At 46.1% G+C, this 144,179-nt stretch overlaps 1 protein-coding gene across 2 annotated transcripts; it reads left to right on the top strand.

The window, feature by feature from the left end:
* Positions 1–71,366: 71,366 nt before the first annotated feature.
* LOC138260006 (phospholipase A and acyltransferase 3-like) lies at positions 71,367–143,617 on the top strand. Of its 2 annotated transcripts, XM_069208055.1 has the most exons (6): positions 71,373–71,527; positions 72,789–72,889; positions 95,727–95,831; positions 107,811–107,913; positions 130,387–130,649; positions 141,166–143,617. In XM_069208055.1, the coding sequence occupies exons 3-6, from the start codon at positions 95,817–95,819 to the stop codon at positions 141,265–141,267; spliced, it is 483 nt and encodes a 160-aa protein (XP_069064156.1). In that variant the 5' UTR covers positions 71,373–71,527; positions 72,789–72,889; positions 95,727–95,816; the 3' UTR covers positions 141,268–143,617. The 2 variants fall into 2 exon arrangements, with proteins under 2 accessions (XP_069064157.1, XP_069064156.1); XM_069208056.1 differs by lacking the exon at positions 72,789–72,889 and having other exon boundaries at positions 71,367–71,527.
* The last annotated feature ends 562 nt before the right edge of the window (positions 143,618–144,179 follow it).

The following is a 144,179-nucleotide window of genomic DNA, read 5'->3' as shown; positions in this document are numbered from 1 at the left end:
TATGCATTCACCATAATATGACACACACACACCAATCCGATAGAATACAGCCACATACACAAATCCGCCAGGCCAAAGGTCAGTGCTAAACTGGCGATCCCAAAACCCATACCGTTACGCCAACAAAACAACGCCCACCACATTATGACCCACGAATCACCGCGGCAGACATTCTACGGTGGCAAACCATTCGCGGGACATACCGCAGCGCTCAGAATGGACACCCACGTTCAAAACAACACTACATTGGCCAATACCAAAAACACACACCTGACACTCATACACAAACCACAGCCACAAACCCACAGCACTATAATACACACACCCACATTACCTAGAACCCTTTACGAATTCAAATCATTGCCACAAGACTGACACCAAGACCACTGTGACAACTAAACACACACCACTTACACCCATACATCCCTCACGCACCCCACATCACACACCCCACCACATTACTCAACCACACTCTCACCAACACACACCACACAACACCCATGTCCCCACAAAGGCACCCCCGTTTCACAGATGAGGAGTTAGGGGTCATGGTGAGGAAATTGTCAGGGTAGATTCACAGCTGTTTGGAGCACAGGCGCAGCTGATTCCCATTGCCCGGAAGATGGAGCCATGGTGGAGAATCGTGGACAGGGTGAACGCCGTGGGACAGCACCTAAGAACAAGGAACAACATCAGGAAGAGTTGGAACGATCTACGGGGGACGGTATGTTCCATAGCAGCAAAGCACCAGCTCGCCATCAATGTTCCCTCTAATTTTTTTCACTGTGTGCGGCAGTGTGAAGTCTCTGTGCGCTGCAGCCAAGGATATGTGCGCCAAGAAATTGACCATTCACGCGAACGCAGCGCATAACTACCAAGATCTTTGGCATTAGCCTCTCCATACCACTGAAGCAAAAAAGGGATATTTATATAAACATTGCTCCATGCAATAGGGCATTAAGGCAGTTTTGTGACCTGGTTGCACACCCCAAGGACATGACCTTGTTAAGTGCCACCTACACCCCAGTTAAAGAAAACAGAAATCAGGAGGTTGAACCATTATGAAACTTTAATGAATACTCTCAGAGTGCTGGAGAGGGCCCTGCACATCAAATACAGCCAGTTGTATAATTAGTTAACATTTACAATTTGATGAACACACTGCTGATAAATGCCATGATGCCCCTGCCAAGATACAGGATGAGAAATGTTCCTACCCCACCCACACATGGACTGTAGGAGGAGCCGCATCATAGTTTAGACAAGTCAGGTGCCAACATAAGATGTGTGACATGTTTGTTTTTCTCGCCGGTCCTTGCCATTCTTCCAGTGCTGATAAACTCGGTCTAAGTCAACTTTCCCATTTGAGAGGTAAGCCTTTGTCCTCATCAGCATATCTAGGTGGCTCTCCTCTAGTTTGTTTCTTTATTTGGACTTGATTGAGTTCATGAGGCTGAATCCTCGTTCGCAGTTTGCACTTTGATCCTGGAAAGTTGCACAGACATCAACAAGCTGAGATACAACACTATATTGTGCAGCATTCCGCAGAGTGAAATTCACCAAGTCTTGAAAGGTCCTAAACAATTTGTTTTTTATGTGCGCTGCCACCATATATTTATAATCTCTGTACTGCCGAACAACATCATCAGGGGTGTCACAATCACCCAGGACCAAGACCTTCTTATACTTTTCAACAAGTCTTTGTACATTCTCAATCCCAAAATCAAACTGTGATTGTGTTGTTACTGTATGGAAATCAAAGCTTGTCCATTCCTTCAATTCATCTTCTGGGAACCTTCTTTCCATGTGCTCACAAAGAAGTTTAATAAAAGATAACATCGGCTCACTATCATACTCCCGGTCCTCTTTGCACAAAGCCATCAGATCTCTTACTGTGTTGCTCCAAAAGACCGTGTCGCCCAAGTACTGTTCCTTTATTTGGGTAATTTTTGCTCTTGCATACTGTACAGCTTCAACGGTGGTCAAAGAGCTTTTCTGAAACAACTAGCACAAAGATGCAAGTTCACCCAGAATGTCATTTAGTGCTGCAAAGGAAATGTGGTAGTTTGAGTCAGATAGTTTTTTGTAGCAATATTTAGCAATTGGGTCATTCTCAACTCTTTCATGATCAAAGTATTTGAGAGCAACTTTGTAATTACGCAAGAGTGCACCAACAGCAAAATGCCTTGAAAGCCACTGCACCTCACTGAGTGGCCGAAAGGAGACCGCTTCACATTCAGTGACCAAAGCAATTTCATCCAGCTTGGACTTCCTTAACGGAGAGCGGGAGAACACAGTGTAGGCAGTCCTCAGTAATGTTTCCATTTCCCTGATCATCAGCACTTTTTTCCAGGCATCATCACCTCCCAAATCTTCTCTGTGCGCAACACAGTGCTGCTCAACTAGATGGGGAATGGATTGTTTGAGGCGTGTAGCAACACCATTGTTCTTTCCCAGCATTACTGATGCACCATCTGATGTGAACATGACCATTTTCAGAAGATCCAGTTTATTGGCAGTGTAGAAGTCTTTTACAGCTTTAGTGATAGCCTCCGCATTGCATGCACTCAGAGTTACAATTCCCCCAAACACTGTTTTGTGCTCTGTTGATGTTACAGATCGGAACATGAAGTAGAGGATGAGCATTTTTGTAACTGATATATCTGTGCACTCATCAATTATCAATGTGTGATACAGAGCACTGCAAAGTTCTGCCATGAAGTCAGAGCGTATCACGCTGTTGATGGCCTCCAAAAACTCAAAGGCATAGTTCTTGCTCCTCCAGCTGTCTGGTATCTTCACATACAATGCGATGTGTTCATGGATGTCTTGAACAGATAACATTGACGTGTTCATTTTGACTGCTAGCAACACATTGTTGATGAGAATCTTTATCTCCTCAGGTGGGGATCTTTGCCGTTCAACCACTTCTAGTCTGTTTGCTCTGTCACTGGCAGTTTCCGTTAGCATGGTGCACACTCCAAAACCCAGCCTGGCAGCAGCACTTTTATTTCTCAGTGTCACCAAAGCAGATTCATGAACTTTGCTACATAGATGGCGTTTAAAGTAATCCAGCTTCCAGCCATCACTTCCCAGTAGAAAAGTCCCCTGCATTCTTTGCTTCTGCACATACTTTGCAAATCAGGCCTACTTCTAGATTGTATAGAAATAGCTCTCCCAGTTGTATAAGAACCTTGCTCCCGGACTTCTGTGCCTCAGTCTCCACAATTTCTTTCAGTCATTCTTCTTTGAACACAAGACAGCATTTCTTCCTTTGTGGTGAAGCACTGCTCTCTGCAGAAGTCACAGCTTTGTGCTTGAACATTTTGGTGGCACTGTCTAAGAAGCCTGCAAAAGAAAAAAAAGGGTTGAAGAATGTTGTAATTTTATAATGTAATAGGTGCATCACAAGTGAAATCTACCAAATAATTACCTTGTTTCCATACTTCTACTCACATGCGCCTTTTTGTAATATATGAGTAGCGCTGTCGGAGATGCCTGCAACAGAAGAAAAGGTGGGTAAGGTGGTTAAAGTAGGTTGTCATATTCCACCTTACTAGGTGCACACAATGAAAATCTGCTACATTATTACCTTGTCTTTCTGCTCCTACTCATGTGTGCCTGTTCAAATTTGTGTAGCAGGGTCTAAGATGCCTGTACAAGAGGAAAAAATTATTAAAGCACCTGAACGTATCAATGTCTCAGTTGCACCATAAGGAAAAACTAGCAAATAATAACCTGCTCTTTCTGCTGCTACTCCGGTCTGCCCATCCTCATCTATGACCAGTACTTTCTGAGATGCCTGCAGCAAAAAAAAAGGTGGTTAACAGTTGGTTACAGCATGTTGTCATATTATAATGTGCCAGGTGACCCAGATGGGGTACCTACCAAATAATTACCTGGTCCTTATGCTTCTACACATGTCGGTCCATTCAAATCTATAACTTGCTCGGTCCGACAAACCTGTAATAGAAGCAAAGGTGTGGATCATGAACGTGATTTATGTAGAGACCCTTAATCCCACCTGGAACGTCTACAGAATTACCTGGTCCTCCTTTGCACTCACGCCTGGCCATTCAAATCCAAATGTTGACTAGCTGTAATTGGAAAGAAGATATTTAGCATAGGTTATAGGAGTTACAAAAACATTATGCATGACAGTTCCAGAGCAATCGAGTAGTTACCTGGGCTTTCAGTTTAGATTCGATGACGCAGCCTTTACAGGCCTCAAGTTATCTGCTTGGCCACTCGCTAAAACTAATCGGATTTATAAGGGTGAGCCATTTTTAGGCCTACTGGCTCATTCTGGCAAGCTGACAAAAAAACTGTGTTCTGTTCATTCAGACAGTGAATGAGCAATGAAGGTGCCTTCAAGTCTTGTTGTTGTCTTGTCACATTTGCTGTGGGTGCAACTACAGAACTCCAGTGCCAGCTTATGTCTTCTTACAATTTGCTGCTTATTTTATCCTGGAGATTAATGGTTACTTTTCTGCTCTGACTGCAAAGTTAGAGGATTTAATAAAGTGTGCTGTGGAGTTCAGTTTGTGAAGAATTAGCATAAAAAGAATCATACTAATTCGGCGCAAACAGAGTCCTGCCTTTTACTTTTTTAATTTACAGGCCCTGGGCACATGTAGTGCACTTCACTAGGGACTTATAGGTAAATAAAATATGCCAATTGGGAATGAACCAAAGATACCCTGATTAAGGGAGAGAGCATATGAACGTTAGCACTGGTACTGTGCACAGAGTACTAAAACCAGCAAAAACTGTGTCAAAAAAGTGGAGGGAGGCAGGCAAAAAGTTGTGGGATGACCACCCTAAGGCTGTCAGGTCTAACATGTGTCTTCCCACCTCCCCCAGCTGAAAGTGGGGAATGCTACCCAGCCCCCTGGGAGCTCTCATCACTAAGGCGGAAGAATCTGGTCGATTAGGTTGGTTAATTTGATCATTACTTTTCCATTGATTAAGTGTTATGGTAAGAGTGAGGCATTTAGTGGGGGAGAAGCAATTGTACTCCCACCAGGAATTATAAACATGGGGGTGAGGGTTATGTATGTTGTACAGTTGTTAGCCATGCGTCTATGTTAGGTGCAAAGAAAATTAGATCTATAACCACGATTAGGGTTGCTGGATTCACTAAGAGGATGTTAGATCTGGACTTCTTGTCGCCTGATTTTGACATTATGGAGCCAGGATAAATTGTTGCTTTGGTGAATGAGCCATGTTTGGAGAGCCAGTTTTAAAATGTGTCACGTGAAATCATAGTAAATGAGCACTGATGGACCTGTTTGCCTGACAGGTTGTCATAGATGAAAGTCAGTGATGATCTGCTTATAGATGAATTTACAGAGAACTTTTCATAACTGAAAAAAAAGCAAGCGCTATATAAATACTATTACAATACAATATGAAAACTATCCATATTAGATTGTGAATTAAACTAGTTGAATATTTGAGCACTTGTTTGGTGTATATTGGTTTTTGTATTTTTGTGTATTATTTTGAGGTTCAAATTTGCTCAGGCTGGAAGCACTAAGCATCAAGTAATGATTCGGTGTGGGTCCCCAGATTCCAGTAATAAACCAGTGTGGGGCCACGTAAGTCAAAAGTTTAATAACAGATGATCTACAATATCAGAGTCCACCAAACTAGATCTAAACTCTGCTACTGAATTTTTTTTTTTTTTTTAAAACGACGATCTTTCTGTGCGACAGCATTTATTTTTTCTTGCAGAGCACATTTAAACCTTATGAAGGCGTCTCATTCCTCCAGTGCATGGAGCAGTTCTAGTCATTATTCCAGACATGTCCTCTAGGGATTTGATGTACCCCGTTTTCTATTTACGTTTATCAACGGTGTACCCATTAAGGTGTACTATTGGGTAGTCTGTCTGTAGCATGCCAATAAGAACTGTTATTTGGTTCGCAGCTGCCGCACCACTGCTGAGTAGATTGAGGAAAGCAAAACGGTTTGAAGCCAGAACAGGGACGAAGACATTTCTATTTGTCGCAAAGCAAATGATTAATGTATTTCCCTCAGTTCTATTTGCATCGGATATAGTGCAATCCTGTGAATGGATTTAGCCCCACGCACCATGGCACAACAGCAGAAAATGACTTATTGTCTCAGAATAAGTTAAGTGTGTGCTACAAACATCTGCGTAACCAGCACACCCATTTTGTATTAGAGTTTTATTCACCCACAACACTGCGAGTGACTTAAATCAGAGTAATACATTACTTTAAAGCCAAAAGAAACTTACGTGTGAGATGGACCTTAACTAAACTGGAATAACAAAATGCACACTGAAGACAGCAACACCTGCAAACTCTTAGGCAAAGCCAGTCTCGCTTAGCTAACAGTAGCAGAACTACGCGCTGCATGCAAGGTTTGGATCCAAATATAGATCTCTCTCCATGACAAATGAGGGGTGTGTAGCAAGAGAGTATCTGTGTGTCACACAGTGCCGATTTTAAACCCTGCTTATGGCAATGCTTTTCCAAATAAAAAAAGTCACTCTACGTGCTCGTCGAGTGAATGCGATGCAGATTCTGCTAAGGTACCATGTTGTGGAGATTGTGTATGATTCTTTTATAGATTTAAACTGCAAGGATGTCTGAATACAGCTAAGTGACGTTTCAGCAAAGTGTTTATTTTGAAATATATATGAGTTACAGGGCTACAATCATCATTAGCAAAATCCATGCGTTTATAAAATCATGTTCTAAGCCAACCTCAGTCTTCTTTCTTTGCATCAGAGACTGCAGCAGTCATACAAGATGCTACTGAAAATTGAACCAAGACAATACTGCAGAGTACTGAGCCAGTCACTAGCATCCACTTGATGCAAACATGTAACACTCCTCAGAACACGCACCCAAGGATTAGCAGAAACATGCTCTCAAAATACAACCAGAGCTTTTAAACATTTAATTAGCATTTGTATAGCGCACATGTTACATAAATAGGGCACTAAGGGCCCTCTAGGAAGGAGAGGAAACATTTGTGCTCTTTTTTTTTTTTAACACTCAATCGAACCAGGGCAACTCTTTTTCAGGTACTGGCCTCACCCAATCATTTACGTTCTGCACTCAAACTGCAAAACCCACAAGGAGAAACACTCTATGATGCATCACTTGTACCACATTTTAGTGACCTAGTTATGATCTCATGTGTTGTGAGGAACACGCAGTGTCTGGGGAATTATTACAGGAAAGCGGTTCAAACGCGGCTTAAATCGGCGGCAGGGGAGGAGGGCTTGTGTGAAAGAGCGAGGGTGGGAAAGTGTGCTATAGCAAGTTTCTGCTGGGCACCTTTACTGGCATTGACCACGCACGCAAAATACACGTACCTGCTATAGTCAAGAGCTCCGTTTGTGAAGTGATCTGTCCTCGGATGGCTGCACTGTTGTTTTTCGTCCTGCTCGGCCGTGAAGAGTGACCCCGTTTTCGGGCGGCTTCTGTTTTTTAAACGCAGCGCTGACGTCCTCTCTCCCGCATGATGCAGGCAGCGACGTGATGTTGCAAAAACGTGCGCGCTTGACAAAGGGGCCTGCGCGGTGGAGGAAGGAAGGGTGCGCCCCCGCCCGCGCGCACACCTTACAGGGAACATTGCTCGCCATACAGAGTACTGGCGGTGGACCCCTACCTCCTCCCCCACAGCTCACAGTATGGGAAGAGCAGGTACTGGCAATACTGCATCCTCAGGGACCTGCTGGAGTAGCCGGAGAACTGGACACTGGTAAGTCAACATTTACCACTTATCACCCCCAATACCTGCATGCCATCACACCCCCTCACACCTCACTCCCATCACTCCACTACATCCCACTCACTGCACCTACACATATGACTAACCACAATGCCATGCCCTGCATGGTATACTAATGCATAGGCACTCCTCCCAGCCCTGCATGGACACCCATCACTAAAGCATGCACAGCATAGGGAAACTAATAATCACACAATACATCACCATATACAAGCAAAAGGTGGCAGGACAACACCAACGATAGAGGGGAAGCCAGGGATGTACAAATGTCTCACACATGAAGCATAAAACATCACTTACATCCCCACAGGTGCCCCAGGCAATGTCAGTGGAGAGGAGGTGCCATGACTATCCAGTCCCCCAACAGAAGATGCCCCCAGTGATGACAGTAACTCTGGACTTCAGGATTTGGAGAACCTACCTGGCCCATCAGGGACCACTGGACAGCCGGTTACCCAAGCCTACTCACAGGCCACCACAGAGCCTCCCCTATCAGGATCCAAAACCCCAGCACCCACCCAGAGTACCCACACCCCTGTCCCAAGGACACATCAATCAGCAGTGTGCCCTCCTATACAGGGATCCCAGGGCACACCTCACCCCCAAGACAGTCAGGGACCTGGGTCAGTGGCATTGGGCACACCATTCAGGGGACAGGGGCACAGGCCAACAGGGACACTGGGAGGACTGCTGTGCACCAGGGGGAGAACAGGACTAGGGAAGCGACTCTCCAGGAGGCACTCTCTGAGACCCCAGGAGCCTACCAACATTCCCAAGACACGATGGGCCAGATCCTTGACAAGGTGCAGGAGAACAGGCGGCTGCAGGAGGGACAGTATCAGGGGATCGGGGAGGACTTGCAGGCCATCAACACCACCCTGATCTCCATAGCAGGGGTGCTGGCAGACATGGCCAACATCATGAGGGAGGCAATAGCACACCAGTGGGCCCAAACCACTAGCCAGTCAATTGAACAGCCCTCCACTTCCGCTGCCGCTAGTGGCCAGGACAACCCACCACAGGACCCACAGGCCACCAGCACCCCACCCCCTGCAGAAGGTGAACCACCCCACAAATGTTCCCTGTGACTGAGACAGAAGCCAGAGACACTTGCCAGGAAATGAGACTCTCCTGATTGTCCCTCTTGTGTCCCACCCTGTTACCTTGTCCACCTTGAACTACTGCCTTTGCTCCCCTTCCTATGACCACATGGACTCTGCACCTGTGCTACAAACAGACTGGAACAATACCCTGGACTTTCTTCCATCATCACCCCATTCCATTGCACTTTCACCTCAATTTCTTAGCACTACATTAAATACCCTTGAACACAACTCAAATACTTGTGTGTCTTATGTTGAACAGTGTATTAATGGAAACAGTTACATCCGATGCAAATGAACTGTACAGTGTGAGAGCATAGAAATAATGACCAGTATCTGGCTGTTGTCGGCACATCAGTACACAGTTGTCATTGCACCAACATCTATAAATTGATAATCCATAGTTGACAGAACGTAGAGGTAAAAAGTGGTTAATGCAATCATGCCACAGCCACACAGAATACAACAATAGTCAAAGAAATGTGAAGCTGCACTGTCTCACCTGTGTGTCATTGGAAGTACTGACGGATAACTGTGGTTCTGTTGTCCTCATGCTCATCTTCAGCCTCTTCATCCTCACTGTCATCAGGGTCTACTGCAGCCACAGGGTCATCTCCAGTCTCCTCCTCCTGCAGAAAAGGTACATGGCGTCTGAGGGCCAGGTTGTACAACATGCAGCATGCCACTACTGTCTGGCAGACCTTCTCGGGTGAGTAGCACAGGGATCCACCAGATGGAGGCACCTAAACCTGGCCTTCAGGAGACCGAAGCTTCTCTTGATGATCTGTCTGTTTTGCCCATGTGCCTCATTATAACGTTCTTCAGCACTTGTCCTGGCATTCCTAACAGGGGTCAGCAGCCACGATAGGTTTGGGTAGCCAGAGTCACCTGCAGGTATTCAGGGCCAACATTTAGCCACACACTATCCTATGAAGTTAACACCAGAGCAGGGACGGAGCAATCCCACTGGTTTATTATGGGATGTATTTGCTTGGGCACAGATAGGACAAGAAGTCACATAGTTTTCAGTATCAGTTTTGAGAGTAGGCCACCAAAAGGAGCGCATAAGGAGGTCTTGATTCCTCGATGACCTGCAAAAGGGGAATTGTGGCACATCTGTAGAGCTTCTGTTTGGACTATTTTAGTTGGTAGGAACAAGGCTTTCTTATGAAAATAGTATCCCTTATCCTTACGTAATAATGGATGTAAGTTATTCATTTCAGGCTCTCCTAGATTGGAATATTCAGAGTGAACCTTGTCCAGAAAGGATTGTACAACTCCAATGATCTTATCAGGTTCAATACGTGCTGTGTGGTAGAATCACTACACTCCGGATATCATCGTGAAAGAGCATCAGTCAGCATATTTTGGGATCCAGGGATATATGTGATGTAAAAATCGTATTTGCTGAAGAAAAAGGGCCATCGAGTCTGACGGCTATTATGACATTGAAAGTTTCTTAGACACTGCAGATTCCGATGATCAGTTCTAGCCTCAAAAAGTTCTTTAGATCCCATGAGAAATTGTCTCCACTCAGTACAAGCCGTCTTTAAGGTGAGTAATACCCGTTCTAACACGGAGTAATTACGTTCAGAGTCAGAGAGTACGTGGGAGAGATAAAATACAGGATGTTCTAGCCCATCATCATCTTGTTTTTGGAGCAGAGCGGCTCCTATTGCTCTTTCTGAGGCATCAGTGACTACAATTAATTGTTTGGTGGTATCCGGATGCCGTAAGATAAGAGTCTGGGTGAAGGCGTGTTTTAGTGTTTGGAAGGCTGTTTCTGCATCTTTGGTCCAATGAAAACCTTTCCGTAGACTTTCCTTTTTAAGGGTTTGAGTTATATGACTGGTCTGCTGGGTGAAATCGGCTATGAATTGTCCATAGAAATTGGCCAGACCTAGAAAACACTGAGGCCCTCATTACAACCTTGGTGGTAAATGCCACCTACCGCCGTGTTGAATGCCGCCAAGATACCGTGAACGATGCGGTATGCCGCTACGGGTATTATGACCCACACAGAGAAATCGGCCACTATACAGACACCCACACAAGTCCGCCAGCCCAAAGGTCAGTGATAAATTGGCGGTACCAAAACCCACACTGTTACGCCAACAGGAATACGCCCACAGTATCAGGACCCACGAATCACCACGGTGGTCTTTCAACCACGGTAAACCATTGGCGGTACACACAGCCACACTCAAAATACCCACACATTTACAACACACCACCACATTGGACAATTCAAACTACACATACCTGACACACATACACACACCACACCCTCACACCACTATAAAACACACACCCACATTACCCACAACCCTTTGGGGTTGCGAACAGAAAGAGACACAAGCCAGGAGCACCCACTCAATCTCAACCACAGAACACCATCACCCATACACCATCCACGCACCTCACATCACACACCACAACACATCACCCACACATCACCCCACACTTCCTCACACATATCACTCACACCACATCCATGGCACCCCAAAGACACCCCAGGTTTTCAGAGGAGGAGCTAAGGGTCATGGTAAAGGAAAACATCCGGGTAGAGCCACAGCTATTAGGATCACAGGTGCAGCAGACATCCATTGCTAGGAAGATGGAGCTATGGCGGAGAATTGTGGACAGGATGACATCAGGAAGAGGTGGAACGACCTACAGGGGAAGGTACGTTCCATGGTTGCAAGACACCAGGCAGCTGTACAAAGGACTGGCGGTGGACCCCTACCTCCTCCCCTACAACTAAAAACATGGGAGGAGCAATTCTAGCAAAAACGCATCCTGAGGTCCTCGCAGGAGTAGCAGGAGGACTGGACTCTGGTAGGTCATATCTTTACTGCTATATTTCCCACCCTTCCTGCATGCCATCATAAACTCCTACCCTCACGCCCATCACTCCGCCACCTCACATATACCCCACTATCACAACCCACCCATCCCAAAGCCAAGCCCTACATGTAACACCAATCCATGGACCCCCATCACAGACCTGCATGGACATCAATCACCACAGCATGCCCATTAGAGAGAATCACCTAGCCCACACAATCACCACGCACACAAGGGAAAGCTGACAGGGCAATCACAAGCATACAGGGAAACACACCCATGTACAAGATGGCACATGCAGATACAATAACACTGCATTTCCATCCCCACAAGACCCCTACTCAATGTTACCAGAGAGGAGTTGCCAGCAACATCCAGTCCCCCCCCAAAAGAGGCCCACAGTGATGACAGCAGCTCTGCACGCCTGGATCACAATGACCAACCTGGCCCATCAGGGACCTCTGGACATTCGGTTACCATGCCACAGTCCAAACCCACCACAGACCCTCCCCCCTCAGGAAACACCAGCACCCACCCAGCTGGCCCATGCCACTGTCCCCAGGACACGTCAATCAGCAGGGTGTCCACCACTACAGGGACCCCAGGCAACCCCACAAACACAGGAGGATCAGGGACCTGTGGCCAGTGGCAGTGGGCACACGGTTCAGAGGGCAACAGGGAAGCTGGGTGGACTGCTGTGCAACAGGGGGAGGTCAGGCCCAGGGAACCAACTCTCCAGGAGGCACTCACCAACATCCTGGGAGCATACCACCATTCCCAGGAGACCATGGGCCAGATACTGTACAAGTTGCAGGAGACCTAGCGGCTGCAGGAGGGACAGTACCTGGGGATCAGGGAGGACCTAAAAAACATCTACACCATCCTGGTCACCATTGCAGGGGTGCTGGCTGACATGGGCAACACCATGAGGGAGGCAGTGGCACAACAACGGGCCCCTAACACTAGCCACACCGAAGAACAGCCCTCCACCTCCGCCGGCGCTAGTGGACAGGAGGCCTCATCACAGGACCAACAGGCCACCAGCACCCCACCCCCTGCAGAAGGAGAACCACCCCTCAAATGGTCCCTGCGATCCAGGCAGAAGCCAGAGAATATTGCCAAGACCCTCGCTAGCAAATAGGACTCTCCTGATTGTCACCCTTCTGTCCCACTCTGTTACCCTGTCCACCTTGAACTGCCATTACTCCCCTTCCTTTGCCCCATTGGACAATGCACCTGTGATACCAAGAGACTGGACTCTAACTGGACATTCCTCCACCATCACCCAAGCCCATTGCACATCCCTCTCTACGTATGAGCACTTAAATAAACACCCTTGGGACAAATACAAATCTGGAGTCTGTCAAATGATTGAAATATGTATTAGTAGAACATTCTGAAAACATTGCATGTCATAGGTACAGTTATATATACATTGGTATGACCTTTAGTGGCCAGCAGTAAACATACCAGGAGCCAGAGTGGGCCACAGAGATCTGAAATTAGAGATGCCAAAGGGTACAGTAAGTGGTCATAGACATAGAGAAATCAGACTGCCATGTACAATGTCCAACACAAAACTGAAAAGTAAAGTGAAGTTACAGTGTCTTACCTGTGTGTCACTGGAAGTACTGCAGTATGATATTACTTCTGTTGTCCACATCTTCTTCCTCTGCCTCCTCACTGTCCACAGGCTCAACCGCTGCCACAAGACCATCTCCAGACTCATCCTTCTGCAGAAAAGGCACCTGGTGTCTCAAGGCCAGGTTGTGCAACATGCAACATGCAACAATGATCTGGCACACCTTATTGGGTGAGTAGTACAGGGATCCACCTGTCAGATGGAGGCACTGGAACCTGGCCTTCAGGAGGCCGAAGGTCCTCTCAGTTATCCTCCTTGTTCACCCATGTGCCTTATTGTAACGTTCCTCTGCCCTTGTCCTGGCATTCCTCACTGGGGTCAGTAGCCATGAGAGGTTGGGGTAACCAGAGTCACCTGCAAATATCGAGGGACAACTGTCAGACACACACTAACCCTTAGGGACAACCCCATACCCACACAACAACATATACTGGGTGGGGACCTTGGGCTCACCTATTAGCCACACCCGGTGCCTCTGGAGTTGGCCCATCACATATGGGATGCTGCTGTTCCTCAGAATGTAAGGGTCATGCTATTCCTCAAGATAAAGGCGTCATGGACAAAGCCAGGATACTTAGCATTCACATGGGAGATGTATTGGTCTGCCAAACACACCATCTGCACATTCAGAGAGTGATAGCTTTTTCTATTCCTGAACACTTGTTCATTTATCTGGAGGGGGGGGCGGCAAATGCTACATGAGTACCATCAATGGCACCAATGATGTTGTGGATATGTCCCAGAGCATAAAAGTCAGCCTTCACTGTGGCCAGATCCTTCACCTGGGGGAATACAATGTAGCTGCGCATGTGTTTAAGCAGGGCTGACAACACTCTGGTCAACACGTTGGAGAACATTGGCTGAGACATCCCTGATGCCATGACCACTGTTGTTTGGAAGGAACCACTTGCCAGGAAATGGAGCACTGACAGGACCTGCACTAGAGGGGGGATACCTGTGGGCTGGCGGATAGCTGACATCAGGTCTGGCTCCGATTGGGCACACAGTTCTTGGATTGTGGCCCGATCAAGTCTGTATGTTAGTATAATGTGTCTGTCCTCAATTGTCGCAAGGTCCACCAGAGGTCTGTACACAGGAGGATGTCTCCATCTCATATTCATCCTCAGCGGTTGAAGCCTAGGGAGGAAAAGGGTGAGCAGAGGGTCATAATCACACATCTAGTGCAATAATGATACTTTTCTACATTTATAGAACCAGTATGTGAATCCGAGAGTTAGTTGCTGCGCCAATGTCTGCTGTGACGCAGTTAGGTACCATGGCCTGTGCCCTCCTGAAACGGAGGCTGCCCGACCTGTGAGGAGGGACAAGTGGAAATTAGGTAATTCCGCTGGCTTTGTGCGCTGTTGCGGTAGGCGGTCGATGACCGGCGTGCAACTTCGCATTTGTTATCATTGGGCCCTATGGGTTCTAGGAGCCAATGGCGATGTACGCCGGTGGTGACGGTACGCACTGCCGCGGACGTGACCACCATTTTCTATCCCTTCACTCACTTGCAACCTGACCTCATCCTCATCCACTACCTCCATCGCCAGCACGCCCATCACTACACACCCCTCACTGACAGTCACCACCCCCACTTCCACGCACACGTCCCCTGTGTCCTCTCCTAGTGTGTCTGTGACCCCTCCTCCCAAAGTACACAAACACAAGCACCCACCCACCCAACAGCAATCCACCTCCCAACAGCAGCCAGCCCATGCACCTGCACCCAAACTCAGCAGACAGACACCTCCTACAACCACTCCCTCTTCCTCCACTCCCAGACCTTCTCCTTCTTCCCGCCCCAGTGCCACTAAGAAGATTTTCCTGGCAAACATCGACCTGTTCCCTACCCCTTGTCCTTTCCCTCAGGCCAGGGTGGCCAAAACCCAGCCCTGCACCTCAGCCACCAAGTCTACGTCCACTGTGGTTCCTGCAGCTGTCAGAGGATGAAAGGGGGCACTCGTCAGTCCAGCCAGTGTGCCACCAACCCCTGCCAAGGCAAAATCCATTCTGCCACCTGGCAAGGTGAAGAAGGGGACAGCATCCAGCAAGGGGAAGGAGCCACAACCACCCAGCAAGGCCACCCCAAAGGCTCCAGCTGCCAGACCCAAGGTGACACCACCATCTGCCAAGGTGAGGAAGGGGCACAAAACACCAGACAAGGCACTTCAGCCGTCCGAGGCTGCAGGTGAAGTCCTGGTGGCTACCAGCACAACCGCCAGCACCGCCAACTGCACCGTGGCCAGCACCGCCAGCAGCCCGCCATTGGCACCGCCGCAAGCACTGCCACCTGCACCGTCACCTGCCCCACCGTAAGCACCACCACTGTCAGCAGCAGCAGCCCCAGTAGTCAGCCATCCGAGGCTGCAGGAGAAGGGCTGGAACCTCCACCCACCACTGCCAGCACCGGCACCTGCACCGTGGCCGCCACCTGCACCACCGCAAGCACCACCGCAAGCCCCGCCGCAAGCACCGCCACCTGCACCGCCACCTGCACCGCTGACAGTAGCACCACTGCAAGCAGCATCCCCAGTGGGCAGTCGTCTGAGGCTGCAGGAGACGGGCTGGAGCCTCCCTCCACCAATGGCAGCACCCACACCGGCACCGGCACTATCACCAGTGTGCAGCCGTAGCCACCGCCAGATGGACTCTAGCCCTGCATCCATGGACTATCATGCATTCCAGTCACTACAAATCTCGTGGCTCAGACACCCAGTTGAGGGACTGTGAACTGCACACCCCAAGTGTTGCATCACTGGGCACCAAGCCCCCTCCAGAACCAGTGGAGAAAGGCACCCTCTCACCCTGTCCTTGGCAGGATGAAGCAGACTGAGTACAAAGCCCCCTCGAGAACCAGTGGAGGAAGGCATCCACTCACCCTATCCTTGGCAGGATGAAGCAGACTGGGCACAAAGCCCCCTCCAGAACCAGTGGAGAAAGGCATCCACTCACCCTCTCCTTGGCAGGATGAAGCAGACTTGGCAACAAGCCCCCTCCAGAACCAATAGAGAAAGGCATCCAGTCATCCTATCCTTGGCAGGATGAAGCAGACTGGGCACCAAGCCCCCTCCAGAACCAGTGGAGAAAGGCATCCACTTACCCTATCCCTGGCAGGATGAAGCAGACTGAGCACCAAGCCCGCTCCAGAACCATTGGAGAAAGGCATCCACTCACCCTATCCTTGTCAGGAAGAAGCAGACTTGGCACAAAGCCCCCTCCAGACCCAGTGGAGAAAGGCATCCACTTGAGAGACTGTGGCCTTGCACTCCCCAGGACCAGGCAGTGGGCAAACCACCCACTTGAGAGACTTGAGAGACTGTGGCTTTGCACTCCCCGGGAGCAGGCAGTGGGCAAACCACCCACTTGAGAGACTGTGGCTTTGAACTCCCCAGGACCAGGCAGTGGGCAAACCACCCACTTGAGAGACATGAGAGACTGTGGCCTTGCACTCCCCAGGACATCGCTGTGGGCATGGAGCACCCTCCAGGAGCAGTGGCGTAGTCCCATCTTCCGGCGGAGGTGACCCCGCTTCCCTGTCCCCCTGAGGTGCCTGTGTGTTTTCGACCTGATGCCCCTGCAGTGTTCTTTACGTATTGAGGCAGGAGTCAAGTGTGGGCTTGGCCTATGTGATATGGCCCTGTGGCCCACGGACATTTTGAGTGGACAATGTACTGCCTTATGTACATATTGTATATATTGTAAATACTGTTTTTGAATTTGTAACGTATATCTGACTATTTCTAATATGACACTCATTTGACTCAATTCCTTTTGTCCTTCCGATCTATCAGAGGGTTAAGGGGTGTATATGTAATGTTGTTGCATGTTTTTGTGTGTATGGTGTTGAGGGTGAGGGTGGGGGTGGGGGTGTTGAGTGTTGCATGTGTGTGTCACTCTCTTCTTCCTCTCCCCTCCCCTCTCTGCTAGGTGCAATACTCACCGTGGTCGTTGCCGCCGCCGTTCGTACTCCTGGTAGATGAGAAGATACACCAACATCGGTAACACTTGTAGTTCGGGCTCCATGGTGTCCTAGTTCTTCGTTGAGTGTCGAGAAGTGAGTGGTTTCCCTTCAGAGTACTGTTTCCGCAGTGCTTTTGATGGCGTTGGTACCGCCCCGGAAAAGCAGGTGGATGGGCGGGTTGTGATGTGGTGAGCGGTACATTGACTTCCACCTGTCTGTTGGTGGTTACCGCCATGGTGGTCCGTGGTGGTCGTAGTGTTAAAGTGGCTGTGTGTGTTGGCGGTTTCCGCCGTGGTCGTGATTCCATTTTTTTTACCGCCGGCCTGTTGGCGGTGTTACCACCGCTTTAACACCGACCGCCAGGGTTGTAGTGAGGACCTGAGTTTCTTTGATGGAAGATGGAGATGGCCAATTCAAAATGGCTTGAACCTTGTCTGGATCCATAGTGATTCCAACTTGGTTGATATGGTAGCTCAAATATCTTACTTCAGTCTGATTGAATTCACACTTTTCTGGCTTACAGAAAAGATGGTGTTGTCTGAGCCGTTTTAAAACTTGAAGCACAGGTTTCATGTATTGTTCAGGATGAGTAGAGATGATAAGTATGTCATCTAAATAGACAACCACTGTTTGGTGTAAGAGATCAGACAAAATGGTATCCATAAACCTCTGGAATATAGGAGCGTTTGTAAGACCGAAAGGCATCACCTCATATACAAAATGACCAAAAGGGGTTCTGAAGACTGTCTTCCATTCATCACCTTCTTTTATTCTCTAAAGATGGTAGGCTCCCCTAAGATCTAGTTTGGTAAATCTCTTAGCTCCTCGAACACCTTCTAGAGTTTCCTTGATGAGGGGCAACGGGTAGCGATCCTTTACGGTAATTTTATTTAATCTTCGAAAGTCTATGCAGGACCGCAAATCTTTCATCTTCTTGGGCATGAAAAAGAGGGTAGCCCCTGCAGGAGAAGAAGAAGAAACAATCAGACCACTCTGTATATTCTCCTCTAGGTATTTTTTGGGGATCTTCTTCTCAGGCTTAGTAAGGGAATACATCCTCCCAAAGGGGACTACTGCGTTAGATGCTATAAGAATGGCACAATCATATTCTCTGTGAGGTGGAAGTACCGGCTTATCAGGTTTTTGAAACACATCAGCATACTCCATATAGTGATTGGGTACTCCTTGAAGAAGGTTGATGGAACAACCTTTGACATCCTTTTCTTTGGAGACCAATAGGTTCCCGCTGAATAACAATGCTGTTGACAGAAGTGGGAGGATAGAGAGATGGTCCTGGTTTCCCAGTTGATGTAAGGGTTGTGCAGAGTGAGCTATGGAATACCTAGAATCATGACATGATCGGGTGAGGAGATTAAGTCAAAAGAAACGTATTCCTGATGCTTACCAGATTGTAAACACAGGGTAGAGGTGGTATCAGTAACAGGACAAGAGGCAAACAGGGAACCGTCAACTGTTTGGACTTGTTCCGGTATCTCTTTGGATATCCGAGGGATCTTCCTTTCCTGAGCCCATCTTTAATCTAAATAGATTCCACTAGCCCCACAGTCCAACAAGGCCAGAGCCTTTTCTCCATGGCCATCTTCTAACAAGGGAGATAGGTAGGAGGAACAGTGCTGTTATTTCTTCCAGGGAAGAACATATGGAAGGTATCTCGAATAATCCCGTCCTCCCCCTTCTCACAGAGGACAGGAACTGGTGTTTCCCAATGATCTTGCCGGGTGAATGGGACAAGCATGAATTAGATGACCGGAAGCACCACAATAAAGACATAGGGGGTCATTACAACCTCAGCGGTCTTTTAACAAGACCGCCGAGGGACCGCAGTGTGGAAGACGTCCTGTGATTCGGCGCAATGATGTTCTGTTGGCGGTGTGGTGTCGGCGGAGCTGCCCCCCTGGCTCCTGTCCCCTCCCGGAGGATCGACGGAACAGATAAGTCGATTGTCCATTACGGGAAGGGGGTGGGGGGGTGTTGTGTGGGTGCATGGTGGTGTGCGTCTGTGTATGTAGAGGGGGTGTGTGATTGTGTGTATGCTTGAGGGGGTGTTGCGTGTTTTGGGAATTAGTGCGTGTATGTCTGTATGTATGTCTGTATGGATGTGTGCTTGTATGTCTGTACATGGGTGTGCGTGTCTGACTGTGTGTGTGGATGTAGGCATGTATGTCGGTGTGTGTGCGTGTGTGTGTTGGTGGTGCCTGCGTGCGTGTCATGTGTGTGTGACTTATGTGATGTTGGGGGTCGGTGGGGAGGGGGGCCCTGCCACCTTTGGGGGGTGGCAGGTGTGGTGGGGGGTGCAGGGGAGGGAGTCAGGGTGAGGGTAGGGGGTGGATTTCATGGCGGTTCCTACCGCTGGAAATCCACGGCGGTAAGCCGGGTCAAAATACCGGCAGCGGTATTGTGACGGCCACCGGGCTGGAGACCCAGGTCTCCAGCCCAGCGGGCGGAACGGAGAAGCGGCGGATGACCATGGCGGTAACTGCCATGGTCATAATACTAAAAAAAAGACCGCCAGCCTGTTGGCGGTCTGACCGCCGCTTTAACACCGTCCGCCAGGGTTGTAATGACCCCCATAGACCCTTCCTCATCTGGTTTCTCGTTCACTAGGTGATAAGGGTCCACGAACCATGTCAATTTGCATAGGTTCTTCCTCCGAGGGTCCTTTAGTTTCTGAATGTGTTTGTTTCTACATAACGATTTGAGAATGTAGTAGTATTTGCAGAGGATGGTATACGAATTTTCTTCTTTTCCATCTTGCGTTTGTGAAGTGGATTCTCTATGGCAAGAGTTACGTCCATCAAACTTTGAAGATTCTCCACTTCACCAAATGTACTAGTTTGTCTTTGATCTCCTCTTTAAGCCCTCTTCGATAAAGAGTTACAAGGGTACGTTCTACCCAAGAGGTTTCCACTGCCAGTTGTCTAAATTGTGTAATGTATTGTAATACGTCCTGACTTCCTTGTTGGATGTTACATGAGGCTTCTTCTGCAGAAGTTTTTAGTCCAGGACGTTCAAACATTTGTTTGAATGCAGCAATGAATGTGGGGTAATTTGACAGTCTGGAATCGTTGGATGTTACTAAAAGAGTAGCTCAGGCTAAGGCTGGACCGGACAGAGCGCTGATTAAGTATCCAACCTTGGTTTTGTCCTGCGTGAATTGTGACAGTCTAAATGCAAAATATACCGTGAGGGCATCTAGGAATTAACACAACTTATTAGGGTCCCCCGAAAAACGGGGTGTAGAGGCAGAAACTGTGGGAACGTCAATGGTCCTAGAGGTCGAGGCTTGGCGTAGGGGCTGCATTTTCATTCTGTAGCTTTTGTATTTCTTGCGCTTGCTGCTGGATAGTCAGGAGCATGGACTTGTTTGTCTGTTCGGTACTCGTCGCGGGGTCCTCCATTGTGCTAGACCACGACCAGAGTTTTTGTCGTTGCAATCTGTCAAGCTTTGGTTTAGGCTTACAGTCCAGACAAGAGGGAGATGGAGTGTGACCTCGGTTCTTACAAGTCCAGCTCTGGCGGAGGTAGGGGCAACCCTTTCCGGTAGCCACGTTGCTGTTGACAGTGGATGCCAATACAGTTCGTGCCTTCTAGAAGGAGTCCCTGAGGAAAAACCCCAAAGGGAAAAAACCTCCAGATGGGAACGCCGTGGAAGAAGGAAGACACAAGAAAAAATCAAAGTCTTGAACCAGGACTAAAACAAGAAAAAACACGAAGAAACAAAAGAATCAAAACTGGAAATCTGATAGAAAACTAGCAGGACTGTAATCACCACAGAGCAGTGTTGCAACGCAAGGAGAAAGGAAATGAAGGCCCTTATATACCTCTAAACAGGAAGTAAGAAACAGGAAAAGGAAGGACTGCCATCTTGAATTAGGAAAAGAGTAATGGAACAGATAGGAAAAAACATCACAGGAAGAAATGAACAGATGCATGCAGGGAACCAGAGGAGAGAGAAGTATGATGGGATAGCCACAGATGGCTTCCCCCAGGAAGAGAAAGAAGAAAGAAGAAAGGAGAAAGAAAAGAAGAACCAAGAAGGCGCCAGGTAAGAAAGATGCTGGGGTGGGGGGGGGGCTCAAGGACCTAACTAAGGGCCAGGTGTAGCAATGTCAGAATTTGCGATTTTAAAGAATCGCAAATCCTGATGCAGAACGGTGTCTCAGACACCGTCTGCGACTCGCTATGGGGTCGCAAAGACCCACCTCATTAATATTACTGAGGTGGGTGGCATTTTGCGACCCCATAGCAAGTCCCTGCACTCACAGGGATGGTGGCCTGCTGAAGTCAGCAGACCTCCATGTCTGTGACTGCTTTTTAAATAAAGCAGTTTTTTAAATTTATTTTGCAGCCCGTTTTCCTTAAAGGAAAACGTGTTGCAAAATAAAAAAACATAACGAAACCTTTTGGTTACGGTTTTTCAGAGTAGGCAGTGGTCCATTGAACCACTGCCTGCTCTGAAAAACCCTTTTTGGCAACATTCACAAAGGGGAAGGGGTCCCATGGGGACCCCTTCCCTTTTGCGAATGGGTTACCACCAGTGTGACACTGGTGGTAACTGCGAATTGCTTTGCAACCGCATTTGCGGTCACAAAGCAATTCTGCATTGCGATGCGAGTCGCAAATAGGAAGGGAACCCCCCTTCTTATTTGCGAGTTGCATTCACAATTTGTGAGTCGGTACCGACTCGCAAATTGTGAATGTGCATCGCAAAAGGCTTTCTGCATGGCGCAAACTGCAATTTTCGCAGTTTGCACCTTGCAAACAACTTTCTACATCTGGCCCTAAATTCTGTATGCCGCGCAAAATGCGCGGCAAGAACAGAAGCCCAGTTTCGGGCTCCTGTCCTCGCCGCAGGGGCAGGGACAATCTGCGGCTGGAAAAAAGGTGGGCGGCAGGCCCCCCGGCAAGGAAATCCAACCACGGCACCTGCCGCAACCCGATCAGACCGCGCCGCCGGGAGGCGCGGTGAGACAGCCCCCTCCAAAACCAGTCGGAAAGTCATCCACCTGAGAGACTTTGGCCTTGCACTCCCCAGGACAGAGCAATGGGCATGTTGCCCCCTCCAGAACCATTGGGAAAGTCACCCACTTGTGAGACTGTGGCCTTGCACTCCCCAGGACAGAGCAGTGGGCATGTTGCCCCCTCCAGTGGGCTTGTTCCCGCATCCGGCTGAGGTGCCCCTCCTGAGGTGCCTGCCTATTTGCAAACTGATGCCCCCGCAGTGTACTATCTGGATGTGGTCAGGATTCGATTTGAGCCTTAGACTGTGCCCTGTGGCCATGTGGGCCCTTTGAACATTGGACTGGCAGTGTACATGTGAACATATCTGTTTCATTGACAAATCGAATTATTGATTTTGAATTTGATATGATTACAATTACTTTCATCCATTCCTGTTGTCCTTGCATTATTCTGTCATTTTTCGGGGCCAACTTGTTTTTCGTGTGCAGCTGGTTGTGTGTGTGGTGTGTGTGTGTCGGGTGTGTGTCATGCGTGTGTGTGTCACTCTAGTTTTCCTCCCTCATTCCCTTGTGTGCTAGGCGGCTGTGCTCACCATCGTCGTCTTCGTGGGCATTGGTGTCCCAGGTGGAGCATAACGTAGAAGATCATCGGGAAAACTTGCAATTCGGGTTCCATGGCAGTGTTGTTCTTCCCTGTGTCTCCGAAGGTGAGACCTTTCTTTTACTGTGATGTGTTTCTGCCAGGCTTTTGATGGTGTTAGTACTGCCCCGGAAAAGGTGGCGGATTGCAGGGTCAAAATATGGTGGGCGGTACTTTGTCTCCCGCCTGGCTGTTGATGGCTACCGCAGTGGTGAGTGTTGTTTCCGCCCTGGTGGTTGGTGTGGCACATTGGCCGTCTATAGGAGTTATCACCTCCATGGTCATAATTTGGCGGTACTTACCGCCAGCCTGTTGGCGGTGTTACTGACACTTTGGGGGTCATTCCGACCCCGGCGGTCAAGGACTGCCGGGGCCGGGGTTGGCGGGAGCACCGCCAACAGGCTGGCGGTGCCCCACAGGGCATTCTGACCGCGGCGGTTTGGCCGCGGTCAGAACAGGAAAACCGGCGGTCTCCCGCCGGTTTTCCGATGCCCTGAGGAATCCCCCATGGCGGCGCAGCTTGCTGCGCCGCCATGGGGGATTCCGACCCCCTCACCGCCATCCTGTTCCTGGCAGTTCCGACCGCCAGGAACAGGATGGCGGTGAGGGGTGTCGTGGGGCCCCTGGGGGCCCCTGCAGTGCCCATGCCAATGGCATGGGCACTGCAGGGGCCCCCGTAAGCGGGCCCCACATAGAATTTCAGTGTCTGCATTGCAGACACTGAAATTCGCGACGGGTGCAACTGCACCCGTCGCACCCTTCCCACTACGCCGGCTCCATTTGGAGCCGGCGTCCTCGTGGGAAGGGGTTTCCCGCTGGGCTGGCGGGCGGCCTTCTGGCGGTCGCCCGCCAGCCCAGCGGGAAACACAGAATGGCCGCCGCGGTCTTTTGACCGCGGTGCGGTCATTCGGCGGTTCCTGCCAGGCGGGCGGCTCCCGCCGCCCGCCGGGGTCTGAATGACCCCCATTATCACTCACCGCCAGGGTCATAATGAGGGCCTATATTCCCACACTATCTCTGAGGGATATGGACATCCTAATAGTCATAATTGTCACCCACTGTCTCAGTAGGGATTTTGGCACCAAGATAGTGACACAGTTTCTTGGTTGGAAGTTAAACATAACTATCTTCACACACTGTCTCTACAGGGACTTGAAAATGTATATCCTAAAAAATTATACAAATAAGGACTTTTACTTGACAGTCATCAAGCACTATCTTCACAAGTCTCTAATTACTGTTTCTGTCGGGACCCAGGCTTCCCTACTGTTAGACACTACCTCTGTGGGGACCTGGGTATGGGTATAACAGCACAATATCTCGGCGGATAATTGAGCATGACTGTAGTCACACACTATCTGTGCAGGCACCTGGGGATCACTATAATCACATACCATCTCTGCAGGGAGATAAGCGTGACAATCATAATACACTATTGCTCCAGGAACTGGAACAAGGCTGTTATAACACTCTTTATGTCGAGACTTGAACATGACTATAATCACACATTGACACTCTCTATAGGGACTTGAACAGGACTATAACTAAACACTGTGGCCCTCATTACAACATTAGCTGTAAATTCTGCTTACCGCCATGCAGAAGACCGCCAACACACCGCCGCGGCCGCGGGATTTCGCCACAGCTATTACGACCCACAGCTCGGAATCTGCCAAAATATAGACACCCACACAAGTCCGCCACCCCAAAGGTCAGTGATAAAGTGGCAAAAACTAAACCTCCACCATCACGCCAACAGGAATACGCCCACACTATCACAACCCACGAATCCACGCGGCGATCTTTCAACCGCGGTAAACCATTGGCGGTACACACCACTGCGCTCAAAATACACACACTCTTACAAAACACAACCATATTGGACAATTCCAAATACACACACCTGATACACATACACACACCACTCCCACACACCCACACCACTATAAAACACCCGCCCACATCACCCACAAACCCTTACTACCTAAAATATTGACAAAGGCCAGAGGGACAGCACAGCACAGATAACACCACCATACAGAGGCACACAACACCATCACACATCCACGCACAAAACACCACACACCCCTAAACATCACCCCACACATCACAACACACACCACCTCACAAATCACCCACACCACCCCATGGCACCGCAAAGACACCCCAGGTTTTCTGAGGAGGAGCTCAGGGTCATGGTGGAGGAAATCATCCGGGTAGAGTCACAGCTATTCGGATCACAGGTGCAGCACACCACCATAGCTAGGAAGATGGAGCTATGGTGCAGAATCGTGGACAGGGTCAACGCAGTGGGACAGCACCCAAGAACACGGGATGACATCAGGAAGAGGTGGAACGACCTACGGGGAAAGGAGCTTTCCATGGTCTCAAGATACCACATAACGGTTCAGAGGGCTGGCAGCGGACCCCCAACTCCTCCCTCACACCTAACAACATGGGAGGAGCAGGTCTTGGCTATACTGCATCCTGAGGGCCTCGTAGGAGTAGCTGGAGGAAGGGACTCTGGTAATGCAAATCTTAACTATTACATCCCCCACCCTACCTGCATGCTAACACATACCCCCACCCTCACCCCCATCACTCCAACTCCTCACATATATCCCACTAGCACAAACCACACATCCAACACCAAGCCCTGCATGCAACAACAAAGCATGGACACCCATCACCAATGCATGTCCACTGCACATACCCACACAGACCCCTAAACAATCAGCACACAAGGTCCTACGCAGGAATGCAAACACTGGGGTACAGGGTCATCCACCTATTGCACACCATGGCACACAGAGATACTAAAACTATGCCTTTACACCCCTGCAGGACCCCTACCCAACGTCACCGGACAGGAGGTTCCAGACATGTCCACTTCCCCGACAGAAGAGGCCCACAGTGATGACAGCAGCTCTGTCCAACTGGATCTAGATGACCAGCCCGGCCCATCTGGGATTTTGGGACAGTCGGTTCCCCTCACACAGGCACAGGCCACCACAGAGCCTCCCCCCTCAGGAAAAACCACCACAGCACCCACCCAGCGGGCCCTTATCTCTGTCCCCAGGACACAGCAGTGTGTCCACCATTACAGGGAACCCAGGCTAACCCACCACCCCAAGAACAGCAGGGACCTGGGGGCCGTGGCAGTGGGCACACAGTTCAGGGGACAGAGCCCCAGGACCACAGGGGAACTGGGAGGGCTGCTGTGCGACAGGTGGAGGACAGGCCCAAGGAACCCACTCCCCACGAGGCCCTCTCCAATATCATGGGAGCCTACCGCCATTCCCAGGAGACGATGGCAACGGTACTGGCCAAGTTTCAGGAGACCCAGTGGCTGCAGGAGGAACAGTATTTGGGGTTCAGGGAGGAACTCAAATCCATCAATACCACCCTGGGCACCATTGTAGGGGTGCTGAAGGAACTCGTGAACACCTGGAGGGACACTGTGGCACAACAAGGGGCCCCTGACACTAGCCTGGATGATGAACTGCCAACCACCTCCGCCGGCGCTAGTGCACAGGAGGCACCGCCACAGGATCACGACACCAGCACCCCACCCCCTGCAGATGGAGAACCACCCCGCAAGGGGTCCCTGAGATCCAGGACAAAGACAGAGAACAATGCCAAGACCCCTGCCAAGAAATGAGACCACCCTGATTGTCATCCTTCTGTCCCACTTTGTCACCCTGTCCATCCATCAACTGCCCCAGTCCCACTTCCTATGCCCCTTTGGACAATGCACCTATGAAACAAATAGACTGGAATCTGCCATGGACATTCCTCCACCATCACCCCTGCCCATTTTACAACCCACTCCACTATTTAGCACTTAAATAAACACCCTTAAATCACAAAACTATCTGGAGTCAGTCTGTGCTTTCCCAAATGTGTATTTGCAATAACTCAGGAAAATAGCAATATCCATTGTATTGTCAACATACCTATGTCACACAGCTCTAGTCCATGAGGAAAAATAGCAGAGGTCACACAGTGGGACCCACATCTGTGAAATCGAAAGGGAAAGTGACAAATCAGGGTCCATACACTGGGTGAAAGTGACAGACAGGTGAGAGGTAGAACAACTGTATCAGATGTTGCAGGCAGTGATGTCTTCTTACCTGTGTCTTACTGGAAGTATTGATGGATCATGGTGTTTCTGTTGTCTATGTCCTCTTCTTCTACCTCCTCTTCTTCACTGTCCACAGGCTCCACAGCTGCCACAACACCTCCTTCAGGACCATCCTCCTGCAGAAAAGGCACCTGTCATCGCAAAGCCAAGTTGTGCAGCATACAGCAGGCCACGATGATCTGGCACACCTTCTTTGGTGAGTAGTATAGGGAACCACCTGTCATATGGAGGCACCTGAACCTGGCCTCCAGGAGGCTGAAGGTCCTCTCTATAACCCTCCTAGTTCGCCCATGTGCCTCATTGTAGCGTTCCTCTGCCCTTGTCCTGAGATTCCTCACTGGGGTCAGTAGCCATGACAGGTTGGGGTAGCCAGAGTCACCTGCAAATGTCAAGGGACAACTGTTAGACACACACTAACCCTTAGGGACAACCCCAGACCCAGACAACAATTCACACTGTATAGGGTCCATGCCCTCACCTAATAGCCACACACAGTGCCTCTGGAGTTGGACCACCACATAAGGGATGCTGCTATTCCTCAGAATGTAAGGGTCATGCACTGAGCCAGGAAACTTGGCATTCACATGGGAGATATATTGGTCGGCCAAACACACCATCTGCACATTCATTGAATGGTAACTCTTCCGGTTTCTGTACACCTGTTCACTCCTGCGGGGGGACCAAGGCCACATGTGTGCCATCAATGGCACCTATGATGTTGGGGATATGTCCCAGGGCATAGAAGTCACCTTTCACTGTAGGCAAATCCTCCACCTGAGGGAAAACGATGTAACTGTGCATGTGTTTCAGCAGGGCAGACAACACTCTTGACAACACGTTAGAGAACATTGGTTGGGACATGCCTGATGCAATGGGCACTGTTGTTTGAAAGGACCCACTTGCCAGGAAATGGAGTATTGACAGGACCTGCACTAGAGGGGGGATTCCTGTGGGATGGCGGATAGCTGGCATCAGGTCTGGCTCCAACTTGGCATACAGTTCATGGACTGTGGCACGATCAAGTCTGTAGGTGACTATTACATGTCGCTCTTCCATTGTCGACAGGTCCACCAGCAGTCTGTACACCGGAGGATGCTGCCATCTCCTCACCTCCCCCAGCGAACGTGCTCTATGGATGAGAATAGCGATCAGAGGGTCAGCCAACACTGAGGTACGAAATAAACAACTTTATTGCACACATTTGTCAATCCGCTATGTGCCTGTCTTAGTGTGTATGCAAGGCCTAGATATGTGTGACACATTTAAAATTAATGCCATGTGGCCCCTGAAATGGCGGCTGCCTGTCCTGTAATGTGGGACAAGGGGATATGAGGTAACTGCGCTGGTGTTGTACACCGTCGCGGTATGCGGACGAAGACCGTGGCGCAATCCTGCATTGGTTAACATTGGACCCTATGGGTCCCAGGAGCCAATGACGATGTACGCCGGCGGTGACGATACGAACCGCCGCGGACGTGACCGCCATTTTCTCTCTGTTCACTCACTTGATACCTGATCTTGGACAGGAGAGGACCTACACTGCAAGTGCTGCTGTGACCTCAGTCTTGAAGCGAAAATGGCTCAAGTGTCTGGGGAAAGGGCCCCTGCCTTCACATCGGAGGAGTTGGAGAAACTAGTGGATGGGGTCCTTCCCTCAGTACACGCTACTCTACTCTACGGTCCTCCAAACAGGTGAGTACACTGTGAGCATGCTGTATTGGCAATGCCTGTTTGGAGTGGTGTGGATGGGAGATGAGGGGGGGGAATGAAGCGTGCACGGGTGGACGGTGTGTATGTGCGTCAGGGCAAGTGTGGGAACATGGGCCAATGACTGTGACGGTCCGGATGCTTATAGGTTTTCCTTATCCCCTGTACTATTCCTGTAGGTCAGCGCCCACCAGAAGAAGGATATTTGGCGTGCCATCGCCAAGGACGTCCGGGCCCACTGAGCACCCACTGACGGAAAATATGGGAGGACACTGAAGCAAGAAGACGGCGGAGGCCCAGCTGGGGATGGCCTCCCAACGTGGGAGCGGTGCCTGTCGCACCATGACCCCCCTGATGTTCCGGATCCTGGCGGTGGTATATCTGGAGTTGGATGGGCGCTTGAGGGCATCACAGCAGCCACAAGGGGGTGAGTACACTCACATCCATCTGATTCAGCGCGCATTGGAGGTGTCTGGGTGGGGGAGGTGGGCTGTAGGATCCCCTAGGCTAGGGCAAGCCTTGTAAGCAAGGACCCTTTGTGAGGCAGGCTCAGTGGCACCCCATCCCCACCAGTAGTAAGAGCCATCTACACCTAGTCAGGCTCCTGTGACTTGCATGTGTGCAGCAATCGGGCATAGGCCTTGTACCCCATGTCCCTGTGATCAACTGGGGAACTCAAAGTGCATGGCGTAGTGCAGAGGACAAGACCGCCACCGCCACATGCACCGCCACATGCACCGCCGCCACGGGCACCGCCGCCAGCACCCAGGATACTGTGCCCTTCACCTGCACCGCAGACACTGTGCCCTTCAGCAGCAGCAAGCTCAGTGAGGCCGCCACCAGCACCGCCGCTCAGGACACCGCCACCAGCAGCAAGCTCAGTGAGCCCCCCACCAGCACCGCTGCTCAGGTCATTGCCACCAGCAGCACGCTCAGTGAGCCACCCATCAGCACCACCGCTCAGGACACCGCCACCAGCAGCAAGCCCAGTGAGGCCGCCACCAGCACCGCCGCTGAGGACACCGCCGCCAGCAGCACGCTCAGTGAGCCCCACACCAGCACCGCTGCCCAATGAACGCCGCAAGCACCACCGCTACTGAGCCCGCCGCCAGCGGCCACGCCACATCCTGTGCCAGTGGCACCACCGCAGACATGGCTGCCATCCCCAGAGGTCATTCGTACGAGGCTGGTGGTCAGTTCCAGGGGCCTGGACAGCTTCCATGTTGCCCCACCATCAGTGGAGTATCAGATTCACTACCTGAGACCTTGGCAGGATGAAGCACTCTGGGCACAAAGCCCCCTCCAGAACCAGTGGAGTATCACATCCACTACCTCTGTCCTTGGCAGGATGAAGCACTCTGGGCACAAAGCCCCCTCCAGAACCAGTGGAGAAAGGCATCCTCTACCTCAGTCCTTGGCAGGATGAAGCAGTCTGGGCACAAAGCCCCCTCCAGAACCAGTGGAGTATCACATCCACTACCTCTGTCCTTGGCAGGATGAAGCACTCTGGGCACAAAGCCCCCTCCAGACCCAGTGGAGAAAGGCATCCACTACCTCAGTCCTTGGCAGGATGAAGCACTCTGGGCACAAAGCCCCCTCCAGAACCAGTGGAGTATCACATCCACTACCTCAGTCCTTGGCAGGATTAAGCACTCTGGGCACAAAGCCCCCTCCAGACCCAGCTGAGTATCACATCCACTACCTCAGTCCTTGGCAGGATGAAGCACTCTGGGCACAAGGCCCCCTCCAGAACAAGTGGAGACTGTTATCCACTTGAGTGACTGTGGCTTTGCACTCCCCAGGATGAAGCAGTGGGCAAACCACCCACTGGAGAGACTTGAGAGACTGTGGCTTTGCACTCCCCAGGATAAAGCAGTGGGCAAACTACCCACTGGAGAGACTTGAGAGACTGTGGCTTTGCACTCCCCAGGATAAAGCAGTGGGCAAACCACCCACTGGAGCGACTTGTGAGACTGTGGCTTTGCACTCCCCATGATAAAGCAGTGGGCAAACCACCCACTGGAGAGACTTGTGAGACTGTGGCTTTGCACTCCCCAGGATAAGGCAGTGGGCAACTCACCCACTGGAGAGACTTGAGAGACTGTGGCTTTGCACTCCCCAGGATACATCAATGGGCATGGAGCCCCCCTCATGGAGCTGGTGTCGTGCACTCATCCGGCTGAGGTGCCCCCCCTTCCCTTCCCCCTGAGGTGCCTGTTTTATTTCGATCTGATGCCCCAGCAGTGTTCTCTCCACTTGTTATGGGTATCTTGTGTGGGCCTCGCCCATGCATTTTGGGCCCAGTGGTCCACGGACTATGTAGGTGCAGTACATGGACTTGAATTCTTGGTGTACATATTTGTTAATAGTGTATATATATTTTTGAGTAATAGATTTTTCATGATTACAATCGTTCAACTCATTTCCTTTTGTCCTTGCGTTCTTCCAGGGTGGGGGGTCAAGGGGGAGGGAATGTAATGTTTCAGCAAGTATTGGTGTGTGTGTTGTTGTGTGTGAGGGTAGGGTTGGGGGTATTGCGTGTTGCGTGTGTGTGTCACTTTCTTTTCCCTCCCCCCTCCCCTGTGTCGTAGGTGCAGTAGTCACCGTGGTTGTCGCCGCCGTCGGTCGTGCTCCTGGTAGAGGAGCAGGAAGACTATCGCAGGGAGAATTTGGAGTTCCGGCTCCATGGCATCCCGGTTCCTCGTGGGGTATGTAGAGGTGAGAGTTTTCCCTTCCAAGTCCTGTTTCCGCCGTGTTTTTGTTCGCGTAGAATCCGCCCCGGAAAAGGTGGCAGATTGGCCTTTCATAATGGTGTGGGCGGTACATTGTCTTCTGCCTGTCTGTTGGTGGTGACCGCCATGCTGTTTGTTTGTGCCGCCGTGGCAGTCGGAGTGTTAACGTGGCTGTCTATGTTGGCGGTTTCCGCAGCGGTCATAATTCCATTTTTTTTACCGCCGGCCTGTTGGTGGTCTTACCACGTTTTAACAACGACCGCCAGGGTTGTAATGAGGGCCATAGATTTTTTAATAGCTGTTTTATCATTATATTTTGTATGGGATTATTTATTAAATGTTAATTTTAGATATTCCTTTATTAAGACTAATCATTGGAGTGAATGAGTGTATGAGAAGAGAATTGAGTGGTGGGTAGTATTTGTTCCCCACTGGGGGTTATTTCTCTTAATCATCATAATTTTTTATGCCATAGTGGGGGTGGTGGCAGAAATGGTTCTAAGTTCATGTTTAAAAAACATTACTTATCGATAAATACTTTTCAGTGTAGTGCTATAAAGTGATATTTTAAAGTCAACGCTTCCATGTGTTAAAGAAACCAGTTTTTTTCATTTTAAAGAGACTTTATCATATTTTAAGTGGTTTTTGTTGTATGATTTACATAACAAACATTTTCAGGGCTCGGCTTGGTTATGAGCTCTAACACCCAAGTCACACCCTTTGATTGGTTCCCCTGTTAATTTGTTTGGCTCGTCCTCCACTAGTTTCACATGACAAGCTCACCTGTTACATGGGCATCACCTGTCCTGTCAACAGAAATCCTAAAACTAACATCCAAATGACTCCAACCCAGATTTCTCTCTTGTGCACATGGGCTACTTGTGGGTCCAGCCTATTGGAGCCCCGGAGAAGGAGCATGTGTGGAGTTAGAATAGTATATACACACTTCTTACGGTTAGTGGCCGGTCTTCATAATTATAGGTATGTTATGTTGTGTGTGTTGAAAAATGTGTGTGTGGGGGGGAGAGGAAGTGGTCTTCTAAAAGGGGCGTGGCTCATGAATTTAAGATAGTATCTTAAAATTTTAAACACACAAATTACATTTCTGTGACAATGGGCCACCCAGAAGGTATTTTGATCCTCTCTAAGCTTTTTTTTTGCATCCAGATATATAATGCAACTACTGGCATGCCCCTAAAACCAGCAAGAGCAAATGGCTTTGTCATTAGTTGCTAGCCATTTAAGATAATTGAGTAACAACAATGATTTTGTTGTAAATATTTAATAATTAAAATGTTTCAATTCTGAAATTGTCAGAGTGTGAATTAAACATTATGCGGCCTGTGGAACAGGTAATGGTCTTCAGAGTGCCTAAGTCGCTCCCATTATGTACATTCTATGTTAGATGTGAATGCCCTTTTTCTCTCCACATCACAACAATTTCCATATTTTGACCTCTACCATGGATCATCTTTATCAACTATGAAAAGCCACAAACCAACATCTTCCCTCCCTTAAGGGCCCTACATTGGTTACCATTTGCCAGAAGATCACCCTTCAAGGTGCTTTGTATCACCCACAAAGCAATACATGGAAAAGGACCGTTTTTCATCTGGAATAAAATCACCAAATACATTCAACAACCTCAAAACCCCACCAAACACGAAAAAAACATGGGTGATACACCTTTCTGTTCAAGCAGCCAAACTATGGAATTCATCACCCCCAAACATAAGATCCACAGATAACTATCTTGTCTTTAGAAGACTACTCAAGAGTTGGCTCTTCCTTGTATAACCACCACACTCAGACATTAATGTACAGCAAATCCCTGTGTATGTAAACATTTATATTCTGATTGTATGTATGTGTATTTCTTTGTACAAAAATGTATACTAATTATGGTTTATATAAATATATATAGATATTCTACACACATATATATGTATATTTATTTATATACATATATATATTACTTTATGCTTGACATTTATATAAGTCACTGCATAGTTTTCATGTACGTTATTAGATTAGATGCTTATGGGTCTCTGTTTTATTTATCTATCACAATATGTAAATGTGATAGTAACATCTATATCTACAAGTGTTTCACTATTGAACTATTGAGGAAAATATACAATTAAAATATAAAAAAGAAAATATATATTTATAAAAACACACACAAAATTAGCTTCAAGTACAGCAATACTTGAAAGTCTGAGTTTATACAATACAACTTTATATCTCAAACTTTATCTTCCTTGTACATGTATAACCTTCCTATGTAGTTATCAATATATTTATTACTTTGCACCTACTGTAAAATAGGGTGGGAAACATTTGACTGTCTCCAATGCACTACTCTATGCCTCACCCTATAATTCTCTGAACATATCCACTACTTCCACTCTCTGACTCATCCCAAACCTCTTTTACAGCTATGATCTCCAAAATAACCATTTCTAGACTCTTCCCTCCTATATCAATCTGTCACTCACCCCAAACCTTATTTTACTATTATGATGTCCCTAATAACCCTTTCTATATTCTTCCCTCTTGTATCCCTACTTTGACTCATCCAACCTCATTTTACTACAATGATCTCCCTAATATTTTTCTAGATTCTTCCCTCTTCCACTTCTCCTTTGACTCATCTTACTACTATGATCTACCAAATAACACTTCGTAGACCCTCCCCTCCTCTATCCCTCCATTTTCCCATTCAGTCCAACCAACAGAATTGCATGTTATAATGCTATCTGTATTTAACCACCGCCTCCATCTTGACCACTCTGACTCCATCTTGTGCGTAGCTTAGCTTCAGATGCCGTCAAATCGGTAGCACAGGTTTTTTTCCACAAAACTTCTTTTCTACACTGAACGTGAATTCACTTCTTCTCACCAGCACCGAGTTGCAAAGTGCAGGAACATAACTTGGGGTATGTGGACGTAGACATAAGAGAGCCTCAGCCTGGGAATGGTTTCAATGTTTCCACTACGGAAAACTACTGCTCCTCTGCCTCTGGAATGCGCATCGTGGCAGGGCCCGTTCCTTTGTGTGTTTTCGACGTAGACCGAGTACAGCCAGCGCTTGGATTTCATAACTTACGTGAAGGGAGGGGGAGTTTGCTAAAACCTTCCTCTTGGGTTTGTTTAAGGTATATATGGCGGGGAACCTCGGCACTGAGGTAGAAGGAACTAATTTTGGGGTGGATGAACTGCTCTGAACAAAGTCCAGTTGGGGAAGATTTCTTCTGTCTCAGCTGTCCAGGGTTCCATAGCTTGACACTGGCACCAGGCTGATGTTGTTGGATTTGATCCCCAGGGTGATGCATTTTTATTCTTAATTATCTAAATTGGCTGTGCACACACACATATATATATATATATATATATATATATATATATATATTCACTGTATATATTCATTATTGATGTATTGCACCTTTTTATGCCTGTCATTGTTTAATTGCTGTGCGAATTTTAGCATTTACACATGTTTTACAGCATTCAAGTTTTCGTGTGCTTTATTTTGATATCTGGAAGTGCCTTAATAAATTCATTACTCAAACTAGGAGTGCCCTCATTCCTTCGCATTGTTTTCTTCTTAGTTTGAAGCAAAGCAGAACACATGTCCACCGCTCAAATTTACAACTCATATTTCCCTATACCCATCCACTACTCATCCTTTTTTGGTTCCGGAGCAGCATGCATACTGGGCGAAAAGAGCTCCAACGCCTCGTCAGGGGTATTTAGCGTTATATATATACACAATTACAATTGCAATCTTAAAGCTCATCTCTTTCCTCTGCAGCATCCTTTTTTCACTCTCTCCTTAATGCACTCCCTTGCATCTCCTTCACTTCACCACCCCAAACACACAACACACTCATCCATCAGAAAACACTGTATTATCTTTTACTTTTGCCTTATAAATATTTTGACAGCTGTGTGCCCCTTTCCCACACATGTGCACACCATCACAATTGCAACTTGAATTTGTGATAATTTCTCTGTGCTATCTGCTATCAGAATTTATGACCATAAATACTGAACACTTTTTTGAACAACTGACAGGCACTGTTAAAAACTTGCACCACCTTCAGCCTCAAATCCAGAGCTCTCAATCGTGGCCCATTAAAAAGAACTTGGAGCAGACTTATTTCAAAGTATGCACTGTTCAATAGCAATATGCTACACACAAAAAATACAGAAATACAACATCATGGAAATAGTTAACACTTTTAATGAATGTATAATCAAGTAAAGCTTTAGAAGTATCAACGGAAGCTAAATTGCTGACATAAAATACCTTAATGCTTTTTATATTCATTTTTTAGAAACTGATCAGAGTTTTTGCAGTTACAGTTAAGGACATGGTTATAGACTTGTTAGGGATCAGTTTCAGATCAGTTTCAGGTCCTGTTTTTAATTGCTACAATGTCTAAGACACATAGGGCCCCGCTCGCATGCCTTTCTATGTTTCTCTGCCATGGACCCCTGGGAGGTGAGACTGATTTTTTGTGACATAGAATGGAATCTTTTACCTGTCCTTCCATACACTTAGAATGCACTGAATAAACATTTATTAAATTACATGTCACATTTAACAGTGTGGTCTTAATGTTATTCAACAGCTCTTTCGGGCGTCACTCTTCCCCAACCCAGTTGGAATACCTACAATCAGCATGCTGCAGAAGGTCAACAAGTTGAGCTTTTGTTCCTGTGGAAAGTACTGATCGACAGGTCACGAGTCTCACAAAGTTCCCTTAGCCTGCCTTAAGATCCTAAATTGAATACTATAAGTTGGTAAACAATAACTTCTGTAATTAACACCATGCAGAGATCTAGGTATAAAAGAGAAGAGGTTGGTTCCAGTTCACTCAATATCAAGGTGAGTGAGGAAGTGGAAGCTTTTGTGTGTTTCTATACTTCCCCTGAAAGTCGCAGGAGAGGATGTACAATTCTAATAACTCTAGTCCTGGAATATTCAAAGTTGGACTAGTCTGGAGCCGGCTCTTAGCAGCAATTATCCAACTGGGGGAGCTGGGGCTGGCCAGAGTTGTTGTTGTGCTGGCTGTAACAGCAGAGCACAGAACATGGATGGACGGACTGGATGTGCCTCATGCATGCCTCATACACTTCACTACCACCACCGTCTACCCACCACACCCTTCTCCGTCCAACCTGGTGGCCTGCAAGCTTCCTTGCCACTTCTTGGACACTTTTGCCATTGCCTGCAGGATTGTGGGGGCTTTGGGAGGGTCGGTCGGGAGGCCAAGATGTGGCCAAGAAGACCGTATGCAGTGCAGAGTAGAGGCAGAGGTGCGCGGGACACCCCATTGAGTTAACCGCTTCAGAAGGCTGCGAGGCTGCCAGTAATCCATGGAAGTGGTTGGCCAGGCCCCCATGTGACAGTCTGCACTGCTCATGCATCTATGAGGGGGAATGTCAGTGGACTACCTTGAGGCAGAGGCAATCAAAGTCAATTCAGGCAGGCAGAAAGAAAACTACACTGCACACCCCACCAGTAGATTGCACCCCACTTTGGGAGCACTTGGGAGCATTGTATCATGGTTCCTGTCTAGGCTGCTCTCCTTGCCCGTCCTTCCAAGTTGTCCTGCCCACCCACTGTTGTGGCCATTCTGGTGCACCCCATTAACCTTCATTACTGACACCAAGTCCAGTCTCTCGAGTCCCTGGAGGAGTATTGGATCGTGAGTGCTCTAAGGGCACAAGTGGGGCTCTATTGAGGCCAGTGATGAACATGTTCATTGGAAGCTAGCTCATGATTACTACACTCCTGCGCCTCCCTACGTCCTCCAATGAGATAGGAAGGGGTAAGGGGCATGAAAGAAGCACCAGGAGTGGCAGAGAGACAGGAAGGGGAGACACTTGAACCTCCTGTTTATACCTTCTGCCTATATCCTGTAAAGGTCTACACAGGGCAGAGCGAGTTAAGAAATCAAAAAGCTAAACAAGCATTTGCAGTGTAATGGGTCTTGTGTTTGCTCAAGTTAGAACTATTAGTATTGTAAAATCCTGACAGGACTTTTCTTGCCATTTAATTTGAAAATGAAAAGTAAAACAGTTGGCATAAGTGAGACGATTCAAAGCATCAGGGCCACCATTAGCATAAGCGCGAAGGAGAGACACAAAAAGAAAAAGAAGTTCACTCATGTCAAACATATCGGGCAGTTATCCATGTAACAGGGGCAGTCCCCCCAACGAGAGACAAAAATAAAGCATTTACCAATGATAACAAAGGATTTTTGAAAGGCAAGCTTGCAAACAAGTGAAAGTGATGGGCGTGCAGTGGGTGTGGTTAAAAGCTCACAATTCTTACAACATGTCAAAGCGCTTGCGCGCTTGACCTAAAAAGGTAATTGAAAAAGAAGAGACACATCCAGGAGCTGCAGACACGATGCTAAGCTACGTGGTCCGGCAGAGTTCACTCAACCTCTACTGACAGACACAAGTGGAAGAGACTAAAGGGCTCACTGTCAGGTGTGGAATACAGTAATTCCCTGCAAAAGCACATTCAAATGCATACCCAAGGTGATCTTACCTGAAAATAAGTGTATTGGAGACAACGCTAAGTTCGCCTAGGACTTTCACATTTGTTTAAATCCCTAACCTCCAGACCACTATATTTGGGGGCAAGGCAAGTGACAGTGAGCATTTAAATGTATCATAGGTCCTCAGGAAACCCTAAAATGACCCAGAATTATGTAGCCCAGAACAACAGAATCGACCAAGGAACTGACGCAAGCAATTTGAAAACAACAAGTTGCAAATTAACAGAGCCAACAGAAACAGACATTGAAAAGGTACCAGTAGGCCTCTTATTCAAAGAGACTGTTTTCCCCCATTTAAACTGGTCCAACTTGCAAGAAGTACAAGGACAAAAGATACCTTTAACACAGCCACACAGTCCCTCCAACATGTATACTTAACAAGCGTATAGCATACCAGAGAACAGCTTAAGTATGACAGCTGAAAATTCAGCAATCAGCGGAAAGGTTTGTCCTCCCGTTCAAGATAGTCCCAACCACGGCTTGCGAAATTTAAGAGATTCTGCAAGTTCCATACATCTACCTCTGAATTCCAACTTGCAATCCCTCCTGAATATAATGCAGGCCACAGTTGTGGCAATTAATGATCATTCTAACAAAATGGACATTCAAGTCAATCTGCTCAACATGTTGGCCCTCTATGTGGCAGGGATAGACGAGAAGTTAAAACAGCTCAACTCACTCATTGTCAGAGGCCAGGACCTGCATGGCAGTATGCACAAAGCTTCCTGTAGATGCTTACCGATGTTAAATAAGCTAGCAACCCTTCACACCATCATGAGTTGCCTCCTTGAACAAGCAAAACGGAGCAGGCTTAAACTCACAGGGGGCAAGTTTGATTTTAAAAAAACCACAGACCCTCCCCAAGTGACTTTCACAAGCATGGTCCAAACAAGGCCAGGAAGATGCCCATGATATAATAATGGACACAGCAGAAATATACAGGTGGGGTGGAGTATACTAACATCAGTAAACCAAGTCTAACTTCAAGTGTTTATGATGGTGAAGATCTGCTAATTGAGAGTGTGCCTAGGATTGCTGCCCCAAATCATAGTCGGCAGGGTATGATTGACCAGAGAGAGGAAGCATTAGCTGAAGGAGCTGCCCATATCCTGGTTGAATAGAAAATATCTGATATGGAATCCAAGAATAGATGACGCATCCAGGATGCTAGGCTCCAAAATGCACAAAGCCCATGTACCGGCAAAGAGCTACCCCGGCTGAGCAAGCAGGAGAGGAAGAGACAGTGTAAAGGCAGCAAAACATATTCAGTGCCAATCAGGAAAAAAAAAAATGAAAGTCATACCCAATATTAAAAAAAGAAAATCATAAGGATTTACATCAAAGTCAAAGAAGAGCCAAACCACCAGACCAACCCAAGAAATGGCCCACGTGCATGATATCCATAAGTTGCCTGATAGCCAGAAGGCGGAGGTCAAATCTAGTAATCAACCAATGTGGAGGCAACCCATAGAAAAGGTGATAGCTACAGTGGCAACAACTTAATTGCAAACAGACTGGGTCAAACCTGGGGTAGCAACTACATCCGTCACTAGCAGACTGAAAGCAGAAGCTAATCTAAGCAGCTACTAAGGTGAAAGGAATCTACCACATCTACTGCTGCTACTCAGAAAGCAGAGGTTTATTCAAGTAGCCAGCCTAGATGGAAGGAATCCGTAATAGAGTGAAAACCCATTCATGTAACAACTGAATCCCAGACAGAGTGGCCTAACCCTGGAGAGTTCACAACGTCTGCTCGCACTGATTCAAAAGAGAATAAGCAGAGATCCATAATCTGCACAAGAGCTAAGGACATCAACTTTACCAGGCAGATCATAAATGCCCAACCATAAATCGTTGAGTTTTTCCAACCCCAAAGTAGAGAAACACCAAATTGCGTGAACCAGTAAAGTAATGATCTGGCTCTGTCATTTCAACAAAATAAGCCATTAAGTACGCAGAATACAAAATAAGGAGCAATCACAATCTCAATCGCACTAACATCTTCAGGTTGCTGGCAGAAATAGCGTTGGCAGGCATAAGATCATGTCATACAGCTTCAATAAGTTTATCACACCACTTAGGCTGCAGCAAATCAAATCCACTGTCATCACCTTCTCAGTACCCCAACAGGCCACACAGGTATACATGCACAAGAGCACCCTCAGGAACTAGGGTATTAAGATTAGCTGGTTTATAGAAAAGGAATACCCCTGACCACTCAACCAGGAACCATCCTGTCACGGCAGGAATAAAAAGTATATCTGATTTGTGAGGAGCAGTGGGACCATCCCCAGGATTTTTTCAGCACACCAAGGGGATGTTACCACAGGCCTGAGGATGACCAGTGATGAGGAAACTGGTTGTCCCACTAGACAGCCCATCAACCAAGGGATGGAATGGGGCTGGCTCGCAGCTGCGCTGTCTACTATCTACTACTGCAGGTGACCAGTCGGACACCCTCCACCCAGCCATAGACAAGTAAGGACTAACTGATAGGCTTGTGTAATATAGGTGGCTTAAATAATAAAATTGATGATTATGCAGCAATTTGATGTCATAATCAGTGGTCGAAGTGCATTAAAGTACAGGAACTGTGATATTATGCGTCATGTCATGGTGAAGGGGCGAGTGAGCGTGGGGGCGTGGTCAAAGGCATGGCTAAAAAAACAAGGTATTCTGTAATTTCTTTGGTCTTTCATCTTTAGGTAACTACATATAAAATAACCCACAGCTTAAATCAAAATTAAATGCAAGTTATGTTAATCAGTGGGAAATGCATTAAGAAACCTCTATTAGTTATTGCACTGCACCAGGGAGCCACATAATTGAATCGTGGTTGGTGTAGTGGAAAATTATGACTTGTGTATGTTTAGTGCTACGAGGTCCCAATCTGTGACATAAAGCACTGTGCCCATACAAGTCATTATTTGAAACTTGCATTACTTACAGTATATGATAGGCTGCAACAAATTACACTAAAAGGTTTAAGATAAAAAAGTGCTTCCAAAATATGGATTTTAGTAATACCCGACTGTACATAGTGCAATTGTTTTATAACTGTCTTTTAAAAGCACACACTTAACAGCTTAGCTTGTGGTTCCCTTACAATACTTCTAAAAAAAGTATAAATATGTGTCATCAGGAAGCAATTTTTATAACTGTATTTTAAAAGTACACACTTCACAGCTTAGCTTTTAGCTCCCTTACAATACCTCACAAAAAGAAGAAATGTGTGTCATCAGGAAGCTGAAAATGATTCCATCAATTAAAGCCAATACCGATTTCAAGCACCATTTACATTTGCAGATTGAGCAGTTGCTCGCATTTACATTTCTTTGAGGGAAGCAGGCACCCTGGCAAGAAGGTTTGTTTAGCTGTCAGCAGCTCCCTCACTTTGACAGCACAGGAGACCTCCTGCCTTACACTTCTGCTAAACCATTTCAACTTTCTGAATCAATGGTCCCAGATGGTTGCATTTTCACAAAAAGTATGGGAACTGTTTTTTCTCAAATACAAAAATGTATGGGCATGGTGTGCCCCTCAGATCCCCCTCACTCCAACCACTGGTTATAATATTACAGGAAACTTGGTCCGAAAAACCTGTGTTATTGTTAGGATACACTGAACATGTTAGCTTAGCTGTCAAATCAAGGTGCAGTGGCATCCCAAAAGAGGTCTCTCCATATATATCAGTTCGGATCTGAAGGTAAAGAAATCGGGCACCATATTATCAGAATAGGGTCTCCTTGCAGTCTTCTTGGAGGGATGGCAAGCAGAAGGAAACTCACTCCTAATTATCTTAAACACTTAAATCTCAGCACAAAAGAAAAAGGACCTGAGATTGAAACACTATGTGAAGCTTCGACAGATATGAAGACAGCCTATGCTGACACCGACATGATGCCAATGGGCGATTTTTAATTTGGACCTGTTCTATAATCAAGAAGAAGAAGCAGCTATACATGAATTGGGCTTTAGAGAAGCAATACCAGATCAAGTTCTGCCATTAATGAAACAGCACCGACAAACTTGGGAAAGCTTGGTTTGACTTTCACTCTTCAACAGGTTTAAAGGTACCTAATGGCAGGTCCCTTGTTGATAAACTGCCAGCATGGACAAGGATTATGGAAAACTATGGCCTTCATTTTGACCCTGGCGGTTAGTGATAAAGAGGTGGCCATACCGCCAACAGTCTTGCGGTAATTTCTGCCAAATTATGGTTGTGGCGGTGATAACTCCCATAGACATCCAATGTACCACACCAGCAACCAGGGCGTAAACAACACTCACCATGACGGTAGCCGGCAACAGCCAGGCGGGAGACAAAGTACCGCCCACCATTTTATGACAGGAAACCGTCACATTTTCTGGGGCAGTACCAACACCATCAAAAGCCTGGCAGAAACACATCACTGAAGAGAAAAGATTCACCATTGGAGTCACAGGGAAGAACAATGCCACCATGGAACCTGAACTGCAAGTTTTCCCGATTATCTTCTACGTTATGCTCCACCTGGAACACCAACATCGACGAAGTCAACGACTGTGAGTACAGCCCCCTTGCACACAAGGGAGGGAGGAAAACGACAGTGACACACGCACAACACACACCCGACACACACACACCATACACACATCTAGCTGCACATGAAAAAACATTTGCACCCGACACACGGCAAAAGAATGCAAGGACAACAGTAATGCACCAAGATGAATGTATTAATACCAACAGTTGATAAATTATCAAATTGTCCATGAAACAGATGTGTACACATGTACACAAACGGACACTGCCCAATCCAATGTTCAAAGGCCCCACAGGGCACGGTCCAAGGCCCAACTCAAATCCTGACTTCATCCGGATCGAACACTGCAGGGGCATCAGTTTGCAAGTGGGCAGGCACCTCAGTGGGTTGGGGGGCACCTCAGCCAACGGTAGGAACAAGCCCACTGGTTCTGGAGGGGGCTCCATGCCCATTTCCCTGTCCTGGGGAATGCAAGGCCACAGTCTCTGGAGTGGGTGACTTGGCCACTGGTTCTGGAGGGGGCTCCATGCCCATTACTCTGTCCTGGGGAGTGCAAGGCCACAGTCTCTGGGGTGGGTGACTTTCCCACTGGTTCTGGAGGGGGATCCATGCCCATTTCCCTGTCCTGGGGAGTGCAAGGCCACAGTCTCTGGAGTGAGTGACTTTCCCACTGTTTCTGGAGGGGGCTCCATGCCCATTACTCTGTCCTGGGGAGTGCAGTTTCTCAGGTGGGTGACTTGACCACTGGTTCTGGAAGGGAATCCATGCCTATTTCCTTGTCCTTGGGAGTGCAAGGCCACAGTCTCTCAGGTGGGTGACTTGCCCACTGGTTCTGGAGGGGGGCCCTCATACAGCAGCTCCTGGTGGCTGGCCTACATGGCTTCCGCTGGTGTTGATGTTTGCAGTGTGGTGGCAGATGAAGGTGCCTCCAGGGCAGCCTCTGCAGGTGGTGATGACTGCAGTGGTGTGGCAGATGGAGATGCCTCCTGGGTAGCCTCTGCAGGTGGTGATGGCTGCAGTGTGGTGGCAGACGGAGGTGCCTCCTGGGCAGCCTCTGCATGTGGTGATGGCTGCAGTGTTATGGCAGATGGAGGTGCCTCCTGGGCAGCCTCTGCAGGTGGTGATGGCTGAACTTCCTCAGCTGGTGGTGGGGTCCCAATGACCGCTGTTGGTGGTGGTGGAGGTGTCACCCTCACAGCTTCCAGTGGAGTGGAGGGTTTTGTCCTCTCCATGACATGTGCTGTGGATTCCTTACCCTTCCTGGCAGGGGTTGATGGCTTCTTCCCCTTCATGGCAGGTTGTACGTGGTCCTTAGCCTTCCGGGCAGGAGTCGAGGGCTTCTTCCCCGTCAAAGCAGGAGGTGCAGGCTTCTTCCCCTTCTTACCTGGAGGTGCAGGCTCCTTCCCCTTCTTGCCTGGAGGTGTGGTATCCTTCCGACCACGACTAGGTGGTGCCACCACTGTCCCCGTGGACTGTTTGGCTGAGTTGCTAGGCTGTGTCGTTGGGACTCTGCTCTTACGGGCAGGATGGGGGGAAGGCGGAGGGAAGAGGTCAAGTTGGGCAAGGAAAATCTTCTTATGGACGGTGGGGTGGGAGGAGGGATGGGAGTGGAGGTTGAGGGAGTGGTTGTAGGACGTGTATGTCTGCTGGATTTGGGTGCAGGTGCATGGGCTCTATGCCGATGTGAGGTGAATGGCTGTTGGGTGTGTCAGTGCTTGCGTTTGTGTCTTTTGGGGGGGACAGCCAGGGTGGGAGTCGACACAGGGGGTGCGTGCATGGGTGTTGTGGAGGTGTCTGCCAGTGAGGTGTGTGTTCTGCTTGGTGTGGTGATGCTTATGGTGGATGTTGATATAGTGCATGCAGGTCTAAGTGTGGACGTGACTGGGAGGGAGGTGGAGGCGGAGGCGGAGGAGGAGGGGGAGACAGTGGAGGCAGTGGATGTTGTTGTGTCTGCAACTGTATGGTGTTTGTGTGAGTGCTTGTGGGATGAAGTGTGGTGCTTGTGTTTGCCTGTGACACTCTTGGGTGTTGTCTTGTGTGCATGCTCGTCTGTATGTGTGCTTGGGATGGGCTGGGGTTGAGGAGAATGGGACTGGGAAGTGGATGTTGGAGGGGGGATGGTAGAAACAGGGACAATGGCTGCCATCAGGGAGGACGCCAGAGCATGAATCGATCTCTGTTGGGCCACCAATCCACTGTAGATGCCCTCCAGGAATGCACTGCATTGCTGCATCTGGGATGCCAGCCCCTGGATGGCATTCACAATGGTTGATTGCCCTACAGAGATGTATCTCAGGAGGTCAATAGCCTCCTCACTCAGGGCAGCAGGGCTCACTGGGGCAGTGCCTGTGGTGCCTGGGGCGAAGGAGACGCCCACCCTCCTGAGTGAGCGGGCACTGGAAACTCACTGAGGGGCTGCTGGGAGGGCGGTTCTGGTACTGGGGTGGCAGATGTACCTGCAGCTGGGGTGGTCACAGAGGTGTCCGTCCCCACCCCGGAGCTTCCATCGGAAGAGGTATCTGAGTCTGTGTTGTCTCCTCCAGTCTCCACCGTGGTGCTCCCCTTGCCCTCCGTCCCACTGGTTCCCTCGGTGTACGTGGATTTTGCCTCCTAGGTCATGTGGGATGCAGCTCCCTCTGTTGCCAGTGCCCATGCACCTCTGCCAGATGATGCTAATGCACACAAGGACAGGATTACAAAACAATAAAGGGGAGAGAGAGAGACAAAGGATACACTGGGTCAATGACTGCACCAACACCACAGTTGGTATATGCATCACCATCACACACAGAGAACGGGCGTAAGCACTATGGAATGCACTAGCAGGGATATGGCTAGTCACTAAGGCAAGATGAGGAAAACACACTGCCAACTGCAGCACTCCTGGGACCCACGATACCCTGCCTGAAACTGGCTGGACTGCTAACAAGCTAGGTTACCTGTATTTGACATACACCCATTACCCTTCAGATGACCTACGCTGCAATGTCTGGCCTGGCCTTAGGGGCATCCCCTGACACACATCCACCACCCGGATACCATCCTACCAACCAAAATATGTATTGATACCCACTGTACTCACCCCCTTGTGGCTGCTGTGATTCCCTCAAGCGCCCATCCAGCTCAGGGTAGGCCACTGCCAGTATGTGGGCCATTGGGGGGGGTCAGGGTCCGACGATCACCCCTTCCTCGTTGGGAGGCCATCCCCAGCTAGGCCTCCGTGGTCTTTCATGCCCAGCATCTCAGGTCCTCCCATTGTTTCCGACACTGGATGCTCTGCCTGCCATAGACCCCCAGGATCTGCACGTCCTTGGCGATGGCACACCATAATCCCTTCTTTTGATGGGCAATGACCTGCAGAGGCAATACAGGCAGGAGAACACCATTAAACAAACAGTCCAGCCCGTCACACAAATGGCCCACCATACCCGTTTCCATCACCATTGGCACACACATCAGCCAGCGCACACCATGTACACCTCGCAAGACATTACCCCCGCCCCGATGACACGATGCTTGCACACACATCCCCATGCATCCTTCCAACCTGCATTGTGCCCAATGTGTACTCACCTGTTGGTCTGGAGGCCCATACAGCAGTCTGTACTGGGGTAGGAACCCATCCACCAGTCACTCCAACTCCTCTGAGGTGAAGGCAGGGGCCCTTTCCCCCGTCACACGGGCCATGGTGGGTTCCAGACATAGGTCACAGCAGCACACGCAGTGCATGTGTTCTGTTGAAGGTCAGGAAAGAAGTGAGGAATCAGATAGAAAATGCCAGTCAGGACGCAGCAGTGTACACCCGTCACTGCCGGCGCAGATCCCCATTGGCCACTGGACTCCATAGAGCCCCATATTATCCAATGAGCAATTGCACGACGGTGCAAGACCGCCTTCCGCCACGACACCCACCTTCAGCGGCATTACCTCACTTCCACCTGTCCCTACATATAAGACAGGCGGTCGCCATTTCAGGGGGGGGCAACAGTCATATTTACATTAACTGCGTCGCAGATTAGATTGGCACATACCTCACCATTAACACTGTCCCATTACATAAGTGCACCAAGTAGACTGAAGTTGTGGTTCCATTTTTCCAATTGTGACAGCCTACTCACTCTTGTGTCCCTTAGATACCTACTACTGCAGATGAATAGGAAGTGGAGGCATACCCCCGTGTACAGACCCCTTGTGGACTTAGCTACCCTGGAGGACAGGCACATTATCCTCACCTATAGACTGGACAGGGCCACAATCACAGAGCTGTGTGCCCAATTGGAGCCAGACCTGATCTCATCTATCCGTCATCCGACTGGAATCCCCCCTCTTGTGCAAGTGCTATCAGTGCTCCATTTCATGGGCTGGTTCTTTCCAAGTTACAGTGGGCTTGGCAGCAGGAATTTCACAGCCAATGTTCTCAATTGTGCTGGAAAGAGTGTTGTCTGCCCTGGTAAAACACATGTGCAGCTACATTTCTTTCCCCCAGGTGGAAGAATAGTCCACTGTGAAGGCCGGATTCTATGCAATGGGACATATCCCCAATATTATTGGGGCAATTGACAGTACACATATTGCGTTTGTCCCCCTCCCACCAGAATGAACAGGTGTTCAAGAATCGTAAGAGTTTCCACTCACTGAATGTGCAGGTGGTGTGCCTGGCGGACCAGCACATCTCCCACGTAACTGCTAAGTATCCAGGGTCGGTGCCTGATGCCTTTGTTCCGAGGAATAGCAGCATCCCAAATGTGATGGCCCAAATGGGAGGCACAGGGTGTGGCTAATAGGTGAGCCTTGGCCCCCACCAACTATGTGTTATTGTATGCCTTCTGGTGTTAACCCCATAGGATTGTGTGAGGCTAAATGTGCTCCCTCAATACTTGCACGTGACTACCCAAACCTCTCGTGGCTGCTAACCCCTGTGAGGAATGCCAGGACAAGGGCTGAGGAGCGTTATAATGAGGCACATGGGTGAATCAGACGGGCCATCGAGAGGACCTTCGGCCTCCTGAAGGCCAGGTTCAGGTGCCTCCATCTGACAGGTGGATCCTTGTGCTACTCACCCAAGAATGTCTGCCAGATATTAGTGGCATGCTGCATGTTGCACAACCTGGCCCTCGGACGCCATGTACCCTTTCTGTAGGAGGAGGAGACAGGAGATGCCCCTGTGGCAGAGTAGACCCTGATGACAGTGAGGATTAAGAGGCTGAGGATGAGGACAACAGAACATCTGTTATCCGTCAGTACTTCCAAAGGCAACATAGGTGAGACCATGCAACTGCACATTCCTCTAACTATTGGTGTATTCTGTGTGGCTGTAGCATGATGGCATGATGGAATTAACTTCCTTTGCATCTCAAATTACTGTCACCTATGGTTTGTCATTTTACAGATGTTTGTGATATAACAACTATGTACTGATGTGCTGACTACAGTCAGCTAAAGGTCATTATTTCTATGCTCTCACAGTGTACAGTTCATTTGCACTAGATGTGACTGTTTCCATAAATACACATTTTCAGTCCATACAATACTAGTAATTAAGTTGTGTTCAAGAGGTGTTTAGTGCTAAGAAATTGAGGGGAAAGTGCAATGGAATGGGGTGAGATGATGGAGGAAAGTCCAGGATATTGTTCCAGCCTGTTTGTAGCACAGGTGCAGTGTCCAAGGGGCCATAGGAATGGGAGTAACAGCAGTTCAAAGTGGACAAGGTGACTGAGTGGGACACAAGGGGCACAATCAGGAGCGTCTCATTTCCTGGCAGGGGTCTTGGCAAGTGCATCTGGCATCTGTCTGGGTCGCAGGGAACGTTTGTGAGGTGGTTCACCTTCTGCAGGGGAACGGATGCTGGTGGCCTGTGGGTCCTGTGGCGGGGCCTCCTGCCAACTAGCTGCAGCAGAGGTGGAGAGCTGGTCAATGGACTGGCTAGTGGTAGGGCTCTGCTGGTGTGCTGTTCTCTCCCTCATTATGTTGGCCATGTCTGCCAGCACCCCTGCTGTGGAGATCAGGGTGGTGTTAATGGCCTGCAAGTCCTCCCTGATCCCCTGATACTGTCCCTTATGCAGCTGCCTGTTCTCCTGCACGTTGTTAAGGAGCTGGCCCATTGTGTCCTGGGAATGTTGGTAGGCTCCCAGGATCTTGGAGAGTGCCTCCTGGAGAGTCGGTTCCCTGATGCTGTCCTCCTCCTGGCACCCAGCAGGCCTCCCAGTATCCCTGGTGGCCTGTACCTCTGTCCCCTGAACGGTGTGCCCACTGACCCCAGGTCCCTGATTGTCTTGGGTATGAAGTGTGGACTGAGGTCCCTGTACAGGCTGGCACACTGCTGATTGATGTGTCCTGCGGGACAGAGGTGTGGGTACGCTGGGTGGGTGTTGTGGTGTTGGATACTGAAGGGGAAGGCTCTGTGGTGGACTGTGATGGGCCAGGTAGGTCATCCAGATCCAGAAGTCCAGAGTTACTGTTCACACCGGGCATTGGCTGGGGTACCTGTGGGGATGTAAGTGAGGTATTATGCTTCATGAGTGTGACATATTGTACATCCCTGGCTTCAACTCTATTGTTGGTGTTGTCCTGCCACCTTTTGCTTGTGAATGGTGATGTATTGTGGGATTGTTAGTTTCCCTATTCTGTGCATACTTTTGTTATAGGTGTCCATGCAGGGCTGGGAGGACTGTCCATGCATTGGTATAGCATGCAGGGCTTGGCATTGAGGTTAGTCATATGTGTAGGTGCAGTATGTGGGATAGAGTGGAGTGATGGGAGTGTCGGTGAGGTGTGAGATGACATGCAGGTATGGGAGGTGATAAGTGGTAATTGTTGACTTAACAGTGTCCAGTCCTCCGTCTACTACAGTGAGTCCCCAGGATGCAGTATTGTCAAGACTTGCTCCTCCCATGCTGTGAGCTGTGGGGGAGGAGGTGGGGGTCCACTGCCAGTATTCTGTATGGCGAGCTGGTGCCTTGCTGTGTACCTTCCCCCGTAGGTCGTTCCACCTCTTCCTGACGTCGTCCCTTGTTCTTGGGTGCTGTCCCATGGCGTTCGCCCTGTCCACGATTCTCTGCCATGGCTCCATCTTCCTTGCAATGGATATCTGCTGTCCCTGTGCTCCAAACAGCTGTGGCTCTACCCTGAAAATTCCCTCCACCATGACCCTTAACTCCTCATCTGTGAAATGGGGGTACCTTTGTGGGGACATGGGTGTTGTGTGGTGTGTGTTGGTCAGAGTGTGGTTGATTAATGTGGTGGGGTGTGTGATGTGGGGTATGTGAGGGATTTATGGGTGTAAGTGGTGTGTGTCTAGTTGTCACAGTGGTCTTGGTGTCAATCTTGTGCCAATTATTTGAATTTGTAAAGAGTTGGGAGTCATGTGGCTGTGTGTTTTATAGTGGTGTGGGTGTGTGGGTGTGGTGTGTGTATGAATGTCAGGTGAGTGTTTTTCGTATTTGCCAATGTAGTGTTGTTTTGTAAGTGGGCGTCCATTCTGAGCGCAGCAGTATGTCCAGCCAACGGTTTACTGCCGTTAAATGTCCGCAGGGGTGATTCGTGGCTCATATTGTGATGGGCGTTATTTTGTTGGCATAACGGTATGGGTGTTGGGACTGCCACTTTAGCACTGACCTTTGGGCTGGTGGATTTGTGTATGTGGCAGTCTTCTGTCGGATTGGTGTGTGTGTGTCATAATATGGTGAATATTCGCCACCACGGCGGTATGTTGGCGGCCGTTACTGTGGCGGTAAGCAAGATTTACCGCCAATGTCATACTGAGGGCCTATGTCTCTTATTTGGATTACACAATGGCAAACATGGCTTTATTCAGTAACAAAAAAACAGTTTCAAATCAAGCAACAATCAGATTATGACCATCTGCCACAAACTATCACTCTAGCAACGAACTCCCGGATCCGTTCTGAGTCTACCAATTTACTGTCCGATGGGCACACTATGAACATGAGGGTGATAACATAAGACAAAGCCATAGACCCAGACATCCTTAGCTGCTGTGCCAAATTTATGAGAAATATTTTGTATTTAAAGAACCCATAGTCAGCTGGTCGGATCTTGTACAACATATCACACTGCGATGTCCGAGGAGAACCCGTAATAAAGGCTGCACCCAGACAGTACTGACAAAACAATGGTTACTTCTCAAAGTGAGGCATTGGAAATACATTGTGAATAAACTGATGTGACCTTTAATGCCACTCCACAATGCCCTGAATTAAAGGAGGCAGTCAAGTGTCAAAGGAGTAAACTAAAAAAGGAGCTCTGGGCATATAAAAAGGCAAAACATGATGACTACTGGACAAAGCTGATCTGCGCCAGTAAGGGCAAAAGTGCTGAAAAGTCATGGAGAATGATTCACAAAAAAGAGCATGGATCATGGAAAGCCAACAATGCAAACGACAGCAAGCAGACGTGCGCAACTCATTTAATTAATCACTTTTTGACCTCCAGTAACCAGAAGGGCAGACCAAATCATAAAAAAACCCAACACATGTGACTATGATAAGAGCAATACCAACATAAAGGTAAGTACACAAAATTGCACTGAAGCCAGTGCACCAAACAACAGGCATCGATTGGTAAAAAAAAAACAGACTAGGCATAATTGCAAGGCTGTGTTAGTTACGACCACAGTTGACGCAATGATCAGTAGACACATACCAGCACAAAATGATATCATGAACAACTGCATTATAGGTGGTTTAACAGATCTTAGCCAGCAGGTTGCACGCCTCACTGGGTTTTCTAGCAAAGACCTTGAGAAAGTTATCATCAAACCATGCACTGACTGTGCACCAGGCCTGAATGGGCTACAACAGGCTCTTTTAAAAAAAGAACCCAAGTTATAGGCCAATCTCTTACAATGTTAAATATATATATTCTGCAGGTAGAAGAACTGACCAACTGTCATCTAGTTGCTTTGATTGATATTGAGGCTAAATATTTTGCAAGTCTTCTCTTAAACAATCACAAGCATTTGGCCAACAATCACGGATTACCCCTTTGAATCAAAAGGGATTCTGCCAAAACCCGGGCTGCCTATTGGACCTAATGGCCATAGTTTTGTTAATAGGTCATGAGATCCAGACCCACCCCCTGCTGTGTGCGTGCTTTATTTACTTTAAGGTAGCCACTGACCATCTTTCAAGAAACAGACTCTGGAAGAAGCTAACAGCCTGGGGTATATCAACGGAGCTTCTCAGACTGATACAGCTGTTATACACTGGAACATGGCTGCAGATGAAAGTGGGAGAAAGAGGGACTTTGTCAAGGAACAGTGCTATCATGCTATCATGGAAGGCCTACAACAAGGATGCGGTTAGGCCCCCCTGCTTTTCAAACTGTTTATCTATGATCTTACAGGAGAGCTAGACAAAGTTAACTCACATCCCCAGATACTCAGGAACAAACCCTTATCCAACCTGCTTTACGCAGATGATCTGGTAGTGTTGAGCCACATTGAGTGAGTTTACAGAGGCTGATAAATACCCTTTCTGAATACACACAGCAAAACAAATTGGAGGTGAACCTGAAGAAGACCAACATTATTAGCTTTGGGAGAAAAAAACACATTCAAACCAGGTATGTGGCAAATGGGCTGGGCTTACTTTCAGAGGGTGCTGGTATATAAATGCCTTAGAGTTTGGCTAGACGCAAAAGGGTCTTTCCAGAAGCAAAACACTTCAATACAAAACAAGGTACATGCCATCTAGGCCACCCTCACAACCCTAGGCAAAAGCTGTGGGGTCCTTGCATATACCCAATCCTTAAGGTTATGCAGGCAAAGGTCTCACCAGTCTTTTCATATGAAAGCAAAATAATGCAGGACAATGGTGCCAAATTGTTAGGCACTTTGACTATGAAAAGCTACAAAGGTGTCTGCGCCTCCCAAAGTCAGCATCGCCACCCCAGGTTCATGTAGATTTTGGCCTCCTCCAACAATAAGTGTTGTGGTAAAATGCGTTCATGAAGCTGTGTCCCAAGGTCAGGTTGACACACTCAACAGCATAATGTGGAATGAGTTAAAGAATGCTAAAGATAAGCTGCTCATGCCAGACATAGGGATGGAAGCCTGGATGATCTATGTCTCTGCGAGGCAAGGAGTTTGGGAATAAGCACAAATTAGTTTAGGAATGTAACAAATGCACGTGTCTGGGTACTGGGTACAACTGCTGACAAAGAAATTCTGTCATAGTGGTCTCATGCATGCATTGTCTTATAATCAGTTAATACTTTGGGGAATCAGCATTACCTAGGAGCGAACTATCAGAGACACACAAAAAAAGATTTTTGCCATCATATGGGAACAAAAAGGAACTTTTATGAGAACTTACTACTTTGGAGGAAAACCTTGGAGATCTTGAATGTGTAATGGTAAGTGACCCAACTGGTAGGAAAAAAAATGTGGAAACAAAGAAACCCTACGTAATCCTCTTAGAAAAGCTGCGCTGTCTATATTACAAAACATATATTACTAGGAGACAAACCATATGGGATAACAAAAATGCTAGCTTGTTTGAACAGACCTGATGCAAATAGACAGTCAATAAAAACATTTGATATAATATTGATGTGATAGTGTGCACAAAAGAGAAATCAATCAGGCATTAATAGATCACCGCAGGATATTACATGAAAGGAGTCTAAGTGCCCTGGTTGCAATGATGTTCATCACAGTAGATAACGTGATCACATTTACACCTAACAAGATGAAGCCCTAGAAGACCCCTTAACAACACAAGGAATAAGTAAGGCAATTTCTAAGCTTACTAAAGGAAAACCCTCGGAGCAAACATGGAGTACTGTGTGACCTACGTAGAAATATTAACTCTCTGACTCTTAAAAATGTGTACAAAAACACTCAAGATTGGAATACTACCAGCATTAATCAGAGAAACATTATCAGTTTCCATACTCAAACACGACAAAGACCCCTTAGACATGGCCTGCTATTGTCCCTTGTCAGTGTTAAACATCGATTATAAAACAATCAGCAAGTTGATGCATATCGGATACTGGAAATTTGACCATAACCAGCTTGTCCCAGTTCCCAACACACCTCCCCCCAACATACATCAGGTGACTATTCCATGTCCTTGAAGTGGTTCGCATGACACATCCAAAATTGGCAGTAAAGCAATAGAATTAGAAAAAACCATAGACAGCATTAGCTGGAAATATATGTTTGAGGTTCTATGACAACTAGGTCTAGGGGAATCCATAAGGAAGTAAATGTCCCTACTATACTCATCTCCAACGGCCAGGGTGAAAACAAGTGACTTGATCTCAGAACCATGCTTGGTGTCAAGGAGCACAAGACAAGGTTGTCCCTTGTCACTATTTGCCTTTGCCCTTGTAGTGAAGCTGTTGGTGGCTACTGTGCAAAGGAGGAATAAGCAGCTGGGTATACACCTGAAAGTGGTGAGTCAAGTGATTTCACTATATGTAGAAGATATTCTCTATCTCTGTGACTCCTTTCTGGTATGGCAAAAACTCACCCTTTGGTAAAGTGATTCAACTACTTGCTCTTGGAAGGGTCTAAGAATGCCTCTTCATATATTTCTCCCAGGCAGTTTATTCCAGTAGTAGCTCCAGTGTCTATGATGCATCTCTAACCTGTTGTTTTTAAATCTCAGAGTCCATGCATTGGTAATTCAGGGGAATATTAAATTAGTGTAAGTGCCCGTCATCAGTATCGATCACAACAGTATATGGCCAATCTAACGAGTCTTGGAAGTTTGCTGTTTGGACCCTCTCTTTGCACTAACAGCGCCACCACCCTGCCCATGTCAAAGTGTGGTGTTAGATATTTGGCTCCCAACTGAGGGTGACTCTTTGGAAACTACCTTATAAGACAGAGATGTTTCTAAATGAGTCCAGAGTGCCAATAGACAGAGCCAGGCCACTCTCTGTATCGGTTAGGTGTATCACTGTATATCATTTGCTAATGAGTGGAGAAGTGTGGCTCAATGGTTAGAGCGGCAGACCCTGAAGCAGAGATCTGGCTCAAGACCAGGGTTCAAGTCCCGCTTCGGCAGGTCTTGGGCTCAATTCCCCTTGACCAGATAATTCTCGCCTCGGTGCCTAATCTAATTCATGGGTCCCACTCTGCAACTCTGGGCAATAGCTTGCTTAATCTCCACAACGGCCCCAACAGCGCTTGGATGCCTGGCTTCACCCTGGGGGTGCTCAGGAGTGGGTGCCTCACAGGGAAAAGCCAGGAGGGGTTCCATAGCGGTATGAGTACAGCGCCTTGAGACCCTAACGGGTGAGTAGTGCGCTATACAAGTGCTAATTTACAATGAGTGTGACATTGTTTGAGGAATGTGTGTGAAACTTGGCAAATTATTAGGAAGATAAGTCTCCAAAGTCCTTTTACATGTACTACAATCTGCAAAGTTTCTGGCAACTCTAAAAGCATTCTGGTGTTTCTACCTTCTACCACATTAAAACGTACATGTTTTAGCAACAGGAGCAACAGCCATTATTTTGAAAAGAACCTGAAGCTTTAACATTTGCTACTGAGAATCACAGTTGCGTTTTACATCCAAGCAATGGCACTCAGAGCTAAAGATGAGGTTCCAGGGCCTACATCTCAGGAAGAGGAAGAAGTACTAATTTATTCAGAGGAGGTTGTAAACCAAGAAAAATATCGAGCAAATATTCCATAATTTGGGAATTTTTCTTCTATCCCACTTCAATTCTTGGAGATTACCATGCAAACTTTGCAACCAGCAGTTGAGCCCTGGACTAGGACGTTTGTACTGCTTTGGTACTGCAAATAAAAGAGGCACCTGAAGGTGAAGCATGACATTATTTTGAAAAGTTCTTATAGAACCAACATCCAAATGCAGAAACACACCACAGGAAACCAGGGCATAGAAACACCAAAGTTTGTTCCTCGAAAGGTGGTGCAGCATAATGATTAGGAAAACAACCCCCAGTTCAACAACACTGCATTGCTCTGGATGGAATGGATAACTGGTGTGTACCTATCAATATTGCTGAATTGGAAAAGCAATAGAGGAAGACAAGTAATAAAAACATTGTCACAGACTTGCAATGGCCTTTTGCCACTACAGTTTGCACAGGTTATTGAGAAAAAATTAACAAAAAGCAGAAGATGAAAAAAATAGCCTTCCAAAAAAAGATTATTTTGAAAAACACCCATATTACTTCAGGAAAGGAACTCCTACTTACTTCCAGCCCTGCAGTCAGCCCTGCTACACTTGACTACATGGTTCTTGTTAGACCGGGCATCCTTGATGTGGTCTCCCCTAACGTTTTGCCTCTGCTTCCTAGGTTGTTGCTGTGTGCTGGACTCTGTTCTTGCTGTTAGCTCAGCCGGCACCTAGGGAAACCTACCAAACCTGCGCATTTTTGAAAACGAGACACCTAGGAGAATCCAAGATGGGGTGACTTGTGGGGCTCTGACCAGGTTCTGTTACCCAGAATCCTTTGCAAACCTCAAAATGTGGCCCAAAAAACACTTTTTCCTCTCATTTCGGTGACAGAAAGTTCTGGAATCTGAGAGGAGCCACAAATTTCCTTCCACCCAGCATTCCCCCAAGTTTTATTGTGTGGGGAGAGAGCTGAAAGACTGTTACCCCCTTTAGTTGGGGTGGGGGCACAACCAGGCCCATAATAGTTGGTAGCAACCACCCCACTATTTTTCTTTTTTTAAAAAAATTCCATCGCATCTAGTATACTTTCTGCCCCCAGGGGTGTGGATCAGGGGTAATTGCCCCACATGGGGGCTGCCTTAAATATTCTTAGAGTGCAGTTTCCCTTAGAGAGCAGATGGAGATGTGGAGTTTGGGGTCTCTGAACTCACAAATTAAAATACATCTTCTAGTGAAGGTGGTTTTTAGATTTTTAGTTTGAAAATTCCACTTTTTTAAACCATTCTGTGACTCTGCCTGTTTGTGGATTTCCTATCTGGGTCAGACTGACAGCTGGGTTGTTTGTGAATCTCCTCAAGACTGTGACACAAAGGGAGCTGGGGTGTAGCCTGCATATCCTGATGAGCCATCTGGGCTAGAGTGGAGGAAAGAGTGGTCACTTACACCTAAATGGGCTACGGCTGCCCTCACACAACACAGTCACAAACCCCCTGGTGTGTGTCTGGGGCCTGGCCTGGGCAAGGCAGGACCCTGTAAACAACAGAGACTTTTCTTTGAAGTTGGGCAATTTCAAAGGCAGAAAGGGGTACAAGTATTGGACCTAAAACACCAGACTTTAGATTTCTTAAAGATTTGCTTCTGGAACCAAGAGGAACTCTGCCAAGGAGAAGAGCTGAAGAGCTGAAGAGAAGTGCTGCCCCTGTCTGTGACTGTGCTTTGTTGTGCACAGGCTGATTATGTCTGTGAGGGACAAAGACTGGACTTTGTTGTATATTACCGCTTGAAAAGAATCTCCAAAGTCTTGGACTGAGCTTGCCCCCTGTTCGCAAGTCTCAGGGCCATCAAACAATTCCTCTGCCAGCACCTGGACTCTCTGCTGAGACTCCGGCCCTGCCACTTGGTGCCTAGTACAGTACCTGGGCCCTTGAAAGGAGAAGCTGGTAGAAAATCAAGAAAAACCAAGTGTACCGACTTTGGACGACCCCGGACTGATGCCGCTACCGGATTCTGTGACGCCACCTGCACCGACGCTGCCTCAACTCCACCGATCCTCAACAAGGACCCAACACTTCTTCATGACTCCTCCACTCCTCCGCTCCGCAGCAATGGAACTGACACTAAATCGGATCCACTGACGCCACGATCCCCGACTCCGTGCACCGGCTTGTTTCCTCATTTTCACAAGGTACTGTACCTGGCGGTCCATGTGACTCCGTGACCAGCACCATTAGCGTCGGATTGTAAGGAACGAGTCCGTCACGATGCTGTGATATCACCAATTCAAAGCATTTGTGTTTCTAAGCGCTATATTGAAGTTTAATTTTTACAAAGTTGGATTTTTGTTGTTTGGTCTTGTTTTGTTCATATAAATATTGGCTATTTTTCTAACCTGGTGTTCAGTCATTTTGTAGTGTTTTCATTGTATTACTGTGTGTGTTGGTACAAATACTTTACACATTGTTTCTGGCTTAAGCCTTTCTGCTCGTGCCAAGCTACCAAGGTGGTGAGCAGGGGTTAACCGGGTGTGTTTCTCCTTTGCCCTGACTAGAGTGAGGGCCCTTGCTTGGACAGGGGGCAAACTGACTGGCAACTAAAGACCCAATTTTTAACAGCTATGCACAACGTGGGTTTGCTGGCATGCAGGGTTGACTGCAGAGTCTAGCTGCAAGCAAGCCCTGTGGCCAATCCCTACTACGAATGGCCTAAGGCCACATGCATCAGGGTTTGCAGCCCATGGTGGGTTGGCCAAATGGCCTGACATCCAACCTGCACCGCACACTGCCAAATGGTGTTTACAGCTTGAGTTGAATGACCCCGCTGCACCCAGTCTCTGGGCTTTCACAGCTTCTGGGAGGCACCCTACATGCACATCAGGGAGGAGATTGATTGCCCAGACGTGAGTCCAGGGCTTACTGTGCCACTAGAACTGAGCTATAACTAGCTGAAGAACCCTAAATAGGGTGAAACCAGCCCTAGGTTGCTTGTGTTCCAGTTCAGGGAGGACCTAGCCTGGCGGTTTGAGCTGGACTTTTCCCAAGAGGAGTAGGAAGAGTAATTTGCACATGGCTGAGTCCAAATTAAGGTGGCATGGTGGGTGCAAAAGGATGGATTGGGATATGGTCCGAGCGGTTGCTAGTAGCTGAGACTAATTCAAGCATTCCACTCATCATCTTGCTGTTTTTGCATTTGATTCCCTCTTTTTCCATGGCAGAGTGTCCCCTCATGAGTCTATTTTATGCTGCCTCAAGTGTGCTGCCAGTGAAAGGAGAAATAATTTATTTATTTATTTATAAAGTTTTGTAAAGCGCAAACCGGAACCTTGCAGGTATCAGAGCACTTTACAAGTGTTCAGCAGACAGGTAGAGTAACAACATAATCAAGGACGAAAGAAGATGTGAATGAATATACAAAGATACCGCCTCTGGGTCAAAACAAGTAGAGTTCATGAGATCTACAGCAGAAATTTTCTCATCAACATCACTTTAACTTCTTTCTTGGTAGAGGCCATTGATCAGCTTGATTTCAGGGAGTAGGGAGTTCCAGATTTACTGGGCAGTACCTGAGAAGGCTCGATCATATGTTTCCTTTTATAGAATGTAGGTGTTTTCAACAGTAGGATACTGGTGTCTCTAGATGCTCTAAAGCCAGCCGATAGCTCCACATTTTGTGCAAGGTATCAGGCGTGTCACTGTGGCTTTATGCTCAATAAAAACATAGGTGATCATTACAACCCTGGCGGATGGTGTTAAAGTGGCGGTAAGACCGCCGAGAGGCCTGCTGTAAAAAATTTGCAATGACGACCATGGCGGAAACCGCCAACAAAGACAGCCACTTTAACACTCCGACCGCCATGGCGGTACAAACAAACAGCGCAGTGGTCACCGCCCACACAATTCCAACCCGCCAATCCGCCACCTATTCCGGGGCGGATTCACTGCGGATAAAAACACGGCGGAAACAGGAATTCCGAAGGGAAAACGCTCACCTCTACACACCCCACGAGGAACGAGGACACCATGGACCCGGAACTCAAAATTCTCCCTGCGATAGTCTTCCTGCTCCTCTACCAGGAGCACGAACGCCGGCGGAGAAGACCACGGTGAGTACTGCACCTACGACACAGGGGAGGGGGGAGGCAAAAAACAGGGACACACACACACGCAACACGCAACACCCCCACCCCCACCCTTACTACAACACACACACTAATGCATATTGATATATCACAGTTACACCCCCAACCTCCCCGGAAGAACGCAAAGACAATAGAAAATGAGTGTAACCATTGTAATATATTAAAATCAAGTAGGCAAAAATATATATATATACATCATGTACAAAATATATACCAAGCATAGTAGTCCAGGTAGTGCTCCAATTAAGTCCGTGGAACACTGGACCCACACGGTATGGGCGAGGCCCACACAAGATCCCCGACCATGACGCAGAGAACACTGCAGAGGCATCAGAGAGCAACAAAACAGGCACCTCAGGGGGAGGGAAAGGGGGGGCACCTTAGCCGGTTGAGTGCGCGACCCAAATCCACGAGGGGGCAACATGCCCACTGTACAATCCTGGGGAGTGCAAAGCCACAGTCTCTCAAGTCTCTACAGTGGGTGGGTTGCCCACTGTTCCATCCTGGGGAGTGCAAAGCCACAGTCTCTCAAGTCTCACAAGTGGGTGGATTGCCCACTGTTCCATCCTGGGGAGTGCAAAGCCACAGTCTCTCAAGTCTCACAAGTGGGTGGGTTGCCCACTGCTTTATCCTGGGGAGTGCAAAGCCACAGTCTCTCAAGTCTGTACAGTGGGTGGGTTGCCCAATGCTCCATCCTGGGGAGTGCAAAGCCACAGTCTCTCAAGTCTATATAGTGGGTGGTTTGCCCACTGTTCCATCCTGGGGAGTGCAAAGCCACAGTCTCTCAAGTGGATAACAGTCTCCACTGGTTCTGGAGGGGGCATGGTGCCCAGAGTGCCTCATCCTGCTAAGGACAGAGGTAGTGGATGGATCTCTCCATTGGTTCTGGAGAGGACATGGTGCCCAGAGTGCTTCATCCTGCTAAGGACAGAGGTAGTGGGCGGATCTCTCCACTGGTTCTGGAGGGGCATGGTGCCCAGAGTGCTTCATCCTGCCCGTGATGGGCTCAGTAGCATCAGTGCCCTTGGCGCTCATGGGCCAGCGGTACGTGAGATGGCGGGGCCCTGTTCAGCGGTGCTTGAGACGGCGGTGCCCTGTTCAGCGGTGCTTGAGACGGTGGTGCCCTGTTCAGCGGTGCTTGAGGCGGCGTTGCCCTGTTCAGCGGTGCTTGAGACGGCGGTGCCCTTTTCAGCGGTGCTTGAGATGGCGGTGCTTGAGGCGGCGGTGTCCTGTTCAGCGGTGCTTGAGACGGCGGTGCCCTGTTCAGCGGTGCTTGAGACGGTGGTGTCCTGTTCAGCGGTGCTTGAGGCGGCGGTGCCCTGTTCAGCGGTGCTTGAGACGGCGGTCTCCATTGCAGTGACTCAGCTGCTGGCAGACCATCATGGCCCAGCGGGGCTTTTGCTGGCGGTCCTTCATGGCCCAGCGGGGCTTGTGCTGGCGGTGGCCTCCTGGGCAGCTGGACTGGTGCTGGCGGTGGCCTCCTGGGCAGCTGGCCTGGTGCTGACGGTGGCCTCTTCGGCAGCTGGTGCTGGCGGTGGCCTCCTGGGCAGCTGGGCTGGTGCTGGCGGTGGCCTCCTGGGCAGCTGGGCTGGTGCTGGCGGGGGCCTCCTGGGAAGCTGGGCTGGTGGTGGCGGTGGCCTCCTGGGCAGCTGGGATGATGGCGGTCTTCTCCGACGTGCTGCTCTTCCCAAACTTGCTGACCTTCTTGTGCCCCTTCCCCACCTTGGAAGGTGTCGCAGCTGACTCCACACTCCCACCTGTACCCCTGGGAGCGGCTTTGGTGGCTGGAGCCTTCCCCCTCTCCCGCCGGGCACTGGCCAACTTCTGATGCTTCACAGGTGGGGTACTGTCTGTGCTGTGGCTCCGTGCCATACTGGCTGCCCTGGTGGCCGGTGCACTCCAGATTCCGGTGACTACAGGCACCACTGGTCCCGGAGATGTTGTGGCTGAGGTGCTAGTTCGGGACCTAGGAGAGGGACGGGTGGGGGAGGTGTGGGAAAGAGGTCAAGGTTGGACAGGAAATGTTTTTTGGACACACTGGGATGGGTAGCTGGAGGGGGTGTGGGAGTGGAGGAAGAGGTTGTGGTTGTAGGAGGTGTTCGTTTGCTGACTTTGGGTGAAGGTGCATGCGCTGGAGGCTGTCATGAGGTGGATGGCTATTGGGTGGGTGTGTGCCTGCGTTTGTGTATCTTCGGAGGGGGCGTCACAGACACACTGGGAGAGGCCACAGGGGACGTGTGAATGGTAGTGGGGGTCGTGACTGCACGTGAGCGGGGTGTGGTGATGGGTGTGCTGGAGAGGGACGTAGTGACTGTAGAGGTAGTGCATGAGAAAGAGAGGGAGGAGGGAGACGAGGAGGAGGGGGACAGAGTGGAGGCAGTGGATGTTGCTATGTCTGCATGTGTGTGATGCTTGCGTGAGTGCCTGTGGGATGTGAGGTGCTTATGTTTGCCTGAGCTTCCCTTGTGTGTTGACGTGTGTGCATGCTGGTCTGTAGGTGTGCTTGGGATAGGCTGAGATACAGGGGATTGGGTCGGGGTGGAGGAAGTTGGAGGGGGGAGGCTAGACACAGGGACAATGGCTGCCATCAGTGCTGAGGCCAGAGTCTAAAAAACGCTCGCTGAAGGGCCGCCTGACCAGAATGAATGCCCTCCAGGAATGCATCTGTTTTTCTACACCCTGGATGGCATTCAAAATGGTAGGCTGCCCAACAGTGAGGGACCTGAGGAGGTCAATGGCCTCCTCACTGAGGGCAGCAGGGGTGACTGGGGCAGGGCCTGAGGTGCCTGGGCCGAAGGTGATGCTTATCCTCCCGGGTGAGCGGGCAAGGGGCGATGCCTGAGGGGCTGCTCGGAGGGCGGCACTGGAAGGGGGTTTGGCGGGTGTACCTGTAGATGGGCGGGCACAGATGTTGCCGCCACCACAAGGGAGCTCCCATCAGAGTGCGAGTCCATGTCACTGGTCTCAGCTCCTGTCCCCGCAGTGGAGCTCCCCTCGTCCTCCGTCCCACTGGTGAAGTCTGATTCCGTAGAGTGGCCCTCCATGGCCATGTGGGATGCAGCCCCCTGGTGCTCCGGTACCACTGCCCTCCGCCTGATGATGATAATGCACACAAGAACAGGGAGACCACAAAAATGGGGGAGGGGGTGACAGAAGAAAGACATGTTGAATGCATGCATTACCGCTAGCGTTGTCGGACACAACAGACACAGAAGCCCCCTGCACTACGCCGCGCTCTTGGGCTCCACTGTTCAATTCCTGGGAAATGGCCTACAAGGCTATGGACGACATCTGCACACATAGATGACACAGGGGCATGACTAGGTGTACTTGGCACTCTACAGAGGTGGGCTGGGGTGCCACATGGCCTGCCTTATGGAGGGACCTTGCCTACAGAACTCGCCCTGGCCAAGGGAAACCCACAGCCCACCTCCCCCACCCAGACGCCTCCACTGCGCGCAAAGTCAGCAGAATGCGAGTGTACTCACCCCCTTGTGGCTGCTGTGATGCCCTCAAGCGCCCATCCAACTCCGGGTACGCCACCGCCAGGATCCTGAACACTGGGGGGGGTCATGGTGCGACGGGCACCCCTCCCACGTTGGGAGGCCATCCCCAGCTGAGCCTCCGCCGTCTTCTTGCTCCAGCGGCGAATGTCCTCCCATCTTTTCCGGCAGTGGGTGCTCCGTCTGTGGTAGACCCCCAGGGTCAAGATGTCCGTGGCAATGGCACACCAAATATATTTTTCCTGGTGGGCGCTGACCTACCTGATTTGTACAGGGGGAAGAGAAAGTTATTACCAACTGCACCGTCAAAGTGATTGGCCCCCATCCCTACCCTTGCCATGTGGCACATGCACTCACCGTCACTTTATGCACGCCGCACTCTCCCCCCTTCCTGCTTACATCCACCCCTCTCCCCACAGGCATAGCCCATACATCATGCTCCCAGTGTACTTACCTGTTGGTCTGGAGGACCGTAGAGTAGCATGTACTGGGGGAGGACCCCGTCCACGAGTTTCTCCAACTCCTCCGATGTGAAGGCAGGGGCCCTTCCCCAGACACTTGAGACATTGTCTCTTCCAGACCGAGGTAACTGCAGCACTTGCAGTGTAGGTCCTCTCCTGTCGAAGATTAGGTATCGAGTGATTGAACAGATAGAAAATGGCAGTCACATCCGCGGCGGTGCGTACCGTCACCATCGGCGTACATCGTCATTGGCTCCTGGGACCCATAGGGTCCAATGTTAACCAATGCAGCATTGCGCCGCGGTCTTTGACCGCCTACCGCGACGGTGTACAACGCCTGCGCAGTTACCTCACATCCCATTGTCCCACTTTACAGGTCAGGCAGCCGCCATTTCAGGGGCCCACATGGCTGCATTTTCAACTGCGTCACACATACCTAGGCCTAGACTCAACACACATACTGGCCACTTTTTGATTATGAATGGTGTTCTGTGTAAGCTGTGGGTACGTACCTCTGAGTTGTTTGACTCTGCTCGCTGTTGTCCTTCATAGGTACCGTCCGCTGGGACATGTGAGGAGATGGCGGCATCCTCCGGTGTACCGACCGTTGGTGGACCTGTTGACAATGGAGGAAAGACATGTGATAATCACATACAGGCGTGACCGTGCCACAATCCAGGAAACTGTGTACCCAGTTGGAGCCAGACCTGATGTCAGCTATCCGCCATCCCACAGGAATCCCCCCTCAAGTGCAGGTACTGTCAGTGCTCCATTTCCTTGCAAGTGGGTCATTTCAAACAACAGTGGCCATAGCATCAGGGATGTCCCAGCCTATGTTTTCCAACGTGTTGTTCAGAGTGTTGTCTGTCCTGCTGAAACACATGCGGAGCTACATTGCTTTCCCTCAAATGGAGGATTTGCCCACAGTGAAAGGTGACTTCTATGCCCTGGGACATATCCCCAACATCATAGGTGCCATTGATGGGACACATATGGCTTTGGTACCCCCCCACAGGAGTGAACAGGTGTACAGAAACCAGAAGAGTTATCATTCGATTAATGTACAGATGGTATGTTTGGCAGACCAGTACATCTCCCATGTGAATGCCATGTTCACTGGCTCAGTGCATGACGCTTACATCCTGTGGAATAGCAGCATCCCTTATGTGATGGGTCACCTCCAGAGGCACCGTGTGTGGCTATTAGGTGAGCACCTGGAAGCTAGTCAGTGGGAATGGTTGTCTGGGTCTGGGGATATCCCTCCAGGTTAGTGTGTGTCTAACAGTTGTCCCTGGCCCTTTGCAGGTGACTCTGGTTACCCCAACCTGTCATGGCTACCGACTCCAGTGAGGAATCCCAGGACAAGGGCAGAGGAACGCTACAATGAGGCCCATGGGCGAACTAGGAGGGTGATCGAGCGGACCTTCGGCCTCCTGAAGGCCAGGTTCAGGTGCCTCCATATGACAGGTGGTTCCCTATTCTACTCACCAAAGAAGGTGTGTCAGATCATCGTGGCCTGCTGTATGCTTCACAACTTGGCTTTGCCACGACAGGTGCCTTTTCTGCAGGAGGATGGTCCAGATGGCGGTGTTGTTGCAGCTGTGGAGCCTGTGGACAGTGAAGACGAGGAAGCAGAGGAAGAAGACATGGACAACAGGGACTCAGTGATCCAGCAATATTTCCAGTGAGACACAGGTAAGAATACAAACCTGCCTATTACATGTCCTTAAACACTACTACCTCTCTACTGTCTGTCATTTTCACCAAGTGTATGGTCACTGAGTTGTCACTTTTCCTTACCATTTCACAGATGTGGGTCCCACTATGTGACATCTGCTTTGATTCCTCATGGACTAGAGCTGTGTAACATAGGTATGTTGCCATTACCAATGAAAAAGCTTTTTGGCACAGTTATTGCTAATACAGTATTCCGAAATCACAGACAGACTCCAGATTGTTTTGTGCTTTAAGGGTGTTTATTTAAGTGCTCAATATTGGAGGAGGTTGTAAAATGGTGAGGGGTGATGGCGGAGAAATGTCCATGGCAGAGTCGAGTCTATTAGTCTCACAGGTGCATTTCCCAAATGGGCATAGGAAGTGGAGCTGGGGCAGTTAAAGGATGGACAGGGTGACAAAGTGGGACAGTAGGATCACAATCAGGATGGTCTCATTTCTTGGCGGAGTCTTGGCATCGTTCTCTGTCTTTGTCCTGGATCTCAGGGACCGTTTGCGAGGTGGTTCTCCCTCTGCAGGGGGTTGGGTGCCGGTGTGGTGGTCCTGTGGCGGTGCCTCCTGTCCACTAGCGCCGGCGGAGGTGGTGGGCAGTTCATCGTAGAGGCTAGTGTCAGGGGCCACTTGTTGTGCCACAGTGTCCCTCCTGGTGTTGAGTACTTCCTTCAGCACCCCTACGATGGTGCCCAGGGTGGAACTGATGGTTCTGAGTTCCTCCCTGAAGCCCAAATACTGTTCCTCCTGCAGGCGCTGGGTCTCCTGAAACTTGCCCAGTACCGTTGCCATTGTCTCCTGGGAGTGGTGGTAGGCTCCCATGATGGAAGAGAGGGCCTCGTGGAGAGTGGGTTCCCTGGGCCTGCCCTCCCCCTGTCGCACAGCAGCCCTCCCAGTTCTCCTGTGTTCCTGGGCCTCCGATCCTTGGACCGTGTGCCCACTACCACTGCCCCCAGGTCCTTGTTGTTGTTGGGGTGGTGGGTTCGCCTGGGTTTCCTGTAGTGGTGGACACACTGCTGCTTGACGTGTCCTGGGGACGGAGGTATGGGCCAGCTGGGTGGGTGCTGCGCTGGTGTTTCCAGAGGGGGGAAGCTCTGTAGTGGCCTGTGACTGGGTGTGGGGAACCGACTGTCCTGAGGTCCCCGATGGGCCGGGCTGGTCATCTAGATCCAGTTGGACAGAGGTGATGTCATCACTGTGGGCCTCTTCTGTGGTGGTGTAGACATGTGTGGACCCTCCTGTCCGGTGACGTTGGGTAGGGGTCCTGCAGGGGTATAAAAGCATGATTATTACATCTGTGTGTGTCAAGGTGTGCAATGGGTGGGTGACCGTGTACCCCAGTGCTAGCATTCCTGTGTGGGACCTTGTGTGATGATGGTTTAGGGGGTGTATGGGTATGTGCAGTGGGCATGCTTTAGTGATGGGTGTCCATGCTTTGTTGTTGCATGCAGGGCTTGGTGTTAGGATGTGTGGTTTGTGATATTGGGATATATATGAGGAGTTAGAGTGATGGGGGTGAGGGTGAGGGTGGGGGTATGTGGTGGCATGCAGGTAGGATGGAGGATGTAATAGTTAAGATTTGACTTACCAGAGTCCATTCCTCCACCTACTCCTGCGAGGCCCTCAGGATGCAGAATCGCCAAGACCTGCTCCTCCCATGTTGTTAGTTGTGGGGGAGGAGGTGTGGGTCCGCCGCCCGTCCTCTGAACCCCCAGTTGGTGTCTGGAGACCACGGAACGCACCTTCCCCCGTAGGTCGTTCCACCTCTTCCTGATGTCCTCCCGATTTCTTGGGTGCTGTCCCACTGCGTTGACCCTGTCCACTATTCTTCGCCATAGCTCCATCTTCCTTGCAATTGAGGTGTGCTGCACCTGTGATCTAAATAGCTGTGGCTCTACCCGGACGATTTCCTCCACCATGACCCTGAGCTCCTCCTCTGAGAACCTGGGGTGTCTTTGCCATGCCATGGGGTGGTGTAGGTGATGTGTGGGGTGGTGTGTGTGGTGATAAGTGTGCTGATATGTAGTGGTGTATTGTGTGAGGTGCGTGGAAGTTATGTGGGTGATGGTGTTGTGTGCCTGTGGATGCTAGTGTTGTTGATGGTGGTGTCTCTCTCTGGCTTTCGTTCGTGATTTGTGGTTGTAAGGGTTTGTGGGTGATGTGGGTGGGTGTTTTATATTGTATTGAGTGTGTGGGAGTGGTGTGTGTATGTGTATCAGGTGTGTGTAATTCGAATTGTCCAATGTGGCTGTGTTTTGTAGATTTGTGTGTATTTTGAGCACAGCGGTGTGTACCGCCAATGGAATACCACGGTTAAAAGACCGCCACGTGGATTCGTGGGTCGTGATTGTGTGGGCGTATTTCTGTTGGCGTGACGGTGGAGGTTTTGTTATCGCCAGTTTATCACTGACCTTTGGTGTGGCGGACTTGTGTGGGTGTCTGAATTTTGGCGGATTCCGAGCTGTGGGTCATAATGGCCGAGGCGGAATTTCTCTGCCGCAGCAGTGTGTTGGCGGTCTTCTGCACGTCAGTAAGCGGATTTTACCGCCAATGTTGTAATGAGGGCCATAGTGAGTTTCTAAAAAGGGTACAGCAAACAAAAGGGTAAGTGTCACTAAGGCTTATTGAAAGTGTAGTGCAATTACCCCCTTATCTGCAAGAAACACGTTTTCATTTACCTTCACCATGTCTCTGTTTAAGGCATTTTGTATCTTCACATGCTTTTGCATATAATCACAGTTTCAGCGGTACCATTGACCTGTGCACTTCGCAGAGGGGTCTACCATTGGATGCACTGTATTCTGAACAACATTCAGGCACACTGACAGGCATTGTGTGAATCTCACAATTCCATCAGGCGCAAATACAGAGTTCTCCGTTGTGACTATTATAAACACCCACCTGCAACCTGAGCTTGTATGCATGCAAAAATCCGAGCATATAAAATGTTGTCTCACTGTATCACAACTAACATACAATGACTGGACCTGCCTATATTAATCCAATTTTCTTCCACTGTCTACTTTCCATTAGATGGCGATGCATGTGTGTGTGTATGTTTCAAGTGCAGCAATAAATCATGTTTATGTGATACGCCAGACTGAGGTACAAGTGACATAATTAACACTGTATTTTTGTAGTTGAGTGCTAGCATCACAATTTCTTTCTCTTCATATTTACCAACCCCAATAAGATGGTGAGTACTGGAACACAACAAATTCATCCATGGTAATGTGTATAAAATGCCACACTTTTCATATCTAACTATGCACTGCATAGCTCTTTTACCCCTACCCGTTTTCTTGTAGGATTCTACTCGACCATCAAGTCACAAGTAGAGGCTGTGTTTTATGCAGATTGTGAATTAGTGACACACCGTTTTTAGCATCCAGAATTCCAAGCAAAATCTCTCAATTATACCACAGTCTGAGACCAGTACCTGGTTACACTTGACTTTTGACAACCCAAGTCAAGCAGTTTTCAAATTGTTCAACTGTCACAGACATGTTTTGCCCTATTTGAGACTCATAAGTAGGATGAGAAAAACACTTTCACCTCCGGTCCCAACGTCATGGTGGGTTAGCAGCTAGCAGCCTGAGTCCTGTCCTTTTTTAAACCCGGGATGTAGGTGCCACTAGAATAAACAATTCATGGCATGATGGAGCATTATCTACATTACAAAACTGGCTTGAGTCCCAATTAAATGTAGTTGTATGTGTGAAATCCACCTGTTTTCACGTTTTTTGTAAACAAATCTTTGAAGTGGTATTTGCCACAAACTTATATAACTGAGCGCAGCGCTTACATGCATGATCGGTTCCTTGGTGCACATAGACTTATCTGCAGCACATAGAGGTCTTACACTGCGCACACAGAGGGAAAAAAATAGAGGCAACATTGCCCCTAAGTACCATTCATTGCTTTACAGTCTCTGCATCTTAACATTTCCCAGTTGCTCAATATACCCTGCTTTTCTTCACTGCCTACTTTGACCACAGCTCCTGCATCTCTTCACTGTCATAGCGCTCTACAGACGAGCAGTTCTTCACTTTTTTTTGCAGTTTTATATAGCGCGAACACAACCAGAAGGTATTGCTGCTTGTGAGTCACTACGGCCGGGTGTATGGGGGAATACTAAATGCAATTAGAACAAATGGCTTTATAACGCAAGTGTTGTAATGAAAATGCCTTTACAACGAAAGGCTTTTACAAAGAGATTTTCTACAACAAATATGCCTTTAGAACGAAACCTTTACCACGAAATGTAAGTATTTAACAAGTAAGTATAAACCCTTTATAAATATAAATATATATACATATATATATGTAAATAAATTGGATACAAGCTGATACAATGTTACTAGCAATGGATACTAAATAAACTTTGGAGATGACAGCTGTTTGGAGTGCCGGCTTTCTGTGTTTGGAAATGGTGTTGAATATTGACGGGTCCTTCACCGGTAGCTGAACACCGATCCCCCGCTAGGCGAAGGTCAAGAGGGAATGCAGGGACTGTTTTAAAAAATTTCTAAATATGTAAATACATATGTGTGTGTGTGTGTATATATATATATATATATGCATTGATATATATATATGTGTATATATATTTATATATACACACATGTTATTATTATATATAAATAAATATATTATTATATATATATAATAGGTTTATGTTTACTTGTGAAATGGTTACATTTTTTGTGAAAAGGCATCCGTTGTAAAGATATATATATATATATATATTTCAGCAATATAAATACACATTTATATAAATATATATATACATATATATATATACATAGATATATATATGCACCTTTTAACCAACACCTCCTGAACCCTAAAAAACTTATTTTCCACCCCAAAATTCCTTTACCACCCACAAAACCTCATAACCATCCTAAACCCTAAAAGTCACCCTACCACCTAAAAGCCCATACCCACCCTAAACCCTGGAAATTCCCTTACCACCCAAAAACCCATACCCACCTTAGAATCTAAAAGCTCCCTTACCACCCAAAACCCATAATCACCCTAAAACCTAAAAGTTTCCTTACCAACCAAAAACCTAAATCCAACATAAAACCAAAACGTTTCCTTATCACCCAAATGCCATACCCACCCCAAACCCTAAAAATTCCGACCACCCAAAAACTATTCCAACCCTAAAACCTACAAATTCCCTTACCACCCACAAATCCATAGTTACCCTAAAATCTAAAAGCTCCTTTACCACCCAAAAAGTACCATATCAACCCTAGAACCTTAAATGTTACCTTACCACCCAAAAAACCATAACCACCCTAAAACTTCAAAAATCCTTACCACCCAAAAACGATATCCACCCTAAACCCTGATAATCCCATTGCCACCCATAGACCTATACCTAACCCTAAACCCTAAAGAAACCCTTACCACCAAACACCTATTCTTACCCTAAACCCTAAAAATTCCGTTATCACCCAAAAACCCACGTCCACCATAAACCCAAAAAATCTCCTTACCACCCAAAAACCAATACCCACAATAAGACCTAAGAATAATATAAACATATATATATGCATATATATGTTACGAATTACACACACATATGTATACACATATAAATATTTTTAAAAGCTGTTTAATTACCTGCACTATAATTTAATTTCCCACGATTTTTTGTATACGCATAGTCGTTGTAAAACATTTAACATTTAATTCAAAAAACCTTTCCTTGGAAATGCATTTTCGTTATAAAGCCTATGTTGTATAGGCTTCTCGTTCTTTAGCCTTCGTGATAAAGGCTGTTAGAGCTGCACACCGTGGACAGGGCAACGAGGATCGTGTCTCGGCGTCGGCTCAACATCCTGTGATTCTGAGCAAATCTCTGAATCTCCCCGTGCCTAAAAAAACAATCGAATGTGTTCTTGTGTGTGTAACTGGTGCTCATGTCAAGCGCTCCGATACCTTTGGGTCGAGTTCGGGCTGTATAAAATTGAAGGAAAAAATGGAGCGCTTTACATGAAGTTACATTATACGAGGATATATTAATGTCACTGCCTTCTTCCTCCACAGCTTACGCTAATGACTGAAAAGTAGGAAAGTTGAAGGGGCAAGGGATCATTGCTGATGTCTGTGTGATGCATATACTCTTCAGTAGTTGTTATGATGGATCAGGGTGCTTCCGTCTGCTACGTCACCTCTCACCACCCTCCAGAAGACTGGTTGGTGCGAAACGTCACTCTCTCTGCCCGCCCGGTCCCGCTAGGATCAAGGGCTTGCTTCAGCGACGCTGATTTATGCTCTGTAGCCTGCCCACTCGGGAGGGGCCAGTCCTCAGTGGCCTTTGTTATTATCGCATTTAGCGGCGACGTGGCACCCTCCGAGACAGCCGATCTCTCGCTCTCCAGAGCGTGCCCTTGAAGATAAGTGCACAGAGAGTGTATATGTTTAGGTTGGTGTCGAATTTACTAACCCAACAGCAGTCAAAGGGGGCGTTTCCTTGCTTGTACCAGGGCCTATTGCATCCTTGCTACTCTACTAGCCAAAAGCGCCCCTAAAACATGCACCAGCGAGGCTGCTGCGCTAGTGCAAGTCTCCAGACTTTGTTGTAATCTTTCCGAAAGGCATAGTTGTTTTTGAATGGAGCACAGTATTCTGCAATGTCAAATCATATCTGTACCTTTAAATTGTATAACACGTCTGCCTTCCTTGCTAGTCTAGATAGCAGACAACCCCGGTCGCCCTCGCCCCCATAAACATTACTTTTCTCTGTGCCTCTTTCTGTCTGTTAGTCCGCAGTTGCCGTTGTTCAGCTGAAAACTATAATATACACCTAAAGAGGGGACGTGTAAATGGAGGCAGAGGTTAGGAGTCTAGAGGTTAGCGGTGCACCCCTTACATGCAGTAACGAAGCATTGGTACCATGGCCCATACGCAAACGAGGGAATAACCCCCGTCCAACAGTTTAGTAGTAAAAGAGTCACATTTGGGACCTAGGTGGCTTCCACTGCACCTGCTGTCGTGATGATAGCCACGCCCTTTTTTACAAGCTCAATAATGCGCTATTACTAGGGCTTCTGGTTTTATGGTATTTCTTATTTTACCTTTTCCGTCTGTATTTATTCATATTTATTTTGTGTTCCCTGACTAAATGAAGTTGTAAAAAGGTATATTTCCACATTTATTTAACTAATAAATGTGCATAAGTACTTTGAAGCCTGTCATGTTTTAGCAGATTATGCAGCCAAATGTAACATAGCAATACACCCACAGGTAAACATTAGCATTATACTAAAAATGGATGTTGACATATTTTGTTATTTAAGGAAATATCACCCTGTGTTTTAACTCCACACACCATCTATCTTCTCGACTGTTAGCTTGGAATTGAGGACAGAGGGTATGAAAAGTGACCTAAAAGAAGCCCAATTTTCTGTATTTTTCAATTTTTTAAAACAAAGGCAGGCAGGAAACACATTGTTTTCTGTCTGTATCTGTAAAAATCAGTAAAAAACGAAAAACTGGAAGTGTAATTTATAAAAAGCCACATAATGGTAAGTAGGCACCCTGCTGACTGGGATAGCTCAAACAGATCGACACAAAGTGCTATTGAGAGAGAAACCAAACGTTTAAAGTGTGTAAAATGCGTGGAGAAAGACTGGTATTTGAAAGGGGAAGAGCTAAGGCTGACTTGAACTCTGCTCGGTTGATAGGAACGTCACAGGGGAACTGAAACCTGAAAGATACGCCAAGTGAAGAAGAGTTACGCTGTTCAGAACACGTCAACGAAGTCTGGTTGATGCCTTCCTGACAAGTACGTGGAGTTGGGGTTCGTTGTATTGTTATCAGTTGGTGAGGGGTATAGTTTCTATTGCCCATTTAATTAAACGAACCTTTGATAAACTGGATAACACTGAACTTACATTTCCCCCTACCATCCAGGGCCAGACTGCTTAATAGGGCCAACCTGACAGTGTCTGATGAGCTAGTCTGACATGTCAGTGCGTCAACCGTTTTTTAAAGTTTTGTGCGACTGTTTATGGTCTGCTGGGCCAGTTTTCACTGTTGATTTCTCTGATATTAAAACACTCTTCGCCTGCAGCAAGCACCAATACATAAGATGTCCCATACCTTGCAAAACCCTTAAAAAGCCTGTCTTTACAAGTTTAAAACTGCCTCGATTTGCCAATGTTGGACTTTTTTAGCTATCTCATTTGCTAATTTAGGCTACTTTTAATTTGGTGTCAGGCCTATTTACTGACCCAGGGAGGCTACCTATAACTATATTTTTTCTCTATCCCCTGAATGAGGGAAAGGAACAGTTCTATGCTGATTTCCTACCTAAGTTGGCTACCTCAGCTAGGGGGCAGATTGTACTAGGTGTCGATCTTAATTTCATCCTCAACCCTGACTTAGATAGGTCCTTTACCTGTCTGCTGAGCCCAGGGCCCCATGGTCCCTCTTCCGCTATGTGGAAGACCTTGACCATGAAGATATGTGGAGGGAGCAGGATCAAGATGACAAGGTCTACATCTTCTATTACAGAGGTCATATACCTGAATTGATTACTTTCTCACCTCTAGAGTGTTGAGGTGACAAATCAACACAGACATTCTCCCTAAAGTTCTCTAGCACCACGCATCGGTTTGACTCTTCCTGGATGGGCCTAACACCACACTCAGCCCCGTAGCCCATGGGCCGGGAGCGAAATAGCGTTGAGGGATCTGGTAGTAAAAGAATGCATACAAGATACCCTGACCACTTATTTCCAAGAAAATTATTATCGTGAGGTACACTGGAGCACCCTTAGCGATGCGACAAAGGCTTTCACCAGAGGAGAACTCATATATAACACCACAGCAACACAGAGGAAACAGAAAACACAGGAGCTGGAAGTCCAGTTACGTGCTCTGGAAACACACGACAAATGGGACAACTCCATCCACACTCATAGGGCCTTGTGCAAACCAAGAGGGCAGCTTGAGCAATTGCTGTTGAGCAAAGCAGCCAAGAAATGACTATACATAAAGCAGACTTACTATGAAAAATGCTAGGCTCATTGGCTATCAGCTTAGACAGGCCCGAACCCGAAACCACATCCGTAAAATCCTAGACAGACGTCAGTCCTTCAGACTGATACCAAAACCATCATGAAATGCTTTACCATGTATTATCAGTCTCTCTGTACAGCTGACCAGATGCACAGGTGCAGACCAGATGCAGAGGATGCCTATTTGGCAGATTTTCACTCCACATTGATGGATGCTGTTTACCTCTTGCTTGAGGAAGAGATCACAGTGGTTGAGGTCCAAGCATCCATTATTCTTATGTCCTATGCAGTCATTCCAGTCATTTATTGGTGAGGTGAACTCACCTCATTGACAGGACCAAAATCAGGAAGTAGGAATGGAGTTGAGTATGTCCCACCCATACCAGGAGGTATAACTTGTGGCCAAACTCAATTCTCTTCCTGATTTTGTTCCTGTCTTGAGGACTGAGACAGGGCAGAGGGGTAGGACCGGGGTCTCTGCTAAAACCCTCAGGACTGATAGAGGAGGTCCCCGCCCTGCCCCAGTGCCTCTGTCTGACATGGGAGCAGCAAGGGAGTATGAAGAAGATGGACACTCCTCTCAGACTGCTCTAATGGCGGATGCCCTGGCTTTTGTCCTGTTTGTGAAGAGTGAGGAAATTGGTTGGGTCCACAGACACTTCTCACCTTTGGCTTCACCTCCAGTAAACCTGTGTTGTTCTGGTCACATTCTATGAGTGCAGACAATGAGTTGTCTCTTTATATTTATTTCTCCTCCCCGCTGGTCGCTGCATGCACAAGCAGGGTGTTGCTGATTGACTGAGCATGTACTTTGTAATTTTTTGAGCAGCACATGCTTGGGATTTCATTCTTCCAGCTCTCTTCTCTCTCTATTGAAAAGAGCACTGGAAGCAGGTAAGGTGTTATTTGACTCCTGGTGTTGGATACTTTCGGACAATTTACTGGAATTTTCTTCTTCGTTTCAATTTGTGTTTTCGAATAATGGGAAAGCATTAGTGAAAGAGCAGACATGTGGACTCTTCCCCTCTAGATCTGTTTATACATCCAGATCTCCAGCTAGGAAGAGGTCCAGGAAGTCCTCATTACAATGCTTACTTTGAGGAAAGAGTCAAGAAATTCTTGCTTAAGACTTTGGGGGAACCTAAAGAAGTGCCACAAAATGTGGACAGGAGGAGATTGGATTCCTATTCCTCTGATTCTCAAGGAGAAGATGAAGAAGATACTTCTATCCGTGAGTGCTTAAAAGTGAATATATAAAGAAGGATATGCTACCCGAGGTCATGTCTAGAGTCCATTTGACAATGGGGTTTCCCCCTTTGGAGTTGACATCTACTTCGACTGAACCAGTTTTGAGACAGTTTATGACTTCTCAGTTGTCTTCATTGCCTATTCATCAATATGTGTCTGATGTGGTTTTAGAGAATGAAAAGACCCTGACTGAACTGTTTCTAGATTTATGTCAAAACTGTACCCTCTAAAAAAGGTTGAAAATAAAATTTCAGAATCTGTGTCAGTGAATTATGTAGTTGCCAGCCTAGTGGGTCATACTTCAGTGGCTGAGAATATGGTTAAAGATACAGTTATTTGGAAAATTGATTCAGCCATGAAGAAATCGTATTTAGGATCCAACTAGGCAATGTGTGCACGAATTTATGGAGCATACACTGCTCAGTTTATGGTTATTATAGTTTGATTGAGAATCTTGAGAAACAAATCACATTTGTGTCAGACATGTCCTTTGAAGTGGTGAGGGCAGCATTGTTATCACAGGTTGCTACTATAGTTGCACAGAGTAATGCTTTTCTTAGAGACTGGCATACCGATTGTGCTCAGAAGAATGCAGCACTTCATAGGCCTTTTGAAGTTGTTAAACTCTTTGGACCTGAGTTGGATGAGAAGCTGCACAGAATAAGCACTCTTCTTCATTTCAGCAGTCTCAGTCATCATCCATTTCTCCTCATTCTAAATCTTCCAAATCATTTTGCCAGCGTTCAAGGCATCAATATGTTCAAGATCAAAGACGACAGAAAGGTAAACCCTTCAAACCTCAGTAAGATGGCAAAGGTAGATTTCCTTCAGGAAGCTTGAAGGAGTGGTCTTGACTATGCCTGAAATGGCCTAGATGGGCCAGTTGGATGACGATATCTAATTTTCTGGACACCTTGAAACAGTCTACTTTCGACGCTTGGGTCCCGTAGATAGTGGAGATGTATTACAAAATAGAGCTTAATTCCATTCCCCCAGATATGGGGACAATTCATACTTGAGAATCCCGAGACAAAGAAATATATCGAAGCCCTGAGGTTATTCATTAAAATGCTCCTTCAGGAGAATTCCATGATGGAAGTTCCACAGGATCAACAGGGACAAGGGGCCTACTCTAGAATTTTCCAGGTTACAAAAGCAGCAAGAGGGTTTCACCTGGTCATCGACCTCAAGGAGGTGAACAAATGAAAACAACTCTTACATTTCAAAATGGAAATGTTGCCGAAGATTGATTTGTCCTACAAACTTTCTCATTACTGTAGACCTGATGGATGCATATGTCCACATTCTTATGGCTCTGGACATCAGCAATTTCTGAGATTTTATTTTTTTAAACCTATTTTTATTTTTTTAAAGATGTTTTTTATTGAGCCAAATACAAGAACATTAACTTAACATGGCCAGGACAGAGATATGCAGTTGTGAATATATATGCATAAGGAATATTGTACTTATAAATGCATATTAAACATTTACATGAATTAGGCATATACAGCAATATAGTATCAAAGACTCCAAGTTTGAATAAAGAAAAAAAGAAAGAGAGAGGGAGAGGGAGAAGAGCTATAGGGATAGAAAAGGGAATCAAGTGATAGCCATGTGGAGAGAGAGGTAATAGACATTAGTTACAGCAAATGTAAGATGAAATAAGTATATATAAGAAGAGAAACAGGAAATATATTGACATTTTTTTTAAAAGGAGGAGAAAAATCAATTTCCTTCGCAGTGCATGAGAGATAGTTACTTAATGGCAACCATAGCTGATGACGTTTGAAGAAAGTTCCTGTTGAATCAAGCTTGTAGCTGTCAAGTCTATGATGATAACATACGGAATTCCACCACTGTCTGAGAGCAATGTTCTCTGAAGATTTCCAGTTAGAAGTAATAATAGAGATTGCAATAGAAAGCAAAAGGTCCACCATTTTCCAAGAGGCTCCAGATATTGTGTATGCCACCCAAAAACAGTAATTCATATGACATTGGTAAGGAGATCTGAGCTATTGCTGAAATGCGAGACCATATTGAGGACAAAAAAGTAGATAGGGATGGACAGAAAAAAAACATGTAAAAGTCAGTACGCTGCTGAGTGTGGCAGCGCCAACAATTGTCATTTTGTGCAAGTTTAAGTTTGTAAAGGCCTACAGGAGTGTAGAAAAGTCTATTATAAAAAAAATATAGGGTCTGTGTGAGGCTTGCAGTGCGTGCAGTGGAATGTATCTTATACCATATTCTATCCCATAAAGAAGTTGGCCAAACAACACTAAGATCTGATTCCCACAATGTCTCAATAGGTGATTTGAGTCTAGGTGAAACAGACGTTCTTAAACGTTTATAAATTCCAGCTGCCCTAGGATAATTAGAAGTTACAATCGGGTGTGGAGATGATGCAAGAGAAGAATGATTATGATGTATAAGTTTATTGAGGGCCTCTTGGACTAGAGTAGAAAGAATGATATGTTGGGATTTCATGCGAATAGGGAGATTATAAATTGCTGAGAGAGTAGTAAAAGGGATGATAGAGTCTTTATGATATAATTGGGAAATGAGAAGAATACCTTTAGTCATCCAAGCCTTCCAACACAAGGTTTTACCTTGTTTCCTAAGCAAACTATTGTGCCAAATAGGACTGTTAAAGAATTGATTAATGGGGGTAAGATGCAAATTAAAAAAAGGTTTCAGTAAGTTTACTGAATGGGAGAAAGTGCTGGGCAACCAGAATTTTTGGGGGGTTAGACATAAATATAATGTGTTTATGGGAAAAGAGAGAAATAAATGTTTCTTCCAAAGAGAACCATAGCTTTTGAGGGGTATCATTGAGTGTAGATAAATAGGGATGTATTTGCTTAATGCCAAAAGATTTGTGATAAATTATAAAGTCAGGGAAATAAACTCCACCTTGTACTTTAGGAAGTTTTCATTTCGAGAGAGAGATTCAGGATCGTTTACTGTTCCACAGGAACTTGGATAGAATTTTATCAATTGAACTAAAAAATAGTTTAGGTATCTTAATAGGAAGCATCATAAGGAAGAAGTTAATGATAGGGAGAAGCATCATCTTAATGGTGTCCAAGCGGCCCCACCACGTGAGATATAACGGAGACCATTTCTGTGTGAGATCTACAAGCTTTGCAGATAAGATTTCTAAATTAATCCTTAATGTATCCTTGAGAGTAGTGCAGTACCATACCCCCAGGCATTTAGGCCCTCATTCTAACCCTGGCGGTGTAACACCGCCAGGGCAGAGGGCAGAGGAAGCACCGCCAACAGGCTGGCGGTGCTTCCAGGGCCATTCTGACCACGGCGGTAACGCCGCGGTCAGAAAAGGGGAACCGGCGGTTTCCCACCGGTTTTCCCCTGGCCCAGGGAATCCCCATGGCGGCGCTGCAAGCAGCGCCGCCATGGGGATTCCGACCCCCTTACCGCCAGCCTGTTCCTGGCGGTTTTCACTGCCAGGAATAGGCTGGCGGTAACGGGTGTCGTGGGGCCCCTGGGGGCCCCTGCACTGCCCATGCCACAGGCATGGGCAGTGCAGGGGCCCCCTAACAGGGCCCCACCATGATTTTCACTGTCTGCTGAGCAGACAGTGAAAATCGCGACGGGTGCCACTGCACCCGTCGCACCCCTGCAACTCCGCCGGCTCCATTCGGAGCCGGCATCCTCGTTGCAGGGGCATTTCCGCTGGGCCGGCGGGCGCTCTTTTGGAGAGCGCCCGCCGGCCCAGCGGAAATGTAAGAATGGCCGCCGCGGTCTTTTGACCGCGGTGCGGTCATTTGTCGGCGGGACTTTGGCGGGCGGCCTCGGCCGCCCGCCAAAGTCAGAATCAGGCCCTTAATCTTAGAAGAATTCCAAGATAATCCTGCTTCAAGGAATAGAGAGCCAGTGCAATGAGCATTAAGTGGTAAGACCAGTGTTTTTTCTATATTAAGTTTATAGCCAAATACATCAGAATATAAATTGAGCTCATGCAGGAATGCAGGAAGAGAAGTGTCAGGGTGAGACATGAACAAAAGAATATCATCAGCATATGCCATAAATTTGATGTGTGCATTATTAATTTGAAACCCCGTAAATTGTTCAGATGTTTTTAATTGGTATAGAAGAGGTTCGAGAGCCAAAATAAATAGTAAAGGAGATAATGGGCATCCCTGACGAGTACCCCTTTTAAAAGGGAAAAAAGGATATCGGATATCGTTTGTTATAACCGAGGAACATGGTGAGGAATAAAGAATGGCTATAAAATGTCGGAATTTAGTACCTACTCCATGCCATTCCAATGCTTTCGACAAGAAACCCCAGTAGACCCTATCAAAAGCCTTTTCCGCATCCAATGATAAAAATGCCAGAGGAATTTTAAGTTTAGATGCCTTGTTAATATTTAAAAAAGTACGGGAATTATCTGCTACATTTCTTTTAGGGATAAAACCAGATTGATGAGAATCAATAAGGTCAGGTATATATGGGAGTAAACGGAGAGCTAAAACTTTGGCATAGAGTTTACAATCAGTATTAATTAAAGATATGGGTCTATAATTTTTACAGTCAGTCGCATCCCGATCTTTTTGGGGAATAAGACAAATCATGGCCTCCGTAAATGAGCCAGATGCAGAACCTGACATTATAAAGGGATTAAGTAACTGAAAGAGTTTGGGGAAAAGAGACTTAGCAAACTGAATAAATAATTCTACTGTAAAGCCATCTGGGCCTGGAGCCTTACCCTTGGGGAGAGATTGTAAAGCTGTATGTAGTTCGGTAAGTTGTAGGGGTTGGTCTAAAGATGAGAGGTCAATCTGCAATGGGTCTCTTGGTTTGAGATTAGAGAAATATTGGTTGAGAGATTCAACTGTTGGTATGTGTTCTGGAGTGTTCAGGTCCTTATATTAAGAAGCGAAACACAATGCTATATCTTTATCTCTAAAGTGTTTAACACCATTGTTATCTGTGATAGATTTAATAGTTGTTTTTTCTTTTCTTTGTTTCAAATATCGAGCTAGAAGAGAACCAGCTTTATTGTTACCACCATAATATCTGGCATTTATTTTCAGGAGGTTGCTGCATGCTTGTTCAGTGGTATATTGGTTAAACTCCATTTTAGCTGAGACTAGTGCTTCAAGATGTGATTTACTAGTTTTGTGAGTATAGTATTCATGTTCTAGGGACTTTATATTTTCAAGGATGGAAGTCGATTTTTGTTGAGCAGACTTCTTTTTTGAGTGAGCGTAACTTATGATGAAACCCCTAGAGGCTGCTTTGAATGAATCCCACACAAAATGAAATGATAGTTGATCACTATTGTTGATGTGAAAGTATTCTTCTATAAACTTACTGTAGGAAGTGATAAAAGTACCATCTGAAAGTAGAGAGTTATTTAACCTCCATGAAGCTGTTTTAGAACCATTAAGAAAAAGATCAAGGTCAGTAATCACAGGTGCGTGATCTGAGATCAAAATAGCACCGATTTCAGAGTTGACCATATGTTGCAATAAACCTTTACTCAGAGAGATATAATCTAACCTAGAATGGGAATGGTGTTTAGAAGAATAAAAAGAGTATTCCAAGAGGTCAGGATTGCATACTCTCCAGGAATCAGACAGAGAATGCTGTAAAATAAAGTTTTTAAAAGCTTTGTGGGAGGCATGTGGAATGAAACGTGACGTGGAACGTCTGTCCAAAAATGGATTGAGAATTCGGTTGCAGTCACCACCTATTAGTAAATTGTTTGAGGAATGTTCAGAGACAATATGTGAAAGATTCTTCAAAAAATTTGGATCTGGATGTGTGGGGCCATATATATTTAGGATAGTAAGAGAAATATTGTCAATTGTAAATATAACAAGTACCCAGCGACGTTCTGTATCTTGATGCTGTGAAATTATGGTAGGTTTGAGAGATTTATGACAGAGTATAATTACCCCATTTTTGTTTGTGATGGAAGGGGAGTAGAAAATGTCCCCCAGCCATTGTTTTTTAAGCTTAATTGCCTCAGAGTCATTGAGATGAGTCTCTTGCAACAAAGCAATGTGGCATTTCAAACGAGCTAGGTGAGATAAGAAACACTGATGTTTAATGGGGTGTTTAAGCCCCTTAACACTCCAAGTAACAGTTCTAAGTTACATAACAACAAGTATTAATAAACAACTGCTGTAACAAGGAAAAAAACTAGGCATATCAATTTTGCAAAAGCAAAGAAATGGGAAAGAAACAAGATAGTAAAGAAAAAGAAAAGGAGGAAGATGACCTCCAGAAGTTGTATATACATGAATGTGGCAATACAGGGACTAAAGTCCACGAAAGCTAAAGAAAACAAGATAGAAAGTGAATACCCCGAAAGGTAGAGGGACAGGGGAGAACCTGAAAAGACAGGCAAGAGTGGCTTCAGCACAAGAAAAGTGATATTAGATATTAAAACATATGAAGGCGAGTTTCATGGAAGAAAAAAAAAAACATACAACCGAAAAATGTACCATTCAGGAGACCAAATAATGTAATAACTACAGTAAAGGACTGTGACATGAAAAACAATAAAAATAAAAGCTTACCAGTGGAACGTGTAGGAGAACAGTTTGGATGGTGAGAAAGGGATACGGTTGGGAAAGGAACATGAGGATTGCACAAAGAACACTATCTAAAAAAAAAAAATATATATATATATATAACTATATATATATATATATATATATAAGAAAATAAGAAGATGCAGAGAAGGAAAACCATGGATATAAATATTAAACATAACCATTACTATTAAACTGTCCAGAAAAAAAAAGAAAGGACATTAAAGACAAATTAAATTATATCTTCAGGTAATTGCAGATGCTCCTAGTTCCATTGCTTCTGTTTTGTGTTGGTTAATAAACATTTGTAGTGCTGAAGGTTCCTCAAACGAGTAAGATTTGTCCTTGAATGTAATTTTGAAAAGGCATGGGTGAAGAAGACCATATCAAATATTCAAGGATTTGAGTTGTGGACGTAAGTCCAAAAACTGTTTGCGACGTGCAGCTGTTTCAGGAGAGAAGTCTTGTGTGAAAAATACTTTATGGCCTGACCATAGCAAAGAGCCCATCTTTTTGGCTTCCGAGAATATTTGCATCAAGTCAGTAAATTGGAGGAAGAGAATAATAATTCCTCTAGGATGTGCACGAGGGAAGTCTGTGGACCTAAACGATGTGCCCGTTGGATAGAGAGGGGAGAGGTAGGAGGCAAGCGAAGAATAGAAGGTATTGCTGTTTGAAGGAATGCAATCATGTTAGAGCCTTCCGAACCTTCTGGAGTCCCAAAAAGGCGAAGATTATTTCTCCTATTTCTGTTTTCTAAGTTTTCAGTAAGCCTTTTAAGTTGAGCTATGTCCTTAGAGATCTGAGGATTGACAGTGTTACAATCTTTAAGGTTACTGACTCTCTGTTCCAGAGTACAAATTCGTTGTTCGTGTTGGTACCATTGCTCCTCAATACGTTGCAAAGAGGCATTAGTGTCCATCATAAAGGGCTTTAGTGCACGCAATTCCTCCATGACATCATCTAGAGTAAGATGTGTAGGTGATTTTGAGGGAGAATCAAGGTCTTTTTTTGGGCGCTTGACAGAGGAGGTGTTAAATGTTTTTTTCGCAATTGCGCCAGCAGCATGAGATGAAGAGGCACTATCCTTTAAAAAGACTGCACCTCTATCCATTGTTAAAGCTGATGGTAGAGAAGATTTAGGAATATGTGTGCGCACCACTCGAAGAGGATTATTAGACTTGGAGAAAGATGATGACTGGCAACTCTGAGAATTATGTGTTCTCCTCATAAAAGCCAGCAGCAATTTGGTAATAGGAAGCCAGCAATGTGAGGTGTTGATGAAGTTATATTACGATGAGAAGCTGCTGCCAGAAGTTTCCAACAACAGAGCAAAATATAATAAAACAATATATAAATAGAAAATCCTAAATTATTCTCTCATAACAGGCATGACAGAATACCACAAGAGCAAAGAACTTTACTGCACATAGTCAAACAATTGGTGACTTGTTTTAAGGGAACCTTCTGAAAAGGAAAAAATCCCCTCCGTCAAAGGAAAGCATTTACCATGTTATGAAGAGCAATTTGAAAGAGCTCCTTGACAAGAGCTGCCAGTGAATACTGAAAGTTAAAAACCTCAGCTAAATGTGTTTGAAGAGAGAGGTCAAAAGTTCAGCTGGCTGTCAGACAGTAATAAATATTCTATTGCAGAGGAAACTAGATTTGTAGAATCACATCCAGGCAAGCAGTTAAAAAAGTCAAATAGAAACATCTCTGTGAAAGTTTGGGTTTGTGCAGAGGCTTAAGGAGTGAAACGCAAATGACGCAAATAAATAATTACCTCAGGCCCTCACATGAAGTCTCTGAAGTGACTTCAAAACTCGATGTCTCTGTAAGATAAAGGCATATTTATGCAGTGGCAGAGCTCCGGTGCTCAAAAATGCTGAAGAAATTAATCATTTTGATGTGAAAACATCTTCTTTCCAGGAACTGCTGAAGCCTCAAGGAGCTCTAAAGAGCAGCGGCCATCTTGCGTGACCTCCAGCCACGCCCCATTTGAAACCTATTATCAGTTCCAGGTGCTGCCCTTTTTACTTCAAATTTACCTCAAGAGTCTTCACAAAAAGATTGCCCCTCTGGTTGCTACCCTCTACTTGAGAGAGGGTCCGTACCTAGACCTGTTTGCCTTCCCAGAGAACACAAAGCTGAGAAGATTGTGTTCTCAGTTACTAGCAACTGGAGCATGGGGGAGTGGATGTGTTGCCCATTCTGTGGCATGAGAAGCTTCTTTATGCCTCCCCTCTCCCAAAGTTATTGTTAAAAATTCAGATGGAGGGAGCAGAAATAATAGTTCTGGCCCAGGAGATCTTGGTTCCCTCTACTTCTGTCAATTTTGCTTCTGTCTCATTAGAGAATTCCTCTTTCTTCTTTATTATCTTTGGGGACTCTCCATCTGATTCACCTACATCTTTCAGCCTGGAAATCAAAAGGAGATGGCTGAGGGAGAAAGGGGTTCCTGAACACGTGCCATTGGTCATTCAACATGTGTCGTCACCTCTTTCATGTTATTTAAGGAACTGGAAGAATTTTTTTAAATGGTGTTTTCATAATCACCACTCTTCCTTTACTTGTGAAATTGAAATGGTTTCACAATTCCTCCTTGCTAGGTTTCATAAAGGTCTTTCAGTGGCTACATTCAGAGCTCAATGGGCTACTATTTAGGCTTTTCGTAGTCCGGGTGGGAAATTCCCTGACCATGGCATTTTGACGTTTCAACTCCTAAAGAGTTTTGCACTCTCCAGACCTGTGACTCGATGCTTTTGTCCTTCATCGGACCTTCCGTTGGACCTCACTTCTTTACAAAAGTTTCCTATTGAACCTCTTTCCATAATAGAATGAAAGTGGTTGGCCTTAAGAGTTGAGTGTTTGATCACAGTCTCCTCAGCTAAACATTTAGGGGAACTAGGAGCCTTGTTGTGTAAATCTCCACGTTTGTGAATTTTTAAAGATAGAATCATTTTGAGAGCTGATCCGCCTTTTTGACTAAAGTACTTCCTTAGCGCATAAAGAACAAGAATTATTTCTCCCCTCCTATTTATCTCATCATTCTCCAGAATAGGAGTGGTTGTCTCATTTACTGGATGTGAAAATAGCTCTTGTAATATACCGGTATCATTCTCTCTTTCCGGTAGTCTTTTAGATTGTTTGTTACCTTCGATGGGGCTAATCGGAGTACCAAGGCTTCTAGTACTAACATCAGTAGCTAGATTCAGGAAGCTATCTCTGTTGCATATGAGTGTGTCAAGAGGTCCCCTCCTGCCAGTATTCAAGGACAATTGACAAAAGGCGTGGCTGCTTCTTAGGCTAAATTCAAGGGAGTCTAGTTTGCAGGAGATTTGTTGTGGTAGCACTGGGGATTCACCTCATACATTTTTTCACCACTGCAGGATTCAGTGTGTGTCTGTGTTAGGTAGAGATATTTTGGTCAAAAGGTTTTTGGAATCAGTATTAGGTAACTGAAGGCTCACATTGTTTTGATTTCCACTTTTTTCTGTATTAAACAAGTGAATGTTCAGGGCAATAATAATGAGTCTTGTGACTATTAGGCCAGTGTAAGCTTTGGTATTCCTCATGAGAAAATGACTGGGACAAGGACGTATGACATAGGGATAATGCCATTCTGAATATTACCTTATTATCTGGAATATTACAAGTATTATGGTCCTCCCTCCCTGGTGTTACTGGCCTCAGATGGCTTGGTATATCAGGAAGAGGATTGGGCTTGGCCACATCTTATACCACCTGATATGGGTGGGAAATAAGACCACTCCAAGTTCCTGGTTTTGGTCCCTTCAATGTGGTGGCTTCATCCCCAAGTAAAGGTAAATAACAAGAGCATATGCAGCCTACCTGGAAGAAGACCCCGGTGTCCAATGGCATTCCGACCTCTTTTTACACGGTACCTATGCACACTCTGACAGGGCCACTCAGTGATGTTTTCAATTATTTTTTAATGCAGGGGGTGGTCACAGACTGAATGTTGGAATCTTGCTTAACACTTTTGCTGTAACCTGGGAAAGACTCAGTGGCGTGTTCAGCCTGCCACTCAGAGCACCAGCACTTATTTTTGAGGGTCGGCACTTATTTTTCAGCTTCAAGCATTTGCTGCAAGCAAAAGACACATATGGGAAAGATGGAAGTAGAGAAAAACGAAAAAGCGTCACAATGGGAGAAAGCAGAAAGCTGCAAAGGTGAGCTGAAGAGGCAGGGAATGGCTGTAAATAGACTGAAGAGGTCCAAGATGGCTTCAGAATTACGCTGCCTTAGCATTCCGTGTTTGCACATTCAATTGCAGCAGCCGCAGGTATAAGCGGAGGGCTTTGGGCACAGGCACATTTTTATTTACAAATTAGGCACTGCTGCCACTTGATATATTTGCCCTAAATGGATGTGAACATTTTCATTTCTTTGCTAGTATTCCAACTACACACAATCTGGGCCAGCTTTAAATCCCACATCCGGCAGGCTTTGTTAGGAACCGCCATACATGGGATAATATAATGCAAGCAGGTGCCCTGATAGTACAAAAAAAGCCTAAACTCTGATGGTTCTTCTCTCACTTGACATAGAGAAGGTCTTCGATCGGGTACACTGGATATATGTAATCAAGGTTCTAGCCAAGTCCCCCTTGGGCCCCCGCATGAAGCAACTGATATTAGCAAACTTCCAGAGATCAGCCACCTGCATAAAGGTGAACAGTGAATACCCCTTGATGGTCCCCATCGCTAGGAGCACAAGACAGGGCTGTCCCTGCCTCCCTGATTTTTGCACTAACAATGGAACCTTTCATCCAACGTTTGCAGAATAACCCAGCCATAATGTAGATCAGGCAGGGCACACAGGAGGTGAAGCTGGCAGTATATGCTGGTGATGCCTTCTTCCTAACGGGACCCAAGACTTCTATTCTGGCCCTGAAGAAAGAACTTGCTCTCTTCCAAGCCACTGCTGGCTTCACTGAGCCCACTCATATACTCCTAGGTCAGTATGGTGTTACCTAGAAAAAATAATTTATAAATATCTGGACATACATTTGCCACAACCACAACCACCCTATTCCAGAGTAACTTCCCACCACTGCTGTAAGTACTCTATAAAGAGCTCTATTGGTGGGGCAAGCTAGAGATCTGGTAGAAAGGAAGGATGACATTGATAAAAATGAATTTTCTTTCTAGGCTCCTACATGCGTCTCAAACTCTTCCGCTGCGCTTTGTAAAACCTCCAATAAAACAGGTTGTTAGACTTGGCATCATTGGCATCGTCTCCCCTTACTTTTTGCCTCTACTTCCCAGGTTGTTTCTGTGTGCTGGACTCTGCTTTTTGCTGTTTTGTTTGATCTGGACACTTTACCACTGCTGACCAGTGCTGAAGTGTAAGTGTTCCCTCTTTAAATTATATGTGTAAATTGGCTTATCCATGATTGGCATATTTGATTTACTTGTAAGTCCCTAGTAAAGTGCACTAGAAGTGCCCAGGGCCTGTAAATCAAATGCTACTAGTGGGCCTGTAGCACTGGTTGTGCCACTCACATTAGTAGCCCTGTAAACATGGCTCAGACCTGCTACTGCAGTGTCTGTGAATGCAGTTTTAAACTGCCAATTCGACTTGCCAGGCCTAAACCTTCCCTTTTCTTACATGTAAGACACACCTAAGGTAGGCCCTACGTAGCCCCATGGACAGGGTGCAGTGTATGTTTAAGGTTGGACATATACTAATGTGTTTTATATGTCCTGACAGTGAAATACTGCCAAATTTGTTTCTCACTGTTGCAAGGCCTATCTCTCTCATAGGTTAACATGGGTGCTGCCTTTAAATATGATTAAAGTGTAGAGTCCCTTTGGGAGCAGATAGCCATGTGGAGTTTGGGGTCTCTGAACTCACAATTTAAAAATACATCTTTTAGTGAAGTTGGTTTTTAGATTGTGTGTTTGAAAATGTCACTTTTAGAAAGTAGGCATTTTCTTGCTTAAACCATTCTGTGACTCTGCTTGTTTGTGGATTCCCTGTCTGGGTCAGTTTGACAGTTGGGCTGTTTGCACCTCTCCTCTAGACAGTGACACAAAGGGACCTGGGGTGTAGCCTGCATGTCCCGATGAGGCATCTGGGCTGAAGGGAGGGAAGGAGCGGTCACCCACACCTGACAGGGCTCTGCCTGCCCTCACACAATGCAGTCTCCACCCCCCTGATGTGTGTCTGGGGCCTGGCCTCGGCAAGGCAGGATCTTGAAAACAACAGAAACTTCTCTTTGAAGTGGGCCTACTTCAAAGGCAGAAGTGGGTATAAGAAGAGCACCCAAACTCCTGGAAATTAGATTACTCCTGAAACCAAGAGGAACCTCTGCCAAGAAGAAGAGCTGGAGAAGCTGGAGGAGGAGTACTACCCCTTTGCCTGCGTCTGTGGTTTGCTGTGTTGGCCTGCAGTAGCTGCTTCTACCTGAGAGAGTACAAAGACTGACTTTTGTGTGACTTACCACTGGTGAAGAATCTCCAAGGGTTTAAACTGAGCTTGCCTCCTGTTGTTGAAGTCTCAGGGACAACAAAGACTTCTCACTGCCAGCACTTGGGCTTTCTGCTAAGAGTCCTGCCTGTCAAGTGGTGCCCTAACACAGACTTTGGTCCCTGGAAAGGTGCAGCTGGTGGAAAAGGACAGAAATCCACACAAAGACCGAAATACGGGGAAACTTTCGACCCACCACCTGCTTTGTGGATGAAAAACGATGCGCCGCCAGCCTCGCAGCTAAAATCGACTCTCCACCTGCATCGTGGCTGGGAGATCGACGCAACGTGGCTGGGGAAATGATGTGCAGCACCCGCAGCGGCTGCTGTTATCGACGCAAGCCCCACACATGTTTCTTGACATCGTGCAACTGGATTCCAACGCAACATCGCTGGCCGCAGAAAATCAACGCAAAGCCTGCCCGGACCCGAGGTGCCTTTCCAGATTGACGCATCGCTGTCTTGCAGATACCAAAAATGACGCACGCCGACCCGACTGGAGGAGGAATGACGCATGGTCTCACTTATAAGTGAGAAATTGACGCTTTGCTGGCCTTTTCCGATGCACTCTCGCCCGTGCAGTGTTATTTTGATGCAACCCAGGTACTTTTTCACGCTAACAGTGTTCTCACTGTTTTCTAAAGGATTTAAGACTCTTATTTTTTTTAAATTCATAACTTGACTTGTGTATGTTGGATTTTTCCCGTTTTGGTCTCGTTTTGTTTAGATAAATATTGCTTATTTTTCTAAACCTGTGTTGTGTCATTTTGTAGTGTTTTCACTGAGTTACTGTGTGTGTTGGTACAAATCCTTTAAACATTGCTTCTGAAGTTAAGCCTGCCTGCTCGTGCCAAGCTACCAAGGGGGTGAGCGGGGGTTAACTGAGGGTGATTCTCTTTACCCTGACAGGAGTGAGGGTCCTTACTTAGACAGGGGGTAACCTGACTGCCAACCAAACACCCCATTTCTAACACAGATTTAGGCTAAATTCTTGGCCTTCATTTGGAAGAACATATTTCCCAGAGCTCCTTGGGCTAAGTTATATTATAGGACGACAGAAGGAGGCTTGGGCTCAGAAAGCACCAACTTCACCCAGCTCTTGATTGCAACCATAATGCCGGAGGCAAGGGTGGGTGCACCTTAAACAACACTATTCTCAGATACCACTTCTCACCCTACTCTGGCTGTCCCGGAGGAGCCACTTCAGAAAGCAACAGTTGCTCCCTATGACATAGATTTTATTGGAATACTGGTACCTTATTACACACAAAAAAGGCACCACCACACACCCATCGCCGCTGACCTCATGCATAACCCAGATTTCCCACAGGACTTACTGACCGCTATTTCAACAGCTGGAACGCAGGATTCCCCCACCCCTTACTTGTGACCTCTATTCAGATGGTGAAATGCTCATCAAAGAAGTGATCAAAGAGGGCTGGCATCTCAACAGAGCAGATAACTTCCAACTTACACAGTTGATGCCCTAGGCTGGTTCTGGAACATTAAAGATAAAGCTTAGTGAAAACGTATTTTCCCTTTATAAAATGGAATAGCGTAGAGTGGAGTGGTGTACAGTGGAGTGGCATAGAGTGAAGTAGGGTACAGTGGATTAGCGTAGAGTGGGGTGGCATAAACTGAAGTGGTGTAGTGTAGAGTCGAGAAAACTGTTATAAATTGGAGTGCTGTCTCATACAGTAGGGGGTAGTGCTGTGTCATATAGTGTTGTACAATGGAATGTACGGTCATAGAGTCAAGTGCAAATTTGGATGGTGGAATGTATGAGGATAGAGAGGAGTAGAGTCTAGTTGAGTGGTATAGAGTTTCGTAGAGTTTTATAGAGTGGAGTTATATAGAGTGGAGCACAGTACATTGGAGTGCCGTGGATTGGAGTAGTGTATGGTGGAGTGGCATAAAGTGGAAAAGCGTAGAGTGGGGGTAGTGTAGATTGAAGTGGCGTACATTGCAATGGTGTAGAGTGTAAAAGTATATAGTACACTGGAGTGGCGCAAAATGTAATATTTTGCAGTGTAGTAGCATACAGGACAGTGGCGTACAGTGAAGTGAGTCAGAGTGGAATACCATACAGTAGAGGGGGAAAGACTGAAGTTACGTACTGTGTAATAGCATAGAATGGAGTGGCGTACAGTGGAATAGCATAGAGTAGAGTCCAAAGGAGTGGCCTAGAGTAGAATAGCATGTAGTGGAATATCATAGAGTAGAATATCATAGAGTGGATGGGCATACAGTGGAGTGGTGTAGACTGGAGTAGTGTATGGTTGAGTGTGGAAGAGTGAAGGAACACATAGTGGAGTGATGTAGAGTGGAGTGGTGCAGAGCAGAGTGGCATCCAATGGATTAGTGTATAATGGAGTGATGTAAAGTGGAGTGGTTTACACTAGAGTGGCATAGAGTGGAGTACCCTATAATGGAGTGGCATACCGTGGAAAAGCATAGAGTGGATTGGTGTACAGTAGAGTGGCATAGACTGGAATAGCATATAGTGGAGTAATGTACATTGCAGTGGTGTACAGTGACGTGGGGTAGACAGGAGTGTACACAGAGATGGGGTACCGTGTAATAGTATACAGTGGAGTGCTGTACAGTGGAGTCGCGTCCAGTGGAATAGAGTTGAATGGAGTGGGATCGAGTGGAGTGGCATTCACTGGTGTGGAGTGGAGAAGTGTGGAGTAGCATACAGACGAGTGGTATACAGTGAAATGGCATACAGTGGAACTGGGTAGAGTGGAATAGCATATATTGTAGTGGCATAAAGCGGAGTGAGTGCCATACAGTGGAGTGGTGTACACTGAAGAGGCATAGATTAGAGTTGCATATAGTGTAATAGCGTAGAGTGGACTGGTGTAAATTGGAGTTTTGTACAGTGTAATAGCATAGAGGGGAGTGGTGTCGAACAGAGTGTTGTACAGTGTAGTGGTGTATAATGGACTTGTGTAGACTGGAGTGGTGCACATTGTTAAGTGGTAGAGTGCAATAGCATACATTGGAGTGGCCTGCATTGGAGTCCTAGCAAATAGCATAGAATGAAGTAGTTTTGAGGGGAGTGCTATACCCTGGAGTAGCTTAGAGTGGAGTTGCGTACAGTGGAGTGGCATACAGTGGAATAGCGTACAATGACGTGTTTTAGAGTGGAGTGGCATACACTGGAATAGAATAGAGTAGAGTGGAGTGTTGTACAGTAGAATGGCATAGAGTGGAATACTGTGCAGTGGAGTAACTTGCTGTGCAGAGGAGTACAGTGGAGTGTTGTAGACTGGAGTAGTGTACAGTGGTATTGCATACAGTGTAATAGTGTAAAGTGGGAGGGTGCTCGAGAGCCCAACAGCAAGATAGCTGCCACACTTTGAGGCTCTGCTGGCCACGGAGGATTATACTGCATTTATTCTCTCTACAAAGGCATCGGTGGCTTGCTGCCCAGGGGAAGGTATCCATTGATGCAGGAGAGAGAGCGCCTTTTGATCCGTCCAAGATCTGCTGACTATAACCAACTGCCCACTGAATGGGCGAGGCCTGTTGCGGAGCAGTGCTGATCCAGGTTTTATAGCAGAGATGGAGCTACTTTTTATCTCTTATCCTGTGCCTGAACTTTGGGGGATCTGTTGTGTAGAACACCTGAGGAAGGACATGGGGTCCCGCTGCGCCGCCTGAGAATACTCTGCCCTGTCGACTTTGCTGTGCTGAGGCACCGGGTAGCCTCAGGTGGTGGACTGCTGTATGATCTGGGGACGATGGCTGCTCGGAGACCAGCCTGTGCACTACTGCGCAAGATCGAGGGAGAACAGTAATATTTCCCCTTCAGGGGACATGTCGTAAGGGCCCCTGGTGCCTGGGAGCCCCATCAGAGGTGAGTGCTCACCAACTTATCCGGGCCCGACAAGCACATTGTAACTTGCCTCTGCCCTCAGCAAGTAGTTGGGCTGTGAGGCGTCCCTCCCTTGAATCTCTGGACTTCCTGGGCGACTTGAGTGTGGCTGGGTGGCCCCTGTGAGGGTCCTGCTGGGCGTGCTTACTTTGTTCTCATGCTCCAGTCGCCACAGAGGCCATGTTGTTTGCTCTGGTCCTCGCGACCCCTAAGATTTCAATTGTGCCACACTAGGGCAGCTTCACACAGTGAGCTTAACCAGCACCTACTGCTTCTTCCGGGCCCTGCAGGTGGCAGGGAGCTGGCTGGGACCACTGAGCCTTGAGGTTGCCCCTGCAGTCCCATTGCACACTGGGTACACAGGGGGCACCCAGGAGAGATGGCTGGGCCGTGGGGGATGGGGCCGCAGGGCCGAAATCGGCCTGTGGAGGTGGCTGCATGGCCCTCCTCCTCTAATTAGTGAAGGCCAGGCCCCAGGGGTGGAGTCCTTGGGGCCAAATTCAGCCACTGGTGGAGGGATCACGTGGCCCCATTCTCCATTTATTTATGACCAGGCCCAGGGGAGGGGGTCCCTGGGTCAGAAATTGGCCCGGAGCGGGGGACTGTGCCACCCCCTCCCCTGTTGAATGAAGACTGGGCCCCGGGGGTGTGGTCCCTGGGGCCAAAATCGGCCCAGGGAGGAGGGCTGTGCCAACTGTTCCTCCATTATTTATGGCCGGGCCCAGGGGATGGGGTCCCGGGAGTCCAAAACGACCCCGGTAGGGGGCCGCACAGCCCTTCTCCTCTATTGAATAAAATCTGAGCCCAGATTAACCTATAGTAATTAAAATTAATTTATGGTAAAAATACCATAGACATTCACTTAAAAAAAAAAAGGTTACAGGGACGTTATAGTTAGGAAATAGAATTTCTAAAACATTGAAATTCACTGAAAAAACACATAGGTTACAGGGATGTTATAGTTAGGTTCTGAATTTACCTATACAAAACTATAGAAACTCAGCGGTTAGAGTTATTTCAAGTAACTATAACTCGCACCCTAAAGTAACTATAATTCGTGCATTCGCCGTGCACTGCTAATTACACCAGATATTACAGCACTCATGACAACTTATATAACGTTATTAAAAATATAAATTAAGTATTAACAGTCAAATTAGTGACTAAAAAACTGTGCATGGTGAGGGCGAGGGTTATAGTTACCTTAGGGTGTGAGTTATAGTTACTTGAACTAACTCTAACTATAACTGCGAAATTCTGGGGTTTCGTCAGAGTAATTTCAGAACCTAACTATAACGTTCCTGTAACCTTTGTGTCTTCAGTGAACATATATATATATATATATATATATACACACGAACATATGTTTACTTTTTCTAAATTGTTGTCAGAATGACATATGATGAAAATAGGCATGAACCAGACCCCAGAATCTAAATAATGTTGACAGAAGTGAAAACATTGTCACAAATTCAAAGCATTGCTGTTTGTTTGAAGAGGGAGATCATTGTACCCAGTAGTGCACAAGTTCTAAAAAATAATGAAGGCTCTAATTAGTATATGTAATTTGTAGTGACATGACAGGAAGTGGCTAGTCGCCTCCGCTATCCCTCGTGTAAAAAGGAAGGAGTCTATTACAGTGGAAGCTGAGAAAGCCCTTGCTACACATGTACAGCTCGATAGCAGAGCTAAACAATCTTTCATGTGTAGGATTGTGTAGAGCTTGAGGAACAGTGATTGCTAATCATCCATGTCCGAGAACTATTAGCAGGCTCATTTTTGCTTGAGGATACAACAGGGATAGAATATTTAAAGCAGCTCTGGCTGCCCAAAGCTCCCTTATGTGCAGATCATTTAAGTTTTCCTCAAGGTAAATCCAGAAGGGTGTTTTTCCATTAGAGCTTGTAATATCTGTCCATATTGAATGATCTGAAGTGTTTCCTTTAGAACCTGTTAGTATGAAGCACATTCACAGGCATCCTCTGGTCTGGCTATGGATTGTTTTTGTTATTCCCAATTCTAATTGAATTTGAGCTTGGGAGACATTTCTAGGCAACCGAGCTATCTATCTGTATGTCTTTGGCTTCTCTTCCATGAAGAGCTTCACAGCCGTAGGAGATAATAGTGAGCAATTTAGCACTAATTATTTTTAACATGGATACCACAGTCTGGCCCCATATTTTCTCGCAAAACACAAAGACGTCTGTCATCAAGAATGCAGCTTTAGCTTTGGTAAACTCTTTATGGGCCTGGAACTTTGCGCGATTATGAGGACTCACAAATATTTATATTTCTTTGCTTTCATAACTTGATGATCATTTAGGTGCCTGGAGCCATAGACTCCCTTGGTGTGTTCCACTGGCAAGGGCTGCTCATTCTGACCATGGTAACAGTTGTTGGAACCATCCACTTTGGATATTGAGCCAATTCTTACTATGTAAACATGTTTCTTGTTTCTTTTTTACAGAAATTGTGTAAACATTAAAGTTGAGGGATCTGTTTTGTGTTTTAGTGGCACTGGTGTCACACTGCTGTCCTTCTCAGACAATTTCAGTCCCAAATCCATAATGCCAAAGTGTTTCTCGGTCTAGGGAGAACTGGATCTCAAAGGACTCACCCCAATAACGTTGCCAGACGACTTCATGCCACTCAGTACACAACAATATAGTTGTGGGTTTTTATTTAACAACCAAATGCATTCTGGTAGCTGTCATTTTGAATGCAGCGAGTGACATTGCTTCGGCTAAATGACCAGATGACAGTGGTTTATAAAAGGCAATCCTGTGTCTGGTTCAGTCTACAACCCTGGAAAGTTGCTCAGCCCAATGGGAAAGCACCTCCAGTCCAGGTTATTTACTTATTTATTTGTGCACCCTGTGATCTATAGTCTTGTTTAGGCCATTATTAATAAATAGGACCAGGAGTCCCAGAAGGCAATGACAAATTAGGGACTGGAACCGTTAGCCACACATGGACCTGGGAAACATGGCTGCTATTATACAGTCAATTTATGTTCGAAGCACTCCTGTCTTGACTTTCCTGTGCGGCCTCAGAAGTGCCCTGTTACAGCATGTTCCTTCTCAGAACGAACTCACTCAGCTTAACAGGCACCCTACCTCAGGGCTTAGCTACCATTGGTGCAGCAGGTGCAGTTGCACCGGGGCCCGGGGCCATGTGGGGCCAATTGAATCCTGATGATTGTGAGATTTTACTATCCCAACAGCAGTCAAATGGGTTATTTTCCTTGCTTGCGCAAGGTCCATGTCATCCTGGCTATGCTGCTGTGGTGCCTTCCCTCAGCCCTCTCTAAACTGACTCCGTTGACCCTGGTTCAGTCTGGAGCACGGGCCAGCCTCTAGGTAGAGCAGAACAGGTTAACGGCGACTCACTCTTTCCTCTGCCCACAGGAAACCCAGAAGGAAAGTGAAACCTGAAATATATCTATATAAGTAGAGAGCAGAAGCTACAAAGTCCGACACGTGGCTGGAGCCGAGGAGATGCCGCCTTGTCAAGTGAGTTAAACTCCCTTTATTTATTGTTTGTGGGGTTTATTTATAGGCAGCATAGGTCAACTGAATTGCCATCGTCGGGCTGGCCTTCAGGGCAATCCAGCAGTGCCCGGCCAGCTGGCCTCACAGGTCAGTGTGTTGGCCGTTTTTTGGGCTGTTTGTGATTGTATTTTATGAGCTGCTGGCCCGGTTTTTACTGTTGAATCCCCTGATATTAAAACAAACATTACCCGCAGCAAGGTCAAATCCCTGCGGTTTTCCATACATTGTAAAACCTATTACATAGGTGTCTTTAGTTTGCAAACATGGGCCACTTTTTCTGTTTTTCAATGTCAGTAATGAGCGGTGGGAGGGTCACTTTTATTTTGGAACCCCGGCCTATTTTCTCTACCAGTCGGACCCTGCTTGGCAGCTGAGGAAACAGTGTTTGTTGCAAAAACATATTAAGTGTTATTTTCTGAAAGTGAAGTGGCGATTGTAGGACGTAGCTGACAGGGGAGTTTGGAGAGATTCGAGGGCTTTCCTATTGAGTTGTATTTTGATATGAGAACAACAAGTGAGTGCCTGTTAGTGGAGCATTAAAGGATGCTTTGGTGTGAATTTGTTGGCATTTTTCATAGGTAGAAGGAATACTACGGTTTGTTCTTAATGAAAATGCCATATACACCTTGAGTTTTTATATTGCTTAGGTTAAATACCTTGGTCTTTTGACAGCATATTTGTCTGGGCAGGTCAGACAGAAACGTCATTGCGCCATCATGAGAACTGGAGATGAATCTTCACTTGACCGAGACCCGGCGGAGCTTCCTTAGTCCCGCACTACCAGTGGCTACTTATTCAGGTGGCCTGGCCACATCAAAACTATAAGATTCTTGAAAATACTACAGATTTATTTACTTTCACCGGGGGGCTGGTGAAAGTCTCAGACAAAATGAGGATTTTATTGTGGGGATCAGATTTGAATTACCGATGCCGGTCATAATTCGTCAATCCTTGTAAAGGACCAGATTGTCCACACTTTAGCCCATTGACGCAGGCCTCGTGCGTCACCAGAATCTGGCACCAGTTTTGTGTCTTTGTTTTCTTTTGCATGTAGGAGAAATGTTTATTTGTCTCGTAATCCTAGGAAGTATGAGCTGGGTGTGGTGCATGATACAATCCTCACGTCGGAAACAGAAAATATGTGATATCAATGTGTGTAACAGGTTGCCTGGGTAATGTGTGCATTGCTAACTCTAACACTGCATAGCTTGTAACTACACCCTGTTGCAAATGCAAAGCGCTCAGTTATCCCTGTGGCTAGATATATGCTACAAAATACATTCAATAAATAAATGCAAAAAAATTAAATTGCCATCTGTAGGAGGCTGGCCCTCTATGTGGTGTGCAAAGCTAGGCACACCGTGCAGGGGTCCTGTGAACCAAAAGTGGATTTACAGAGGTAAAACCTAGACCACAAAATGCTTTAATTTATATAGTAGCTTGGTTGAGCAGTCAGGCTAATCTTGGAGAAGTGCAAAGCATTTGTTGTACTTACAGTATCAATAAATCATAGCACACACTCAAATGAATAACTCGAGAACAATTTATATGTACATTTTAATACAAGATCATCAAAATTGGTTAAGTACTTTTTGAGATAAGAGTTTTTGAAGTTTAATAAAAATAGTCTTTTTCATGAGTAATTACGCACCATAGCAATCAATGATAGATCACCTTTAAAAATACACAGAAAATCATACAGTGCAGTTACCAAGTTCTCCTTTGGCAGGTAAGTCAAGGTCATCATTGACCACTATGGGTCAGCTGCAGAGGTTCGAGGGGGCTCCTGGTTCCAGCGGGAGCAGCGGGAAGTGGCCACTGTGAGGGGCCATTTGGAAACGTGCTGCACAGGTGAGTTTAAAGGTGGATTCTGGAGGTTCCCTTGGAGTGTTGAGGTTGCAAGGGTGGGGACCCTTAGCACACAGCTGGGCCTTTGATACAGTTGACAAATACTCTGAGTATTGATAGGGTTCAGCCGCAAGAGGGTGTAGTGCCACCAAACTTGGCACACTGGCAGAGTTTGTCCTCGTGGTCAGTGGTGTGACGTTTGGTCTGGCTGCAGTGTTCGGTTCTGGAGTTAGCAGCTAGTCAGTGAAGTGGACCTCACTGGCTTGCTGGTTCCTTGTAGATTTAGAGTGGTACCTCCACCCCGGAGCGAGTTCTTTGGCAATTAGTGAAGCCTGGAGGTTCTCTTGGGTTTATCAGAGTTTTTCCAGTGTCCAAGCAACTCCTCAGTGGTGATTGTCGGGTCCTGGGTGCAGCAGGCAAGGTTTGGGGCCTTTTCTTGGTGCAGCAGGTCCACAGTTCTTGTGCCTTGGTTCTTCTTTGTTGCTAGTCCTCTTGTGTCCATCAAATCTAATTTCTTGGTCTAGGGATGCCCATTAAATACTGTATTTAATAGGCATTTTAGAGGGAACCTGGTAGTGGCCAGTGGGCCACCTAGCTTAGAGTGGTTACACCCACTAAGTGACCACTTCCGGCGGGCAAAGATCACTTCCCTATACCTGATTGGCTATTTTCCTTACAGCTAAGATGGAGGAAAATGAACTGGAGAGTCCACCTCGCATGCAACACCTTAGGGGTGATGCATCCTAGGTAGGGCCACTCCTTCTACCCTTTGTTTGGTTTTCCCGCTGTTGCTTCTGCCAAAAGTTGGGGTTTGCAAAGGAGGAGGCCATCTGCTGCTAGCAGCAGACTTGGGTATCGAGTTTCAAGGGTGGTAAGCCCTTAGAAGGTATTAGGCAGGGCTGTGTACATTCCTGGGGAGGTGGGGTAGCGCCTCTGCCCGGGAAGGCCTTTGTTCTCTGGTCCCAGAGAGCAATGGCTCTCTCCGCAGGGGTCCAGAATTCTGTCTGGTGGTGGCAGGCTAGTTGGGACGGACCAGCAACCGTGCCAGGGGAGTTAGATTTTGCAGGGGGCACCTCTAAGGGAATCCCCTAGGTACATTTTGTAATAAATCCAATACTGGTACCAGCTTGGATTTATCATTTTGAGCTGTTTGTTAGCAAACAACCCAGGGTTCAGAGTGGCCATCATGTAGCTGTGAAACTCATACTTACCAGTGTCCAGCACATGCATTTAAAATGGCTGCTCTGTTCACGCACTATGTCTAAGGATTGGCAAGGGCACAGTGGGGCATATTGCTCATGCAGCTATGCCTACACATACAGTTTAGTGTACCCTGCCTTAGGGCTGGAAGGCCTGCCAGAGGGGTGTCTCACCAATAGTGTATGCAGTGTATGGTGGACAGGGCACACAAGCAGTGTGCCATGTCAAATATGTGTTTTGGTGTGCATCAGAGCACTCAGCCTTCAATGGCAGTGCTGTGTGCATCTGGAACCATTGCCCTAGAGGGTGGCACAATCACTGCTGCTTCCCTAAGGGACCTACCCTCAGTGCCCCATGCTCTGGGTACCTAAGTACCATTTACTAGGGACTTATAATGACAGTGGCAGCTAAAGGTGTTGCCAATTGTATCAATAACTTTCCAATTGTTTATGGAAAGAATACTGCGCTGGGAACCTGGTTAGCAGGATACCAGTGCACTTCAGTCCAAGTTGCATTCAGAAACCAGACAAAAGGTGTGTGTGTGTTTGGGGGGTGACTTCAACAGAGTGTCAGTTTCCCACACAATCCGCCATCTGATCCAGTGATGAGCAATACTAAGGTAGCTCTGCCTTGGGCAGAGGTGGACATGAGGCAATGGCAGAGGAGGTTTAGTTGTTCTTGGAAGCATGGAAGCATTAAAGGCTGAGTTAATTTGATGTATCTTCTCCATATATTTGGAGAAATCCCTATATTGAAACTCTGTGTGCTTTTGAACTTTGTTTTGGGGAGATGTGCTTGTTACTGATCGCAGCTTTAGAGTTGAGAATATTTTTTTAATGTTGTTGAGAGGGCAGGAAAGATCGTAAGTCTTGTTTTGAGACATTCAGCATGAGCAAACAGGTGCCCATTTAATTGTCTATGCCAGTGTTTCTTAAACTTGGCTTCTGTAAACCCTCACTTAAGCCTTACTGGAATCCAGGGACCCCTTTTAAATCATTATTGGAATCCGGGGACCCTGGCCTAAGCAACTTTGGTGATTTGAACCACCACAACAAACACACAAAATATGGAAATACGTTTTCAATACACAAATGTTGAAATATGCATTTAACTCAAAAATAAATATAAAACAAATGTTTTGCAAATGTATGAGGAATTTTGTCATATGATTGGTGGTATGTGTTTCCTTCTGCAAATCACAGGAAAAACTCCTTTTTTGAGCAGACTTTGCATTCGGCATGAAATTCTGTTTGTGGTGCAAACAGGAGCTTGTGCCCATGCACGATTAACAACCCACTTTGCATTATAATATCAGCTGTCTTTTATTACTCACTGGGTGGTGAGTGGGACCACTCTCTTTGTCTTTTAATGGGAAGGTTGGAGCTTTTCTAAATTCAATTAAAGCTATCCATCGTCCTTCCTATAGTATGTTTGATGCACTTGTAGTGCTCCCACAAATCAATCACAGGGTACCAGGTTAAATGTTAGTCTCCAATTTCAAATTACTTCACATTTACAAAACATTTGAAAATGTTCACTTTTATATTATGCTCCTTTATATTTATGCACTTAAATAATCTGTTAATCTTATTTAATTTTCTAAAATGTCATGCAGCACCTGACTAGGCGTTGTGGGCCCCATAGCGGTTCACGGACTGCAGGTTAAGTGATACTGATCTATGTGGCTTCTGTCGTTGGTGCTCATGAATTTGAAACATAGTTGTGTGCCCTCTAAGTATAAGTGACACTGCGAACCCTGGTAATGTCTTTATTTGGTATCATGATATTTGCAAATCAATGTCAATGTTCCACTGAGGGAGACCCTGCAGATAGAACTAGCATCCGGTGAGAAGGTGTTATGTTCCTTGTTGTGTCACTCGATAATGATCAACATTAGAAAACATAGGGGACATTAAGATTATGTTACTTGGTACATGTTTTGTAAACTTCTGTAATTCCTATGGCTTTGTAGAGGAATAAGGGGGTTATTCCAACTTTGGAGGAAGTGGTAATCCGTCCCAAAAGTGACGGTAAAGTGACGGATATACCACCAGCCGTATTACGAGTCCATTATATCCTATGGAACTCGGAATACGGCTGGTGGTAAATCCGTCACATTTGGGACTGATTACCACCTCCTCCAAAGTTGGAATAACCCCCTAAGTGTTCAAAGGTTTGCAAAAAACACACAGCACTGGCAACACATAACCGGATTCTGGTTCTAAGCTCGATAACATGTTGGGGTTGAGAAAGAGTTGCAGGTGGTAGTAGAAATAAGGCTCAATGTTTGGTGTGTTAGGCTTTCCTTGTCCCATTGTAATTTCCCAGTCTTTGTGTGTATGCACACTACAGTTTGCTTGTTGTAGTGTTTCATGGTGTGTCTCTGTCCTAGTGTGTCAATATCTCTATTTCCCAGGGTGTATGCCGGTCTCTCTGTGCCAATGCACAGTAAGCGCTGCTGGTTGTATGCGCACCCAAAGTGTACTCCACCCTAGTCGAGGCTGGCTATTGCCCTTTCATATAATGCTATTTGCAGACTCAGCTGTTCGTGGCAACTGATTTTAGTGCAGAGGCATTATGTTGCTTTCCTTTTTACCTGATGGTAAAGTGGCCCACCAGCCCCTCCTTTAAGACCCCTCCCACCTCCAGTTTCACAAATTCCCCTCTTTTGTTTTGTGTAATGTATTCTAGCTGTTTATTGGGCAATGATGGGGAGATCATCTGCAGGCCAAAGCGAGTCATTTAAAAAGCTTGGCGAATGCAGAACAAAATGATTGCTTTACTTCCCTTCATTTTGTAATATTTTTCCTTGTGGGCATAACAACCTGCCTACTGCTGTTTCTGGGATCAGATTGAGATGCCTTGTAGACTTCTGGATGTGTTGGCAGACCCTACATATAGGTCCTTCATGGGCAGAATCTGCCCATTTGCTCTACCTGAGAACCGCTGTCACCTTTGTGTTGTGCTGGGCTTCACCTACTAGACTTGGTAAACAGGAACAGGCCCCGGACACTGCAAAAACCTTTCATTGTGACTTGTTCTCAAGAAAGGAACACTGTGCTCTAAATGTGTGGAGAGGAGAAGGTTCCTGACCAGGAAGTATAAAGTGCATGTCTGCCCAGACTGAAGCCTGCACGAAGCTCGTGTCTTGAGTGAGTGTGCAGCCCAGGAACCATAAGCATCTTGCATCCAGCTGGCCTACAATGAAGTACATAGTTCATGACCAAAAAAATGAGGATATTAAAATAGAATTTCAGGATTGCTTTGTTCCTAATCTGCAGTAGGCGAGAGCCTGTATATTCCTGTCCTGATGCAGTCAAAGAGGGATACAAAGAGTTTATTGTTCAGCCCTCTAGCGTAGGTCATGTCTCAGCTGAAGCAGCTGATCGCCATGGTTCTGGAACAATCAGACCCAACTTTTTAGCCCTTACCGTCCGTGACAGATTGCTGTTCAAAGTTATAGTATCACCTAACCCTAAATATCAGTTCCCGCTGTTAACTTTTTACACCCAATTCTGTTGGAGCTGTCAATGGCCAAATGTACTCTTATTGATGCCGTTTAACAGTTTAACGATGCCCCCCCCCCTAATGTTATGGTTCCCAATGAGAACAATCTTTGGCTAATAGCCCATCAGCAGCACAAGTATTGTGCATTCAGTTTGACTTTGGGACCAGTTTCACTTTCTTATTGGTCTCCCCTGAACTGTGCTGTTTCTAGACACTGAATATCGGTTCCTTAGTTTCTGAGCTAACTTGACACTGAGACACTCTGACTTTGGGTAAGGGAAGCTAGGAACATATAAACATCAAGGTTCACTTGCATAAAACCCATGTTTCTCATGGATGAAAGGACTTTAGGTGTCATTAATCGGCTCATGGATTTGGCCGGCCTAGCCAACAGGACTGCGGAGAAACTTAAAGCAAAAGGACACATGTGATCGCAAGATTCATATGTTTCTTTCTAGCACTGTTGACCCATTGACTTAGCATTCTAAACACCACTCAAAGTCTATGACTTGAGACTCCAGAGTTTTATGGTTTAATTGTAGATGAACCTTCACCGATAGAATAACATTGACTATAGGTCAAATGCTATTTGAATTATAGTGGCTTAACGTGTAAGCTGTAGAGTTATATTTGGTGCCATATCTCAGCCCTAAAAGGTGCTAGGATCTTCTTGTTTTCTGTCTTGTCCGAATTTTGACTCCCCCACTTTTCTTCATGTAAATAAAAGTTTGAAGAAGAGGAGTGGTTGCTCTCAGACAAGGAAGTTTCATTATTTGTTATATTCAGGCAGTGGTTTCAAGTCTGATTTTTAATTCCATAAAGAATATTTGAGGAGAAGGTATGATTACCATCAGATATGACTATTTGAGCATCGGTAGTAGTCTAGTATTGGTTCCCAGTGATATAATTTGTGTACTAGTACTTTTGTCCTTCATATCACATAAACACTTGTAAAGGAACTTGGGGCCTGATCATGATCAAACTGGAAAAATTGGGTACTAATCGCACACCTGTTCATTTACAAGAGCACAGGTTGTGATAATTAGAGAGGTGTATAGCTTGCATCCGCTTATGGTTTGTACACCTGAGATTAGGAAATGACGTGCAGTTTATGCACAATTACACCCTTTAACAAGTGTGCAAAACAATATTTTGAGCAGCTTGCTCCCCTGATATGCAGCAGTTTTTTTTCTTCTGCTAATCACAGAAGAAAGCTCTTATGTGGGGCACACTTTGCACTCGACTTGTAATTCCATTTGTGGCGCAAACAGGAGTTACTGACATACTTTGCATTACAATTTTGTCTGTCTTTTATCATTTACTCGGTGGTGAGTGAGACCATTGTCCTTGCCTGCACTACGGCCAATCACACCCTTGCTATACCACTGAAGTCAGGGTCACTGGACTGACAGTGGAAATGTTACAACATAACTGCGTTATCAGAAGAAGCACCATAGACTTAAAGGGGTATCTGTGGGAGTGATGACATGCCCTCAGCTGTAAATGGAACAACATCAGTGTCACTGGACTAACAGTGGAAACACTACAGTGACAAACGACAGTCAGAAGCACAGCAGAATTACAACGTTCTCTTGCAGTGTCGTGGAGTTGTTATGATCTGAGAGGTACAAGTTAACTAGGATTGAATGGGAATCTTCCTTTACTTGAGTAGTTGGGCTGATGCCTATTGTTTCCACTGCAGGCCCGCAGCGGCATTAGGTTGCACCTGTCACTTATTCCCATTTACATAATTATTGACTTTCTCAAACCCTGTCCCATTTATATATCTCTACCATTCACCTTCCTTGCACTTAGGGCTAATTGACTCTCCACCATGTGGAGAACTGGCTCTCCCAGCCCAAAGACAAAGAAGCTCGCTACGATCTTGATTCTCTTCCCTCAGAAACTCTTGTTGTGGGACCTGTGCAGCGTCTGAATTATCTACTGTAGTGCAGTTTTTTGTTGACATTGCTGACACTGGTGCAATGGAAGGAGGCATTGTATGGGGTGTTGTGACCATTTGGAATGATGGACTCAGGGTGAACCAGACCACAGATTGCATGTACACTAAGACTGACCTCTCCCTGATTCTATAAAGAGAGGCCAAGGGTTGTATAGACCAGGAGAAGCCCAACCTTCTTTCTTTGTAGCACAAGGATCAGTATTCACAGGTGTCAGAGAGGGGAATCTCTCTCCCCAGGCAATCTACCCACCCTGTTGAGTTGCCCCCGTAGTGTTTTTAAATCTTTGTATCATTTAGTAATCTGCTAATATTATTTAAATTGGGGAATCCACTGAGTAGGCATCGTGGACCCCAAGTCAAGTACCCGTGGTCGAATATTGTACTGAAGTTACCCATAGCCGATTACGGCAAATCTATGCATATATATGCCGAGTCATGAACGGGCCAATGTATATCTCATGACATTAGGCTAAATGTTAGCATGCTTAAAGCAACCTGTCCATCTGCCTTACCCCAAGGAAAACACCAATATCTTTGGTACCTTTGTAATACATGGTGGACCAAAAAGCGGGAGTGGGCTCCATGCTCCGCTCCTATATCAGATGAACCACAGAGAATGGAAAAATCTTTTCTTCCTTATTATTATGAGCAACACAAAAATGTAGGAAAGCAAAGCTGACATGTGTCACAGTGAAGTGTTTACACTTGCAATCAGGGTAGATGTCAGATGCCACAGAACTCTTTCGGCAGCAAGATTTAGGAAGCCAAGAAGACCAGTTTTAGCTGACAGCTGTCCTGGTATCTTCTTTACGATAGTGGTACAGGACTGCTGTGAGAAGCTGCTTCTCTTGTTTTGGCAGAATTCTCCCTTCTACAAATGAACTTAATGAGGGTATGGAGACAATTAGGCACAGTGGGGGAGAGTAGCAGTTAGAAATATTTCGACTGTTGTGCAAACAGAAATTTCTTGCAACCTATGGGGAATGCAAAGGACGCAAAAGACCCCCTCCTCTTCCTTGAGCCTTGGCCAAAACATGGAGAAGAGGGAGCATTTGTAACCCTCATGGTCCATTTGCAAGTCCAGGGAGGCTGAAAACACTACACTGAGCCCTTGGGCAAGATAGAGTGGAAGAATAATAACCCTCCTCAGTATGAGCCAAGGACAGGAAAGAGAATACATCCTGACTTTGGGTAAGGTGATGTGTAGTGTTGTAAAGGACTGGATGACACCAATAAAATCCTTCTTGGCCAATTGGCAAGAAAAGGCAAGATTTTTTTAACATCACCACTGTGGAGGTTTTTGAAACCCTTTTTGACCTGGCCATGCCACAGCACTTGGGGGTGAAAGCCCTTTTAATTTTTGTATCACTTCCCATTCTGCCTCAGGGATGGGAACCACATCCCGCCCACTTACCCCTAATAAAGCAACAGTTGTCTCAATGCTGTATTCTAGCTAGTGCCACATTGTGATTGCCTATAATCCATCTGAAAGATTGTAGGCAATCACATTATGGTATTTATCCAAAATTACCACTTTTTAACCAGTGAGCGTAGAGGATGCTCATTAGTTTCACAAAACGCTAACAATATGCAAACATGAATATATATATATATACATGATTTGTTCATCCTTAGGTGTCACTTACCCTTTGCTGGTAACTCAGAAAGGGCTGAATGAAAATACACAAAAAAGTTGATGGGATGAACGCTTGCAATAAATTTAACCACTGGCAATTGCTTGGGGTAGTATTCCAAAGCATCGTACGTTTGCCGACTATGCCATCTCAGTTTTGACCTAGCCATATGCAAATCAGTCTTGGCCCTTCTCCAAAAGGAGCCATACAGCCCAAACTACCAAGTCAGGCATTCCCTGAACTGGAACACATGCAAACCAAGACTGGTTTTATCATGACTGGGGCTCATCAGATAAATGTAGCTTGACTTCAGTGATACGGTGCACAGGACCTACATTTGGGCATATCCTTGTCGCTTAGGATGGTACATAAAAGACACAAAAAGGGATGGGAGAAATGCTTGCAATGTCTTAACTACTAGCAGTCGCTTCAGGGGTGCTTTCTAACCCACCATTCTTTTGCCCACCATGCCTCCTCAGTGTGGACCCAGCCATATGCAAATCAGTCTTGACCCTGACCTAAAAGAAACAGTACAGCCCGATATTCCAGGCCTTCTCCCTCACCCAGAAAACAAGCAACCCAAGACCAGTTGCACCCTGGTTGGAGCTCGCCAGTTTTAGTGCAGCTTAATTCCATTGGCAAAGTGAGCAAGGGATCCACATCTGGGCATACCCTTGGCACGTTCAGCAGTGTGATGAGAATAAAGTTCGGGTCCGAGACAGAAGTAAGTTGAAATAGCAAGTTTATTGCTAAACGCGACCTAGCGTCCAGCCACTCTGGAGAGGCATCAGTAACTGTCTTCTCCAGAATGACTAGACGCCAACATTCTACAGAACACAGCGCAGAACCAAAACATAACATATCCTCCTATCTTCACACTGAGTAACTAATAAAGAATGATAAACAAAAACAACAAGAGAAAACGGAAAACAAGTTGTACTAAGAATACATGTTACTAATGACATAGTTCTTCAAATAATTAATACATTAATAAAAAAAACAATAAAGCAATAATTTAGAACAAAAGTTACTTCATAACATAGTCCTTCAGATAACTAGGACACTTATGAATCCTCATCAGTTGTTTACGAATGGATGTCTCCACTTGAGGTGTACTTGCACCTTGTTTCTCACCCTCTTGAGTTTCACTTGCACCTTGTATCACACCTTCTTGAGCTGTACTCGTGCTTTGTATCTCAACCTCTCCAGCCTCTTCACGGGTTCCATCACTCACACCAAAGGTAGATGCTTCTGAATCAACCTCCATCTTACTCTCATTCCCCAAGAAAAAGGAACTCGAGCACTCTTCCACCTCTTGACTTCGGGCACACGCTCCACTTCTCTGATACAAAGCCACATTTCTCACATTCCACTTCTCCCCTCCTTCAATCTCAAGTTGAAACTTTCCCACCTTCTTCACACGAAAAGGGCCTTTAAATCTCGAAACGCCCCCCCTTGACTCTACCTGACTTGACCTTAACCCAATCCCCTACCTTCAACTTATGGTTGTGATGAGGGATCACAACCTTCTCACCACTTGACATCTTGACTCCACCTGAAGCAACCCACTCTTGAAGCCAGGGAGGAATCAATTTCGACCCTATCGATCGATGCACATTCTTCTATCAGCAGAAAAATGTCTTAGCAAAGAAAATGTCTTATTGATTTACATACGTATCACTCGCTGCCTCTGTAATATAAATATCAGTCTGATATCGAAGAGTATTCATTCGAGCAAGTGAGAAAAAGATCTAATCACATTCACCATACCTCTGGTTTGCTTTTCAGGAAGACCCCAAGCCTGGAGACCTTATTGAGATATCCCGAACTTTCTACCAACACTGGGCAATCTACGTGGGTGATGGTTATGTGGTGCACCTGGCACCTCCTGGTAAGAGCTAGCTCTGACGTGTGCTCTTTTTAACATGACTCGCTGTAAGATTCCAATGAGGCCCAGTAATCGTGGGCTAAGATCAGAGAAAACAGCTCTTGACGTCTTAATGTTGACATATTACGATAACAAGTGGTAGCTTTTACTGCAGGCTCCACAGTTAGCCTGGAGTCGAACAAACCGCCTACCATAAGTTATGTACAGATGAGATCCTGTATTCGCCCACACCTGCACATATACATCTGCACATATGCATGCAAGCAATCACAAATGCACTCACGAGTTTTACAGAGTTTGAGCACTGTTTTTTAATGCATCGTTTTTTGGCATTTTGGACCAAGGATACAACCCAGTAAAACCTTCCAGCAATCATTATTATAAAGTACGTTAATTAACACCATCAAAAAAGATGTAACAATGTCTGATCTATTTAGACCAGGCTTCTCAAACGAGTAGCTCCCCCGCTACCTGAAAGTAGCTCCCACGTGTGGAGCTCACCCTCCCAATTTAGAAAACTTTATTTAGTTGAATTAATATATGTATCCCAAAATGAAAAACTTGTGTGTGAGATGAAAATGTGCGTATTTTGTGATGTTTTGGAGAAAAATGATTTTTAACATACATTTAAAGTTCATATTTGAGTGAAAAATCATGCATTATTACTATTAGTATTACCCTGGTGCCAGAGACATTTCAGCTGCAGCTGTCCTTTCTTACCAATTTAGAGGTATTCAGAATTGAAGAAAACATTTTACATTACCACTGGCGAGAGTGCTGATGCACTGAGGTGATCAGGGCTGGTAATCTTGCATGGGCTTTCCATTGATGTACCCTTATGCCAAAAAAGGCAAGCCATGCAGCACAATGCAGCATATTTTTGATAGCATTCCTTTATTATTTTGTAATTTGTTGATATGTCAGTACTGTCTGGGCAAAGATTACATATCATTAGTGCCAATTTAACAACCAAATATAGAAATAAGCAACTGAAAGATGACCAGTTAATCTTTACGAAGGGCCTACCAATGAGTGCAAACATGTCACTGCGTTTTAGTAACATTTGATCAGTTTGAGCTAGAAACACATTTTTTGGTTAAATCTGCAGATTGTGCAGCAGATGATAGATTATGGGACAACACACATAAATCTAGTGCTGTAGAATTCCATAATTCCAGTCACTCTGGTTTTTCCCTCTGGGGATGTGTCCATATTATTGAAGTCCTATTGTTCCAGCCATCTGCCCCAAATATATATATATATATATATATATATATATATATATATATATATATATATATTTGTGGACATCCTCGCAGTTCAGAAACCTTTGTATTCACAATTTTGCAATGTACGAGTCCTGCTCAGGGGCGTCGTTTCCACTAGTGCAGCAACTGTAGTGGCATCGGGGCCTAGAGGCCTGAGAAATCCACTGACCACAAGATTATTGATGTATTTGATTATTCAAACAGCAGCCACTGGACACATTTCCTTCTGTGCACTAGGGCCCACAACACACTAGCTATGCTACTGGCCCACTCTCCAATTAGTCCTACTCGGAATTGAGTTGCCTACTACGATTGTGACATGTCTCTTTTTGCAATCACCAAACCCAAACTAGTAAAAGCGTTCATATACCTATTCATTTGTAGCTCGACCAGGATATGTACCAGTTCTGTATGCAGAGAGAGAACATTGTTGCATTATGTTATTTTTGATGGAATATTTGTCACCTAAACTTTGGAGCAGTTCTAATTCTTTCCAATACTACTGCAGTAATTTAATAATCTTTGCACTTGTTTTAAATTATCACAATATGCTTTGTTAACATACGAAACTATACTGACTCAGTTTCATTTTTAGTATTACATGAGCTAAAAGCTTTATTTAGAATGCATCCTATAACCTACCTTAAAGCAAACATATCCTATTGCACTAAATATAGTTTATCCTGGAGTCCATCAGTAGGGTGTCCCAGAAAATACCATAGATTCGTCATGCGTTAGACGACATCTTGAAAACAGATGTAACAAAGGTCCATGTTCCTTCTTTTATACTGTCGACTTATGATGTCAGGGTTACGGCAGAGAATAAATTCATACACGCAATCATTCCTCCAAGCCCATGTGAAAGGTCTAGTTAGTTTTTTTAATGGAAACACAATTTTACGTCATTCTATCACTGTAAGGTGAATACTTACTCATTGCTGATTTGTCTAAATAAAAAAAGGTAAGAAAAGAATTCAAGGGGGGTCATCACAACTTCCCAATTTCATACATGCAACTAATCAACTGAGAGAGGACCCACTAACAGTGGTTCTTCTGTACTACTAATGTACTAAGCGATAGGATTACGTTGAAGCAGCTAAGTGGAGGAGACAGACACTAGTTGAGTGATCCAGGAGGTGATAGAGTGGATGATGAAAAAAAAAAGGGTGTTATTGTGCAGTGGTATACAGTACTAATATTTATGCTGGGTAATTAAAATGAAAGGGAGGTTGGCCATTGTTGTAGTTTAAAGATCGAAGTCTAGGGAGTCCAATAAAGTACGAAGGTATATGGTGGAGTTCATGTAGGAAAGTACCATCTTTCTTGGCATGTTACTCCCAATTTCTACCTGTATGTCAGTATGCCTGTATGTCAGTATGCCTGTCTCACTGGGATCCTGCTGGTCAGGATCCCAGTGCTCATAGTTTATGGCCTAATGTGTGTGTTGTTAGTAGTGCCTAACTGTGTCACTGAAGCTCTGCTAACCAGAACTTCAGTGCTTATGCTCTCTCTGCTTCCAAATTAGTCACTATAGTTTAGTGACTTTATTTACCAATTTAAATTGGCACACTGGACCCCCCTTATAAGTCACTAGTAAATGGTACCTAGGTACCCAGGGCATTAAGGTTCCAGGAGATCCTTACGGGCTGCAGCATTTCTTTTGCCACCCATAAGGAGCTCAGACAAACCCTATCACAGGACTGCGACTGCAACCTGCATGAAATAGTGCACACACTATTTCACAGCCATTTTCACTGCACTTAAGTAACTTATAAGTCATCTATATGTCTAACCTTCATTTACTGAAGGCTAGGTGCAAAGTTACTAAGTGTGAGGGCACCTTTGCAATAGCAAAGGTGCCCCCACGCTGTCCAGGGCCAAATCCCCTGACTTTGTGAGTGCGAGGACACCATTACACGTGTGCACTACATAGATAGCAATACCTTATGTAGCTTCACAATGGTAACTCTGAATATGGCCATGTAAGGTGTCTAAAATCATGGTATTGTCTCCCCATTCTAAATCTGGTATTGGGGGGCCAATCCCATGCATCCTGGGGGCTCCACCATGGACCCCCAGTACTGCCAAACCAGCTCTCTGAGGCTTGCACTGCAGCTACAGCTGCTGCCACCTCACAGACAGGGTTCTGCCCTCCTGGGGTCTGAGCAGCTCAGTCCCAGGAAGGCAGAACAAAGCATTTCCTTTGGGAGGAGGGTATTACACCTTCTCCCTTTGGAAATAGGTGCTACAGGCTTGGGAGGGGTAGCCACCCAGAGCTTCTGAAAATGCTTTGAACGTCCCTCCTTGCATAAGCCAGTCTACCCTGGTTCAGGGACCCCCAGTCCTTGCTCTGGCGCGAAACTGGACAAAGGAAAGGGGAGTGACCACTCCCCAGTCCATCACCACCCCAGGGTTGGTACCCAGAGCTCCTCCAGTGTGTCCCTGGCATTAGCCATTTTTTTTTCCAGGGTGTGGGGACACTCTGGAGATCTCTGAGTGGCCAGTGCAAGCAGGTGACGTCAGAGACCCCTCCTGATAGGTGTATACCTGGTAAGGTAGCCAATTCCCCTCTCAGGGCTATTTAGGGTCTCTCCTGTGGGTTCCCCTTCAGATTCAGCTTGCAAGTACCCATCAAGAATCCTCTGCAACTCCTGCTTCATCCTCTGACCGTCAGATCAACCGCAGCCTGCCCCAGGAACCGAAGTAACTGCAACAAATTATCCAGAAATGCTACAGCGACTCTGCAACCTCAGCTCCAGCCAGCAACGGTTTCCAAGGTGTGTACGCTCTGGGGACTCCCTGTCTTCACCCTTCACCAGAAGGACGAATAAATCTCCCATGGAGTGACAGAGTCACTTCCCTGCTCCAACAGGCACCTTCTAAGGCGACAACTGGTTCTCTTGGATTCCTCTCCTGGTGATGAGCATGCTCCCTGGAACACAGGTGGTGGACCCCTTCGACACAGACTGTCCTAAGGTCCAGCTGTCCAAATTTGGAGGAGGTAAGAGCTTGCCTTCCTCGTTTGTGACAGTACCCCTATGAACCGCGTCATCTTCACCTCCCGAGGCATCTGTGCACTAATTGCAAGAATCCTTCGTGTATAGCCTGGCCCAGGTCCCCAGCACTCTATCCTGCAACGCACAACTCACTGAGTTGTTCTCTGGCAGCGTAGGACCTTCCTTTGTAGTGCTGCAGCAACCACAATTTGCACCTTCTTTATCCCCGTGTCCTGAGACCTCCGTAGGTGCTGCCTGATCATCTGTGGGTTCCCTCTAGTGTTGGGAGCCCCCTCTGCCTCCTCAGTCCGAGATGAGGCCCCCATGTCCCACCAATGCTGGGCATTCCAGGGCATACCTTTGCTCTTACCAGGGCTCAGGCTAAGAAGCAAAGAGGACAGAGAAACTTGGATCCTGGAACAATGGACCAAATTCTCCCAAAAACTAGGGGTAGAAAGGGCAAACCCTTGTCCACTATCCCTCCTCCTCCAGGTGATTCCCCTTTTGATGAGGAGGAGTCTCTCCCTGTGCAGAACCTACACCAAAGGAGCTTAAAACTGACACAGCTCTATCACTCTATCCACTCCGGCGCCCCTTCGGATCCCTGCCCGCACTTCATCTTTAACAAAGCCGACGACATCATCGCCCCGCACCTCCAGACCGTCATCAACTCTTCTTTTTCTTCTGCTACCTTCCCCGAATGCTGGAAGCACGCTGAAGTCAACGCCCTACTAAAGAAACCTACGGCTGACCCAAGCGACCTGAAAAACTTCCGCCCCATCTCTCTTCTACCTTTCCCAGCCAAGGTAATAGAAAAGACCGTCAACAAACAGCTGACCACCTTCCTGGAAGACAACAACCTGCTCGACCCTTCACAAACCGGATTCCGAACCAACCACAGCACGGAAACCGCCCTCATCTCAGTCACAGACGACATCAGAACCCTGATGGACAACGGTGAAACAGTCGCCCTCATTCTCCTCGACCTCTCGGCTGCCTTTGACACCGTCTGTCACCGCACCCTAATCACCCGCCTACGCTCCACCGGGATCCAAGGCCAGGCCCTGGACTGGATCGCCTCCTTCCTCGCTAACCGCTCCCAAAGAGTTTACCTCCCTCCGTTTCGCTCAGAACCCACCAAGATCATCTGCGGCGTACCTCAAGGCTCATCGCTCAGCCCGACACTCTTCAATGTCTACATGAGCCCCCTCGCCGACATCGTACGCAAGCACGACATCATCATCACCTCCTACGCCGACGACACCCAACTTGTACTCTCCCTCACCAAGGACCCCGCCAGCGCCAAGACCAACCTACAAGAGGGTATGAAGGACGTCGCAGATTGGATGAGGCTCAGCCGCCTAAAGCTGAACTCTGAAAAAACGGAAGTCCTCATCCTCGGCAACACCCCGTCCGCCTGGGACGACTCCTGGTGGCCCACGGCCCTCGGCACCGCACCGACCCCCGCAGACCACGCCCGCAACCTCGGCTTCATCTTGGACCCTCTTCTCACCATGACCAAGCAAGTCAACGCCGTGTCCTCCGCCTGCTTCCTCACTCTCCGCATGCTCCGCAAGATCTTCCGCTGGATCCCCGCCGACACCAGAAAAACCGTGACCCACGCCCTTGTCACGAGTCGCCTGTACTACGGCAACACCCTCTACGTCGGGACCACCGCCAAACTCCAAAACCGCCTGCAACGCATCCAAAACGCCTCGGCCCGCCTCATCCTCGACGTACCCCGCAACAGCCACATCTCCGCACACCTGAGACACCTGCATTGGCTCCCAGTCAGCAAAAGGATCACCTTCCGTCTTCTCACCCACGCACACAAAGCCCTCCACAACAAGGGACCGGAATACCTCAACAGACGCCTCAGCTTCTACGTCCCCACCCGCCCCCTCCGCTCCGCTGGCCTCGCACTTGCTGCCGTCCCTCGCACCCGCCGCTCCACGGCGGGTGGGAGATCTTTCTCCTTCCTGGCGGCCAAGACCTGGAACTCCCTCCCCACCAGCCTCAGGACCACCCAGGACCACTCCGCTTTCCGGAGACTCCTAAAGACTTGGCTGTTCGAGCAGCGATAACCCCCCCTTTCCCCCCTAGCGCCTTGAGACCCGCACGGGTGAGTAGCGCGCTTTATAAATGTTAATGATTTGATTTGATTTGACAGCTGAGGTCTTGGGTGCGGGGGGCTGTCAGGTAGGAACTGAGTGTGGCACATCAGACCTGTCCCACACTAGTGGGTCTGAGACAGAAAGCTGTCAAACAGCAAAATGGGGATGACAATGATGCCCACAGAGTTTACTAGGAGAATAATCTCCTCTATACTGAGACAGGGAACCCTAAACCTGGTGTCAACAGGATACTGTTCATCCCTTTACAGAATAGGGAATTCCTCCTAACTCTGGCACATGACATTCCTTTGGCTGGACATTTGGAGCAAAGTAAAACATGGGACAGACTTGTTCCCCATTTTCACTGGCCTCATATGTCAGAGGACACTAAGGAGTTTTGTTGCTCCTGTGTCACCTGCCAAGCCAGTGGCAAGACTGGTGACACCCCAAAGGCCCCCTTAATCCCACTGCCAGTGGTTGGGGTGCCCTTTAAGAGGGTAAGGGTTGATATTGTTGCCCCCATGACCCCTCTACAGCTTCTGCAAATAGATTCATGCTTGTGGTGGTGGACCATGCCACAAGGTATCCAGAAGCTATCCCATTAAGGACCACTACAGCACCTGCAGTGACAAAGGCCCTCCCGGGAATATTTTCCAGGGTGAGTCTCCCTAAGGAAGTTGTATCAGACAGAGGTATTAACTTCATGTCTGCATACCTCAAAGCAATGTGGAAGGAGTGTGATGTAACATTCAAATTCACCACCCCTTATCATCCACAAACAAATGGATTGGTTTAGAGGTTTAATAAAACTCTCAAAGGCATGATCATGGGACTCTCTGAAAAACTCAGAAGGAGATAGGATGTCCTCTTGCCATGCCTCCTTTTCGCCTACAGGGAGGTACCCCAAAAAGGAGTGGGCTACAGCCCCTTTGAGCCTGTTAGGGGTCCCCTTGCTCTTGTGAAGGAAGTTTGGGAGCAACCTTTAAAGACCCCTTAACAAGACATTGTGGTCTATGTACTTGGCCTAAGATCCAGAATGGCTGAGTACATGAAAAAGGCCACTAAAAACCTTCAGGCCAGCCAAGAGCTCCAAAAGCAATGACATGACCAGAAGGCTGTCCTGACAGAGTACCACCGAAGACAGAAGGTGTGGGTTTTGGAGCCTGTGGCCCCAAGAGCACTGCAGGGCAAATGGAGTGGACCCCATCTCATTGTGGAGAAGAAAGATGAGGTCATCTACCTGGTGGACCTGGGCACTGCCAGAAGCCCCCTTAGGGTGCTTCATGTCAATCGCCTTAAACCTTACTATGATAGAGCTGATTTAACTCTATTCATGGCCACAGAAGAAGGGCAGGAGGAAGAGGCTGACCCTTTCCCTGACGTCTTCTCCAACACTGAAGCTGATGGCTTAGTGGAAGGAGTGGTGCTTGCAGACTGCCTCACCTCACTGCAGAGCAGAGGGAGGACTGCAAAAACCTCCTAGGGCAATTTTCTGACCTCTTTTCCCTCACACCTAGTACAACTACCTGGTGTGAACATTCATTTGATACTGTAGACAGTTTGCCTGTCAAAAGTAAGATTTATATGCAGCCTGACCATGTCAGAGATTGCATTAAATCTGAGGTGCAGAAAATGTTAGACCTGGGAGTTATTGAGCCCTCTGATAGACTCTGGGCCAGCACAGTGGATGCTTGTCCCCAAAACATCATTGCAAAGAAGGAAAGAGAGAAATGCGGTTTTGTGTGGACTGTAGAGGACCTAATACTGTAACCAAAACTGATACTCACCCTATACCCAGGGCAGATGAGCTCATAGCTACACTGGCTTCTGCCAAGTATCTAAGCACCTTTGATCTGACTGCAGGGTATAGGTGGATCAAGTTATCAGAGGATTCTAAAGCAAAAACTGCGTTTTCTACCATAGGAGGGCATTACCAATTCACAGTTATGCCCTTTGGTTTGAAAAATGCACCTGCCACTTTCCAGAGGCTGGTGAATACAGTCCTGCAAGATTTGGAAGCTTTCAGTGTAGCATACTTAGATGCCATTCTAAGTATGCTGCGTATGGGGGCTCCACAATTGACACCCAGTACTGCCAAACAAGCTCTCTGAGGCTTACACTGCTGCAGCTACAGCTGTTGCCACTTCACAGACAGGGTTCTACCCTCTTGGGGTCTGAGCAGCTCAGCACCAGGAAGGCAGAACAAAGCATTTCCTTTGGGAGGAGGGTGTTACAGGCTTGGGAGAGGTAGCCTCCCAGAGCCTCTGGAAATGCTTTGAAGGGCACAGATGATGCCCTCCTTGCATAAGCCAGTCTACAGCGGTTCAGGGACCCCCAGTCCTTGCTCTGGAGCGAAACTGGACAAAGGAAAGTGGACTGACCACTCCCCTGTCCATCACCACCCCAGGGGTGGTGCCCAGAGCTCCTCCAGTGTATCCCTGTCATTAGTCATCTTGTTTTCCAAGGTGTGGGGACGCTTTGGGAATCTCTGAGTGGTCAGTGCCAGCAGGTGACATCAGAGACCCCTCCTGATAGGTGCATACTGATTTGGTAGCCAGTCCCCCTCTCAGGACTATTTAGGGTCTCTCCTGTGGGTTCCTCTTCAGATTCAGCTTGCAAGTTTCCACCAGGAATCCTCTGCAACTCCTGCTCCATTCTCTGACCGTCGGATCAACCGCAGACTGCTCCTGGAACTGGGTAACTGCACCAAAGTATCCAGAAAGGCTACTGTGACTCTGCAACCTCAGCTGCAGCCAGCAACTGCAACAGTTTCCAAGGTGTGCATGCTCTGGCGACTCCCTGTCTTCACCCTGCACCAGAAGGACCGAAGAAATCTGCTGTTGAGTGACGGAGTCACTTCCCTGCTCCAGCAGGCACATTCTAAGACAACAACCGGTTATCTGGGACTCCTCTCCTGGCGAGGAGCATGCTCCCTGGAACACATGTGGTGGACCCCTTCGACACAGACTGTCCTAAGGTCCAACTGTCCAAATTTGGAGGAGGTAAGAGCTTGCCTTTCCCGTTTGTGACAGTACCCCTGTGCACTGTGTCATCTTCACCTCCTGAGGCCTCTGTGCACTAATTGCAAGAATCCTTCATGCACAGCCTTGCCCACGTCCCCAGCACTCTATTGTGCGACCCACAACTTGCTGAGTTGTTCTCCAGTTGCGTGGGACCTTCTTTTGTAGTGCTGCAGCAACCGCAATTTGCACCTTTCTTTGTCCCAGTGTCCTGGGATCTCCGTGGGTGCTGCCTGGTCATCTGTGGGCTCCCTCCAGTGTTGGGAGCCCCCTCTGCCTCCTCAGTCTGAGTTGAGGTCCCCATGTCCCTCCTGGGTCCAGCCAGCGCGATTTTGATGCATTCCACGATATTGCTTGAACCAAGGCTTGTTGGACGAATCCAGCACTGCAACTCGCCTGCATCCGAGATCTCGACATGGGACATCCTTTGCATCATGCAGGAACCTGCAGCCATCTTCTTTGGTGCTCTTCTGCAGACTTCTTCCAACCGGAGAATCCTCTTTTGCACCATCTTCTAGGTTTGCAGGGGCTCCTGTTCTTCCTGGAATCTTCTGTGACTTCTGGGCTTGTTCTCCTCTCTTTACAGGTCTTCAGGTCCAGGAACCCACCATTTGTTGTTTGCAGTCTTGCTTGGTTCGTGCAATAACTCTAATCACGGCTTGTAGTGTGTCCTGAGAAAACTTGCAGTACTTTACTCCTACTTTCCTGGGCTCTGGGGTGGGGTATTCCACGGACCTTTGTGGTTTTCTTACACTCTGACCACCCCTCTACACCTTACACTTGCCTACAGGGGAATTTGTGATTCGCATTCCACTTTCTTAGTATATGGTTTTTGTTGCCCCTAGGCCTATTTCTTCCGATTGCATTCTATGGTATTTTCTATTGTTTGCACTATTCTGTGACTATTTACTTAACTGATTTTGGTCTCTAGTGCATATATTGTGTATAATACTTACCTCCAGAAGGAGTATTGCCAGATATTTTTGGCCTTGTGTCACTAAAATAAAGTACCTTTATTTTTGGTAACACTACGTATTGTCTTTTATTGTGTACTGTGTGACTATGGTGGTATTGCAGGAGCTTTGCATGTATCCTAGTTCAGCCTAAGCTGCTCTGCTACAGCTATCTCTAGCAGCCTAAGCTGCTAGAACACTACTAAATTTCACTAATAAGGGACAACTGGACCTGGTAAAAGGTGTAAGTACCCAGGGTACCCACTACAAGCCAGGCCAGCCTCGTGCAGATCAGCACTAGAGTTGATTAAAGGATCGAGGCCTAGCTAGCTGGGTGTAATAAACCAGTGGTTAAGTTCACAGTGCTATATATTAGAATGGTGCTTGGGTAAAGACATGTTTATTGGAAAGTCTGAGGAAAGTGATGAAAAGTGAGCTACAATAAAAAGAGGCACAGGAAGAGATACATAATATCTAGATCCTCACATGCAGAAAAAGGCCTATGCACCATCCCTATGGAACTAGGAGCCTCCTGATGGCTGCCAGCAGTGTGGGAAACCTTGAGGTGATCATGGCAATTAACCGGATTTATATCACATGTAAACAAGGTTACTAAACCATACTCATTCTCCATGAGAACCTTGGTCACATCTTCACATAACAGGGTTGAGTCCACTACAACTTTTGTTCACTTACACTTAGGTTACATGAATAGAGTGTGCCTGAACATCTCAGTTTCTCTCTTATGCAGACTACACCATATTCAGAATGGCACAACCGGCCACATAGCACACCTTCATAGCCGCAGTCACATCAGGCTCTTCAGTGATTTCCTGAGTCCATGTGCATCTCCTTCAGAGCCCTCTGTATCACTCATTGAGCCATTCATGTTGCAGGGCCGATCTTTCTCCATCACAAACTCTGTACCTTCCAACCAAGAGAAACACTTAGCCAGGCGTGATTTTTAACCATTCCCAAGGCACCTGAAGTTTTGGCCTGTGAGACCTCATTGTGATGTACATGGCCAGTCTCTGGAACTATCAGCCAGCAAGAATCAGAAATCTTCATAGCCCCACAAGTTCCAAAGCTCTGTGAAAACCTGGTTATTTCCAGCTGATTTAACCTCACTCCCATCATGTATCATCCTATAAACATGCTCCCCATTATTGCAATACCAGACTCACAGATCAATAGTGGCTCTAGCGCATGTGAGCGTTGTGAATGTGAGATACTCCTGATTTCTCAGACAAAAATGTGATATTTCTCAATAGTTTTTACTTTCTCTTGCTTAAAATATCACTTTTCCTTACTCAAGCCAATGATCATGTGCAATTCACCCCCTTCCTTTTTTGAAACTGAAATCTCCTTCTCCAGTGTCCGTAAATTTTGGCATATTTGCAGAAATCACTCACTTATTAACTTTACGATATTAAGAGGGAATTGGTTTGGCAAGCATTGTACTTTACAAATGACACCTAATGGAGGATAACATAACTCACATGCTGGGTTACACAAGTAACCAAGACATCACCAGACTAGAAGTGAATAAGTGAAAAAAAGAAAAAAACAGAGGCAGTGGACTTTTGGTGTTCATCTAGACTGTTGAACAGTATCACTCTGCGCTTCAGACTCGAACTATAACTCATTAAAAAATACTGAAAGCTGAGCTCTTCAATGGACATATCTTAAGGAGGTAATTGTCAGCTAACTTCACAGTTAGAAATGGGGTCTCCAGTTGGCAGTGGTTTGCACCTTGTCCAACTAGGAGCCCTCACTCTAGTCAGGGGAAAGGAACCCCTGCTCACCCCTTGGTAGTTTTGTATGAGCAGTCAGGTTTATCTCACAGGCAATCTGTAAAGTATTTGTACGCACACACAGTAACTCAGCGAAAACACTACAAAAGGACTCTACATTAGTTTAGAAAATAGCCAATATTTATCTGAATGAAACAAGACCAAATCGACAAAAAACCAGCACACACAAGCAAAGATATCACTTTTAAAAAGTTACAAAGAGTCTTAATTCAGAGGGATCAACTGTTGTCTCTTTTTCCCATACAGTACCTGGGATGCATCAAAAACAAAGACAATGTGGGGCACAGAGCAGGCGAGGCACCGGAAAACAAAGCGATGCATCGGTTCCTTAATGCGTAGGGGAGGTGATGCATCAGATCCTTACTGATAGTGGAGGTAATGCATCAGTTCTCCCCACGTAGGAGAGGTTTTGCGTTGGTTCCTTACTGGCAGGAGAAGTGATGCAATGGTTCCTTAGTGAAAGGGAAGGTGATGCTTCGGTTGTCTCCCCGCACTTTCCGGTTTCCGGTCTCGCACCCTTGGTTCCTTGCTGCAGTGAGGGGTTGATGCGACAATGACACCCAGGGACGATGCGTGGGAAAATCCAGATGCACAGTGATGATAGAGCAGGGGTGGAAGAGGCGCTGCGTCAGTCCTACAGGTGCTGCATCAATCCTTCCACTGCAAGGCAGGCGCTGTGACGATTCTTCAACTGAAAGGCAGGCGCTACGTCGATTTTCTGCCGTAAGCCCAGCAATGTGTTGACTTTCAGCCGTAGCAATCCGATGCATGGAATTTCTTCCTCATCAGTTTCCACTTCCAATGGCCCTAGGTCTGGATTTGGCACCACTTGGCAAGTCAGGACTCTCAGCAGAAGAGTCCAGGCAGTGGCAGATGAAGTCTTTGATGTCCCTGAGACTTCTTAACAGGAGGCAAGCTCAGTTAAAGCCCTTGGGGCACTTTAGAAACCAGGATGTAGAAAGCAAAATATAGTCCTTTTACTCCCAGGTCAGAAGCAGCAAGCAGCAGGCCAGCACAACAAAGAAACAGGCAGAGTGGCAGTTCCTCCTACAGTATCCAGCTCTTCTTCCTTGCAAAATGTCCTCAGTCAAGAAGTGTTCTGAGGTGCTGGTCTCAGAGGCCCAATACTTATACTCATTTCTGCCTTCTGGGCAAACTTCAAAGGAAAGTTTTTGTGGTGCACAACAACCTGCGTTTCCTGCCCTGGCCCCAGACACACTCCAGGGGTTTGGAGTCTGCTTTGTGCAAGGACAGACACAGCTCTATTCAGGTGCAAGTGTCAGCTCCTCCCTCCACTCTAGCCCAGGAACACCTATCAGAACGCGCAAGGCACACCTCAGCTCCCTTTGTGTGACAGTCTAGAGTGAATTCGAAAACACCCCAACTGTCATCCTGACCCACATGTATATTTCACGGTCAGGTAGAGGCAGAGAATAGTTAAGCAAGAAAATGCCCACTTTTTAAAAGTGGCATTTTAAAATGTACAATTTTGAAAACCCACTTCACCAAAATATATATTTTTAAATTGTGAGTTCAAAGACCCTAAACTCCAAATCTCTATCAGCTCCCAATTAGAAATTATACTTAAAAGATATTTCAAGGCAATCCCCATGTTAACTTATGAGAGAGATAGGCCTTGCAAAAGTGAAAAACAAATTTAGCATTTTTTCACTATCAGGAAATGTAGGACACACCAGTACATGTCCTACCTTTTAAATATATTGGACCCTGCTAATGGGGCCATCAAAGGCCTACCTTAGGGGTAACTTACATGTAGTAAAAGGGACAGATCAGGCCTGGCAAGTGAGTACACTTGCCAGGTCGAACTGGCAGTTCCAAACTGCCCACACAGACACTGCAGTGGAAGGCCTGAGACATATTTACAGGGCTACTGTTGTGGGAGGGACAATCAGAGCTGCAGGCCCACTAATAGCATTTGATTGGCAGGCCCTGGGCACATCTAGTGCACTTTACTAGGGACTCACTAGTAAATCAAATATGCCAATTATGGATGAACCAATTACCAAGCCAAATTATACAGATAGCACTTGGACTGTAGCACTGATCTGCAAAGCCAGCAAAAATCAAATTCAGCACAGGATCAAAACAGGAGGTCAGAAGCCAAAAAGATAGGGGAAACCCTGCATAATGGGCCATTTCCAACATTTACCAGCCTTGCAACACAGGGGTGTAGCTTCAGGGTGTGTGTGGGGTGTACACATAAATGTATTTCCTCATACGTAGTTGGATACAGGTGCTTTCAGTCAGGTATTGTGAGATGTCAGATGGATTTCCGCAGCCATTTTCACATAAATACAGACAAAAAACACAAGCACACCCTCTCACTCTCTGCTTTGAAAGTCCTAAAACTATTGTGTTTTCTCTCTTAGCACTCCTACCGAGCCACATTCCTCTCCCTTTCCACTGACCCTTAGGCCCCTCTCTTGCACCCAGTTTTTTTAATAAATGGCTTTACATATTATATGCCAGTCTGATTGTCAAAAAATCTGAAGCTCACCTAAGCCCCCCCACCAATCTTGCTTACCAAGCTACGCCCCTTCCCACTCAAAAGAGATTCAGCTCCTTGGGTTTCAGAATTTTGTAAATAGTACTGTATTGTCTCCTCTCAGTGTTGTACAGCTCTCAAGCATCTCTAACAAAGTTCATCCTCTTTAATTACCAGCACATGCATCCATTAAATAACTCTCTTGTTAGTGAGTTATCTTAAATTACTTACATACTCAGGATTACTACATTTTGGTCAGATAATTACAAAATAGTGAGTTTCTCACCAAAATACGTGCTCTTAGTGTTCTCATTTCCCTATCCCCTTCAAGTGCTATTGCCCAGGGCCTTCAAACCACGGCAAGGAGAAAGAAGGCAGTATCTTTCATATGATGGCAGAATGTGTTCATACAATGGTTGACCATGGGCATATGATGGCAGTACCTAGGACTATGATGGTTGAACGTGGCCATTTGATGGCAGGATCTTGGAAAACAAAGGCAGTACCTGATCTTTTTATCAAAGCAGTTACTCACAGTATCTAGCCTATAAAGACTATGCTTGGGAGTGTCAACAATGACTTTGGCATATGAGGTTGTCCTTAAGTAAAATTATAGTACTATGAAAACAGCAACTGAGCCTTTAAAGCTGGAGATGGGCATAAGGTAGCAGAACCTAGGCATAAAATATCAATATAGTTCAAATGGTGCTTGCACACCACGATTCCTATTTATAGTAATGCCAAAGTGATAATAATCTCAAATCTCTATCCATCGTCTTTTGGACCAAATGTCATTGCTGTAAACAGTTATGTACTGCTTTTAAAGTGTGAGTGAGGTTTTTAAATTGTACTTTTTGTGTATGGGTAGTCAGTGTAGCTCCGTGAGATAGTTCTGAATGGTCTTCATCCTCCTGTGGGTGAGTTGTTTGTTGATCCCAGCTTGGAGGGTGTTCTCATAGTACAGCTTGCTGGTGATAAGTGCATGGGAAAAGGATTTCTGAGTGCTGGTTGGGAGCAATTTCAAAATCTTCCTTAGCATTTTCAATGTGTGGAAGGTTGAAGCAGTGACAGCTTTGACTTGAGCAATCATTTCGAGTTTGCAGTCGATGATGATCTTGAGGTTCTTGGGGTGGATGTCATTCCTAGTGCAGTCAGCCACCAGGTGAAGGCGAGGAGCTGGTCTTGAACCTCACAACTTTGCTCTTGTTGGTGTTCAACTTCAGACAGTTGGACTTCATCCAGTAGGTGATTTTGGTCATGCATGCCATTACCTTGTTTGGATAGTGGGCATCTTGTTGATGAGGGAGAGGATAAATTGTGTGTGTTGTAAGTATAGGAGAGGACTTTGATGTTGTGAGAGTAGATAATGCTGACCAAAGAGATCTCATGACTATCGAAGAGGGCTGGTGTCAGGGAGGAACCTGGGGGCACTCCGACGATTAGGTCCTGTGTGTCTGTAGTGAAGGGTGATATGATGACTGACTCAGCCATGCCAGTCAGGAAGAAGCAGATCCACAGAGCATGTGACCTTGTAGTTCCAGTGTTGAGTGGGTTTTGGATGCAGATGGGTTTGGAAATTATGTCAAATGCCATTGAGAGGTCCAGGAGGATGAGGGTTGCTGTGTCTTCTTTGTCTGGGATCATACGGGTGTTGTCTGTGGTGGTGATGAGAGCACTTTTGGTGCTGTGGTTGGGTCAGTATCTGAACTGAGGAGTTGGTGGTCATTGAGGTATTTTGTGAAGCATTTGTTGACAATACCTTGGCCTAGTATGGAAGCAGGGAGATCAGGCTGTATTGAGTGAGTATAGAGAGGTCTGCTGGGGGTTTCTTCAGCAAGAGGAGGACTGTTGCTTATTTATAGGTCTCAGGGAAGGTCTCAGAAGAGATTGAGGTGCTCAGGTTGGGTGTGAGCACGGCACTGAAGGGTAGAAGTCCTCTGGATTAGTTGTGGTGGAGGCAAAGATCTGGCAGCACCCCCAAACTGGATGGACTTCATGCTGGTGATGGTTTTGTCCTGAGTGATGTTAGGCCTTAGGGTAAGTGTTGGTCTTTGGATGAGGTTGGGAGTTCATTTAGCGTGATCTATTGGGTCCGGTTGTGGGTTAGATTTGCTATTTATGGTGGTGATTTTGTTGCTGAAGAATAGTGAAAGGTTGTTGCAGAAGTCCTGTAAGGGGTGTTGAGTTGGAGCTGGCTGCTGGTGATGTGAAATCTTTCACAACGGTGAAGATTTCCTTGCTTTTGTTGGTACTAGCATCAATGTGGTCCACTAAGGTTGTGTATTTAGTTGTACTGCTCAGTTGGTGGTAGTGTCTAAGAGCTGACTTGAATGTGCTTGTGTCTTCATTGTTTTTGCTCATTCTCCATTTTCGCTGAACTTCTTTGCAGTGACTCTTCTTCAGCCTGAGTTACTCTGTGTTCCACCTCATTTGGTGTTTGGATCTTGTCGTGTCAGTGTGCTTGTAGGTGGGGAGGGTGTCACACAGGAGCTGATCCAATTGTTGAAATTCTTGGTGGCTTTGTGGCAGCAGCTGCTGAGTTCAGATTGGTGAGTGTTGACAGTGGTGTTGTAGTCTTTGTCCATAATGTTGTTCCAGTTGTGTTTGCTGTTCTGATGGCAGTTCATGTGTGTTGGAACAGGACAGAAATGCAGAACTTGACAAGGGCATGGTCAGTCCAGGTGACCAGTGTGGGTTCTTCAACTCAGATGCTGTCGAAGGTGGTGATAATGAGCTCCAGAAGGGGCCCAGTGGCTTGTGTAAGTCCTTTAATTCGGTGGGAGAGGCCGAGGTTTCCAAAGTCATCGATGAGTGTTTTGCAGTTGGTATGGTAAGGTGCACTTGGGGAGCAGAAAATAGGGAGGACAATGAAGGGCAGTGAAAGAGAAATGGCATAAACCAAGAACACAAACAAAGGGCAATTGCAAAACAGAAAAGACACAAAACAAAGATAGAAAAAAAGCACTAAAAGGGCGGTGACAAAGAGAAAAGGTACAAACAAATGGCAATGCAAAAGAGAAAAGGAACAAAACAAAGAAAAGATGCACTGACAGAGGGCAATGACAACGAGAAATGGCACAAACAAAGGTCAGTGACAAAGAGACAAAGGATTAAAGGGCAGTGACAAAGAAAAATGGCATAAAACAGAACAAGATGACGAGTGAGTGGATTAAAAATTCAGAAGGGAAATGGCAAAACACAAAGGCTGGAACTAGCATGAGGAGGTGTAAAAGAGAGACAGCTACCAGGGGAGGAGTAAGATGGGAGCTTTGGCACGGTTGAGCAGGGTCCGAATGGGGCTTGCATGGATGAAGGTCCAGGCACAGGTAAGTTCTCGCGAGCTAAGAATAGTACCTACTTAATGAATATACTGTACACATATATTATGACTTCCTTCACCATGAGCACAGAATATTCATTGACATCTCAGAACCAGTTTTAGTAGTGCTTTGTTATATGTTGTGCACTTTTAAAGATTCCTATTACATTAACGGGCCACTCAATACGGGTCTTACTACCTTACATTGTGAGGTACATAAATGATTAGGTTGATTGGCCATTGCTGAACATATCATTGTATCATACACAACTGTCAAAGCTACAATAGATCTAGCCCGGTAAAATTTTCAACCAAAATAAAAGACAGATGTAAAAGGACATTACATTACAGAGCATTGGAGCTAAGAGAAACTTGCATTCTAAATTGTATAGCAACTCCTCAGCATTTTAGCACTGTCTTACCTAACTCAGGTATGAGGAACTACGGTTATAATTCTTACCTTGTAAATGTATTCCACTTGCCATCATTAACTGACTGACAAAAGGTTTTAGAACTTTACCTTTAACACCTGTGTATAAATTTGGACAATCACTTTTAGTTTGAAGCCTACTAGACAGTGAATGCACTGCCAGTTGCAAGACATATTGGGGGTCATTCTGACCCCGGCGGTCCTTGACCGCCAGGGCCAGGGTCGGCGGGAGCACCGCCAACAGGCTGGCGGTGCCCCGCAGGGCATTCTGACCGCGGCGTTTTGGCCGCGGTCAGAACAGGAAAACCGGCGGTCTCCCGCCGGTTTTCCGCTGCCCTGCTGAATCCTCCATGGCAGCGCAGCTTGCTGCGCCGCCATGGGGATTCAGACACCCCATACCGCCATCCTGTTCCTGGCGGTTCGCCCGCCAGGAACAGGATGGCGGTATGGGGTGTTGTGGGGCCCCTGGGGGCCCCTGCAGTGCCCATGCCAATGGCATGGGCACTGCAGGGGCCCCCGTAAGAGGGCCCCACAAAGTATTTCAGTGTCTGCTCAGCAGACAGTGAAATACGCGACGGGTGCAACTGCACCCGTCGCACCTTCCCACTCCGCCGGCTCCATTCGGAGCCGGCTTCCTTGTGGGAAGGGGGTTTCCCGCTGGGCTGGCGGGCGGCCTTCTGGCGGTCGCCCGCCAGCCCAGCGGGAAACACAGAATAACCGCAGCGGTTTCCTGACCGCGGTGCGGTATTCTGGAGGGGGGAACTCTGGCGGGCAGCCTCCGCCGCCCGCCAGAGTTAGAATGACCCCCATTATGTCTCGTCAAGAACAAACGGGGGGCTTGGAGCCTCTCTATTGCTCATCATTTGTTGGCATTTCTTGTCTCTCCTTGTCTCTCTCATTTGCCTGCTTCTTATTCGTGCCTCAGCTTGTCAGATTGTCTACTTGCATCTCTTTTGAGCTAGTTGCATTCAAGGTGTAAACTGCTTGTTTTTCAAGAACGTCTTTGCCCTTTTGTGTTAAGCACTCCATGACAGTGTGTGTATTTTTGAGCTGTCTTCTTTCTCCACTTCTCTCCCGTTGCACAACTACTTCTCACCACCCTCCTCCATGTTTTGCTCACCCATGTGCATCTCCCCATTGCTTCCTCCATCCTCTCCCTCCGTCCCTCTCGCTCACTGCTGCTTCTACTCCCTTGTGTCCTCTGTGTTGCTTTTCCCAACCCCAATATTGCTGCTGATCCCCCGCTTTCCCCATATTTCTTCCATGGCCAGTGTTGCTTCCTTCCACACCCAACTGCTTCTGCTTGCCCACAGTTTTGCACCTTTGTTTTTCTTCTTCTTAATTATTTATCAAACCTGAATCAGTAACTAAAAAGAAATGAAAAGCACTTTCATGTCTACAAAATGAGGTGTAAGTAATTATCAAAAATAGCAGATCTCCAAGGCAAGACCTACTGCTTTGCCAATGATCAATCAAAAATCCAGAGCATTACACATACCAAATCCTCGACAACATGATAAAAAATATATTATCTCCCACCTTTTCTTGTATTCTGTAGTGAGAGAGACAGTAAAGCCAAATGTAAGCATTAGTTACGAGTTTGCTGGGTGGCGGAGGCCGCACTCCAAACATTTTGGGCCGGATAACCACCACTCTGGTTTTCTGCCTGTTGGCCCAATTATGAGTTTCCCTCTGAGCCAGCGGGAAACAGGCCACAACATTGACCCCGGCTCGTAATTGAGCCAGAGGCAGTGTTACTGTACATCAGGTGCAACAGCACTCTTCTTGCATTTCACTGCCCGTAACTCGGTGACAAGTGAATGGATAGTGAAGGGGCCCCCATGGGGCCCACAATACCCTGTTTCCACCAGCCTTTGCATGGTAATCCGTAGGGCAGCGCTGCCCTGGCGGATTATATTACCGCCACCGCTAGGCTGTCGGCTGGTGGCATCCTGCCGGTGCCAGTCGGACTGTGGTGGCTCCGCCATGGTCATAATGTGGCGTCGGACCACCCCTGTCGGCGGCGGTCAGATCGCCACTACTATTCTGGCAGTCCATGGACAGCTGGACTCATAATGAGGCCCTTAGTCTCTTTTCGATCCCAGAAAGCACAACACATCCACAACACTTAAAAAGCCTTTCTTCTGCTAAGAATAAATAATATGGATGTTGCGTCCTCATGTACTGACTGTTTTAGCATTTACAAATCCTCTGATTGAGTAAATTAGAGGGTATGCAATACTAAAACCCTTTTTAAAATGTGAAAGCCCATTGAATGATTTAGAAGAGGTGTTCAAAATCATGAAATGGATTAAACAAGCTATTCTGAGTCGCTATTTGGAAGGAGCTTGCTAAGAAATTATCTTCCAAATACCGATTCCTTGTGGTATGTATTAATCTTTTGTGATCCCAAAAGAGGTATTAGCCCATATACAAATAGGAAGGGGTCCTCTAAGGACTCCTTCCCTTTGTGAATGTTCAAAAAACATTTATTTTGTAGAAGAAGGCAGTGGCCTAATTGAGCACTGCTTAATTATAAAACATGTATGTAAAGCATTTAATTTTTCTTTTTAATGCATCCTTTTTTTCCATTTAGATAAATGAGCTGCCTTTTAAAAAAAGATTGCTTTATTGAAAAACAGTCAGGGATGTTGTGGTCTGCTGATCCCCTCAGGCCACCATGCCTGAGATTGTAGCCAATCGTAGTGGGTTGCAATTTGCGACTTGCTTCATTAATATTTAAAAGCTAGGTGAAATTATGAACCACTGCAATTCTGTATTTTGTGAAGTGACCCATTAATACATAGGTTAGTTTGAAAAATACAAATGATTTCGGTAAAAGTCAGTGTACAATTACTTTCAGCAAATGCATTCTTAGGACATGAAGCGACAACTGCCTTAACAACTCTGACGCAAACCAAATTTGTTGGCATTCCATGAGGACCTTAAAATTCACATATTTTCAATGTACTGAGCGAAAAAAATAACTTTTCGTCTTTTCTTATCCAGAGACCATGCTGTTACTATACTTATGTTCTCAGCTGCTTGTAAGGTGCTTCTCCATCATGCAGCTTGGTATACAAATGCCATCAATAAATAAACAAGTAAATGTTTTGCAACCCTGGATAAGGTTTGGCACAAATATCCAAGAGGAAAGGACCTGGGTTTATGCTAGTGTTGGTGCAGAGTAGTCGAAATGTTTAAATATTATTTATAAAAATAAAATCTGCATTTCCTGTATATGCTGACTTCTAACTACAGATGAGCTATTGCCTTTTCCTTGTATCGTACATAAGTAGAAGTGTAATCAGCTATTTAATACCATTGTTGAGTGTAGAGAGCGGACTGTAGTTAATTCAGAAGAGGATCTGTATCAAAGGATGCCGCTTCAGGCCTCGTGATCTGTATTGATAGTTTGCCAACAATGGAAACTCCTTAAGAGGAAAAAGCTAAATCCACAGGTGAAACCACCTTCTAAATTGCTTCCACCATGGGGTTGCTTCATGGAGGAAATTCAGCCAAGAGAACCTCCATGGCATTTATAATATTAAAGATGAAGTGAAGGACATTTTACGCTTCTAAGATATGCTCTCAGACAGTAAGAGTTTTTTCAGTATTTTGCTAATCCTAAAATAACCTGCTAATCCCAAATCAACATGCTCAACTCAAAGAGCATGCTAAACTCAACAAGAAAGACTTTGAGGCATCCGAAGGTCACATCTGTTCTGTATGTAAAGAATACTGTTTTCAGATTTGGGACTGTATGGGGGAAAACGTGAGAGATCATTCCAGCAAGAAACAGCACATTCTGCGCTCTGAAACACAGCTTGCTCTCTGAAGCAGCCTCAGGGTGTTGTGCAGTACACCATAACAACATTGGCTAGATAGGACAGTCTTGGAAGCCCTCTTTGGTTTACATCTACAATTGTAAGAGACAATGAAGGAGAATGGATGCAGAACATCTAGGTTCTCAATCCAAGTCATTTGATAGCGAGGCTTGTTCTTCTTTGCACAACAAACATACCCACTGCTTATTCCCCATTATTCTCTCTGCAGGTGAATATGCTGGCTCCTCAAGCATCATGTCAGTCTTTGATGAAGCAGCCGTGGTGAAGAAGGAACTTCTGAAGGACGTGGCAGGGGATTGTAAATACCGCGTTCACAACAAGTACGACACTGAATATTCACCACTGCCCCGGTCACAAATTGTACGAATGGCCGAAGCGCTTGTTGGACAGAAGATGACCTACACCCTGACCAGCAGCAACTGTGAACACTTTGTTACTGAACTGAGATATGGGGTCAAGAAGAGCAAACAGGTCAGTTCCACCCTCATCTGGGTCGACTTATCGAAGTGGCATGGTCCATATAACTCTGCCTAATACCTAACCCTTAGCATCCATAGTACTACAAGAATTATAATTTTGGGGGGAATAACATGCAGATATTTGTGCTTATTTTACCCAAATCTGCATGTTCTGGTAAATAATCTTATAATTGTGACATGTGATTTAAAGGCAGTTATTGCACATATTTAGCCTGACCTATTTTAGGTTTAAACCTATAATAAATTAAAAGACCCAACTGCAAGGGAAACAACCCTCATTAGTGTAAAAATGTATATGCTGATAAACACCTGCATAACCACAAACTAAAATGCCATTCAAAGGAAGGAAAGTGGGGGTGAATTAGTCATTTTTTATTTCTTCCTAAAGTGGCCTACAAAATGTAACTTTGTTACACAAGGTAGCAGAAAAAAAGACTATTCTAAAATTATTCTGCTTGAGTTTTGTTGTTAATGGATGCCATTAAAATAGTGTGTCTTCTTCCCTTTGTTTCTTTCAGTGTTTTGTGTTTGGATTAAAGATGCACGGTTTAAAACAATGTTTTAGGAATGATCTCATTAGTTTATACACTGTGAAGAATCTGACAATATTAAAACAATATTTGATCTTTTGGCAGTGTTACATTATCTCACTGATTGGTAAAATGGCTGGCTCATAAAAAACTTGGCCAATATATAGTGCCACATTTACCCGAGATACAGAATGGTTCCTTTGATCAGCCCCTTTTTCTATCAAGTCAATACTAATATCAGATGAACTGCCCTAGACTTTAAACATTCCCTGCAAGAGTGCTGTCACCATGCACATGGAATAGTGATGAAAACATGACACAAGACTTTTCACATACCAACACAATTCATAGCTGCAAGGTGCCCAGTTGTTATGGGTGATACATCAGCTAATCCTGGAGACACGTGGCAGCTATCAATGTCCACACAACAGCAGCACCACGATAATGCAGTGTAGAAAAGCAGTGGTAAGAATGCTTACAGCATCAAAGTTCAGAAGCCTTTGAATAAATGGCTACAAATTAATCTTGTGTAATACAACAATTTAAAGGATTCTCAATATACTATGTAGTGTCAGAGTTGACCATACAATGACATTCAGTAAGGTAGGTGAATTACACCCCCAACTGTTTCAACCAATTTGTTTAGTAAAACATTTTAATATATCAATCTTACTTTTGAATCTATTATTAGCCCTGTAAACCAGGTGCTAATAATGGATTCAAAGTAATGAGATGTGGGACAGGGTAATGAGTTGTGAGTGTGAGAGTGTAACACACAAACTTTCTATGTTTAAAAAAGTCTAACATGAGTCAAGTGGACACACTGTCAATCGGAGGACACCACATAGCCTGGATGAATTCTCATTTAAATGAAATACATGCTTTATAACTTTTCAGGGAAAAAACACAACATGTTTTGTAAACACTGGAAAACACAGTTTTGTCTATTTTGAGGATTAGGCAGTTGAATAAACACCAGATCCATACATAAATCCATGGATGTGACTGGGTCTTTATTCTGGGAACTTGGAATGTATCAGCTTTAACAGGTTTCCTATTGCATCTAGTTCCACAGCCAACTTCCAAATCAGTTGACACTATACATATCTTTGTAGAGCTCTGGGTTTTCAGGACATTAATAGAACATGTAACTGTTGTTACTGGTGTTTGCTCACCAGGATCCCAAAAGTATGTTGGTAGTTTAAAGCCAGAAGCAGTGCTTCTATCTAGTCCCAGATGATAAATTAACACCTTCCATAAGCTCTGCGAGAAAATCGTGAGAGAAAACAGTTTTCTCTCAAATATGGTTCATCAGATCCCATCAGTGGGGCAACAGTTTTCACAGGGTTATGGCTGTCTCAAAATATTGTTCATGCTGGGACCGGCTAATCAGGATTGACTAGTCCCCTTTAATTTGGCAAATCAGAGCATATTCAGCCACAGACAGTCCTAATAAATCTTTTCAACTCTTTCATGCTGAACCCAAGCCCCTCTCTAATTACTAATTTTCTGGAAAATGGCAGAACAGATTTACACCAACTCACAAAAGCACACTTTTAGAGTAAAGTTCTAAATTTTTGTCAAATTGGGTGCAGTTCTTTTAAGCCTTTTTTCTGCATCTATGAGCAAAATTTCCTATAGGAATTAACATGGGAGTAACACTTTTGCGACCACCTTTTTCTTGGCCCTCGCTTGATGCATCAGCAGAAAACTTTCCTTGAAGCAACCGAGGTCACCATGCCAAGTAGCCACCTGATCCATGGGCAGACAACACCCCCTGCGCATGGCTTTGGGCCTGGGACCAACACGACAATGGGCAGCCATCCCCTCACCTGCTGTACACAGCTTTTGCCTGTACGCAGTAAAGAGTTGGCCATGGGACCTGACCTCTGGCCAGGTCCTCCATCCAACTCCCAGTGGCCAGTCAATGTAAAAAAGTTTTTTTTGTATTATTTTTTGTGTACTGCGGTACTCCTGGGGTACTCAAGCTTCTTACCAGTGGCACTGTAACACTGTGGGAGCTTGTTCTGGAAAGCTTGCACAGTACCACAGTAACAAAGGAGTGAATCGTGAGATGTTGCTCCCACAGGAGTACCGTAGTACCTCATGGGACGGCTGCACTGGGTCCCACAGGAGTACCATAGGGCTTCATTGGAAAGCTGCACTGGGTATAGCTGGAGTATGTCGGTATGCGCAGGCATGATTTTTTTTGCCCCCTGGGGGTCCTTCAAAGGGATGATACTGTCTCTACCATGACCCTTTTTACTACCTTTAGAAATCTTTTTCAGTGCTTCCAAACCTGGAATGGCAGCTGCAATATTTTCTTCATTATTCGGCCTGCCAGTCAGATAGCTCGTGACCGGTCGCTCCCAAAGAACCAAAGTAGCTAATGGGGGGAAAATCTCCCTTGGCCAATCAGAGAACTCCCTGGGCCATTCATCCAGATATACCCAACTTTCCAACTCATTCAAACATTCCCCTCGCAAACAGGTCAAAATTGTCTGAATATAGTGCCGACTTTTTCACATTTCTTTCTGTTTCAGAGAACAAGGTTTCCTATAGGGAGACAGCGTGGGAAATCAATGTTTTGGAACCCCCAGCCTTTTCTTGTTCCCTGCTTCACTGATTGATGCGAAACTTTCCAGGAAGAAATTGAGATGGATGAATCAACATTTTTTTTAAAGTTACTTGCAAATTTGTCAAACTGTGCCAAAGTTATTAGCAAAAAAAATGTTCTTCCTATTTTTGCTTAAAAATAATTAAATACAACATTTGATAAAAATCTAAACTATATGAACTTTTATTCAACAAATAGTGTAATTAAAAGTGTAAAAACTGTAGTGATGTGGGATTTTGTAAATTAGTTTAAATAATACTAATTATAAATATAATAATATATATTTATTTACTTACTAAACATTTAAATCCATGAGCTAATGTGCTGTATAATTACATTTTTTTATTTCTTAGTTCATAATTATTTTAAAATAAATCACACTTAAATTTTACATAAAAATACAAAATAAAGTATTAATGTTTTAAAATAATGATTAAATGTTATTATTTGTTCCTATACTTTATCACTGGGACCTCACCACCCCGATGGCAGAGACCTCCACCCATGTGTGAAGTTACTAATAGTAACTTTGCACTTATAAGTCCTGTTCTAGCAGGTTACTCTCTTCTGTTTTGAGGGGTGGAGACATGTAAGTCACTTCCTAGAAGTGAATTTACATTCTGAAATGGTGAAAAAAAATTGAAAATGACTTCTTATTGCAGTAGTCAATTTACTCATTAGTAAATCTAAGAAATAAATGTTTGTAAATAGGCCCCATACTGCATTTGTTTCGTTTTAACAGAGGGTGAACCAGATAAAGGACATACAATTCTGTCAGAGAGAAACTGACAGCGAGAAGCAGAGAGAAACATCCTGCCTCCAGAATGCCCTGCAAATCTCTGAAACAAGTAACTCTGGCCTGGTTTTACCTCATTTTTGATCCAGTCCACATTTCTGCAGAACTTAACCCTTATCAAGGGCCCGATTTATATGTTGGCAGAGAAGGAACTCCATCCTTCCCAGCCAACATAATGACCTGCCCGCCTGATATAAATTTGGGCAGGCCATAGTTTGATGACAGTGGAGACTACTCTGTCTCCATCATGGTCACACTCCTCCAAGGGCCAGATGGAGTAAGAGCATTGGAGATGTTTGACAATATATGTTCACCCACCTAATTTAGATAGGAAGACATATAGACATTTTTCAGTGCCCGTCACCACCAGGAAAAACCTGGCGGTAATGGGTACTGAAAAGTGCTGAATGCCCCTCTCGCTATGACAGGGCACTACCATAGCGAGGGGGCATTGTATTTTTATTTGTTTTAAAAAAATGTAAGTTTGATGTACAGCTCGGTTGTGGTGACAGAGCTGTCCATCAAGCTTACAAAGCATTAGCAGGAATCGCTGTGATGGTGGTTCCTGTCAAAGCCTGAAATGTCTTCTGGGACGGCAGACATTTCAAAATTTGGCTGGTGGCACTTCCATCAGTGCGAGGGAGTAATTTATTCCACCGCCCTAATGGAGAACGGGCCAATTATAAAATCATGCCCCAAGTAAGGATCCTACACACTTTGTACCTAGAAATCTCCACTGCTTACAAAAAATAGAATTAGAATGAAAAGGTACCAGTAAGGGTTTAACGTTGACATAGCCAATATAAAAAGGTCTAGGCAGAATCTCTGTCAAGTCCGCCTGCTCTGATCGCAGTAAGACAGAACAATTTTCAAGATCTGTCTACAGGATATATAAGGTCTTTGCAACTTTACCAGTCTCCAGAAATCAATAAATGGACATTGTTAAGTTCCATTATCCATCATCCAGCTGCACAAGAAGTGACATCGCTGGAGTTTCCGTCATCCATCTCAACAAAAAGTGACATCACGCTCAAATTCCCATCATCCATCTGCATAGGAAGTGACATCACTTGCCCCCTCCCAAAACCTACTTAATTGTGGCCACAGCACAGACGCACCTCTGGTGCCCCAAAGATAAGCCCATCTGTGCCTGTCTGTGCTAGGACTATGCCCAGCACCAGGTACCTGAGTACTCTCCCCTCCCGCCCCTACCCTGCTGTGACCCTCCGCACCCTCAATCCTGGCCACCACTCCACACTCTGCTGTCTGACACCACACAACCCCGAAGGAGAGTTCTATTGAACTTCCTGGAAGTTTTCATGGACTTACCCACACCCAGTACTCACCATACACGCACTGACAGCATCCAACACCTCTCACACTCACATAGTCCTGCAACTACCCACACAACACTCCTCACTCGAATGCATGCTCTTGAACACTTAGTCAATCACCAAACACACCACAGAGATGTGGAACCTGCTGCACTACAATGCCCTGGACCTACCTTCCCTTATGGAAACCAGGCTAACCCTGCAACGACACCTGACATCGCCACATAAATCCATCTTGACTACAAGGTCACCAGACAAGCCAAACTTCACAAGCCCAGATGTTGAATCACTTTCATCCACTAAACAACTATCAGCGGGACCACCTCCACAGGCACAACATCATCCAACATGGAACGCCTCTTGTTCAAGCTCCATGTGACAGCCAACCTCACCTTAAGTGGTATTCTCATCTGAAGACTACCGGGACGGCAAAGACTAAATGCACCGACACCATCATAGACTTCCAAGATCTATTCTTTTGACAGTATGTTTCTTGAGGTTGTTGTTGGTACCCTGGGGAATCCAGGCATCTTTGGTGAAAGTTGAGATTTTAAGCCACTGTGTTTCATGTCATTGAGCAAAATATGTAGTGTTTTTGTTCTCTACAAATAAAAGATATTCTGTCTATATTGGGTTGTGCTTCAGTTGTGTGCTGGACATCCAGCTCTGGATGAAGTGCAGGCAGTGAATGATGCTTTGGATGTCTGAAGCAGAGGAGACTTTAAACAGAGTTGTTTATCATTGGCTTTTTGGTGTATCTTGATGCTGTTATCTGTGAAGAGTGCATCAGATGGCTTCATGTAGAGGTTGAAGATAATAGGAGATCATATGGAACCAGGAGGAATTAGGTGATAGGAATATTTTGGGGCCTGGAGATGCCTGTTAAAAAATACTGCTGGTAATTACCACTGGCTGATGGCATTCCATACATTACTTTTCTGTATTTTTCATTGGGATGCTACAAGTGCAATGGATATGCCCAGGCATGGGCGCACGCTTACTGCAGCACTGAAACCAAGCTGCAACGCACTCAATAGGCCCAATTAGGATAAAACCTGTCTTGTGTTTCTTATGTTCTGGTTTAAAGAGAACCTGGCTTGGCAGTTTGGACTGGGCTGCCCTTGTTGGACCAGGATGAAGGCTGATTTGCCTATGGCAGGGTCTAATCAGATTTGGCATGTGTGCAATGAAACATGGTGAGGGTGTAGTCTGATTAATTATCTTTGACTGAGATTAATTCAAGCATTCCAGCCATCACTTTTTTGTATTGTCCTTGAGTTGTAAATTGACATGTTCTTGTTTGTTGCACTTCCTGATGTTGTTCTGATATAATTGTGTTGGTGGAAGAGCTGTTGAGTCAGCTCTTTTCCCCTCCACTCACCCTTTAGTTTTCTTGAAACATAGACTTTCAGTCAAGGATTCAGCAGGTGTAATGTGAGTGAATTGAACACCTTGGTGATAAACTTTATTTTGAGCTGATACCGGACTTGTGGAGGGCTGGGGTTAGAGTAACTTATCCAGACTTTTTCTTTACATTGTCAGTCTGTATGACACTACTTGATAAGTGATAAGTAATAAAAAGTATTGAAACTTGAAAAAAATCAACCAGTGACCAAAACTATCAAGTTTATTTCTGTCCTATCCCCAGACTTATGAAAATCATGGGAAATTGAATTCATCTCAGTTCAAGAAATATATAGAAATAGCCTTACCGTTGAATTTCAGTCAGATTTTTGCCTGGAACACAGTACTTAGAGCTACATGTATGAAGCTACAGAATTGAGAGTCGGAAATAGTGACTTAATGCGAATCGCTATTTCCGACTCGCAAAACAGGATGTAAGTAGAAATCGCAATTCCATTTTCAGATTCAATGCGGAGTTGCATCGCAATTTGCGATATCACAACTTGCGATTTTGCAAATTGCACAAGGGTATTGCCGGGAGTCGCAAATTGCGAACGTGTGGCAATTTGCGAGCGGGTGCCAAAAAAAAGAAGAAAACGCACTCCCTTGTTCTGAGTGATGACATCAGAACCAGGAAGTACACCCCATGGAACTGGGAAGAGTCTACCCAGCACAGACAGCAGAGGCACACCCAGCTGAGAGGAGGTACTGCAGCCATGTCAACTCAGACCAAGGAGACACCCACTGCAGGGAAGCGATTTCTTAATTGTGGGTCGCAATCTCAAGTTGCAATTTTTGTGAGTCAGTAATTGGTCGCATCGCTATTTGGGAATCCGAAATGGCATCGGAACATACCATTTTGCTTTTTGAAACAGTCGCAAATAGCGATGCGACCATTCTGCGACTCGCAAAACGTTTGTGCATGTGGCCCTAAATCCTTTATGGTGAAAGTAATAACTCTCACCCAAAGTCTTTGATAAAAGTGACATTTTCCCCTTTAAGCTTTTAGGGTTATAACCAACCTTTGATATGATTCATCACACATTTCTCCTCTAGACCCTCAAAGATATGCTCAGTGTGAAACATTGTGTACTACGCTGGTTTCAGTCCTATATTTCTAATGGGTATCAAAGTGTGACCCTCTAAACTCAGCCTTGTAACATTTGGTGTCCTTAGGTCTCAATGCTGGTGCCCTTTTGTTTAATATATATGTTGAACCGTTCGGGTCCCTTCAGATCTTCCTAAGGATTTGGAATCATCTCTATGCTGCTGCCACCCCATTTAATACCTTAAAGAGACTGCACTTTCTGACTTCTTAATCCATTTCTTCTATTTAACTGTCAGATCAATAGTGGCAGAGAAATAGATACCTAAAACTGAATGATGTAAAAACAGAATTTGTTCTCTTCCCGCCAACCCTTGATTGTTATAAATGAAAATTGGATAAACAAATGTAATCTAGATTGCAATATCCAATTGTTGAATCTGCCAGATTCATAGAAGACATATTAAATAAGAAATGTAAGGCCTGATTTTGAGTTTGAGGGAGAGTGTACTCCATTGCAGCTGTGCCTGAGTACCTTTCTCCAACTCTTGATCCATCTTTCTGATTTGCAGGCAGGCAGACATTCAGTATCTCGATGATGGAACCTACTCTGGCTCCGTTGCTGAGATAGTGTTCTAACAACCTGAAGGACTATGGTCTGTTTGAGTTTTGGCGATACTACCATCTGCTCTATATTAAAGACAACTTTCCATGTCCATCACTGCTGGGTAAAACTTGGTGGCAAGGGACAGTGAAAAATGTTAAATGACTGCATGCTGCATAGGAGAAACCAACAACATATTATAGGTTTGAATGCCCGTGAATATGACAGTACTGTCTGTCAGACTTTTAACACAATCCAAGGAATGGCTGTGACAATGGCTTCTTCTAATGACTGGAAATGTCTGCAGGACAGCAGACAGCTCTAAATGCTGAGGACAGGTACCCCATCAAGGTGATGGAGTATTTTAGTTTGTTACCCTCATAGAGTACAAGCCGTACTCTGCACTTTAAATCGGGCCCTTAGCCTTGAAGGCTACATCAAATGTCTAGCTGTGGGCCATTTTCTTCCTCAAATTATTTTGTACCTTCAAACTTTTTCTACAATGTGATGTCCTTTGCCTTCACTACAGCTAGTCCCTTCTCACTGGAATTCCCAAGTAGAGCCTTTGACCTTTAAAGGCTAGCTCCCGTGTTCCAACTAGGCTAGTCTCAATTTTTCTGAAAAATGATAATTTCTCATTTGTCTTCTCTGCATCAAATATGGCTCCCGATTTAGGCAAGGTGGATCTGTAACACTGCCTATTAACCATATAATGCTGTACACCTAAAACTCCTATCTATTTGTTCCATAAACTCTACTGGGCATATTTACAAGAAAGTGGCGCATCAGCATTGATGCACCAATTTTCTTGTGCCCAGCTGCACCCACTAACAGCACCATGGGTGCGCAACATTTACAGTGCAGTGCACCATGGGGCACAATACCACAATACCTCATAATCTTTGGAGCTCTAGTGGCGCTTTGCAGCACTTGTGCCAAAAATGTTGATGCTGGTCCAGCAAAGCACATGGAGGCCCATAGCAGATTATGGTTGCGTCATTTTAACATCTACTTTGAGCAGCCTTTAAAAATTATGCAAAAAATGGCACAGTGAAATTGTGATTTTCATTGCACTATTTTTGTGGGCCTCCCTGCGTGGGAATACCCTCCTTGCATACATTATGCCTGGCACAGACATAATGTGGCACAAAGGTTTACAAAGTGTAAATATGGTGCGGGGAAATTGCCTCCTTAATGCCATGTTAGCATAAAACAAAATTATGCTAGAGTGGCGCAAGGGCTTGTAAATATGCCCCAGCATGTCTTGGGGCTTTTACATGAATCCGGTGATTCGAATAAAAATTCTTCATTGCTATATCTTTCTTAGATGATGCGCATAAACTTCGGAGTTCTTCACTGCTCCCTTTATAACCCTTAATCCTTCCACCGGTTCAGGCACTTCCTGAACACACATGGTGACGAAATACCTTCATGCATGATATTATGTTGCTCTATTTTGAAATATACTTGTCACCTCCAATATCCCTTCAGGGATGTTCCATGAAGACTGGTGAACTGCACACTTAAAAATCGCAAATTATTTTTCTACTTTACATTTTTTTGCTGCATTAAAGTGGAAATTTAATGCAATTACACCCATGCTCTCTTATGTTCCAGCCAGTTGTTTTGAGCCAACTGTGTAATCCTAAAATAATTTGTTATATATAGAATATAATGAGCTGTGAATAAAACTATGCGCCCGGGGCCTTGTTCGTGCCAATATGAAACGTCAGCAATAAAAAACTATACGTTGTATCTGTCTTGAGATGTGCCATCCTGGCGCCAGGGAAGAAATGTGCGCGTGCAATATCAGAGATCGAATAAAATGTGGATAACAAAGAACTAAAACGAATGGAACATAGAACAAAGACATGCATATTTCAGACGTCCAGTGTGTGGAGTACCGGAGCATTCTGAGATATGTGGCTTTGCTTACCGCGAGATGAGGGCTTTAGGTAATGTCAGGCTGAGGTGACTTGTGCTGTGAAACATCGAAAGCCTGACTTTTCAGTCAGAATGGACTCAATGAGTGTAGCAAGTGGGATCAAGAGAATAATGTCAAGGAGAAAAAAGTGTTCAGGGGAAATTAAATGAATCTACTGATCGTTTGTTTTATGCCTTGGTTGGAACATGGCTGTTATGTGGTTTCAACTCGCTGAATATTTTTTTTCTTTTCAGGTGGATGACGCAATTATTGCAGGTAGCTTGGCCCTGGCTGGTTTAGCTGCCCTGGGATTGACGGCATTTGTGGTGAAAAGAAACAGACGCCAGAACCAGTAGCAAATCCTTCTCGAAAATTAAACATCAGAAGAGAAAAGGGCATCTTCAGCATGCACCAAGGCAACACTCCGGAATACTTTCTTCTACTAGCAGGACGTTGTTCCCATCTGGTCCACCCTTAAATAAATGTGTGTAACTTCACACATATGGGGGGTTATTACAACTTTGGAGGAGGTGTTAATCTGTCCCAAAAGTGACGGTAAAGTGACGGATATACCACCAGCCGTATTACGAGTCCATTATAATCCTATGGAACTCGTAATACGGCTGGTGGTATAGCCGTCACTTTACCGTAACTTTTGGAACGGATACACACCTCCTCCAAAGTTGTAATAACTCCCGTAGTGTCTTGTGGCTCCAAATCAATGGGAGATTCACTGTCAATTGTGTCATGTTCAGGCTCCGTGACTATTGAGTGCCTCTTTCCGGGTGGATCACATCTACTGTGGCAGGGAGTTCAGTTTCCATTCACGTTCAGGTCTTCGCCTCTTTCTCTAAAACAGAAGCTGGGAGCGGGCTAAAAATCACCACCTGGTGTTTCAGTCAGCTATTGTAATGATCACGTTTTTATAAGCCATGGTACTTTACCCCTATGTGTACAGCATAAACTGGTATTTTACCCCTATGTGTACAGCATAAACTACCTGCTGGTGTGGACCCTTCTCTCTTGTGTACTGCCCTGGTTTCACAACAGCAGTTGTTCTCAATTTTCTGGAGCGGCCATCTCCATACACATCTGGTCTGTATAATTGTGCACATGCTTTGACGGCTCTATGCAGCTTCAGCGTCAGCCCGGAGCAAAAGGTCTTACTCAGTTGGTGCGTATAAATATGAATGGGTAAAACATGCTCTCAATAGGAAGCTAACGAGGTGTAGAAAGCAGGTGTTAACAGTGGCACATTCTCTTAGGCCATGTGGTGGTTGTGTGTATGCACCAAGGCTTAGCGATAAGCATGCTCTTACGCAGATATTTCTTACAGAGCCCGACATACATTGAGCACCAGTTTCTGAGTCAGATAAAAACAATCAGGGCCATTGGAATCATGCGATTGTGCAGTCGAAGCGTTTTTCTTATCATTATGGATTTGCCGCATTTGTCACATAATCCATGACCTGTTTCATTAACTGCAAATTCTAACAAACAAAAAAACATGTTTGTTGCTCAAACAGTTGAAACCGTAAAAGTGCAGGGATAGGTGTTGCAGCACAGTTGAAGGCCTTTTGCATAGGATCACTGGTCAATTTACTGTTTCTTATTTCTGTATTTGGGTGTTAAACTGTTACTAATGAGTTGCAACGTATGCCCACAAGTGTTAACAAGTGGAAACATGAGAAAATAATGAAGTAACACAAAATGTGCCACATATGTTTCTTTTCTCAGTGCATAATTTAGTCAAACCTGCCACATAATCTGTCCCTCTTCTGCAGCTTAATTCAACTGGCCCTGAAAATAACCTTTAGGGAACGGGGCAAACATTGCAGCTTCAGCGTCGGGTGCCATCTAGTGCTATAGCCATGATAGCTACCTTATCATTAGTATACAGAACAGGCTTGCTTCAAAATGTATACGTGCATTTTGCGCATGCGCAAGGGGCCCTGAAAATGCATGGCTCTTGAAGAATATCAACCTAATTTCTCCATTCCTACCTCCCTGCACACCGTAGGGAATGTGCAAGTTTGGTGACAAAAGGGAAGGTGGGTAGTGTCAGTGTTCTACGACACTGACACACAGTGCTTAATTTATAAATAAAAAGGTGCCAGTGTCTAAAGCCCTCCTCTTAAACACGCGGCTGCTGCAATTAAATGTGTGAACATGAAATACTGAGAGAGCGTAATCCTGAAGCCATCTCGGGCCTCTTCAATCCATATAAAGCCACTCCCTGCCCCTTCAGCTCACTCTTGCAGCTTTCTACTTTCTTCCTCTGTGACGCTTTTTTGTTTTTCTTTCTCCCCCCCGTCTTCCCCATATGTTTCTTTTGATCGCAGCAAATGCTTGAGGCAGAAGAGTAAGCCCCGGCCCTCAAAAATAAGTGCCGGTGCTCAGCACCGGAAACAACAAGCACAAATTAATCACTGCTGACACATTGTCACTGGGGTGATCTTTCGTGCTATGGTGGCTGTTTAGGAAACAAGATGAATTACATGTTTTAGTAACATCTGTGGTTCTCTGATGCACAGAGGCTACTGTACAGTGGTAGCCCGTATGATTGAATTTACTGCTGTTAGGGAGTAACATGTTGCCATCTGAAACTCCACTGATGGTTTGCTGGTCGCTTGAGTGTTGTGTGTACTTGCTACGGCATTGTTGTTTGAGACATGAGGCAAATAAATTTAAGTGCATTAAAGTTTAGCAGATTGGTAAATGACATTATTATTTAAGTGACAGTGGAGGCTTTGTCCTCATGATTTCAACACAGCGCTGCCTCCCCCACCAAAGTAAATTTCTAAATGTAGACTAGTCTTGCAAGCGGAAAAATGTGCTCTGAAAACTCATCACCATGGAAAGGGGGGAGGGATTAATGGACACACATTAATGGATTATGGTGCAGGCAGCTATTAGACTGCAAGTGTGGCCTGTGCATAAAGAGCTTGTCATAGCAACTCTACTAAATACTCATACATTTCAACAGAGGTAATATGTTTAATATAATAGTACCGCTGTGTTGGAGTTGGTTCTCTCTGCAGGGTCACTCCAAACTTGTTGCCTTCACCCCTCCTGTTTTCTGAACCCGTTTTTGTTGGCTTTTTACCACTGGTAACCCGAGCTAAAATGCTTGTACTCTACCCTAGAACATGGGAAAATTGGCTTATACCTAATTGCCACATTTCATTACTTGTAAGTCCCTAGTAAAGGGGTACTAAATATATCCAGGGCCAGTAAATGAAATGCTACTAGTGAGTCTGCAGCACTT

The sequence above is a fragment of the Pleurodeles waltl genome, chromosome 9 (assembly GCF_031143425.1).
Source record: "Pleurodeles waltl isolate 20211129_DDA chromosome 9, aPleWal1.hap1.20221129, whole genome shotgun sequence".
NCBI classification, from domain to species: domain Eukaryota; kingdom Metazoa; phylum Chordata; class Amphibia; order Caudata; family Salamandridae; genus Pleurodeles; species Pleurodeles waltl.
The sequence above is the reverse complement of the archived record's forward strand: the minus strand, read 5'-3'. Positions and strand labels throughout refer to the sequence as shown.

Bases quoted from the DNA above. Each gene is read 5' to 3' on its own strand.
- LOC138260006 (XM_069208056.1), top strand. The intron at 107,914-130,386 runs GTAAGAGCTAGC...TTCTCTCTGCAG, and splicing joins GGTGCACCTGGCACCTCCTG to GTGAATATGCTGGCTCCTCA. The intron at 130,650-141,165 runs GTCAGTTCCACC...TTTTCTTTTCAG, and splicing joins GGGTCAAGAAGAGCAAACAG to GTGGATGACGCAATTATTGC.